This window comes from Rhamphochromis sp. 'chilingali' (assembly GCF_963969265.1).
Source record: "Rhamphochromis sp. 'chilingali' genome assembly, chromosome: 16".
NCBI lineage: Eukaryota > Metazoa > Chordata > Actinopteri > Cichliformes > Cichlidae > Rhamphochromis > Rhamphochromis sp. 'chilingali'.
Window position 1 is genome coordinate 27789474 of NC_137943.1, and position 114674 is coordinate 27904147.

The 114674-nt window shown below is 41.6% G+C and overlaps 1 protein-coding gene and 1 long non-coding RNA gene across 5 annotated transcripts; one reads left to right on the forward strand and one right to left on the reverse strand.

Annotated features, from left to right (window-relative positions):
* Nucleotides 1–21499: 21499 nt before the first annotated feature.
* Nucleotides 21500–113951, reverse strand: kirrel1b (kirre like nephrin family adhesion molecule 1b). Of its 4 annotated transcripts, none has more exons than XM_080861476.1 (15): nt 113592–113951; nt 56048–56197; nt 50402–50551; nt 48779–48936; nt 46614–46764; nt 45145–45250; nt 43221–43369; nt 40846–40973; nt 40285–40411; nt 38125–38225; nt 34379–34595; nt 32668–32775; nt 29808–29935; nt 29015–29089; nt 21500–27773 (listed from the first exon to the last, which is right to left on the reverse strand). In XM_080861476.1, the coding sequence occupies exons 1-15, from the start codon at nt 113635–113637 to the stop codon at nt 27114–27116; spliced, it is 2454 nt and encodes an 817-aa protein (XP_080717602.1). In that variant the 5' UTR covers nt 113638–113951; the 3' UTR covers nt 21500–27113. The 4 variants fall into 4 exon arrangements, with proteins under 4 accessions (XP_080717602.1, XP_080717601.1, XP_080717600.1 ...); XM_080861475.1 differs by having other exon boundaries at nt 29015–29125; XM_080861474.1 differs by lacking the exon at nt 113592–113951 and adding an exon at nt 60481–60824.
* Nucleotides 59529–78427, forward strand: LOC308383492. Its single transcript, XR_013969154.1, has 3 exons — nt 59529–59927; nt 77182–77372; nt 78172–78427. It is a non-coding gene; the product is annotated as an uncharacterized lncRNA (long non-coding RNA).
* Nucleotides 113952–114674: the final 723 nt, after the last annotated feature.

Sequence of the window (114674 nt, forward strand, 5' to 3'; positions counted from 1 at the left end):
TTTCAGCATGTTTCACTTTACAGACAGCGCCCCATAGCATCATGTATCCTGACAAATCTACTTTTAGACTTCAAACAATGAAGTAAAAACAGATAAAAACAATATCTCTTCTTCCATACCACTTCAATTCCATGTTCATATAGGACCTACTGTATATTATAGGTTAACCATGTGCATAGTCAGTTCTGCCCTGATGCTCTATTAAATGAACAAGTCATAAATCACACATGATATTTACATTTAATTAGAAAGTTTCCTACCGAGTGTCTCAGAACAGAACAGCAGTGCCACCATCACAACAAAAGACATGGTTGAATCTGACTTCTTTGACTCTAAAATGTGGAACTGTGAACGAATGTGTTAGAGATATTCTTTTATCAAGCACTCAGATGTGATGAAATAACACTCAGACACTTCTGCAATTTAACGTGCACGGGTGAGAGCTCAGCGGAGACTCACACACCCTGCAGCAGCTCTCTGCCTTTACTTATACACAGCATGAAGCATACAAAAAAGGAAATAACATGCTTATCTAGTCAAGCAGGCAGGTGTGATTTCTCAAAATGTTGTGTTCTCTACAAGGTCGTTTCTTATTCTTGGGTGGCGGTTTCCTGTTGCTGACAGATAATGTGACAGCAAACAGTTTCTGTTATAGAGCAGAGAGCCAGCGGTTAATTGTGCAGCTGGTTGAGTACAAACAGAAATATAAACACTCTTAGCTGATTATTATATGAATAATAAAAAACACAAAAGCAAAAATCCTTTGACAGAATGAAAGGACGACAGTGTTACAACTACTGGCTGCAGTCTTATAGGGCAAAAATAAACACAAGACACTTTGTCATCAAGTTTCCAAACCCTGTTTTATTGCTTGATTTTGTGCATGAAATTGCATTCATTTATCTGAAACTCCATTCATGTACATGAATCAACATTTTTCTTTAATGCACAAACAATGCATTAATTAAAGCTTTGACATTTGAGACGTTGTTGAAAATCACAATCACAAAGATATCAAGCACATCTTGTAATGAGAGGTAAATAACCAAAAGCAAACAAAAACATTTCCCAGATCTATTCACAGGTTTAGAAAGTTTCCTTTAACACAGTTAAAAGGAACAAGTCCCCATTTTATCTGAAGGGCCAAACATATGATGGAGACATTAAGAATTTATTATTAGTTAATTATTAGTAAAACATTTAGAATTCAACAGAATAAAAAAGTCTTATTGTTATTGCTCAGCGTTTTAACTTTCCCCATGAGCTACAGAAAGATATCAACATGATGGCTGAAATTGTTTCAGACTATTTGCTTTTTAACATAAAACTCAAGTGTAATCCTTACAGTTAAGGTAAGATTCCATTCACTGCATTTGCAGTGATACCAAATTCCTCTTTAGTATGGAACATTCTTTAGGTTTTATATGTTAAGCAAAAATGCTTCCACGAAAAAACAGACGTGTAAGCCAAGAAAAAGGAAGTTGCATCTTTTCACAGTGCGAGAAAGAGAAATAAGCAGAACAGCAGACAATCTTGCTTTTGCCATACTTCAGTTTGCAACCTTGTTACATATTCAAATGGACCTGAATTTCAGCTGAATTCAACTGTCACAACAAGATTTACATAGTTTTGTGTTTTTTCCATAATTTTCTCACAAAGTATCATGAAACTGTGGAGGTAAGAATCAACGACACAGAGCTCTCAGTTCTCACTCCTTCTTTATTCGTCTCTCAACAACAACTGAGCATATCGCGCCACAAAACACAGGAACACACTTCCTATACACTGGGTGTGAGTGGAGCCCTCTAGTGGTCCACCACACATGCCCCCCCCGAACACCCAGCAGAACTAGTCCAGGCCCCGGGGCTTAAGCAAACGGCCGGAACGGCTGAACTGGGGGGGTGGGGAAACGACAGAGGGCAACCCAGCCTGGGAGCGAGGCTTGCACTGGCGGTCAGAAAAAGCTGCAGACGACTCCGTTGATTTTGGGTCGCTCCTGGGGGAAAAAAACAGAATCCATCAGCCCGGCGGCAGGTGGGCGGCCGCGGCAAGGGGCCTGGGCCGGGACCACCTGATCCTCTTGCATAACATATGCAGGCTTAAGTCTGTCAACAGAGACAACTTCCTGCCGACCGCCAAATTCCAAAATGAAATGTTTGTTGCCTGGTTTAAGAACCCTGTATGGCCCGTCATATGGTGGACGCAGCGGAGTCCTATGGGCATCGTGCCTGACGAAAACGAAACGAGCAGAGTCCAACGAACTCGGAACAAAAGTGTCAGGCAGGCAGTGGTGCACAGGACCAGGAACAGGAAATGAGTCTCTTGGGGGGGGCGAAAAGGCAACAAAGAGGTATCGAAACATGGGGGAGGGCTCTCAGGTAAGAATTCCCCAGGGACCCGGAGAGGCTGGCCGAGGACCAGTTCAGCCGGGGAAACCCCGAGGTCTTCTTTAACCGCGCTACGCAATCCCAGCAAAACCCACGGAAGACGGTCGACCCAGTCGCCACTTGTTAAGGAAGCCCGGAGCGCGGCCTTAAGTGACCGGTGAAACCGTTCGCACATCCCATTAGCTTGCGGGTGGTATGCTGTGGTGCGGTGGACCTTGACTCCCAGGCCGTCAGCCATAGCAGACCAAAGCTCGGAAACAAACTGGGGGCCCCTGTCCGAGGTAATGTCAGCAGGGGGGCCGAAACGTGAAACCCACGTTGACAAAAATGCCCTGGCCACCGTCGCCGCTGTCGTGGACGCCAGGGGTACCGCCTCCGGCCACCTGGTTGTGCGGTCCACCACAGTTAAAAGGTGCGTGAAACCCTGTGACTGCGGCAAGGGACCAACCAAGTCCACATGAACGTGATCGAAACGCCTACCCGGGACACGGAAAGGTTCGAGGGGTGCCTGTGTGTGCCGGTGGATTTTCGAGCGTTGGCATGGGATACAAACCGCCGCCCATTCTTTCACCGTCTTGCGAAGGCCCGGCCAAACAAACCTGGCGCTGACCAGCTTGACCGAGGCCCGTACGCCGGGATGAGAGAGGGCATGCACTGAGTCAAAAACACGACGACGCCACGAACGGGGAACCACCGGGCGGGGGCGGCCGGTGGAAATGTCGCAAAGAAGGTGCGGACCGCCGTCCCACACCGGGGTGTCCTCCAGCACGAGGCCCGTTTTCGTTGACTGAAGGGCAAGGACGTCCGGGTCAGCACGTTGCTCGGCGGCCATGGCAGCGTAGTCGATGCCAACATACACCGGAGAAACCAACACACGTGAGAGACAGTCAGCGACGTGATTGAACTTACCAGCCACATGCTGAATGTCTGTAGTAAACTCTGAAATGGACGCCAACTGGCGCTGCTGGCGTGCGCTCCATGGGTCAGAGACCTTGGACATCGCAAACGTCAAAGGTTTGTGGTCAACGTACGCAGTAAAGTTGCGACCCTCGAGGAAAAAACGAAAATGTCGTGTCGCGAGGTGCAGGGCCAGCAACTCCCTGTCAAAAACACTGTACTTGCGTTCAGCATCCCGGAGCGTGTAACAAACCTTTTGGGTTATAGCACCACTAGGGGGGGTTGCCCAACTATTGTAGTAGCTGTGGGGGTCTCCTAGTGGGTGTGTGAGTTGTTAGCGGCAGCCATTTCATGCTGCTCATGTTCCATGCTCCAAGAAAGCACCTTACTTACTGTTGTGACAAGCTGGCGCTGGTGGTACCAATCCCCGCGCATGTAGGTTCGGACGAGTACAGCCGAGGAGACCTGGCTTATAAAGTGTAATGTTGCTGACGGCGAATAAAGGTCTGTTATTGGATTTAACCGACTGGTTCCGTGTTATCCGGCTAACCTCCACACCACATGCCCGCTGGACCGGCTAGCCGCTCCTTCCTCGCCAGACTGCTGTTATAAAGTGGCACCCGAACATTGTTCTCTGGATCTTCATCGTCATCCGGACCGACAGACGGTGGGCTCGGATGTTTTTCCCGTGTTTTTCAACGATCGACACTTCGGCTGAGGTGGCGTGTTTTTTTTTCTCTTCGTCCGGCTGTATTGGCCGGGCCGATAGGACCCCGTGAAGGAGCCGACCCCCCGGGATTTCAACGACATTTGCAGGCATGGAAGAGCGCCGACCCATCGCTTGACACGCTCGCCTGCGAGGGGGAGTACTCCGTGAGTAACTGTACGGTCCGTCGGACCGCTAACTCAGTGCTATTGGACCGTTACGACATCAGCGGTGCTAAAGCTAAGGCTAACGCTACAGTGACTTTGACTCAGTGTTCATCCAGAGGGACGTTTTGTTTTGTGTGAAGCATCAGAGTGTGCACGGACGCTCTCTGTCTGATGGATATTAACGCTTAGGTACTCTGTGGGAACGCTCTTTCACTTTGCCATAACTTTTGTGAGAGAGAGAGTGGTTTCGGCCATACTTTTGAAATGGCGTCCCACCCAGACACAGGCAGCGAGGGAGACGGCTGCGACTCAGATGCTGAAGCTCCCAGCCTGACTAAGTACATCATCCCTCGCTCTACCCCTCATGACCTCAATCTTAAGGTGGAAAGCTTGCAAGAAGAGGTGGAGAAACTGCGAGTCTGCTTGCACGATTCGCTGGAGCTACAAAAGAGCCTTCTGAAGCACTTGGATGGTGGCGCGAGAGGGGAACCGGGGGAGCAAACACCTCCTCAGAGAACCCCCAACCCAGTGGCTTTTTCCACGCCATTCACGCAGAAAGGGATTAACACAGAGCCCCCTCCGCTTCTCCAGCGTCAGTCGGCGGAACTCTGCAATACATCGAGGATGATCGCCGCGGCACTGCACCAAGCCAAGCTGGAGCCCCCAGTGTTCGCTGGTGACGGCGGAGCGTCACCGGAGGAGTGGCTCCAATCAGTGGATAGCTACAGATCGTCGCTGCGCCTAACCGACTCGCAGGTTCTGAGTGAGCTCCCTCACTTCCTCAAGGGAGAGCCCAGTAAATGGTTTAGGGCCCTCAGCTCTCACATTACTACATGGGCACATTTTTACCAACTTTTTGAATCAGTGTTTGTGTCAGCTGATAACCAAGAGCACGTTTGGCGGGGCATCCTCGATCGCGTCCAATCACTAGAGGAGCCCCTCCCAACGTTTGTAGCTCACATGCTCGGTGAGTTTAATAAGCTAAGGTGCCCGCCGCCGGAGCATGAACAGATCGAGCTCATATGTAAACATTCATTGGAGAAATATCGGGTTGCGTTGTACGGTACGCCGGTCCCGTCGGTTATGGACCTACTGCTTCGCGCGCACGAGCTCCACACAGCCTTAGGTCCAGTTGGCCGCTCAACCCCTACTTCATCTCCTAGTGTTGCAAGCGCGAGAGAACCACATTGTTTTAAATGCTCCCGCCCAGGGTTTACCACACGCACGTGCCCAAGTTGCACCTGGGTTGCCCCAAAAGAACGAGGTGCTGCCAGACCCAGGGCAACCTCCCACCGACCTCTTCCAGGACCACCACCGGGCCTGGAACTGGCCGATGCTGAGGGGCTGGATTCACTGCCGGCAGCTCGTGCGGCCAGTCAGCAGTCGGGAAACCCCCGGGGGGGGAGGACATTTTAATGAGGCAGCCCTCCCCCCATTCACAAAGTATGCCTCGCCCGCATGATGCCCACCAGATTGTGCAAGGCATTGTGGGGCACATGGAAGATGTAGAGTCTGGAGCACACTGGAACACCCCACTGAAAGCCAAAATTAACTTCAACTCAGTGGCAGTGAACGCTACGCTAGATACAGGGGCATCCCTGTCTGCTGTGCGGGCTGAACTCATTTTGGAGAACAACTTGTCTCCCAGCAGGACCCACCAGTGGATGGGTCCACCGGTGAGCCTAGTAGACGGTGCTCGCTGTCTCCCGGACACGGGAGATGCGAGGCCTATTAACCTCCCCCCATACCGCACCTCCCCTGCAAAGAAACAACTCATTGAAGAGCAGGTCCAGAAAATGCTGGAAGATGGCATAATTGAACCGTCCATGAGCCCCTGGGCCGCACCTGTCGTGATCGTTAACAGGTTGGGCGCTGACCCACGGTTCTGTGTGGACTTTAGGGGGCTGAACCAGGTGACTCGGAAGGACTCATACCCCTTACCGCGGGTCGATGAGTCTCTCGACTTCCTAGCGAGAGGTCGATTCATTTCAACATTGGACCTGGCGAGGGGTTACTGGCAGGTGCCGGTCTCAGGGGACTCACGTCCTAAAACAGCCTTTGTTTCCCCATTGTGGGCTGTTTCAGTTTCGCGTGCTCCCTTTCGGCCTCTGCAACGCACCAGCCACCTTTCAGAGGCTGATGCACAACGTCCTCAGCGGCCTTGTTTACAAGACATGTGCTGTATATCTGGACGACATTGTGGTTGTGTCCCCTACCTTCGAACAGCATTTGTTGGACCTGCGGGAGGTCCTTGAGAGACTTAGGTCTGCGGGTCTCTCATTGAAGCTTAAGAAATGCCAGTTCTGCCTGAAGGAGCTCACCTTCCTGGGCTACCGGGTTACCCCGGATGGCATTAAACCGGACGATGACAAAATCAAGGCTGTGATGCAGTTCAGAACTCCGTCCTCAATGAAACAGGTGCGGCAGTTTCTCGGTCTGACGGGATACTACCGCAGATTCGTAAAGGAATATGCTCGCCATGCAGAACCTCTGCACGCCCTGACAAGGAAGGATGTTACCTTTCAGTGGGATGACAGGTGTCAGGAGTCCATGGACTTCCTGAAACAGAGCATTGCGACAGCGCCTGTCCTGTCACTCCCTGACTTTTCCCGGCCTTTCTTCATCCATACGGATGCATGTGACCTTGGCTTGGGGGCGGCCTTAATGCAGAAGGATGCAGAGGGTAGGGAAGTAGCGGTCGCTTACGCAAGTCGAGCTCTTCACAAGGCAGAGAAACCATACTCTACGCCAGAAAAGGAGTGTCTGGCTGTGATTTGGGCTTTAGAACACTTTCGTCCCTATGTGGAAGGGCTTCATGTGACGGTCTTGACTGACCACAACAGCCTTAAGTGGCTGATGTCACGCCCAAACCCTACTGGCCGGTTGGCGCGGTGGTCCCTGCGCTTGCAGGACTTTGACTTTACCATCGTACACAAGGCGGGGGTACACAACAGGGTGCCAGACGCTCTGTCTCGCAACCCACTGCCTGCACCAGAGGGTCCTCCTATTGAAATCTTGCCGGAGCATGCTGTCATGTGGGGCATGGATCTTCGTGCCCAGCCTCCCCTTTTGTTAGAGGACCGAACACAACTAAGGCAGCTGCAGTTAGATGACCCAGGTGCAGGTCCAAGGCTCCGAGACCTGGAGTGTTCCCCCAATCTGGGTTCGGACGCCAGTCCTTCACCGTCCTTGGTGGTCAATGACGGCCTACTCTATTACCGAGGCCCGAAACATAAGCGCAGTCTTCGGCCCCAGGAGGAGCTGAAGCTGTATGCTCCTACGGCTCTCCGGGGTACCCTGTGCGGTTATTATCATGACCACCCTACAGCAGGTCACCTGGGGATTGCTAAGACACTAGCGAGAATGCAGTCTAGGTTTTACTGGCCCAAGATGGCATCGGAAGTTAAACGCTACGTCTTGTCGTGCCCAGTATGTCAACTCACAAAACCCAGTCAAAGAAAGCCAGCGGGCTTCATGGTCCCCATTTCGCCCCAGCGACCCTGGGAATACGCAGGGGTCGATTTTGTCGGACCACTACCTCGCACCGCTTCGGGGAACTCGTACATACTGGTCTTCGTAGACTATTTCTCGAAGTGGATCGAAGTGTGTGCGGTTCGGGATGCGACGGCTCGAGTGGCAGCCAGTAAGTTCATTAACGAGGTATTTGCTAGGCATGGGGCCCCTAGGTACCTTATTTCGGACAGGGGCTCACCTTTTGTCAGTGAGCTGTTTGATTCTGTTCTCTCCACTCTTGGGTCCACCCACCGCCTCACGACGGCGTATCATCCGCAAACTAATGCGACCGAAAGAGTGAACAGAACTCTCAAAACGGCCATCCATGCATACGTGGGCGATAAGCACGCGTCGTGGGATAAGTTCATGTCCCAAATCTGTTTCGCGCTGCGCTCAGCCCCCCATGAGAGTACAGGACTCAGCCCTGCTATGATGTTGTATGGTAGGGAGCTGGAGACACCCCTTGACTTGCTTACTAAGCCGTCTGGAGAGAGCGAGGAGTCATCCATGCCCTATCCGGAGACCCTTAAAGCGTCGCTTCAGGAGGCCCACGATCGAGCCAGGGAGACACTGGCTCGCAGCCATGCTAGGCAGAAACGCTACTACGACCTGAGACGCCGGCCGATGACCTATGCAGTCGGAGACTTGGTGAAAGTCAAAGCTCATCATCGATCGGACGCTCAATCTTGCTTCACGGCCAAGCTGGCACCCTTGTTTACAGGGCCCCTCCGGGTTACTCAGAAGCTTGGGGAGGTCAACTACAGATTAGCCAAGATTGACACTGGTGAAGATGCAGGAGTCTTCCACGTCGTGAACGTTCAGCCATTTTACTCCTGGGACTCCACATCTCCTTCAGGGCACCGGACTTCGTCCCAGGAGAGCCTGGATGAGACTGAAACGGGGGAACAGCCCTCATTCCCGAGTTCAGGGGATATCGGAGCAGGCGGGCACCCCGCTGAGGGCGCCTCTGAGTCGCCACCGGCCAAGGGGGAACAATATCATTTGAGACCCCGCCGGTGCCCCAGAATCACTGAGGGTTGGACTGCTACCAGGTGGACTAACCGTCATCATACGGACAGACTCAATGTTGACTGAGGGTTGGTTTCATACATGTACATGCTGTAATTGTTCTGTTCATAAGGGGTGATTACTTGTTCTGTTCCACTGAGCCCTGGTAATCGTGGCCCGTGAGAGCCTTTGTTTGGTTTTCTGTTATACTGATTTGAGTGACCGGTTGTGTTGTATGTCTGACTGTTTCCCTTGTCTATGACCATCTCTGGAAGATGGATTGGCAGTAATACTGCATGTTCTATATTGTTTGCTTCAAGCACTAATTTTGTTTATTGACTGTACCAATGCTATAAGGTAAGGGTGTCTAACAATTCCTCCACAACCTGCTTAGTACCTAATGTAACTATGTATAGTGAAGAAGGGTAGCGGGAGGAGGGTCACCTGGGTCCGGCTGAGGACAGCCTGCGAATTGCCGGGGGGGTGATGTAACAAACCTTTTGGGTTATAGCACCACTAGGGGGGGTTGCCCAACTATTGTAGTAGCTGTGGGGGTCTCCTAGTGGGTGTGTGAGTTGTTAGCGGCAGCCATTTCATGCTGCTCATGTTCCATGCTCCAAGAAAGCACCTTACTTACTGTTGTGACAAGCTGGCGCTGGTGGTACCAATCCCCGCGCATGTAGGTTCGGACGAGTACAGCCGAGGAGACCTGGCTTATAAAGTGTAATGTTGCTGACGGCGAATAAAGGTCTGTTATTGGATTTAACCGACTGGTTCCGTGTTATCCGGCTAACCTCCACACCACATGCCCGCTGGACCGGCTAGCCGCTCCTTCCTCGCCAGACTGCTGTTACAAGCGTACGACTGAAAAAGGCGAGCGGTTGCCAGAGACCTGAAACCCGCTGTTCCAACACCCCACCCACTGCCACGTCAGAGGCGTCGGTGGTCAACGCGATCTCTGCCGACGGAAGCGGGTGGGCCAGTAGGGTGGCGTCAGCCAGCGCAGACTTAGCTGCGGAAAACGCACGGACGCGTTCTGGCAGCCAGTCAACCGGATCTTTGGCTGTTTTACCCTTTAAGGCAGCATAGAGTGGCTGTAGCAGGTGGGCAGCTCTGGGGAGAAAGCGGTTGTAAAAATTTATCATCCCCAAGAACTCCTGCAACGCTTTAACCGACGTGGGACGCGGAAAAACCGAAACGGCCTGGACTCTGTCGGGCAACGGAACCACACCTTCAGCGGAAATGCGGTGCCCGAGGAAATCCAGAACAGGCAACCCAAACTGGCACTTGGAAGGGTTGATGATCAGGCCGTGCGCTTCCAAACGCTGGAAAACCTGGCGCAGATGGGACTCGTGCTGGCTCGCTGAGCAGCTGGCCACCAATATATCGTCCAGATAAACAAAAACGAACGGCAGCCCACGCAAAACGGAGTCCATCAGCCGCTGAAAGGTCTGGGCGGCACCTTTCAGGCCAAACGGCATGCGCAAAAACTCGAACAAGCCGAAGGGGGTAATGACAGCGGTTTTAGGAACGTCTTCGGCGCGCACGGGAACCTGGTGATACCCCCGCACCAAGTCAATTTTAGAAAAAATCGATGTTCCGGCGAGATTGGCAGAAAAATCCTGAATGTGGGGAATGGGGTAACGGTCATTGTCCGTGGCATTATTTAAACGGCGGAAATCTCCGCATGGCCGCCACCGACCGTCTGATTTGGGCACCATGTGAAGCGGAGAGGCCCATGCACTGTTCAAACGCTGTACAATGCCAAGGCGCTCCATGGCTGCAAACTCTTCCCGAGCGACGGACAGTTTCGCGGGGTCGAGGCGGCGCGCGCACGCGCGCGAACACCGGGAGCCCGACCGTGGAAATATAATGCTCAACCCCATGCTTCGTTACCGTGTTAGAGAAATTAGGGACAGACAGCGATGGAAACTGTAAAAGCAAACGCTGAAAAGCATCCCCGGAGGTCACTACATTAGCCCGAATCAGGGGCTCGGCGGCCCGAGTAAAACAGGGTAGCGAAGAAAACGAAACAGCATCGATTAAACATCTGTTAGCAACATCGACAAGCAGTCCATGAGCACACAGGAAATCAGCTCCCAAAATAGGTACAGAGCTAGCAGCAACAACAAAGTTCCACTGGAAATCCCGGCCATGAAAACAAACAGTCACCAACCTTTCCCCAAACGTTTTGATGGGAGAGCCATTAGCTGCAATGAGCTGCGGCCCACAGTTCGCTGCTAGTCCGTCGGCAGCGGTGGGGGGAAGGAGGCTCTTCTGGGAGCCGGAGTCCACAAGAAAACGTCTCCCGGAGCGCGAGTCCTCTATGAAGAGCAGCCTTTCTGTATTGCCAGCGGTCGCGGCCGCTACGGCGCGCTGGCGGGTCCGTTTCCCTGGGCCGTGAAAGCGCAAGGCGGCAGGCAGCGACGCGCTCTGTCGCCAAAACGCTGATGGTAGAAACAGATGCTCTTTCCGCGGCGACGGCGTGTAGCAATCCCTGCCGTCAGCAAGGGGGCAGAAGCTCCGGGGGAGGCAGGTGGAGGCGTGGAAGGTGCCGCCGGCGTGTCCGTAGCCAGGGCGTGAACGTCGAAAGTGCGGCTAGCCAGGAGAATGCGATCCGCTTCTTCAGCCAGGGAGCGATAATCCTTCGCAGGCAGAAGCGGAGAGTTCGCGAGGACAGCTCTCACGGCGGCCGGTAGTTGGCGGAGGAAGAGGTGGGCGAAGAGGAAACCACCGTCATCTGGCCCGAGCAACGATAGCATGTTCTCCATGAGCTCGAGCGCAGTACCGCCACCCAAGCCTGACAGGTTGAGGAGCTTGTCGGCTCGTTCAGCGTCAGAGAGGGCATAGCGCCGAAGAAGCAGCTCTTTGAGGGCGACGTATTTCCCTTGGGCGGGTGGGTCCCGGAGGAGCGCCATCGCGCGACGGGTGGCCAGCAGGTCGAGCGAGGCCACCACATGGTGATACTTCGTGTCGTCAGCCGAGATGCCGCGAAGGGCGAACTGAGCCTCCACGTGTACAAACCATGACGGGGGGTCACGGAGCCAAAAGTCCGGCAGTTTCAGCGCCACAGCGAACGTAGCTGTAACAGGAGGCGGAGGTCCGGCGGCCGCTGATATATCCATAGCGGAGTCTGTGTTATCTGCGGCCCATTGCATGCTCGAGTCAGGGGTCACCAATGTGGAGGTAAGCATCAACGACACAGAGCTCTCAGTTCTCACTCCTTCTTTATTCGTCTCTCAACAACAACTGAGCATATCGCGCCACAAAACACAGGAACACACTTCCTATACACTGGGTGTGAGTGGAGCCCTCTAGTGGTCCACCACAAAACAATCTATATGATTTTCTTTCAACAAAAGCATTTGCAAAATTATTCTGTCTTAAAAGACTCTTTATGATATCACGATTGTATTTCAATATACAGACAGCATGTAATAAAATAACAAAGTTTTAGTATTTATGTGTTTCCAGTAATGGAATAAAATACAATTAAAGGTTTCCTCTTTCGTGAGTTTTGCCCTGGTGTTCAGTTTCAGAAAAACTGAACTGAACTGACAAAAAAAAAACTGAACTGACAAAAAAAAAAACTGAACTGACAAAAAAAAAGCGTCAATTGTTTCTATAAGTGTTAACATTGTTTAATCAAAAAGAAAAATGTTGTTGAGTCTCAAGCTTTCTATAACCAAGAAGTGAAACCATGAAGTTTTTCCACAGAGCCACAGGGCCAGGCTCCATCTCACAGCTGTTATTTATGAACTTCCTGTCAATTCCTTGTTTCACTGCCTCAATTCTGTCGGTAGCAACTAAAACATTTGGTTTACAAAACAGTTTTATATTTGAATTTGAATCAGACATGATTTTTAGGACAAAAATTGGCAGCATGTTGTATTGAATGTTTTTTTACCACGTGTTTGATATATTTGGTTACTTTTTAATTCACGCAAGCTTGCTGCATTTGGAAAGATAACCAATTCTAATTTCAGATATATTTTTACACCCCTTTTTCCATTCTTAGGTTACTTTGAATGTTAAATGAACTTTAAACAATGTTAAATTATGGTGCCACTAGTTATTTATATTTTTACTATTTCATAAACATTCAAAATAATACAAAGAAGACAGTGATCAAAGCAGAATTGAGATATCAGAGACTGATAGGTTTGTCTTTTTTGTCAAGAACTATGTAGTTATTAGTTGACCCACTGACTGAGGAAACACCTTAAACCTGCTTTCTTGAACAGGAATCAGAAACACTTCTTTTGTTTGCTTTCAACATAAAATCTCAGAAGAAGAAAACCGTTTTCGTCAGGATCAACAAACATCGATTCTTTTGTTTCAGTCCTCTTTCTAAAATTTTAAAATGATATTGATGATGTCTTTGCAATGTATAAACTGAAAAAAACAGAGCCATATAAAAAAGTTATGACTTCAAGTTTCTTATAGAAGCCAGTCATTTTCTTCACTGATAACTACATTAGTCAAAAACAATAAATCCCACCCCCAAGTTATTAAAATGCACTGCTCAAACAGCTGCTTTAGTTTTAATAAAACTAACAGGTTTGGGGCAATACTTACAAATGTTCGCTATCATCAATCTTTATATTACAAAAAAGGGCCATAAGGATAATCCATAAAACTGGTTACAGAGATCATACAAATCCACTATTCTTAAAATCAAAAATTCTAAAATTCACAGATCTGGTTCATTTTCTCACAGCACAAATTGTCATGGTCCGCGGCCCGGCGTCCGGGGTGCTGCTGGGATGTCCACGCCCACGAGCGTGGCTGCTAACCCCACACCTGCATCCCATCCCAGGCGATCACCAGGTGGACTATTTAATCCTGCCCTACCTGCTGCTCCACGCCAGTCCGTAGTCGCCTCTCAGCGGTAACGTACGCCTGCGGGAAAAGAACTCGTATGACAAACTCTCCATCGGACCTAACACTGTTTTTTTTTCCCTGTGTACCCAGATCACAACTCGGCGTGTTTTTGTTTTCGAGCCACCTGCCTGTCCACCTGTCCACCTGTCCGCCTGAGATTTGGTTCACATTCAGCTTCGCCGTCTCGACCCCTTTTGGAGCTCCACCCCCCTCTGGTTCACTCGGCCCGGCTATCACCGTGAGACGCACACTCCACCTTCCCTCGTATGCTGCCTTTTTTCCGCACCCCAGTAATCTGTCTCTCTTTTTGTTTTACAGCCTCTCACAGCCCCGCTCTCGGCGTTCCCTGTGCGGTCCCTCGGTTTCTTCTGGTTTCATACGTTGTTTTTCTGGCTACCCTCACGGGACACCTTTAGTTGCAATAAAAATTACTTTCTTTATTCGCTCCTACCCTAGTGTGTGTGTTCTGCTACTGGGTCCTGCCTGCGCTCGGAACTTCGGTTCATGACACAAATTATATATAAAGCAATAAATAACCTGCTTCCTGACAATATTCTAAAAATGTTTTCTAAAAGGGAACGGGGATACAATTTGAGGGGGGAATTAAATTTAAAACATCCTCGTATCCGTACAACATTAAAAAGTTTTTGCATCTCTGTGTGTGGAGTGAAGCTGTGGAACAGACTAAGTAAAGATATGAAGCAATGTCCAAGCATGGCGCAGTTTAAAAAGCGGTTTAAGGATATGGTTTTTACAGGGTACAGGGAAAAGGTAGAGATTTGATAGGGTGTTCTTGTCTAATATTTTCATGTGTGTGCGCATGCACGGGTATGTTGGTATGGGTATATATATATAATTGTAGGTTGTGTATCCTTGAGGTGTTAATGGGGTTATTGAAAATGTGTATATGTGCGTATGTGTGTATATACGTATGTATGGATAGATAGAAACATATATGTGTATATATTAAAAAAAAAAATTACACATAACATATAATGTAATTGCAAGGAGGTATTTCTGTAGTCTATTGATACTAGATAGTGGAAAAGGGGTGGGATTAAATAAGCTTATGCTTCTTCCTGCTCCTTTTTGAACATGGACATTATTTGGAGTTGTGGTTGCTCGTTTTCCTTTTGTTTGCTTTGTTCATTTGTCTCTTTTAATTCTATTTTTTTTATACTTTTTCAACATGTTCAAAATAAAGATTCAATCAATCAATCAATCAATCAAACAGCAGGCGCACTAGAGAGGCAGAAATGACAGAACCAACAAAAAAGTAATGGTTTTACAGGTGGAGGCCATTGACATTTTATCCCTTTGTCTGTTTTTTCTTACCATTGTCACAGTAAGAGTTTCACCAATGCTGTCAGACATTGATACGAGCACGTGGGAGCCACACAAAGTACTGAGGAACATTTTGTGTTGCTGCAATGATATTTCTGCCAAATGGTTTAGCCTGTCCACCAGTCTACCAGTGATGGGCATCACCAGTGATACTGGCAATAACTAATTGTTTTCATAGTGTAGAAATAATTAGTATTCAGACAGACATATTCACTGTTACAGACACACATTTTAAAGACCTAACAAATGTTCTTTTTAAAGGTAAATTTGTGGGATTTAAGAAACACTTGTCTCTTAAACATCCATCCATCCATCCATTTGCTTATCCTTTTCAGGGTTGCAGCGGCGCTGGAGCTGATCCCAGCTGTCATAGGGTGAGAGGCAGGGTACACACTGGTTAGGTCACTAGTCTGTCACAGGGCTAACGCATAGAGACAGACAACCATTGGCACTCACATTCACACCTATGAGCAATTTAGATTAATCAATTAACTTATCCTAGGTCAGGAGACAACTGAGGAAACTTCGCTCCAGGAAGGCAGCAAGCCAAGACAAGGTGTGTCCTAGGATGCTAAAGGCATGTGCTGCTGGATTTGGGGAGCCGCTACTCTTGGCTCTTGACGGAGGCGGTTGCACTTTTTCCCTCTCCCTCTCCCTTATCTTTCCTGCTTGGTTTCTCATGTCTTGTATAGTCTCACCTATTCTCTAACCCTAAGAGAATCTCCCAGACTTCTTCTCTAAAAACCTAAAAAAGAATTATGGATTTGATCAACTGGTCCCTTTACGAAACTGACAAACTCCTGGGCTAGGGAAGGCCCGATTGTCCTGCGGAGACGTTTGCTGCCAGATACTCGATGGTCGGTTGCGTCGTGTGTCTGGTGACGCTCTCAATGGAGGACATTGAACGACATCTACCAATTCGGAACCATGATAACAGAGTTCTGGCTCAGACCTGTTTTTTGTGACTCTCTCCCTCCTCATGAAGATTGTTGACTTTTGTCTAACCGGGTGAAGGGACACTTTCTCTCAGCTGAACACGGAACACACACACACACACTCACACACACACATACACATGTACACTGTTCTCAAACTGATCTCCCTGTTTGAGCTCAGTCTGGGTGGAGTTCTTTTTTTCTCCTCGTCTTTCCTCATGTTGTGCATTTTCTATGGTTTCGGTTCAGGTCGCTGCTCGTGTGGTTGACCAGCCACACGAGAAGCCTGATATTCCCTGATATCAGACCACAGTACTTCAGGCTGAAGGACATCACGTCTGACACTGTGGTCAGCAGCACAGCACCACAAGGAACTGTGCTGTCCCCTCTTCTCTTCACCCTGTACACCTCTGACTTCTGCTACAACTCTGAATTAGGCCATATTCAGAAGTTGGCGGACAACACGGCCATCATGTGGTGTATCCAGGATGACCCGGAAGAGGAGTACAGGAGTCTGGTGAGGAACTTTGTCACATGGAGTCACACAAACCACCTGCAACTCAAAACCTCAAAGACCAAGGTCAACTGGTTGTTGACTTTGGCAGGTCCAGACCAGATCCACTGCCAGTTCAGATAGCGGGAGAGGAAGTGGAGGTGGTCAACACGTACAAGTACCTCGGGCTGTGGGTGGACAACAAACTGGCTGGTCATGCAACACGCAGCTCCTTCATAAAAAAAAAGCCCAAAGCCGACTGTACTTCCTCAGGAGGCTGAGGTCTTTTAACATCTGCAAGAAGCTCCTGAGGATGTTTTACCAGTCGGTGGTTGCAGGAGTACTTTTCTATGCTGTGGTGTGCTCGGGGAGCAGCACAGCAAAGAAGGACTCATCCAGGCTGGAAAAACTAATCAGGAAGGCTAGCTCTGTGGTCGGCATGAAGCTGGACACTCTGGTGACAGTGGCAGAGAAAAGGACACTAAAGAAACTGCTGGACATTATGGACAATGCTGGGCATCTCTGCACACGGTCATAAATAATCAGCGGAGCCTATTCAGCGACAGGTTGCTTCTCCCAAAGTCAAGAACCAACAGACTTAAAAACTCCTTTGTCCCACACGCCATCAGACTGTTTAACTCCTCATTGGAGGAGAGAGGGAGGGGAAACAGGGGGACAAAGGAGGGTGGGAACAACTGAGCTGTAGTACTTTTTTTCTCTGTGCAATATTCACAATATTTTTTCTTATATTCGACTGTGCAATAATCACTGTGCAATATACTCACTCAAATGTGCAATCCACTGGTATTCCTATTTATCCATACTATATATTCTGTATTTATATATGGCATATTTATGCTTTTATCCTTATTCTCATTCCCCTTTATTGTATCTGTAACATGCAACTTCTGTCAGTGCTGTGCTACTGGAAACTGAATTACCTGGAGGAACCCACCCGAGGGATTAATAAAGTTTAATCTAATTATCTAATCTAAACTACTAATCAGTTCTCATGTAACACAATCATGTAACATCAACCTGCCAATCATCACACCTCTGTTTTAAGTGACACCTTCCTCCTCCTCAAAGTAAATTCTACACTGTCATTAGTAGAGTAATCCTCAGCCACTTCTGTGAAAACAATGTACTCAAGAATTCAGCTTTTTTAAAACAATATTTAAGTAGTTTTAAGCCCCGTTCTATATTATAATTCCATAATATTTCTCTAAATTCATGTGAAGCAGATTAAAAAGCTGCCTTGGTTTAATGTTAGCTCTGGTTTCTCATTTTATGTACTTTCGGATATCATAGCATCTGACAGTGTTTACAGTGCATAAAGGCTTTCCTTTGAGAACTCCACTGTGAATCTCTTTGCTCTGATTAACAATGAGAACTGACTGAAAAGAAACCAGTGCTATCAAACAAACAATCACAGCTTTTGTTGTGATGCATCATCTGCATTTTGATGACTTACGAGCCAGTCATAATTTTTCCCAATCCTCAATCCACAGACCTCATACCCACGAAGCCTAAGAACAAATCTCTTGATTCATCATTGCAGGTAGCAATGCCAGCATGAAGCTTTCCATCGAAAAGAAGAGCAGTGTTTGGATCTGCCGAGTTTAAATGTTTTACACGTGTAAAGTGGTTTTCTGTCTTTTCATATGATTTTTAAGGAAGTAGTTCAGATAAAGGCCTAATAAAACTGAAATCAATGGAAAATCAAATCCAGGCTTTGGCGTAGTGGTCAGTTTATAGCTTGATTCGATGCATCTCTGCATTTTTAAATGCTCTGTGAAAGAGGAGGCTTTAGCATAATTTGCACAGAGGAAGGAGAGACTGCCATCAGTTTTCACTAATGAGCCAGGGATTGTTAGACCAAGACTGAAATAATCCATATTCAAACAGGGAGACGATGCAGCTTGGATCATTATCTAAATCCTGATAAATTATGTTGTTATGTTATGTACAGTATATATCTGCTTCTGCAACACAACAGCGATTTATATGAAGATACAAGTCTTCATTTTGATCCACTTAATATATTTGTGTCTGATTTACTCCATATTTTAATTATTTGATATTGTATTTCACCTTGTAATGCTAATAATATTCTTCACTGAGAGGGAGCATCAGCTAAATGCAGTGATTGAAGATCCTTTTTTTATGTGTGCTTGTCCTGCTCTTTTTTACTTACCTTTTTTCTTACTTTTCTTGCTAATTCTTACTTTATTTTACTTGAGATTAGGTGGTAAACAACCTGTGGAGAGTAATTATATTCCAAAAAGGATTATCTTTTTTTAACTCAGAAAAGAAATCGATATAAATTTGTTCCACCTCTGCATTATGTAGAAGGTAGCAAAACAGCATACATAAAAATTTAAACAAGGTCATTGGAGTGAAATAAAATTGCCTGAGCTTCACCCACTGCTCTTTGCATGCATCGTGCACCTTCATCCACGCGTTAATAATTCAGAGCCAGGTGACAAAACTCAGGATTTACTGCTTAATGAGTAAAAGCCGGTGCAGAACAGTTTTGACATAACACAGGACGGATGCAGTGTTGGGATTACGTCAAGGCTGAATTAACAAAGGAGCAAATTGGGCAACAGCCCTTAGCTGTCCAATGCTCTGACTGTGGAGCAGATTTTATTTATTTATTTATCTATTTTGTGTTAAATTAATGAACCATTTGCATTTATTTGGGAATATTCACAAATGAACCACTATACCAGCTTGTAAAGCCAAGGGCAACGAGGTGAGTCCTTGATCTTAAAACTTTGTCTCGAGCCCAGTTTAAAATCTTTTAACCTGAAGCAAAATTTTGAAAAATAGAACAAAGCCATCAGATTAAGCCTCCCTTTACTCTTTATTCTAACATGTTGCATGTTGTTTAATGAACCTTTTAAATCAAATTACCACAAAATACGTTTAAATTTGGGAAATGTTTCACCAAAGGGGAAAAAAACAGAATACAGGCTGAAAGAATGAAATTTGAAGCCTTGATATTTTCGTCATTCTGGCCCTTCAGTGGTTCCTTGAAACCAAATATGACAATGGATAGATATGCTGGGGATATATAAGACACTCCGTGCTCACACAGTAAGGATTTATCAGTCACATAAGTAGCAACAAATGTAAGCATAGCCTTCTTTAATGTTTAATTTACTCTAAATGGGACCATAATTTACAAAATGAACATAATGCTCTCTTACATAGAACTCAGCCCAGTAAACTCATTAGGAACGTTTTAACTGAGACTATAAATCAAGGTTGCGTTAGGGTCAGTTTCTCATAGACTTCTTTATGTAGTGGGAAATGCTATGTATACATTGTTTTGGTTTAAATTGAAAACCAAATATATTTTTTATATATGGAAATGAATTTAAAACATCTTGATTATTGGACTAACATGTGTGTCATTGGCAGGAGGCTCCAAAACCAGTCGGTCAAACTCTAATTTGTAATCAACTCACATCCAAAGTGTCTGTCTCTTCCCTTCTGTCCCTGGCCCAACAGACCACATTAGTACAGTCACACCAAGGACATCCATTATGAGTCACATTATCCTCTGCTTCAGTAATAAATAATTGCCCACATCCTAATTTACTCCCCATGCCTTCCTCTTCACTCACCACCGCAATCGGCTCTAGTGCCACTAGATGGCGACAGCACCAAGCGAAAACCCAGAGTGCACTTGACAACTTCTCTGCCTCCAGACATAAAGCCCGTGACATCATCTGCGAAGGGACAGAGGGTGTGCGAAGGACAAATGTCTTGAAATGCATTACATCATTCGCCACTAATATGATAATATATCTCAAGCAGTGAGTGCGGTGCCAAGCATGAGAGGGGCCATAATCCATACAACGGTCGCTTCGAATGGGAACAAGAGGATAAAATGGAAGTGCTGGTGAGGGAGGAGTGAAGGGGGGTCCACACTGGAGTCGGGAGTGCAATGCTGAAGGTTATTCCAGACATTATTCCTCAATGAAAACGGTAGAGGAGAGCAGGCAATAATCATAGTACATACTAAGCAAAGGAGAGCTTTAACGCTCTGTCTGTCTCCTGTCCTTGTCTGCCTTTACCCTGACAGAGCTTTGCTTTTTTTCTCTGCCAACACTTCACTCATTTTTCTTGTCATTAGTGGAAAAAATAGTGAAGATGCCGCTGAAGAGAAAAAATGAGACATAGGTGGATGAGAAAGGAGATTTGAAGAAGGACTGATAAGTATAAGACGAGATGTAAGAGTTGAAAAACTGATAAAGACTAGACTTGTGAGACTTAGAGGAAAATTAAGAAGTAATTAAGAGAGATGGCAGATAAGGATAAAGAGGATAAAACAGCAGTTATGAAAGGAGAACTGAAGCTATAGCAACATCTGAAAAAGAGGCAGGGCGATGGCATAGTGGTAGGATGAAAATGAAAGAGGACAGGTGAAAGAGCAGGAGATCAAAGGATGCTAGAGAGATGAGAAAGGGACAAGATGGTTTGAGGAGAGAGAAAGAGGAGAGCAGAGGAGGACTAATGTCAGGTGAAAGGAAAGGTGTTGAGAGAAAATTAGAAGAATATTATCTGTGAGAAGGAGTGACAAGTCGAAGCAAATGGAGAGAAAAACAGACACTGAAAGGAATGGAGGGAGATCTAAACTGCAAGAGGGAGAGAGAAGATTTAAAACGATAATGAGAATCAGGGAGAGGAGATACACAGAATGACAAAATGAAGCAAGGGAAGAGGAAGGGAAGGCTCATTTCAGGAGACACCCCGAAGTGAGTTTTAAATGAGAGGAGTGACTAAGACTCAGCAGATGTTTGTTTTGGCTTTGTGCACTGTGCTCCACTGTCTCCCTCGCACTCAGGTAAACACTATCACTCTTGCTTGTGTGCTATACATAGACACACTTACTTACTTTTCACTCCAGTCTGCTTGACATGAGAAACTGTCAAAACAACTGTTTGAGTGCTGTATACTGCCAGTGTGAGTATGACCTAAATAAACAACAGCACACAAGGTGCACAAACTACATTTAAAGTATTTTTAGCCCCATCCCGGAGTCTCATTTACAAAATGAACAAAATATAATTTTATAAAATAAGCTCTCTGAAAATTGGGTTTTGGTAGCATAAATAAAAGGAGCTTTTACCAATGTTCTTATGAAACCGTGTCTTCTTTTATTTATTTTAATACTGTGAAAAAATAATTACATAGAATTTGAAAGAAAAACTGAAATAAACAAAAACCATGAAAAAAAAAAGAACATTTCAATAATATCTTGTATGTTTTGCTTACATGTTTACAGTTTCTTTTTCTTGACAAAAGGATAAACAAAGAACCCAACAAGAACATAATACACATGTGAACAATATATAGGGATATTTAAAAAAACAAAAAAGAGGATTATGGAGAATATATGCTTACTTAAGCACACAGGCTGTCCCTCTTTTGTCGCGGTGTACACCTTCATTTCACTGTACCGATCATTGTCATCATATGCTTTAAGATATCAAGCAGAACATCAGTTAATCTTGTTCACTCGTGCAGCTGTTTCGGAGAACAGACAAGCTCAGCAGCTGGATGAGGGACAAGTGGACCAGTTCAGCTTCTTCCTCGTTTCCATAGGCTATATGCCACGTCTCCTTCAATCTGTTTTACCAGCTGTTCAGCTTTTCACTAGGGTTTGACTGATATATTGTTTGAAAGGTCACAAAGAGCACTGTTCATTTTTCCCAAAGTGCCACATATACATTGTTTACATGGAACTTTGTAAGTATTAAGAAGATCAAAATACACATTTTGAAGCGTTTTAGAATACTTAAAAATTTAGCACCAATCGAAGCGCCTGAAAATGAACCCTTCCTATTCTAACAGGGCACATTATGTAACGTTAAATGATGATGTTGTTCGCTCAAGGCCACTCAGAATTCTTGGCCATTCAATTCAGTTACAGGAGTTTACACTTTTTAAAATTTAATGTAAGCAACCAAATGTAACAAAGTTGTGTGCCTTTCTGTTTTGACTTAACAATACTTTGAAAGTGTGTTGCAATAATAGGATTTCCTGTTTCAAATCGTTATTTGGCCAATCAACATCCATTAACAGAGTTTTATTTGTGTTTCACGTTAATTCTGAATGATACTGTGTGAGTGAACACTAGAATAAAATGTGGTCTTTTTTTGTCCAGAAGCAGATGTTGACAATTATTTTTGCTGATGAGCTCCATTCACTGCTCTTCATTAAATATTGCATATGGGAAATGGTTTTATCAACTGTGACTTGCTTTGACAGCTTTGAGTGTTTTCTCAGTCAACTTCTTGGGGTCCCGACGTCATGAGCAGAAGTGAATCTGGCAGCAAAATCAAAGGATGCTGCAGCTTGAAAGTCAGGAAGGCCTGCCTTAGAAAACATACTCTACTCTGAGACCATAACTTATAAAGTGAACATCATGTTGTGTTAGTAAGAGTTGGAATGATTGACAGAGCCGATAAAGTCATCAGCAAAGTGTTAATTGAAGTCATAGATAATGTGTTGGGGCTATTTCTCCATAGACTTCTACACAAACTGACTTCTTCCTTCACCCAAAGTTATTTGCTGTGTACTGTACTGCTCTGTGTCCCTTTGTGTCATTGGCATTTAACACAGAAGGTTTATTTCTCATAGGATTAGCTTTCATTTGAACTTTGCGCATGGACTGAAAATTTTTAATCTGCCATCGGTGATTAAATTATGACACTATTACGGGTTAATGAAACAATTAAAGCACATCACCTTGGAATACCAGTACCATTTTGATCTCAGATGAGGTTGGATGTAAACTAGATTACAGAGTATACACAGTAATATGCAGTAGTAAGGTTGCAAAAAATATTTTCAAATATTCATTTAACTGTTAAATATTACATTTTCTTTGTGTAGCCTAGCTGTGGTCAGGAGTGATCTCCATCATGCCAGCAGGTGACAACACAACTGTTTGATCGCTATTATATTTGCTGAAAATATCAGTCAAACCCTAATTTTTAAAGCTCAGTGGTTCCCACATATTTCAGATGATATGAAAACACACTTGGGTTACATGTAGCCAAAACACACGCACTCCCACAAACACTCACAATCACATATGAGCTTAAATAAACACAATAAACACAAATGGCTGTTGCATTTGTTTTTCTGCTCAGTTCATTTTTTGCACAGTCTTCTGGCACTCACTGGAAACTCCAAAAGGTAAAAATGGACACCGAGCCACTTCAGTCACTGTTGGCCGGGCCTGTCACAGCACAGCACAGCATGGAACGGAGCAGTTAGCTGTTGGTCTGGCCTGAATATAGCCTGCGTTGGCCTAGTTGAGGCAGAATTTTGACTATTTGTGGCCTGGCTGGGCAGTCGTTTTGGCCACGGATGCACAAAACCCTTCTCACTTTTCACTGGGTTGATTAATTAGAACCCGTCTATCTGATGCATACAACATAAAATAAAGTACTGTCTTTAAAAGTTAAATCACACGCTTTCAACTACAGTGGTGATGAATCACTATAAAGTAATAGAAAAAAAATAAAATACTGATTTTCTTGAAAAGAAACATGATTATGGAATAATTTAACAATGGATGAATGTCATGAGCTCATGAAGCTATATAGTCTCTAAAAAAGACACCCGACATACAAACATTTATGCAAGCAAGATAGATATATCGACCCCATATGTTGTAATCTTGGAAGAAAGCTATGCTGCGATGATTTTTTTTTTTTCCATGAAAAGGCAGGTTCATCCTCTAAATTTGGAAGCTTGTAGGTGGCAATTAATATGACATGGGGGAGAGAGTAGAGTACTCCTTCTACATAAGAGCATCAGTACACATTGCAGTGACAGGTACATATGGAAAAGGGGGGAAAAGGACATAAAATAACAACCCAGTGGGGTAAACACCTCTTCTCTTCCAAATCACACATCTTTTCGTTGCTGAACCAAATCTAAACACATGGTCTGCATTTTTGGCATCTGTGGTGTCTTTTACATATTCATATGTCCCCACTGTCAACAAACCGTAAACAGTAAAGAGGTAAAAACTAAGTACCTGGATGGCCTGGCCATGTATTTGTTGGCCTCAGTACCTCCTCTGTGTCAAATGTACTCCTTCTACACAAGGTCATAACGACATTGTATGTCAGATGCAAAATACTGCGCAGCTACAACTCTGTAAAAGGGTTGTAAAGAGGTAATAGTATGCAATACCAAGGCTGTGATAACCATATAAATTTAAAAGGCTGCTCCACCTGCCATTCTTTTCTCTGAAAAGGTTTATATAGTGACCTTGGAGCTACAAGGTTCAATCTGATGTTCTAATCAGAAACGGTGTGTCTGTGGTTTCATTTCTCTGTGTTTATTCAAAACAGAGGCAATAAATACATTTTTTACAGCCCCTTAGCACACAATTACCATAATATACCGAGAGGGGTTGATAGGGCGGCTGATACACTCAATGATTACCTCTGGAGGTGCTGAGATTTCAGGCTTCCCTTTGCAGCCTGGGGTCTTATTTTAAAACACCACTATTATCTGTTCTCAGATTTTAACTGCTGTAGAATAAAGGTACAAGTGGGTGAAACTTTATTGCTTCTGCTCTCTCGTAACTGTGTCTGTCCAGTAAAGTATACACAGTACAGTATGTGCTCTTAGGAAAAGGTACAATTCCCAAGAGTTGCTAAAAATGTGAACTGTCTTAATCTTTTGTGAGCAATAAAACTGGAGATCAGCTGATGAACCTTATAAGCTAAAGGTCAGTATATAGTGAAGACTGATGCTGCTGCATCTAATCAACAAACACGTCACCAGAAGGTGAAGTTTTGAAGTTATACGGTGAAGCAATCCAACCAAATCTCAGTAACAAAGTGTGCAAATTGTAACAACATTAGTGTGATAATCATTGCAAATGGCCAAACAGCTATTCAGTGACATTACTTTAGAGGAGCAACGTTTTAAATGCTGATCATAGGGGTTAAAGGTCAATCACATGCATCAAAAGCTGACACAACATAATGGGAAAAATCTCGGACATAACATACCACCAAATTCCTGCTGCAGTGAGGAAACCAGCATACTTACACATACTTCAAAATGTACAAAGTACCATATGAGCTAGATAGAATCCTCTGTACTTTCACTTTGATATGTTTGAACCTTCTCTTTGCTTGCAAAGTTTACAGCACAGCTCAACCTGAGCAGCTGCTGCTTCTCCATCCATTTCAATTGAATGTCGTCAACATTTGAAAAAGGCAGTCCAGTCAGAAGACTGGAAGTCAAAGAAAGAGCTTCACACCAAACAGAGATATCCATTAAAGACATTTGCCTTTGCTGGATATTCATCATTCTGAAGTGAAGCTCTTCATGTTTTTTCTAATTTAAGTCTACAACATCCACTTTAAAAACACCATCCATCTCTTCGTAAAGGAACGTTTCCAATACGATGCCACATACACATTAAAAAGTGAGTGTCACCCAAAACGCTGAACCTTTGGTCCACAACTCCTTATAAAAATACTATAAAATGTTTCTGAATGCCGTTTTTTTTTTTTTTTTTCAATACCGTTCCGTATAAATATGGAAAAAAAATCTATTCTACTGTGCAAGTGATAGAAACACATACGTTTTTGACACTGAGGACAGGGGAGGTATCTTTTTGTACAAATTGCAGAAATTCATTTAATGAAAAAGCACTCCCACCTCGTTTCACAAAAACCATTTATAGCATTGACCTTGAGTGAAATGTATAGAAATGCATCATGATGATAAAAATGAAAGATGGGGTGAAGGAGCATAGAAACGCTTGCTACCGCTCCGGTCATCTTAGATGTGGCATGTACAAAATCTCATCATCCAGAGCACCTCATTGTCCACGCTTTACAAAAAGAAGACACGTCTTAATAGTTCGTATGTGTTGGCACATAAGCACTGGCACTCTGGTCACTCACCTTAAGAAGCTTTGTCCCATTTAAATCAAGGTAGATCTTGTAAGGAATGGCAATTGGGTGAGTTTTAGTGAGGAAAGGGGAGTCAAAAAGTGCCACATATACTATTAGTCCAAGCTGCCCCATTGATGCAATACATAGAAACAAATAGGCTTGTAGAGATCTGTGTGTGTGTGTCTGCACATGTGTGTTCTGCAATTTGTTAGAGTCACTAAATGTAAAACGTGTGACTAGCAGAGGGGTTTGCTGTAGGTCAATGTACTGCATCACAATGTATAGTTTTGTACAAGGAAACATCTTTAAAATGACCCTAATCTCCATGTGCGGTTATTTACAGAGATGGGGTGGCAGGACCATGTGATGCAAGAAAACGGTCCAAGAGCAAGATGAGAATTGCTGGAAGAGAAAGGATCACTCGGCATCCCCTAAGCTCCTCTTCTTCATCGTGTCTTCAAAGTGCTCTTCTTGTCTTTTTGTCTGTTTTCTCTTGATTGTGGCTCTCGCTGTTGTTTTTATTGGAGCATAAACATTGCAGACAGAAGATCTTCTTAGATGTGTATGAATATCGCTGTGCATGTGTTGCATGTATTGCTGTGAACCGTACAATATGCGATGCTGCTAACTGCTGGGTGTTTTATCAACTCAGAAAATTAGCCGAATACCATGCAGTGGTTAGGATGAAAACAGAAAACAGATTCTTAGGTGTTTATGTATAGATATGAGGGCATTTTTTGAAAATTTCAAAGATTTTTTTTATGTTTCTGTGTAATAAGTACTGCTCCTGTAAAAAGCAAATCCAAAAAGCTTGTATACCACTTTCTCACACATGAGTCTGCATTCGTTGTGTGTGTCTCTGCGAATAGTCAGAAGGTGGAGATGAGTATGAGAAGCGAGTGGAGCTTCCATACTTTCCCAGCCCTGTTTCAGGACTTTGTGGTCCTGGTCCTGGTCCTGGTCCAGGTCCTGGTCCTGGTCCTGGTCCTGGCCCCGGTCCTGGACCTGGCCCTGTCCCTTGTCCCGTTGGGTACATCTCATAGGCTGGCCCTTCCTCTATGGGTGGAGCAAAGCCCATGCGGTAGCTGGGATACTGGGAAGGGTATCCGTAGTTGTCATAAGCCAGTTGGGTGGTGCTGTCCAGCAGGCCACAGTCTCCAGGGTATTCTCCGGGTGACTGAAGAGCTGGATTAGCAGGGGCTTGCTGGCTTTGTGCTGCCCTGGAGAATGTGTTGAATTGGGCATAAGTAGAATGGGACATCCTGGATGGTGGACGGGGGTCGTAGCAGCCAGCTCTTGAGCCCGGCACCGCACTGGGGGGAACTGCACCGCTGGCAGACGCAGAGGGTCCGCTGGAAGTCGCTCCTGCTGGTCCGCTGCTTGGGTTTGGAGAGCGAAACTCTCCCTGGTAGTGGACGACCCGGGACTGGGGGCGCGCCTCGTCATGGGTTGTAGCACGGACATTGTAGTAGCCATTGGTTGGATCCTGTGATCAGAAAAAGAATATAGATTTTTCAGTAAATCCTAATATTTCTCTCTCTTCATATACGATCTGTTCTGTGCTTGTGTTAGCTTAGTTTACACTTTGTTTCTATTACAAAAACTGTCTCTTTTGTATAGAGTGTATAAAAAAGCCAGCTTAGATTTTTCTTTGAATCCATTGGAGTCGCCCTACCCCCAACCCCCACCCCTCATCTGCTGGCCAATGGTATATAATCCAGGTTTAAGACATGTATGCGTCTTTTAAATATAATCTATTCTTAGTAAGGCATTAATGTTTTTTATAGACTACTAAAGGGTTAGTATGCCAAGCAAGTGGTGAATATTTTTACCACTTGTTTGGGATAGGCCTATGTATTTTATATTACACTGTTGCTACAAAACAAATCAAAAGGAAAAAAGTATAATAATCTAAAAATAAAAGTTATATTAGAGTTCTACAAATCTTGCATTATGTTGTCTTATATTGCTGAAATTGTAGAATGTCACAAGATATGCATGGTGATAATGGTGGTGTGCTGTTGTTTCATGCATACACACAAAAATGTAATGATATGAGTAATGCAGCACTGTGTATGTGTAATAGAAATTCATTATTAAATACCAAAATATTACCAAAGACAGATATGTACTCTAATTACATTTACATATAAAGGGTTACGTCCAAATATTTAATATTTTTTATTTCTTGACAAAACTGCTGGGAAAGACCAAAACCACCAAGGCCAGGACTATTTACAAAGAGTTGTTTCTACACAGGCTCTTTGCATTTGGTAGTATGGACTAAAATTCAAAGCAGTGTTTTTGACTTTGACTCTTCTTTGAACTTGCACCTCCTCATCTAGGATTGAAATCAATATGAATTCCTCCAAGCAACCACTGTCTGCCATGCCCACAACAAGCCGAATATGCCAAAAAAGGCTCTAACTTACAGTACGGTGTAAAGATTGTATAGAAACAATGAAAAACTCTGCTAACACTGAAACGCTCGATATCAAACCTGAAACTTCAGCATCCTGTGGGGTTTCTATGCCAGGACACTCACACTCAAAAAAAAGGCACTACAGAAAAAGTTGCTTTAACTGTGATGTAAAGCCAGGACCTGAAGAACATGATCACAAATCTCATGCACCACGCCAAATGTCCAGCGATGCTCTAGATAAGTGTTTTTTTATTTATTTTAATCCAGCGCGAGCATGCCAACATATCTTCGCTGACTCATCTCACCTTGAGCTCGTACTCCTCCCGGGTGTCACTCTCGCTTCTGACGTCCTGCTTCAGGTCCATGTCATCTTTGAATGGCTGAGTGGAGGGAGAGAGGGAAACAGAGGGCAGAAACTAAACCATCAAACAACGAAACACACACACGGAAAGAGGGAGGGTGAAAAAGGAAAGGAGGAAGAAGAGAGGGAGGGGAGAGGAAAACAGAGTTTCAGGTTTTGAATCCCAAGAGACCGGAAGACGAGAAACGGTTAGTTGTTGGAGAAAAAGGTGTTTTTGCCCGAGCTTTAAAACCGCGTCAGAGGAGCTGCGTCGATTAGATTCTCCAGGACTTCCGGGGTTGAATTCTCCTCTAAAAGGAACAAAATGTTAAAATGAGTGTGTGTCTGTATATTTGTTTATTATTTCTGTGTTTTTTGTGTGCACAAATATGTGTGCATTGAGGAAAAACGGTGTATTTTTCCCCCAGTTAGTTTTTCTCCTGTATCTATGCGTGAATGTCTTGTCCTTGTTTCTCCTCATATGTGTGTGTACACATGCTTCATTGTGCTTTATTGATTTTGAGTCGAGTGTGTGCGCGCATATATTTTGACATCTTTTTTATGGATTTGTGTTTTTAGTGTGTCTTTAGTGAGGCCTTGTGCGTGTGTCTTTGTTCCCATTGTGTGATTGTGAGAATGTCTGTGTGTGCCTCTCCTGCCAAGTCGCCTTTAGTGTCAGTGTATCTGTACATTTAAGGCCATTGACCCATACGCCTCCTCTCCACGGCCCCCGGTGACTCAGATGGGAGTTTACTCACAGAGTACATAGCCTTGACCATCCGGGTTGCTGTGGAGACGTTGGCCGCCTCCTCCTCCAGGCTGTGGGTTTCTTTGTTCACCGTTTCTACCTTGATGTCTGGTTTACCGAGGGTGACACCCCTTCGACCTGGAAGAAAAACACAACCGCCGGTTATAATGTGTGGTAATGTTAAGATAAATGATTGACTTCTTTTTCAGTCTAGCTAGAAAAGTAGCAAGAAAAGAAAACTTCAGCATTATTTTTTGTTTTAAATTTGTTCAGCTTGCCTGGTTCATTATTTGCCTTGGCATGCTGACAGCCTTAAAAGAAATGAAAAATATCACAACATGAACTCTAAAGATATGACAGTGAAAGAATATGCTAAAATATCTCCACTCTACTTGGGCAATAATTTCTTTATCAGGGGTTGTTTTGATTAAAATTTATAAGAAAGATAAATATCGTTTCAGCAGATGTCTCTGTCTGCAAATCCAAGGATGATTCATTATTTGCTTTGTTGTCTTTTATAGACAAACTTCTCAGTTTTAACCACCTTTGTCCTTTCCTTGTAGGTGTGATATTAGTTTTTTCTTATTTGTTTATGTGGTTATCATTTTGTATTCTGTGTCTATATGTATTCTTTCATAGTTTGTGTATCTTGGTATACTGTCGTTTTTAATACATCTGCTTGGCTGGACTTTGTATTTTGGGTCGGCTACTGTTTCGTACGGTGGCCCTGAGAGGCCAAACGGACTGCAACTTAAGAAAACACCAGCAATAAGAAAAACGCTGCGAAAGCACACAAAACACAACGGAAATAGGACAAACGACGACGGGAATAGGAAAAAACTGATTTCCAAAATCACAAGGGAAGTGTTTCTGGGGAGACAATAACCTGATGGACCAGTTGCAGGAACCCAAAACAATTCATATAATACTTATGACGGATTTTTAGGCTAATAGTTAGGCTAACACACTTACCTCTCATCTTTTCTTTCCTCACAAAACCGATAGATCGTCCACTTCTTTTAAGTGTCTCCCAGCGCAATTAGCATATTTTGGCTCCTGCAACTGGTCCGTCGGGTTATTGTCTCCCCAGAAACACTTCCCTTGAGCTTTTGGAAATCTGTTTTTTCCTATTTCCGTTTTGTTTTGTGTGCTTTTGCAGTGTTTTTCTTATTGCTGGTGTTTTCTTAAGTTGCAGTCCGTTTGGCCTCTCAGGGCCACCGTAGTTTCGTGTTTCTGACTTCAGCAGCTTAGTTTTCTAAAAGTAGACGCTGTGGAAGTGTCTGCAATTTTTATTTTAAAAAAGCCTTCAGAACAAATAGCATACCATGTGAAAGAATCTAATTTTTTTTAGCCAGTTTTCTCAAAAACAAGCAGCTCCACAAGTGGATTTGAAATAAAAACAAAATGATGACGTCCTTTACCTGTAGACTTTCAGCTTCACTGTAGGAATGACAGTCATTTATTAAATATTTTTCCATTTATATGGCTCAAAAGTAATTGGACAAACTGTCATAATTTTAAATGTTGGGAAAGTTTTTAATACTTGGATGAGATTCTTTTGCAGTCAATGAATGCCTGAAGTCTCAGCCCTGAGTTATGTTTCCTTCCTGCAGCCGTTTCAGTCTCAGTTGCTGCTCATTTTTGGGTCATTCTGCATTCCTTTTTTACAGTTTTAATAAATGAGAAGCTGCTCTGTTGAGTTGAGATCAGGTGACTGTCTTGGCCACTCCACAATATCAATTTTTTTTACTTTGAGAAACTCTTTTGCAGCATGCTTCGGCTCAGTATCCATTTGCACAGGCCCGTGCTATAACATTACTATAATATTATTATAACATCCGTGTGCTCTTTCTCTCCTCCATACGTTTCTATTAAACCCTTCAAATTAAAGCTGGAAAACCTAAACCCCACCTTTCCAACACATTTTGTGAATTTAAACTTGGTAAAAGTCAACCTAAAATGTTGATATTAAATATACTTACTGTGTGCAAATGGCTTTATTGAGCTAGGATAAGGCAGTCTTGTCTATAACTGCAAACATGTAAATATTAGGGCAATAAAAGAAGTGTATTTCTATACTGTCTCGTGCAACTTAAAATGCTCAACTCAACATGCTTCAGTCGCAAAGCAGTCAACATTTGTGAGCACAAACAACTCACTTCCACAGCCAGAAACCTTAAAAGTAGAGATTTAAATCTGTGAAGTGTCGCGCTGCATCGTAGACGACAAATGAAAGACTGTTTATCTGGAGCCACAAAGATGTTTGTTTGAGTTTCTATTTCCAAACGGTGTCTTTTCTGTAGAGGTGTTATCAGCTCTGAACCAGAAAAAAATACACTCTTATCCACAGAAAATCCCTCTGGGGACTCTGCCAGTCACCTTCACTGTCTTTCCCACTTCTTTATTTGAGATGGAGCAGCTCAAAATTAAACAACTAAGAGACGCCGCTTGTTTTCAGCTCCCCGTTTAACAGAAGCGTGATTTGTGTTCATAAATACTAATTGGATTGCTGCAGGCTGTAGAAATAACATATAGGAATTCATAATTTAAATACTATTCACCTCTGAATGCGCTTGTTTTCTGCTCTGTTGTTTATGTACTTTATCTAGCATAGAAGCAGCTTATAAATATAAGTCAAAAGAATTAAAAGGGAAATGTACAGTAGGCGTTTTAAGGCAGTTTGCCATATTATATGAATATTCATTAATATCGCTTGCTATATGGCTGGCAAGTGTCCCTTTTTTCCAGGAAAAGCAGAATGACAGTTGTAGAGAGTGGATAAAAGAAAGACTGATAGACACACACACACACAATATAAGTGTGTGCATGCCCCTACACAAACACATTAGAGAGCGACTGTGTGCACTCACTGCCTTTGCGTTGGCGGTACAGGAAGAAGGCGAGCGCCACTAGAAAAATAAGCAGCAGAATGGAGGAGCCCACCGTGCCACCAGCGATAATTCCCACTGGAACAATATCTGAAACAAACACATGCAGAAAAAGGGTATGGGGTTGAGGGACAGCTGCTGCCTCATTGTTACAGAAACCTGCGCGGATGCAGCGTCGTTTAAGCACAAATCCACTGGTGTTCTAGCTTAATATTGAATCTCTGAGGGCTGCTTCTGTTGATAAGGCGCAGAAGCAGCACCAGTCAGACAAGGAATGAAATGCTTTAAGTGAACATGTGAGGGGAAAATCCAGGCTCTTTTTCTCGCTTTCAAAGATGTTTGGGAGATTTTCTGAAGCTGGCGAAATCTGACAGTTGAAACAATAACAGTTTGACAGAGCATGGAGAAGCCATTTTCTCAATGTAATGTGGCATACCAAGCTCTGGCAATAAAATATGTAACCATCCAGAATGGACTAACAACACTATCTATCTGTTCTCTGGCTGAGGCCACAGCTTAATAATCTTGTTCAAGGGCATTTGAGCTTGTAAGGAAGAGAAGAACATCTTGTTCGGGGACATTAAGTTCCCCGTCTGATTTTTTTTTTTCTGTAAACAAATTCAGCGCTTAAAAACTCAGCTGTTTGCCTTCATCACAAAACAAACGACAAAGCACACAACCAACCGTCATCAAATTTGGAATTAAGTTTCTTAATTCTTATGATAAAGATTACGTGATATTGCCTTTCTTCAGTTGAGCCACACACATAGATGAGTGAGGAGCATCTAGAAATGAAGAGATATAGAGATTTTTAATATGAAACATCCAGTTGATATTTCATTCTTTATATTAATATTTTGTTGATGTAAATTCCTGTTGCGCATCACAAAAAGCTCACCCAGAAAAAAATTTTCTTCATGGTATTTAAAGCCCAACAAATTAATTTAACACCTTCCTAATAAATTATTTCCAAAGCCAATTTTTTTGAAAAATTGGAAAGCTGGAGTATTTCTCACAAAGTTTGCCACATCCGAATGATTTATACAGAAACGCCACACCTGGAACCCAACAATGAGAACTTTGCAACTCATAAATTTAACTACAGTTAAAGCGTTTTGCATTCACAAAAGGCTTCCCTCAGAAAAGTCCAGTGTAATGTTAACATCCATGGTTGCTACATATAATCTTTGTCTTCTTCTATGCTTTTGCTTTATGTATGTAAACTTCCACAATGCAGTAGCCAAACAGAAAACATAATTCTAGCATTAAACTAGGAAGGCAAGAGGGGTTTTGTGCTTCTGCCAGTGGAGTAGTTGTGTATCTATGTGTTTGAAAAGGCAAGAACAGCAGCTCATGAAAATTAGATACACATTTATGATATATTTGATAAATATTTTAATTCTGTTTACTAACATATTTACTACTACTTACTGCAATCTGCATTGATCACGCTCAAAATTGATCAAGCTTCATCTGTGCTTTAAAGTTGAACAAGTTATAAAAAAAACAACCTAAAACCCTAACTTCAACACAGTCTCTCCATAATGATGCATTATAATTCCATTATGCTAATATTTGAATTGATAATAGCAAGTAAAGATGACTGTAGTTTATTTTCTGTAATGTGTACATGTGAGGAGTACTCAGCATGACCACCATGTTCAACATATGTTTCCCTTCCCCCCCTTCATACCCTTCTCCTCCAGTGTGATAATCATGGTGCCAGGTCCGAAGGAGTTCCAGGCAGTGCAGTTGTACGGGGAGTGGAAGTCTGACTCCATGACATTGTTGATGGTCAGGGTGGAGAGAACAGCCCCGCCTTGAGATGGAGGTTTACTCTGCTCCACTGTGTACCTCTCCATTAGTGTGCCTTTCTCTTTTTCCCAGACGTTTTCCTTCCACGCCCAAACCTGTAACAAAGATACCAAAGGCCTGACTTCTAAACCTGACAGAGAAGAGGCCAAGGCTATCACACACAGCTGGTAAAATAAATTTTAAGATGTCAGTAAAACATTTTGTAGTTTGCATTTGTTCTGTTTCTTCAAAGCCTCTAAAAAAGCTGCCCAAGTGTACTTCAGTTTTAGATTAAGTTAAGAATAAAGACTTGATATATCTGTAAATATATAAATATGTGCCTAATCAACACATCTCCTCCAAGCTGTATTAATGTGATGCTGATCTAATCGCCAGCATCTGTAATTTGTTTGATTTTTATCTAAACTCCAACATTTTCTGCTGCAATCATCCACTTTAACCTCAGGGATCAATAATGCTGATTTCACTTTTTCACGATAGCCTCACATCAAGGGACGCGCACACACACACACACACACACACACACACACACACACGGGCTGTTGTTAAGACGTGTTAAAAGAGACAAAAGCGAGGAAATACATTTTAAGATCGAAAGATTATATTTTCACACCTTGGTAACTGGTACACTATTCCCCAATTAAAATGTGTGCGCAGAGTTTTCTGAGTGGGTGAGAAAACAGTTCTGCTTAAAAAGAAGAGACACACACAGTGCAGCAAGTGTACACGAGAGGTAAAAACTCGAGCAGGTTTTTCTACTTAAAATCTGCTGAGGTGGAATTCCCAGGGTATTAAATATAGAGCATGACAATATCAAATATACATACACCCAAATGTTGGGCTAATGTACCTCTTAACCTGGCTTGAAAAAATAAAAAGGCGAATGTCTTTAAAGACTCAACCAGGGACGTTTTTTGCAGAACGCTTCGATTTCTTCACTCTCTCTCTTTAATCGCACGTCCTCACAATAATTATGTTGCACCACCTTTGTCTGCATCTCTGTCCCTCTTTCTCCGTACACACACACACAGCCCACACTTTTTCACACACACACACACACACACACACACACACACACACACACACACACACACACACACACAGCATCATACTTCATATTTTATGAGTCCCTGTGTCTCTGCATTAAGCCTAGACTATAATGTCATATCACATTATACGCTCTGAGCTCTCTGCCAATGCAGCAGGGGGCTGAAGCTTTCTAAAAGCTCTGATTTCTGTCATGTCGGCGCTGCACAATTGGATAATTGACGCTGAAAGGTACAAAATTTTACTCTCCCTCCATCTCTCTCCTTCTCATTTCGATCTACTTCACCCCCACTCTCTCTGACTCATTCTAGCCTTCAAACTCAAATGGTGTAAGTGGCTTTATTTCAGTTCTTTTTGCTTCTTTTTGTGATATGAGTGCATACTGGTCATCGTATTCTTTTTGAAATTTTATATAAAATGCCAAACCACTTATATTTTAACTTATATAAACCTCACTTTAAATTAAATTTGAGTTTGGTCAGGCATTGCTCTCAGTTACCTTAGGAGAAAAACAGCACACACAGCTGGTATGGCAAATTCAGGCAGATACTCAATTATAGTTTTCTGGAAAGGCAATCTGAGAGAAAGCTTTCTTTAAAAGAAATGATGGTGCTTACTTTGAAAAGGACTTAACTGAGCTTCGGGTGCACAGCCTGATGCTGATTGTCTTTATGTGAGGGTTTGAAATTTATGTGATTATGGTATTTCTAAGTCATACTGATGGTATTTCGTAAGAAAACTGAGTCAGTCTTTAGGAAAAATAGCCTGAAAGTGTTCATTTCACGAATCGCAGTCCTACATCTTTACAAAGTCACACCTGAGCTCAAAGGAAGACCTTTAACCCACACACAGCACTGGAGGAGGTGTGGGTTGTGTAATGCCTTACTCAAGGGTAACTGTATAAAAGCTGATACAAGATTCAAATCTTTCAGCAACACATTTCTGTAACCTTCCAATCAGGTGATAACCAGCTCTGAGTAATGATACATATGAGGGGGTCACAATATAATATCTGCATATGGATAATGTAGAATCTGTAGGAAAGGAGCACAGCATATGGTGACAGGTGGTGACTGGTTTCTATCTGTAGTCCACTTGAAGTACATGTGTTATTAACCAGTCATGTTTACGTTTAAATAAATGCACCATTTTATTTATATATTTACAATTTTGCTCTGAATTCACAAATAATGAATATCTCGATAGCTGTTATCAGGTTACTAGAGCCATCGGTCGGATATCCTGAAAACACTCACAGGCTCAAACTTTTAGCTGGTTAAGGCTAAGTAGGTAAACTACCATATGAATACTTCAAGGTGAATATATCATAAATAAATTACATTTTTGCCAAAAGAAATCTATACCTACTTTTGTTTTGTTTTTTTTCTTAATTGCAGATCACTTTTTACTCCTGTGTTGAAAAATGAGTCTTACATCATAAGAAGAGGAAGGGATGATCAATACTTTGATTGATCCTGATATAACTAAACTACACCAAAGGTTGTAGACAGTGAAATAAATCTGAAACCAACACTTGGCTGTCTTTGTAATGTGATTGATTCCATCACTGTGAAACTTGTCATGTTTACAGTCGATTCCCAAAATAGAGGTACAAGCATCACTGCATCCCTGAAAGATGGTGGAGGATTCGGAGGAGATGATTCATTTAAAGACACTTCAACATTTCTTTTATAATTTCATTTTTTTCCCCACATATTTGACTTTAAGAGAGCAGTAAACATGCATGTATGGTAGATATTGCAGGATTACACATTGATGTGAGCTTGGTCTTTTATTTGTAACAGCTAAAGACTTCCTGAAAGTTGACATATACACGTGCATCCACTGACTGAATGTATTTTTTCACTGGTGAAATAGTGGTAATTTGAGTGTCCTACAAAACCTGTGTGGTGACATTTAAAGGCTTGTAGAAACAGCTTTGTCAATAATAGAAAAATATGTCGTAGCTATTTTGTGATGGTGTGAGAGTTACAGCCAATTTCATACCTGCCTGTCATACACCAATTTGTTGTAAATTGTAAAAACTGCAGGCACGTTTAGCTGTGATTTATTACTTGGATCGTTTAATATGTTTTTGAACATTAAAGTCACAGTGATTTCCACTTTTTAATCACTTTTACTTTTCAATAAAAAGACTTAAAATGTGCAACTCACCGCAAGCCATTCAAACACAAAACCTTTACAAATACTTTAGTAACATGTAACGTGTGGCGTCAATCGAAGCTGAATCTAATCTACTGCACTCCAACATCTCACTGGATCACGCTGCACAGTTTAGTGTGTGTGTGTCCTCTTTCTTTTCAGCCAAACACTACAGCAGCTGTTTTTGATGAGTCACACCTTCCACCACAGAGGAGGAACAGATTGTTCTCCCGTAATCATTGGAGAACAGTCGCTTATGTCGGTCTGTGTGACACAGGCTGGTGAGAGAAAGTAAAAATCATTTTGTTTTCGGGGTGGACGAGGCGTTGCGATCACGATTCTGTGTGAGGCAGATGCAATCTGAAAAGGTCAAGCACCTCTGCAGAAGATTACAACTTCCAAGGATGGACTTACAATCTTATCAGGTGGAGGGGTGCTGGCGATGTAACATTTGATCTCCCCTCTCTCCCCTCTGACAGCGTACTGAACCGGATCACTGGAGATGATAGGGGGGCCTGAACGGGTGAGATAGCACAAGGCAAAGAGAGAGAGAGAGGGATACATGCACAGAGAGGATTACTACAATGAAGAAAAACTGTCATTCATTAAAAAAAAAAATCATATTCATTTGTAGAATTAAGAGAGAACCCCAAAAAGCAAATGAGAATTTTTTTTTCTTATATAGTGTCTGCTATTAGAGGACATTGTTTGGCACAAATAATTGCTTTATTAAGGAAAGAAGAGGTGTATTCTCTAGTATTAATACATCCCATAGACAGTTCTTCAACCTCTATACCTCTATATTTCAGACTGCATTGATAATAGTGTTTCCTAACTCTGGCTATGTGCTCGAAGATTGTACACAAAGAGTTTTTAAAAAGGCCAAGAAAAGCTGAAAGATGCATTCAGAGCTTGGTCATGCAGAAAATCTGTGAAATGTCTGTTGCAGTTGGGTAATTTTAATGGTAACAACAACTCTGAGCAAGTTGCAGAAAGATTTTGCTGTTATCTACTGCTTTTCACAAAAACACTCTGAGCAAAGTCACTGAAAACCTGCTCGCTGCAATACTGTCACTCTCTATCACAGTGAATGAAAGACTGTTAACACAGCAACCGCACTGCAGTGCTCTCCTTTTCAGTAATGAAACCGGGCTAATAAAAGTAACACGCATGTAACGGCGCTTGCATAGCCCACCATCACTCTGTATGAGAAATAAAAATAAATCAGAGTGGAAAATAAAGTTAATGTGAGGAAAATATTTAAAGCTGCTTTTAGCACTGACCTCTGTATTGATTCACAAGTTGAAAATAACATCCAGTCATCTTATTTTCAATTGTCATGCATGGATTTAATTACTGTGTTTCTGGACTTGACTGCAGTGGTTTTAATCATCAGTTCGAGCTCTCGCAACTGAATCCAGCCGAGAAAAAATCTCTGCTGATCTGGTATTAAAAAAAATGATCACATTACTCCAGTGCTGGCAAATTTGCGCTGACTGCCTGTTAAATTCTCTATTGATTTTAAAATTTTATTAATTTCTTTAAAGAATTAAACGGCCTTGCTCTGAAGTATATCAAAGACCTATTAACACCATATATGTCTCTAAATTTCTGTAGATTGGAGAAAGAGGCTCTGCTGTTTTGTAAAAGGAGCGTTTGCCATTCGAGCTGCCCGTGGATGATAACTTTTTAGTGTCTTTCATCTCTCTCTGTTCTTTGTTATTTCTCTTTTCTGCCATTTTGTTGCTATTTTGAACTCATTTAGGTTATTTTTATGTAAATATTATATTTGTATTATAAAGCATATTTAAGTTGATTAAATGTATGACACATGCAATCGTCAGATAAAGTGTGATGCTGAACTATGAAACCAAAGCTGGTGTGCTATACAGTAACCGTGCTCTGCAGAAGTATAAATAGCTCCACTAAAACAATGCATCATGCTTTGCAGTGAGTCATGGGAACGAGGTGGATGGTACAAATACTTTACTGTGTTCACACTAAGTGTCTGATTAGTGAATGAGTGCCAAAATAATCACCAGATCATTAATAAAATGAAAAAAGCTTTTAGCTTTTCATTTGCAAGGACATGCCAGTGATTTTCTTTTCTTGTTTGATCAGGAACTTGGCTATTTAGTGAAGATTTAAGGGGCATTTGTGAACTCTCTTTTTATCACTGTGTTCTTGGTGAATCAGTTTTGATTTATTAAGTACCTGCTGGCCGCTCTGTGAGATTTTGAAATATTGGGTTTTGGCCTGTTCATGACTGAAAAATTAGCTGATTAGATCATTTGGGTCAGGCCGGAATAAATCAGGTCGGGTCGACAGGCCCATACAGTACTGTGCTCCATTCACTCAGTCTCTTCAGCTGTCAGAGCGATTCAGATAGATGCATGCTTACATTTAACACTAGATCAAATAAACACATCCTGCAGGTCTGTGTGGTTTCATTATGCCTTGTTTATTAAGAATTAGGGCTTTGCTTTGTGTAGGGAGATCTCTTTACAAATGTTGAGAGTTTTGCTAATATCGACACTTTAATTGATAATGCAGAGTAAGTGAAGATTAACTGACCGTTGACAGTGAGCGTAACCTCGGTCTCTCCCACGCCAATTCGGGGCACGATGGCCTTGCAGACATACTGGCCTGCATCAGCCTGGCTCACTGACTTCAGATGCAGTTGGTTGTTGTTGCTTAGCACCTGGACGTACACACACAGGTAGGGAAAAAAAACAGGCTGATGAAGAGGAAAAGAACAGAGATAAGCAGACTGGAGAGATGTTAAAAAAGGAGGTTGGAGGGAGGATTATCTATTTTTAATTCATATAGCATGTTGATTTACTTGGAGGGCACCATTAGTTTTTTTTCCCCTCAAGCTCTTTTTAACTTGTTAGCTAAAAATTAAAAATTTAAGATATGAAGATGGCTTTACAACTGAGCAAACATTAACAAAATCTAGGTCCTTAATATAGATGTGCTTATATATTATATGATTAGGACTACAACTACATTAGCTGTTCTCACTTTATAGTCTATATATTTCAGTAATTAATAAGTATTTATAGAAATAATACTTTAATCCATCATGAATGGGTGATCTTAGATTTAAGTTCAAAGGTAACAATGTCTTTTTACCATGCTGGAACCCTTTTTAGTCCAGGTGAGAGTGAGAGGAGGGTTTCCAGACCACTTGCAGTTCAGAGTGACGTCTGCGTCCACATCCACTGTAACCGGCCTGGGCTCCACTACCAGTATGGGGCCAACTGAAAGAAAATAGCAATCCGATCACCAAATGAGCAACAAAAGGGTTCCTACCAAAGTCAAAGTCAAATTTATTTACCGTATTTCCCGGACTACAAAGCGCACCTGAATATTAGCCGCACAAGCTAAAATCAGGGGAAAATCCTGTTTTGTACATACATTAGCCGCACCTGACCAAAAGCCGCAGGTGTTTCAATGTTGACTTATCATATGTAAGAGAATATGCACAAAGGGAATTGTCAGGAAAGAGATGGCTGTTTGGAGACACACCCCTTTTATTAATATTTTGAAAAACAAGTTATGGGTACATATTTGCACATGTGCTGTGCTTCATAAATGAGTAACAAATGTATTACATAACAATAACCTACAGCACACCAGAAAAATAGATTCGGACTACCTTTTAGGCTCAGGTGCAGTGACACGGCTTTAACAAGAAGAAAAGTCAGTCATTCACCACCATCTTCCTGCGCTCTAAAACCACCAAAGTCCTCTTCTCCAGTGTCGGATACGAACAGGATCAGGATGGCTTCGTCATCCACTCTCAGCTTCTTTCCTTCGTTGTCACTTTCAAAACCAAAGAAATCCTCATTGTCATTGTCAGTGTCGGAGTCGAACACCCTCTGAAGGGCCGTGGCGGTGTCCTCCTCTTCATCATGCAGCAGTCCAGCCCTTCGAAATCCGTTGGTGATCGTGGATGTTTTCACACTTTTCCACGCTGTCAGAATCCACCGGTGGAGTTGAGCACAACTTGCTTTTCGCAAGTTTATCGCCGCTCGTCATCCACGACTCCCGCTGAACGCGTAGCGCTACTTTGAAGTTTGTTTTTCGCGCTACTTGTACGGCACTATGTTGCCTGGCGGATGGACATGTGACCAACATACCACTCTTGAACCCCGATCCTTCCGCCAGGCAACGTAGTGCCGTACAACAGCGGAACAAACAAAACAAATCGTCTTACGATATCACAAAAATCATGGACAATCTATAGAAAAGCCGCACCTGACTAAAAGCCGCAGGGTTCAAAGCTTGTGCAAAAAGTAGCGGCTTATAGCCCGACAATTACGGTATATAGCTCCTTTCATACAAAGCAATTCAATGTGCTTTACAAAGACAAAAAGCAAAAAGCATTAGGGCAAAACAAAAATACAATAATTACACTTATATTTTATGTAAAAGGTACAAAAACAAAATAGTTTTTAATCCGAATTTCAAAAAACTAATAGATTCTGCACACCGAAGACCAGAAAAGCACTTTAAAGCCTATTTACACTGCTTTGGTAGTTTTTGCACAAATTTTAAAATTCCCTTTTTAGTCTTTAAGGTTTACAAGTCTACATGCCCTTGCATCAGACGGCCTCTGAAAATGCTATTGTTTTATGAACTGGGAATGCCCCGCAGAGTCTCCGGTTCTTCTCTTTTATCTGTTCCTCAAAGCAAAACAACAAACATGTAGTGATGCTTTCAGCCATTACACTTCAAGCCACAGCATTACAGGAAGGGCAGAAGGAGCCCATTAGTACTATTATTAATGGCAGTAGTAAAATTAGTAGTAGTAGGAGGAGTATTCACTTTTGCTGTTTTAATAGAATAAAGATTTTTATGTAAATGTATTGAAAATTTTAATTATTACATTTTTTTTGTCAAACTTATTATTTTAGCTATTTTTATGATTTTCAGCAGTCGTCTACACTTTATATTGTATAGAACACATTATATACAATATACAGTACTACAACAATATAAAGTTTATTATTGTGTTTCTCTTTATCATAAAGCATCTTGAGGTGGCTGTTGAGTTGATCTGGTGCTACATAAATAAAATTGAGTTGATTTTCATTTGATTCGTTTAAAAAAAAACATGCGATTACAAAGAAGTTTTATTACAGCAGAATTCAGAATTCTGTTCATTTCACTATCATAAAGGAAGACATTTTTGTGCAACATTTTTCTCTTTTTCTCCTTTTTCACTGCAATCTTTTTATGAATATGTCCTTAACTATGAAGAACACATTGCTTCTTTCATATTTTGATTATTTACCTAATTCATTTAACTGTCTTGTTAAACTCAGTTTAAACCGAGAGAAAACGCAATAACAGCCTATTGGGAATTTACTCATTGCGCAATACACGAATGGTGTATGGTAACAATATAAATGCAGCATGTTTTTTTAGACAAATAAAGAGCACAAAGCGCATTCATGTCATCAGAATCCCACTCAGCTAAGAAGCGTTTGCACTCTACTCACAGTGCACGTCCACAAGGATGCTGACGTTAGTGCTTCCCACGGCGTTAAACACCTGACAGGACACGGGCTCGGTGAAGAATGAGTGATCTGCGGTGGTGACAAACACGCTTTCTCTGGCTCCCTCCAGCAGCACGCCACCTTTAGCCCACCTGACAGTGAGACACACAGCACAACACACAGTTCAACATGTTTCTAAGCGTTGTAAATCATTGTTATGTAGACCTCCCAGCGGGATATTTCAAAAGCATAATGGGTTTTTGAGGTTATCTAAATGTTAGATTTTCACCATAAGACAATGATTCTTTTTGTATTATCAATTAAGCTAACATTTACACGACTTTAATACGAAAACCTGAGGGAACGATTGCAAGAAATTTCTCTTCATTTCTGTTATCCGTGCTGTATCTTGCCAGATACCTGACTCAAAATCAAATAACCATATTGCACATCGTCCATTAGATGACATTTAATGTTCACTCAGTAGGCCTAGTGCCTAAGTACCTGGCAGTGTTCCCACACAGGGACCCTCTGTTGGAGTCTCAAACCTCAAATTACAACCATCGTGTTAAACTCCAGCATTTTGCAGTTTTAGTGCTTCAGTGCTGTCACTTACGATAAAAGTCAGCGTTTAGCTGTACAAATGTTCAGTACTTTTATCAATTCTGTTCTCTAAGCAGAAATTGCTATTCAGGAGCAACAGCAGGGAGAGGGTATGAGCTAGGGCTGGGCGATATGACCCAAAATTCATATCTCGATATTTTTTAGCTGGATGGCGATATAAGATATATATCTCGATATTTTTTTTAAGCCATAAAGTAAGAACAAAAATAGTTCTTAGTCAAAGCTGTGTCCCAGATGTCACACAGGCACTTTTATTAACATACAGCACAGATGTACATGAAAAATTACTCAAAATTAAATTATGAGCATTCATTAAATAATAATGCTCCATAAATAAAAGAAAACAAGGTTGTTTTTGTGCTAAACAAAGAGCTCACAATTGTGCAGTCAAAATGTAAACTAAAAGACGCTGAGCGTAATAACAAAGACAGACAGATTTTACAGCTGCTCTGTTCCCAAGTTTTACTGTGTGACTGATAGCCTGGAGTTTGAAATCCGCTTCATAACCACGTCTCTTACAGGTGCCATTTATGGTCCTTATACACACACAATACGGTAATATTACGTTGATGCACAGTACGTATCACTCCGCGAAGCTCCTCGGTAGCCGTAATGCGCCGACAATCTATCAAGCGGTGCAGCTCCGTAGCTTACCAAAGTCGTACTCAAACATTTTTGACAGATTGCTGAGCGCCGTGTACCACATAAAATCGGTTCGCGGCCACCAAGCACAACCAGAATTCATACATAAGGCGCGCTATCAACTTTTGAGAGAATGAAAGGATTTTAGGGTTAGCGCTGTTAGCTCGTTAGCGCGGTTAGCTCGTTAGCATGTTTAGCTCGTTAGCACGTTGACGCCGTCCAGCCCCACGCATGGGGCGATGCGCAGTAACTCGTTAACGGAGATTTGCCGTGTCCGTCTTGTCGCTGCCTGCACGTGAAGCGATGGGGTAGGAGGGGGAGTTGTCTTCAGTGAAGGCGAGGCGGAGTAACGTTGCGTAGAGACAAAAGTGGACGAAAGAGAGGCAAACTTGCGGCTCCACAACTATAATTATAACGTAACATAGACTATATCGATATAAAGGATATTGTCACATCTTATATCTCGTATAAAAATATATCGATATGTTTTAAAAACTCGATATATCGCCCAGCTCTAGTATGAGCGCACTCACACAGATGAAAGAAAACATATTGGCTTTAAACATCTTATCTGCACTGCAGGACGAGCATCAAAAAGTTTCTCATAGCCTGAAGTGAACAAAAACCTATAAACACATATTTAAAAAAAACCCATCCAGACCTGTAGCCCATGATAGGAGGGTTGGCAGTGGCCTGGCAGGTAAAGGTAACCCTCTCTCCCTCAAGGACAGAGCGAGGCTCGATGGACAGGGTCACGGTGGGAGGGTCTACACAGGGAGAGATACACATTTGATATGTATTCTAAATGAACTTAACAATAATGTGAACATAAATTGTATTTATAAAATATGCATATAGCAGATGGCAATCCAGAAGTACCTTCAACCTTCATTCTTTTAAATGTTCAATGAGGGACACCTCCTATGGTTGCAAAAGGAACTCTGGTAGTAAAGAAAACTCTGGGTTCCCTTATTCCGAAACCTCAGTGAACACGTTCTGATTAGTTTTTTGTTCTCATTTGAAAGTTTCGGTCCTTAGTGAATATAAAAGTGTGCTCATTTTATATATTACAGTCCCCATTAATATCCAGAAGAACAATAAAGCAGATTATGACTTAGGGTGGGCCTAGCATGTGAAAGACAAGCAGCTACTGAAAGAGCAAGTTTCCCAGATCTGCCCTCTGCTTGAAATTTCTAAAATGCTGATGGAGAAAATGCTTAAAAAGCCAAAGCTTAAAAACACTGGACTCTGCAAATCAGAATTCACAGCGGTGCCTTTATCTTTTATATAGAGATCATGAGTGTGAATAATATAATGACTGCATACTATATGAACAAAAGTACTGGGCCACCTACATATTACAGCCTTGGAAATCTATGCTGTGAAGCGCACGGTGCACAGTTTTTGTGCTGATGTTGCATGAATGCCAGAGGAGGTTTGGAAACCTGCAGTTATTAAGTCAGCAGAGTTTTGGGAATGTGTCTGAGTTTCTATAGTTTCTAAATGCTTTGGAATAACTCATCTCACAGCTGATTTTGGAATATTTAGGACGAACAGTGGCATCCTATTACAGTGCTACACTTAATCTCAGTGAGCTCTTTAGAACAATCCATTCCTTCACAAATGTTTGTGAAAGGCAGGCTGCATGCCTAGGTGTTTGATTTTATACATCTGTGGATATGGGACTTTGATTCATATAACGTCGTTCAAGGAGAAACTTTGGTTACCTATAGACTTCTGCACTGATCCTATATCTTAAGTAAAACAGTTATTAAAGCTACTTTTTCCTTCTTGACAATAACTCCTATGTTCATCACCATAAAAACTTTCTGGCTCACCGGGTGATAAAGTACAGTAGATTCCTGAACTGCTTCGGGCCTCCAAATATGTGCTAAAACAACACAAATCAAGCTAAATCAATTTGGAAGACATCCAGATTTGAGAATGTATTGAACATTACTGACATGTATATTATTTTTTGCTGGTAATTACTTCAAGTTGGTGAGTGCTGGCACAGCTAATTAAAAATATTTACTGATTTTGCAGTCTGTCTGCAAAAAATACTCTCTGCTTCATCACCAGAGCATCTATGTGTGTTTAAAAGTCTTGCAGACAGGAAGAGTAACATACGGTGAACATTGAGGGTTAGGGTGGTTCGTTTCCCCATAGGTACAGCTGGATTGCTGGCCACACAGGTGAAATTGCTGCCACTGTCTGTGTCGACTGGTGTGATGGGCAGGTAGCTCCTGGTCGTAACCCTTTTCCTGTCTGGCAGCACTTCCTGTTTGACAAAGAAAAAGGCAGAGACAGGGCAAGCATTAGCAGGGGAGACGACAGGATAAGAGGAATTTAGGGAGAAGAGCCCACAGAGTAAGATCAAAGAAAAGATACACAGAGGAGAGGAAGGATGAAAAAAGGAGAAATAAAGGTACAAAGTCAGGTGGGGGAAGGAAAGAGACACTGGTGAGTTACTAATGGAGCCATGAGAGATGAGAAATAATTGAACATAAATAGAAATCCATGGACAAAAATAGAAAAAAAAATATTAAGTATGTGAAGTTAAGAAGGAAAAGAAAGATGTAGGAGAAAAGAATTGATAGATGAATCAATAATGTAAACAGTCCTTAGTGGCAGTCATAAAAGAGACGCCATAAATCTTCTTCTGGCAAACATGAACATAAAATCCAGCTTTCTTGGAATGAGGAGGTGGCATTTTTTAAAACGCAGCCACCAAATCTGTCAAGAAACTGTGTACAGCTTTCAATGTAGTTTAAATGCGTGGTCAGTAACAGGGTAATATAAGAGCAGCATGTAATATGTATGAGCATGTGTGGGGGGCATAAAGCTGGCTGTGATGAGATGTAAAAACATCTGTGTTTGAGTGCGTGAGTCAGTGTTTGCTGCTGCATCTCTGTGCATATAAAAGCACAAGTGTGCATATGCGAGCGAGTGTCTATGCGTGCGTGCACTTGCAGACCTGCTTTCATGTGTACAGGAGAATATGCGGGATGGCGAGGAATCTGAACATGGAAGAAATGTAACACTGCGACTGTGTGCAAGGTGTCACCAAATACATTTCCTGCCTGTATGTGTGTACAAAAGAAAATCTCTGGCAGTGGGTTAATAAAACATGTCTTGGATCTTTGTGTCTTTTAAGTTGTGTCACGACTGAAAAGCGAGGAATGCAAGAGATGTCTGGAAAGCATGTGTTCTGCTTCCGGGTAGAAGGCATGGCTGACACTCGCAATATAAAGTCTACTGAAGTAAGAGTGTAATTAAACACATGTGTTGAGTAGGTGTGCAAGTGCGACAGTATTTTTTTTTCTAATACAAAAATTACGAAATACCACAAGTACATCTACTTAACCACTAATTTTAATTAGCTGCCCCTGCAGACTCGCTTTAGTGCATCAACTGAATTGTTAAAACACATAAAAATAGAGTCTGTGATATTTTCTAAGACTCACTATGGATGAATGAAGCAATGCATAGCAGCCCAAAGAGGGAAATGCGATGTGCTCTTAGTTTGTTTGTTCTAGTATTAGTTGTTTTTTTACACATTAACAATTTCATCTGCTCAGCAGCAACATGCTGTGTTAACACTGCACATTTTGATGTCTCTCTACAGCTGACAAAGAGCAGGAAATTTAAGACTGAAAGTTTGTCGTGTCCTCTTTTAGCGAGTTTCATGGTTTAATTTTCATTTCAAAATGTAAGAACTTTGCTCTAACTGTGGCTTTCTCAGTGTGAGGGGAAACAGACTTACTGAAATGTCTTTGATTTAGCAAAGACATTTCAGTAATGTTTCTGCACCTTTATTGCTGCTACTATAGCCAAAAAAGCCCATTGAAAGTTTCTGTCTGTTGATTTGTAGGTTAAAATCTGTAACCATTAATCATTTCTTAATAAATATGGTGAGTGTATTGTTGACTAAATAGTAAGGAGCGCTTTGTGTGAAATACTAATGATCGGCACACTATTTCTTGACTGGAGGACTTCTGGGAAGCCGCCTGGCCCGAGGTGTGCATACTGTATTTACCCGTCATAACAAGCCTCCAGCAAAAAAAAAAAGCATAAAAACAAATAAACAGACAGAGTGGATTATATTACAAAGATTGCATTGTTCTACAGTTTGTATTACATAGTCTTACAGCGACAAGTGAACTCATGATCATCAAAATCATCATTATGTGAGCTTTACAAACTCCCCTTGGAAAAAAACACACACACACACACACACACACACACGTGTGGCTGCTATTATCTGCATGTGTGCATGGGTGTGTATGAGTCACCGTGGAGTGGTAGGCCCCCTCCGCAGGAAGGCCATTCTTGGTCCACTGGATGTGTGCCGCAGGCTTGGCCCCACGAGTCACACAGGTCAGGTTGTGTGAAGTACCAGCCATCAGCAAGAGCTCAGGGGATCCCTCGACCACTGGGTCCTCAGGTGGGACTGAAGGGGTGATATGCAAATTCATATTTTAAAATGACACATTTATGTAAGTGTGAACACATAAATAAAGAAAAAAACTTTACATATACATATAGTAAACCATAAAAACACATAATACTGTAAAAAAAACTTTCATACATATCAAAAGACTAGAGGCATGATTTTCATGTGTTTCTTTTTTAGGTATTAATGTCCTATTTAACACAATTAGCTTCTTGGTTAAGCTAACCGTTTAAAGGAGTTGTTCACCCTCAACTAAATGTACATATTTTCCTCATGCATTTCCTCTCCTGTTTAATCTACTGCTTTTTTATGGTTTGAGTTGCCCAGTTCTGGAGATACTAGCTTCACCCAAGTGCCAAAAACAAGCAAACAAACTAAAAATCAGCAGCGATGTCTCTCTCCAGAAAGCATGACCCAGTTACTCATAAAAAAAATCCACAATTTTGTTGTGAGCTGTTTCATAGGAGCTATTTTCTTACCTCTGTCTGCATCCGCCCACCAAAGGAAGGATGCAGCTAGCTAGCTCAGCTAAGGAGGTCGTCTTTAATGTTTACACCCTGTCACACTGTCACTAGAATGAGTTTCTCATCACGAGTAGATGCACGCTACCTTCTGCACAGAGGTATGGTTATTGCATGTAGTTTGGTAGAATAAAATTAGACCTGCATAAAACTTCTAACTGGTTTGTCGCCTTGCTTGGTTATATTTAAGGGAAAGCAACTTCTAGCCAATATCTCTAAAAACGGGCAATTTACCCCAAAACTATCTAAATGGACTAACAGCACAGCACAATGTGAAAATACATACACATTGGGTGAAGTATTTGGCAAAGGTTAAGATGTCCCAGGTTATCAATCAGATTGGCAGCACTATGTGATTGTAAGTAACACCTATTTTCTTAATTATTTACTTTATCATTTACCAAACCTTCTAAATCTTGGTAAGCAAAAAATAGAAATGCTGGTTGCCTAACCTGCAAGTATACAGCTGCAAAAGTCTTTCTTAGTTTGAATTCTTGTGCGTTTATAAAACCAGCACACTGCAGGGACATTTTGAAGCTAATAGGTGAGACCTATGCGTTGGTTAATTTGTTTTCATGCAATATTTTGTGTATTAGTGCAAGCTGAACTGAGAATTTTTTTCTGTCAGACATCTTCCTGAAAGGGTTTGGGTAGTGGCAGCTCAGTTGTTTTTAAAGCTACAAAATCTCAAACAGCACATTTGGGATTATAACAAAAGCAAGCTGGCACAGAGGCTTTGTAGAAAGAACAATTTCTGCAATTTCCACTTAAATGTTAAGGATGTGGGAGATTTATATCCTTATGACAAGGTTGGTTTAATGAAAGCAAAAAGGAAACCCAGTACTGAGAGGATTCAATGCATAATTACTTAACTAGTTTGAGGAAAATCAGAAAAATGCACCAGGAGAAGACCCCTGTATCAGTAGCAGCAGGGTACTTACTGAGTACATTGAGCTTAGCCCTCCTGGAGCGCAAGGCGGCCTCTGTGGCCTGACACTCATAGAGAGAGTCATCAGAAAGCTCGGCGTTGGAGATCTCCAAGTTGTACTGGCCGATGTCGAGAGAACGCAGGATACGATACCTGGGCCACGCTGTTGAACAAACCAAGAAAACTTTCAGTTAGAGAGCATATAACTCACACTGTGACTCATTTACTTCGGTCTGTTTTTATTACAGTCACATACTTTTTCATACATAGTGAGCCAACTTCAAGGGAAGACTGATTGTTCTGAAATGATTGTTGGAGTGCAGGAAGAGACATTAAATGCTTCAATTACAGACATGAGTCATCACAGCAATACTGGATTCACTGAATGATGTGTATCTGCTGTTTCTGAGGAGGAAAGTATATATATTTTTAGAAATACTCTGTGATGATTTCCTGTTGTGAAATATTTTGTTTCCACGTCACTTAGAAGAAAACAAGCTGGTATTCGTCACATTTACCCTTTCTTGTGAAATTGTATGTTAAAAGTTGTTGTTAAGCTATCCAAAATCTGAAATTACTAAAAAAGTTTAGTCTGTGCTACAAGTAATAAAATAATAAAAAGAAATGTTGCTAATTTAAAGGTGGCATTCATCTGAATTCAGTAATATTCCTAGATAGATAGTAGGCCTTTCTATCTAGTCTCTTATTTTCTGAAAAGACATGTCACTCTTGAATTTTTTAGGTGATGTTTTGTAGACTGTAGACAAATGTCATTCACCTGTTTTGTCAGGGGGTTGCAGTCAAAAGCTTAAACGTTATGACTATAAATTAAAACTGTGTGTGTGTCTGTAACAGAACATGTGTCACAAAAAACACAGTTTCTCAGTAATATTGGTGAATTAACCATTTAAACTGTAGTTCCTTGAGGTACTTGTCATGCCTTTTATATAAAGACCAGAAACGAAAACCCAAAAACCTCTTCTCCATCTTCTCTCATTCAGTTTTTAATATTATTTCTGTCCTTTGTGTAACTGTGCAACAGAGGACTCAGACCTGATTTGTTCACAGGATAAAGCAAATGTAAAAGCTCTTTTGAAATGGATAAATGCTGAACCCCGATTGTTTTACATCCATCACAGGCAGAGAACAGAGAGCAAGGCGACACGTATTTATGGGAAAGTGTCAAAGCTTTTTATCATAATACACAGATGACATGATTTATTGAAGACCTTTTTTCATTAACCACAGCATCTGGAGATCACAATGATATGATATGCCCTCTACACAAACAACACAAGGGGGGTAATGAATGCACGAGGACACACGCATAACGGCAGTATAGTAACACAGTTAGCGATAAACAGCTAAATGGTTTTTGTACTAACACTGATCAAACGTGGCCACATATTCAATAACGCCACATCAATTCCTGCAGAATTACGGACTGAGCTGTTCCAATTACAGCACCCTCTTTTTCTCTCTTTGAACCCTCAACTCGCAGACAAAGACATAATTGAGCGTGACATCCCACTAGGGGGCACTCATTGATCCTCCGTGCCCAATCCTAACATGACATCATGGATTCAGATGGCAAAGGCAGGCAAGCAGGCAGGCAGTTGGGGTGCAAGGAGGAAGAAGGAGGTTGGGTGGAGGGGGACAAAAGTATTAGTGGAGATTACATCATCCACTCCAGCACCTCGCAGCATAGCAACCACAGAGGTGAAAGCACCCTGGGGAGAAGGAGAAGAAGGAGGAGGAGGAGGAGAGGAGGAGGTGGTCTAGGATGAACAATAAACTGCCACCACTTATGCCTGCAGGTAGTGAGAAGATGCATGTGTGTTTTGGGTATTTACGTAAACATGATCCACACATGTAGGTGGCTTTACACTGATCATATATTAACTGGATTTAAATTTTATTTATCTGACATTTTACAGGCGCAGCCAGGTGATGTCTAGAAGCTGTTTTGGTCTGTGAATGAACGCAGATCTCCTGCGTATGTGTGGGTGAGCTAACTGCAGGTGAGAATTGCACTGCACAATCTGTACGCCTACACTGTCATCCACAGCTGTATGTAATCACACAGGGCGCATAATAACAACCACTTATACATCATACAGCCAACATCTGCACCTTAATGGATCACCAATGAATTAATAATCTTTGTTGGTGCAAGTGTTTGCAACTTGCAGACTTCATGACATGGCTTCAAGTTCAGGTTATGAGATGAGCAAAAGGCTGAGTGACCGTATGTCATGGCGGGAAGAATGGCAGCCGACGACTAAGCATAAAAGATGGACAGAAGGCGATGATAGATGGTTGAGAAGCAGGAAAAGAGACAAAGAGGACAACATGTTTATCAAATGTGTTTGTCAGCAGGTCCACGCTGTAAAAGGCTACGAGGACAAAGAGAGCATTACCAACAACAAAATGAGAGCGGGAGGAGGAAGGGACGGCGATGGGACCGACAGAGAGGAGAGTGAAGAAATAAAAAGCAATAGAGGGGATCTGGGAAGCCAGCAAGTGATGATGAAGCTGTAGTTTTAAAGATGAAGGAGCAGGAAATAAAGACAGTGTGAGGGAGAAAGAGAGAGCGAGAGGAGGCGAGAGAGAAGTGCAGACCTTTACTGAACCTGTGAATTAAATTGAGTTGAACACAAGATTCGCATCACATGTCAGATTATCACTTGTGTGACTGTGTGTATGTGTGTGTTTTGTGTTTAAAATAGCTTGAATGGCAGAATGAATGAAAGCTGTGTAGTTAGTTTTTCTTCCATCTATCCTTTTTCTGTGGATTATGCAGAGTTGGATCAAGGTGGTTGTAGGCTTAGCAGGTAAATTCTAATGTTTCTCTCCTTAAAAACATTTTTCAACCCCTACTGAAGGATTCGGATGTGTCCACAGGTCAGATGAGTTGTATCTTCTGTCTTGGGTCTACCCTTTGTATCACAGGGTCACATACCAGATGGAAAATCAGCTGTGAAAGCATCAGCTGTGAAAGCATCCAGTCAAAGTTGCTAGAATGGTATTAAAATCCTGGGACCGGCTCAACTCGATCCCTTCGCAAAGGAGAACCAAGTCCTCTCAGAGACCCCTCGGTATTTTCAAATATTTCACATTGCATCTAAGAACCTCAGCAGCCTATATTCTTTCAGTCACTACCCAAAACTTGACCCTAGGTGAGGAGACTGACTGGTTAATAGAAAGCTTCACCTTCCAGTTCAACCCCCTTTCCACCAAAGTGCTCTGGTACCATTTTTGTGAAATACTGATCCCTTGATACTTCAGTTGACACATGTATAAAACACATGTAAACTGGAAGAACAATTTTTCCATCACACCTCAGTAACTCTTCCAGCATGAAGAGTTAGTCTAATGTGGTATGGCAGGAGTGAAGCAGGATTAATCCTTAGTCCAGAGTTCAACAGCCAATCAGAACCTCCCTTTGAGCACCATATATGAGCTTAGCCATGGGATGCTGAGCAATTACCTTACAAATTATAGCAGACTCCCTTATTCTGGTATCCTGTTGTACAGACGCTGTCCCCGAGCTCCACACGACATGAAAATGCATCTTCGCCTAGACGGTTTAACAAAGTCCGGAGCTTTCAGACTCTTGTGGAGAATTTAAGAGCTCCTTCACTACTTCTGAAGTTTTGCCTCCTCCACAGAGGATGTGTTAGTGGGATTCAAGAGTTTCTGAAAGTGCTCTTTCCACAGCAAAACAATATCCTCAGCGTGGATTACTGCTAAGCATAGCCTGGGCTAAGACTTGCTTTCCTTTTGCTGAGTAGTCTGAAGGTTTGTCAGAACTTCCCTGGATCAGCTGAAAGTTCTTCTCCACAGACTCCTTCACTCGTCCTGCATTTAAATTTTGGATACACAATCACCACAGCTACAGCACTTTAGACCTGCTGGTATGGTCTGATACATCTTCCAGGCTAACTAGTAGAGATCAGTAATACTACAGACTGCTTAGACCTTATATTTTACACTGCAAGGGTATATTTGCAATACTCCCAAAAGTCTATTCATTTAACATAACATGTGAGTTTGAGAAACTCAAAAATCATAATCACAGAATATTTTTTTTAAACTTATGAAAGTGTCAAAGGTATTTCTTAATTTTTGACACTTGAAAGTTGTCTTACTGCTGAAGCTAACGCATTTCAGTAGGTGCAACTTTACCTTGAAGACACCTTTCGCAATTTCATTATGGCTAAGTGAGCAGTTGGCGAGGTTTCGCAGTCAGCGTTTTCCATAAAAAACTATCTGTGATCACAGCAATCTGCTATAGCGGCAAAAGCAACAAGGATTTTTGTGCAGCACCGAACACGTGTTTATCAGGTATGTTTTTCCATCGACAGCAAAACAACTTTCCACAACGACCAGCTGATTGGGAATACACGTTTTTCCGAAGCTGCCTGTGTTTACCAAGGAGTCTCTGATTGGTCTGTAGTCTGGGGACTGGGGATTTTAGCGATCAATTTCACCGTAACTGCTAGCAAATGACCAGGGAAAAATCATTTTTCACGAGTAGCTAGTGATTTCAAGCCAGTTACCAATTGGTTTTTAGGGATGTATAACTGCAGCCTTAAACAATAAACAATTGATTTCCAATAACTTGAATTGGGTAAGCAGTTAAGAATATGGGTAGATGGAGAAGAGCTTTCATGGACTGTTAGTTAGAATGGAGGTTTTTTAGAAATCATCAGTTTCTTTTTTCTACATGCTGTTTTTTTTCTATACTTCTCAAAAAAGTAATCATCTTATTTGCATTTTTATTTATGTGTTTGTATATTATGTATAATTGTATAGTTCTCTTTCTTTCCAACACTTTCATTTGTATAAATCAATAATGCACAGCCGATGAAGGTGAAAAGATATGGTAGTTACCTGATTATTGTGTTATATGGATGTTAAATCTGAATACTTGATATGCTGCGCATTCTTAATTCTATTTCAGTGAGCCTATCAGCTCATTTTCTTCCCTTTTATTTTACCTGAAAGTTATCCTGGACAGAGGTCTATAAGCAGCCTTATTCATAAGCAATGCGAGCATTCAGTAAGCCACAGTGGTCAAAAGCTTGTTTGCATATTTTGAAGAAAATCAAGATGAGGTTAGTTGAGAATGACATTTTTTGCTTTTCTTATTCTTCTCCTGGCCTCTCATTCTTTGATTTTGCATTTCTGAGTTTCGTCTGATTATTCCACGTATACAGAAAAAAAAAAACTGGGTGTCTGTTGTGGCTTTGACCCTTTGACTCTCACTTTTCACTGCTTGTGATGTTTCCTCATCTTTAAAATGAAGTATATTCTACTGTTGCACTCATAGTAAGTCATTCTGGATGTGTGTGTCGGCTTAAAATGTAAATGTGAATGTGCGTCTGCTTTTGTCAGCAGTGTGAGGGATTTTCTCTAATTCAGCATGATATACAGGACTCCTTTTTGCCCAGATTGTCACTCACACACTCTTAACTCTCTCTCGCATGGTACAGTGTTCATTTCCTTAATGTTAAAAAACCCCTACACTTTTCAACCATAATAGCTTTTGTCAGGGTTCTTACACTCCAAACTGAACCAAAACCGTAGCTGAGTTATTCCCCTTCTTCACTTCACTTTGATCTCTGCAGCTGGGTGAAGCTGCATTTTTTTTTACCTCGAAGACCCTCTCCAATGCCGAGTGCCAGGCCGTCCTTGGTCCACTGGACGATGCCGCTGTAGTTGAAGACGACACAGGACAGCACCACCCGTTCTCCCAGCACCACCGACTGGTCCGCAGGCTCTTGGGAGAAACGAACGCACCACACTGCAACAGAAGGACAGAGAGGGGGATCAATTTTTTAGTTCCTTTCACTGTGACCTGGCCATGAGCTGGCATTTTTATTGCACTGTATCGAGCTACACAGTCCCTCTCTGGTCTTATTGACTTCTGTTTGTCCATATGGAGGTTGCTGGGTAATTTGTTGTGTGCTTTTATTGAATATAGGGTGTTTTTATTGTTTCTTTTATTATGTGTTTTTACTATGAGTGTATTTTAATATGAACCCGGTTTGAGTGAAATTTCTCTTACAGGAATAAACATGAACTCCATGCATATATAGTGTTCATTATTATTATTGTCTTTTTAGCTGGTCAAGAGTCCATTGCTTGAATTCTGTATATTTTTCATTCCTCCGTGTCTTTTCTCTCTGTTTTGTCTCTTTGCCTCCTTTTTAAGGTTTTCCCTGGTCTGAACTGAGGCTTCTGTGCAAAAGTGTGTGTGTACATGCATGGATGTGTAAGCGAACACTTGTGTAGCAAGAACATCATTGCAAGCTGTTATACAGCCTGCTCTTTTTCATCACACACAGTACAAAGGATTTTGCTTACACACACACACATTTCCTGCAGCAAAATAAGCATTTTGGCTATCGCAGTGCCACTAAAATACACAGATAGAAAACTACAAGTGTAGCGCAGGCATACATTAACGCACTCGCTTAAAGAGAGAGTGTCAGGTGAGGAGGCGAGGCACTCACCCGGCGCTATTTTCAGCCGTTTGCATCATCAGGTAAAATTGTTTCATATTCTGGAGAAAGTCTTGCAAGAAGGCACGTTAATTAAGGCAGAGAGAGAGGGGGAGACTGCGCTGCCTTAGATGACACATGCACACGAACGTGCACGAGCACACATATACAAACACACTGAAACTTACAGAGACAGAAGCTTTTTCACACATGCAACAACCAATTTATGCAGTTGTGCACAAACGCACTATATCACTAACACAAATGCAGTTGCATACTCAGTCTGTGGAAGTGTGTATATGTGTGCACACATATACACACTTCCACAGAGTTTGCGTCTGTCTTCCCGTGGGCTATTCTGTTCTTGGATCATGGTTAAAACAATCCTATTAGCTAATTAAGGCAAAACTGGTTAATAAAGCGAGCCCTGGCTCTGAGGGACACATCTCAGTGGGATTCAACCACAAAGGTGCAAACAACAGGGCGATTTACTGATTTGTCAGGAGGATTACATGACTTGTCATGTTATTTGTGTGGAAGGCTTGTCTAATGAAGGCAGGACATTTTAAAACTTCACAAGAAGAGCGTTGATGTTTCGTCAACTTTCCTTTTGAATGCTGATTCAAGAAGACAACTGTGGCGACTGTGAGCTGATAGCTGTGTAATTTATTTTGAAGTTTAAGGGAAAAACTGCCTTAACACACTTCACCGTTCTTAGTGGCTGTTGCTTGGTTGTGCTTTTTGTTGAGATATTATTTCCAGAAGGGACAGTTTTTCCACTTAGTTCAAATGTTTAAACAACCTGTTAGGTTTTGTGTTCACTCTTATTTTGCTTCAAGTTATAGAAACCCCAAGGGAGGTCAGGTTATTAATTTTCATCAGAGTTTAAAATCTCATCCTCAGACTTTTTAATTCTCCTTTAAGCTTTTGGCTCTTATGACATGTTTAAATAGCAAACATTTAACAGCGTGTATCACCTTTTTAGTTTGTTTTGTCTCTTTTTTCCTGTATACTGTATTTCTTCTTAATTAATGTAAAACATTTTGTAATCATAGTTGTAGAGTGCTGCGAGTCATGTACTTCTGTATTCAGTAGTTTCAAATAAAGGCAAACTGTTCATAAAACGCTGGCATTTTTAGGCAGAATGTGGAAAAAAAACCTTTAATTAGTTCAGTCATTAGTTAAAATCCAAGCAGCTTTCGACTTTCAGCCCCTAAAATTCTCATTAATCTACTGGGGAAGATACAATGACGCCCTTAGATTTCTGCACAATCAATCAAAATGCAACACACAGAATATGGAAGCTGTGCTGCATTTTCAGTGCATGGTACAACTCGACCACTCTCTTGTTATCACTCACTGTGCACACATGGATCACTCAGAGTTCAACACAAGTTCAGCACATCTTGTAAGGTTGCCAAAAGGGATAGTAAAAAAGAACATACAGGAAAGCAGTCGCTCCAGCACAAAGAAAAGAAAAAATATATATGTGTGTGCGTGCAAGGAGTCATGCAGTATCACATACACTACATAACAGAAGATTAAGAGTTTGTTTAAAAGTTTGTTTACTTTTACTGCATATTATTAGAACGGTGAGATAAAACAATATTTTAGCACACGGGTCAATAAAATAATTAAATCATATCTACTTTTATATACAGTATGATTTATTACATTAATATAGAATGTTAATGGATTTTATTTCTTCTGATATGTTAAACAACCCTGGCACAGAGGCAAAAATATCCATTCTAATGTTAGTTCTTGCAAGCCATATGTAAATATTCTTAAACAACTGCTGCAAGCCACCCAGAGACCCACCTTGACTCCATCTCCTAATTTTCATGTTATAGCTAATCTAATCCATGTTGCTCTTGCCTTTTTCTGTACTTGGGGTCTTATCGCTGCTCTCTCTCTGTCTTTTTCCTTTTTCCTTGTGTGAAGATGTATTCCACCAAGTAAAAATGAATGAAAAGGAAAACAGCAATCTTCTTTGTCTATAGTTCTCCTGATTGAAAAACATTTTTTCACACCTGGTCTTTGAAAAACAGGTGATAATGTTCCCCGGCTGTAAAAATGTGCATTCTTAGGTCTTTAATCTTAAAAAGTGAAAGTCAAACAGAATACCTTAAAATAAAACTACGAACGTGGGAGCTGCTTCTCTTTCTGAGTGGAAAAAGAAGGAGCTGCTGGGTTGTGCCTGCTAACTTGAGTGATTTACATGTGGGTCATGTTATGCATGATTTATGCAAAATTAACAGCTATTATGAGCAAAGGCCCTCATCTTCGTGTATAACTCTGTACAGAACAACACATGTTCTCACGGGACTGGCTGTGATGTGTTTAATCTGTGTGTAACTGTGTAGGAGAGCGAAAGGGAGAAGTAGTGACAGAAAGATATGAAGGAGGAGACAAACATTTCTGTTTGTGTGCTGTGAAATGCATGAATGTGTGGGTATGACTGCGTGGGTATACACTGATCAGCCACAACATTAAAACCACCTGTATGATGTTGTGCAGTCTGTTACCAGCACAGTTCTGATCAGTCAGGGCAATAACTTAAGACCTCAAGGACTGTCAGTGTCTATAGCGGAAAGTTAGCAGTGGATCCTGCAGCGTTTGAATAGTTGGGTTGCGGTCACGTGGTTCTGATGACGTGCGGAGGCAGCGCGATTTTTGAGTGGAGGGCGGAAGTAAACATGGAGGACACTGTGGAGAGTCAGGAGAGCAGCTATTGTGCAACTTTAGACCCCGTTTCTCGGGAGAGATATAAACAGATAGTTAAAAAATATATCGGACGTGATCCGTATTCTTTGAAAATGTCCGAATACACCACAGAAGTAAAGGATTTGCCTACTATCGAGGCTGTGGATATCACCAACTACTTGGTCCTCCAGACTTCTTACTACACTAGGCAGCAAATGAAAGCTTTCAAGAGTCTGGAGGCGTACAATTTTTTTTGTCAGCGGGTGGGTCCACAACCTTGGAACAAAACGTCTCCGTGATGGATACAGTTTGGTGTTTGCAAGGGTGAGTGTTTGTTCTTATATTGCTTTATCTTAAACACGCTAACAGTTAGCGGTAGCGGCTTTAACGTCAACAAACATGCCACATCCTTAGGACTTCGTTAGAGTGACAGTTGTTTGTTTCAAGGTAAACCATTCTCAGCGGTCTAACGAGACACCTCTGAAGACTTGGGTAATTGCAAAGGAGGATGGAGAAGTGATTGCAGCTCATTGCAATTGTATGGCAGGGTTAGTAGCCTGTTCTCCACTGTCACTAGGCTCAAATCCGGGCTCTCAGCCGTCTGTTGCATATCCAAAATCGCCTCTGCACATCGATGCTGTTCTGCCTTAAGCTTCATTCTTTTCTCTCGTTTGAGAACTGATTCCGATCTGGGTTTTCGTTCGTAGCCGAGATTGACCGTCGGAGCCCAGTCCTCCGACTCTTCGTCATCCAAAGCACTTGGGCAGCCTATAGTCCCAATCAAGTCAATATTAGACTACTAACTTAAAAGCACTAAGTAAACGAGAATTTAACGACAACCTAATGCTAATAAGTTCGTTTGCAAACATAACATTACCTCTGACGAAGTGGTCGCTGCAGACACGGGCATTGGCAGACTCTGCTCCTCCCGACTGTAAACGTAAATTTAAAATCCATTTTTTCCTACGTTTTTCGGTTAGAATTTTCCATTTTTCTCCTCTTCGTTGGGCTATTTTTGGTACCCTAAAATACCGTTTATCAGTTTCTCTGGTCGACCTACTGGAGCATCCGTAAACACAACAGGACATAGGCATTTTGCGTACTGTCTGTCTGTGATTTTGCGCTTATCTTTTTCACTTCCGACCGCCAGTCAAATTTCGCGCTTTACGTCGACGTCACGTCTACGTCAAATGAAACCTAGCTAATTGCAGTGTGCATTTGTGGTTTTTGTTTTGGAGGCTTGGTTAATACCTTTAATATCTGTGCTCCAGAGCAGCATTTGCATTGAGGCTGGGCACAACGTTGTGTTGGAAGAGGCCAGAACCACTGGCCAGTGCAATCACAGGAAGGGTTTTTGCTCGCAACAATGCCAGTGGTAGGTAACACATGTCAGTATTTTATCCAATTGTATTCAAGGAATCTCACAGTTTAATGCCGAACATTAGATTTTAACTTCACCCGTCAGTGGGTTTAAAGTTGTGGCTGCCTGGAGTAGATTTGTGTGCATATTTGGGATTGAATACGTGTGTCTGCAGTTTGTCAGCTTGAAGCAGGGATTCAGATCAGAGAAGTGAGAGCTGTACAGACAGAGAACAGAGATGTAATTAACCCTACGGGATACCCCACCAACCCGCTGCCTCCACCAGCATACACACACCTCTGTCTCTCTCCCCTTTAACATTTTCTCCATTTTCAAACTCCCCGTGTATTCCTTTTCACATGTGGTCAGTTTCTCTACATTTATATTTGCTTTGTGTGTTGCTCTTTTTTTTAGCCTCTCTACATTTTCCTCAAATCACTTTTTCTTTTTTCTTGTTAGGGTTTCCAAGTTCATCCTGTTTAACTTTGACTAGCCCACCTCTTTTAATACAGTCTGACTCTTTCCGTCCTCGTTTCCTCTCCTTCTTTGTGTATTTTTTTCAATGCAGCAATGCACAATTTTTATAGCTTCTTCAATCCCGCTCTCTTTTGTTCTTTGGACCCAGCTCGTTGTTTCTCCACCTCCCTCCATCTTCTCTCTTTCCTCTCCCGCTTCACTTCACTACCCCTCTAGTACTCCAGTATTTCCCTCATTATCTCTCTGTATCTATGAACATTTTTTCCATGTTTTTTATATATTTCTCACTTTTCTTCGCCCTCTCTCCTATCCACTGTTTTCTGCTGCAATTGTCTCTTTCTGTCTCAGCCTCCTCCTCACTCTCCTTCTCATCTTTACATCCCTGCATCATTACCCTTGGGGATAATCTTGGGCATATCTTCTCTTCCTCTTTTTTATTCTCATTGCATAATGACCCAGCTTCACAATAAAAGCCACAGTGCCCTTGCATATTATCCGTAATACCTTTAATATATTTTATTCACTTTGGTCTTTTTTTCCCTTCAGGCTGAGCTTTGTTAAACATCAATACAAGCACTATCTAACTAGCCCTATCAATTTCTACTTGAAGCGTACAAGTCTTTCTGTATTATAAAGAAATTCTACATTTTGCATTAATGCTGAAGTATTAACATTCAGTGGCTGACTTGGAATAGAGGAGCTGCACTAGAATCTCACACAGAAGTGTAGGCTGAAGGGGGAAGCTGAGCAGCAAGGACGATTTTTGCCAGTGAATTTGTACTGTAAAATAATTCATAGACTTTCATAATGAGTAACCTAGGACATCGGTTCATGTGAACATTTATGCAGGTGATTAACCATATAAGAAATGTTTGCCTTCACTTGACACTTGACTTGATAAGTAGTTGTATGCCATCCATACATACATACATTCATACATCCATAACTGCTAGTTCAGGCTCACAGTGGTATGGAGGCTGTCCCAGGTATGGTAGGGAAAAATGGTCTATACCTTGGTGTCTATTGTGACTGCTCCCACAAAGCTGATGTATGTTTCAGAGCATATTTAATGTTGTATTGTGGTCTGCATCAGCCCTTTCACAGCTGTCATTGTATAACACTGAATTCATTGTCTTTTTCACTTCAAAACTCATCTTTTCTCCAAATGAAAAGCCACTTGCAAAGAAACAACACAATACGAATACACATGGCTCTTGTTTTGTCAGGGGTGCCGGGTACAGGAAAGACTTAGCACCTTGCTTACTGCAACCAAAGACTTTAACAAAGGATTAGAAAGAAGTTTAAAAAGTGTGCTGTTTGGGTTGAAATGACCACTTCCAAAAGGTTAGGGAATGATTACTTTAGCGGTTAAAAAAGGTTTAAGAAATGGACAGTAGTCTCCTTTGTGAAAGTCATAAATTTCGTCCGCCCATTGATTTACTTTAGGAAGGAGTGCGGCCAAAAGTTTGCTCTGCACAGACAATCACAGTCGTAATCTACACAACCACCAAACGATGAATGCAGTGTTCCTTAGAAAAAGACGTTTACTATTAAAAAAAAAATCAAGAAACCGTAGTACCTGTAATAAAACTGCAACTCTTCTGCAGTTTTGACAGCTGGCAGTGAAATAAGTAACCTGACTTGGTGTCAGCGCTGCTGCACAGTACAGGTGTGTGTCCCCATATAATATTTGCCACTATCCCTTTTTGCTCAGTTGTCTTTGCTGTGATAAGCACAAATGAATCTATCACATAACTTCTTATTCCGAGTGCAGTTCACAGGTTTTTGATTAGCTCAAGGATAAAAAAAAGAAATAGGCTGAGTGCAGCTGACAAGAATGTATAAAACTGGAATTTCAGGCAGCAATCAACTTTTCAGCGCTCTCTCTTCTCCTGTGAGCTAAACAATAACACTGCTCACTCATATCAAATCATAACTTTCATGCAGCGCTCTTCTTTTTGGAATTTGAGTTAATATGAAAAAGAAGGAAGTCTTTGTAACAAGAAGAAATCGGCTGACATTTTAACTGCCTTGACTTTAAAGTGGGATGTCTTGTCATCTTATTAGACATGGTCACAGTACTCCCTGAGGAATGCAGCTGCTGATTCCAAACAGCGAAGACCTCCAAGGTGGCCATCAGAGGCCAAATGCAATTTCCTACAAGCAAATGTAGAAATGAAAAGGCAGTTTGTGAGGTTTGTAACCCTAAACTGCACATCTCCACACCCTGAAGCATTCATGCTTCTAACCCCCACCCCAAAAACTGCCACGCTGACCCTTTCCTTGTATTCATGGCCCAGCTCTGCCTCTGGGCTATGGCTCGCTCCCATTTCAACTACCACACACCACTCTCACTCAGGAGAGAGAGCACGCTGTGTCTACGTGTGTATGCGAAAGCATTGTTCGTGTTTACACGCATGCCTGCATGCGTAGCTGTCATTGTTGTGTTGTGTACACCGCACGCATATATTTGCCATTTCCGAAAAAGGCAGCAAAGGGCAAAGTGTGGCTGGAAGAGTCAACAAAAGGTGTTCACCTCAAAGAGAGAAAAGGAAAAAGAAAGTGTTTATGTGCATGTGTGCGAAGTAACAAAAAGAAATTAAACAGCATATAGATGGCTAACATCCAGTACTCGGAGAAAAATTATGACTCGTAATAAACTCTCCAGGCATTTATGTGATATTAGTAGCTTATAAGACTAATATATAAAATCATAACACTGAGAGAAGAAGAAAACGTGTAATAATTTTCTGAGTAGTTACTGGGGTAGGTGCTCTGCCTCTGTCATCTATGACAGTGAGACATCACATAAGCGTATTTAAGCTATCATGACAGTTAGTAAGTTAGTTGGTGCATTACACTTTTTAAATGGTCTAAAAGACATCATTGTCATGTCTGAAATACATTTTTTATGCTTCCATAGTTTTAGAAATAATTCATCTACACTGCCGTATATTTTAATTTACCACTCAAAATGCTTTTGGGCCTTAACAAGCAAAGTGCTGTATTACTTTGCCAAATATTTGATGTCTGACAAAATTATGGCTCTATTATTGACCTGTAGAGTCCAGAAATTCACAACCTTCAAGCTACAGGCTGAAACCTAGAATAACTTCCTTTCATGTGAACGTTTGAATGTTTCAGTTATCAAAACTAATCAAATACCTACAACACAGACGTGGTAATTGAACTATTACCTGAAAAATTCCTCTGATAATGTATGAGAGAGATATTACACAGCCACAGTTAGAGACGAATCTCTGTTTTAGCTATAGTTATATTCTTTATAGAAATGCTGTGCATCTATAGTACATTTAGCCTGCAGTATATAGGAAGGCTTGGCACACAAAGCAACTACAGAAAAGATTTTTCTGTCACATTACAAAGCCATGTCTCCCTCCAGTCATTTACAAACAAAGGTCATGAATACAGCGACCTGTTTGTTTCTGATTGGCCGTGAGGGGCGACTGCATCATTCCTGTGGGTTGATATGCTTACTGCATCCTTGTTTATTTGATGTTTTGGAAATATAATTTATGTAACATTTATGCCCCCAAAGCACACAGCATTTAACTGACAGAGACGTACACGAGAGCGGACAGAGAGAGACAGAAAAGGACTTGGCGAGACAGACACAGCGGGACAGACACGGAGATCATAACTTTGCCGCTGTGTGTCTCGGTTTTTGCTCTGTGTTTGCTGTAAACAGTAGCTCCGTGATTTCCCAGTGCCCCCCACCACCAAATGCTGCTTTTATTTCTCCTCACAAACACCTCCAGCAGAACAGAGAAGCAGCGTGAAACCAACCGTAGAGGTGATGCTGAGCAAACCCAGCAGTTATTGGAAATCACACGCGCACTCACAGGGGCAGTTACCGATGCGTAGATATAGAAACGCACACTCTAACACACACAAGGGCACTCCAAAAAAGTAATGCGCGCAAGATTCATGAGCACATGAGCGTACTTACAAAAGCACAGGCACCAATCACACGCACACAAATATACACAATTACACTGCCAAAAACACTTGCACATGCACATACGCACACAGACACACGCATCTTTCTTCCCCAGTTATTGGCTTACATTCATAAAACAATTGACTTATCTGTTTACTTGAAAATCACTTTAAGGATCTTTCTTGAGCTTCTAGATTTTAGGGATCACCCAATAACATGATCCTCCTCTGGCTCCCGCTCCCTTTAAATTCCATTGTTTGTTTTTCTTTTCATTTTTGGCACCGTACTAGTCTACATTTACGCTGCCAAAGAATATACAGACAGAACATCTGAATGAATAAAGGGATAGGAACATTACAGGGGAACTGTTTATCATAGCACAATGTGGTTGTTTCAAGAATAGTTTTAAAAGGCAATTGAATCTATTAGAATTCTGGTCTATCATTTGTAGTTTGGCTATGATTTATGATTGCTTATAATAAGAAACTCAGTGTTAATAAGCTTGAAGAGGATTCTAAAACCACTGATAGAAACTGCATACTTACAACTACAACAGGTCATGAGCCTTCTCAACACAGAGCAGTTTCTGGGCATTTTTTGCTCTTTTTACATTTTCATTCACTTTGTTTGTTCTTAAAGAAATCTGAGTGCGAATGGTCGTCTGTCTCTCTGGGTTAGCTCTGTGTCAGGCTGGCGATCTGTCCAGGGTGTCCCCACCTCTCGCCCTGTGGTAGCTGGGATAGGGGTCTAGTACCCACATGACCCTGACAAGGATAAGTAGAATATAGTGGATGGATGAATAGATAGAAACAGCACATCACACCAATCAGCCTACTCAAGTTGCACTTTCCATCCATGTCTGTCTAGACTGGTATGACACGTGTAGTGAACACTCTGAAGGAACAGGGAGACACTAAAGATGAGTGTCACTATCCAATCAAATGTCAAATTACAGTTGAGTTTGCAGGTCTTTCCTGTGACTCTGTGGGTTCACTCCAGGTGCTCTGGCTTCATCACACAGCTCAGAGCCATGGATGTTAGGTTAAGTGGTGATTCTACAGTCAATTTGACCATAGGTGTGAATGTGAGCATGAATAGTTGTTTTTCTCTGTGTTAGTCCTGTAACAAGCTGGCAACCTGTTTTATTACACACCTTACACCAATGGTAAGCATGCATGTCCACACCCATGATTTGTTGCTCATTTCTGATGCTTGGTCACCACAGTCACATGTTCAAATACATCATTCAACTACAGCTGATGACTAAATGTTACACTGGCATCATGGAAAAGATCAGAAAATCATCTGACTCATCATCATGGGGCGATCGTGGCTCAAGACTTGGCAGTTCGTCTTGTAATCGGAAGGTTGCCGGTTCAAGCCCTGGCTCGGACAGTCTCGGTCGTGGTGTCCTTGGGCAAGACACTTCACCCGTTGCCTACTGATGGTGGTCAGAGGGCCCGGTGACGCCAGTGTCCGGCAGCCTTGCCTCTGTCAGTGCGCCCCAGGGTGGCTGTGGCTACAACGTAGCTTGCCATCACTAGTGTGTGTGAATGTGTGTGTGGATGACTGAACGTGTAAAGCGCTTTGGAGTCCTTAGGGACTATGTAAAGCACTATACAAATGCAGGCCATTTACCATCATGAACTCTTTCTTTCTGACCAACTTTATCAACCAATACAGAATTCTCGCTGTTGTCCATAGATATGTTTATGTGTGTGTTTTTCTTAGTAGGTCGGTTACGTTTCCCTACTTTTCCTTACTGTACTTTTTCTCTGGTAAATGCCCAACGCCTATCAACTATAAAAATCAGTTTCGGTTTTCATTTCGTGCAAATGTTTCAGAATAAAACTTTTTAAGGAAATGAAGTGTTTGTATTTACTGAAATCCTGCTGTAGATGACTTTAAATCTGAATACAGCATACAGAAAATGTTAAATTTGTATAAACCGCAAAATGCAGTTACAGAGTTATCATAAAGTACTAAAATGGAACCAGTTATACTCCAAACAGAATAAATAAGAAAAGGCCCATTATCTTCAGCAGTCGGGATAAATAAAGATCAGAAACTGCATGGTTTAAAAACAATATTCATTTGATTAGATGATTCACTACTCTTAGTATTAGTTAATGGTAGCCTATTTTAGTTGTTCCAACAATAAATTGACATTTTCCTTTTTGATATTTTTTTTATTTTAACTAGTTTAGTACAGAGAAGAGAAAAATATTGCATTTGCAGTGCCCTTGAAAATAACTGACAGCTACCAGCAGCTTTTATGGCGGAACATTTTCATGCGTATTTGTCATTACTGGTCTCATATAAGGGCTCATATATGGCGTTTACAGTGCTAACTCCACTATCAACTCCACTACCTGACCTTTCTGTGTGCACTTTACATGTTCTTCCTTCCTCACATAGTTCAAAGACATGAAATTAGTGAGGTTAGGTTAACTGGTTGTCTGTCTCTATGTGTAAACCCTGGTGACCTGTCCAAGATGTACCCTGCCTCTCCGCGTGACAGCTGAAATAGCCTCCAGGCCCCTGCGATCCTGATAAGTGGAGAATGGATGGAGTCATATAACACACCTTTGGCCTTAATTAATTTATGACTTATTGCATACTGGCCAAGAATGTGTTTTGTGAGGTCATTGTGACCTTGACCTGGCATAGAATGTCATGGCATAGATGCAACAAAGTGCTGGGAAAGAATTTGTTCCATATTGACATGATAGTATCACGCAGTTCCTGCAGATTTGCAAAAACTCGCAGATGCAAATTTGCCATTCCACCATATCTGAAAGGTGCTCTATTGAATTGAGATCTGGTGACTGTGGAGGCCATTTGAATAGAGTGAACTCATGTTCAAGAAAACAGGTTGAGATTATTTAACCTTTGTGACAACCAATGACAGCCCAGAAATGAGACATTCTATTTCTACATATTTTCTACTATCAAATTTTGGTGAACTGCAGGCTCAGTTTACTGTTCTTAGCTGACAGGAGTGGCACACAGTGTGGTCTTCTCCTGCTCGAGCCCATTTACTTTAAGGTTCAAAGTGTTGGTGTTCAGAGATGCTCTTCTGCATACCTTGGTTGTAATCAGTGGTATTTGAGTAACTGTTGCCTTCCTATCAGCTCAAAACAGACTGGCCATTCTCCTCTGACCTCTGACATCAACAAGAATATTCATCCAGAGAAATGCTACTGACTGCATGCTTTCTTTTTTTTATAGATGATTCTCTAGAGCTGATTGTGTGGGAAAATCCCAGAAGCTCAGCAGATTCTTAAATACTCAGACCAGCCTATGTCTGTCTGTGTGACAGTTATGCCATGGTCAAAGTCACTTAAATCAGTTGGAATTTTGCTCATTCTGATGTTCGGTTTGAACTTCAAATGGTTACCTTGACCATGACTACATGACTAAATGCATAGAGTCGCTACCATGTGATTGGCTGATTAGATATTTCTACTAACAGGCAGTTAATACAAATATTTTTAACTAACAAATGTGCACCACTGTGTATCTTTACCCTTTTTTCTTTTAAAATATGAACATTTTATGTATTTATAGTCAACTAGTACAAATATAGTCAGATAAAAACATTTAACCTCACTACTCAAATGAAATGCAATCTAAAACTATTTCAGTTTATTGTTTTTCAGGTAAAAGTTTTTTAGCTTTTAATTCATTTACCTTCAATCAGACAACTGTAGAGAACACCACAGGAGACAAAGCTTAGCTGCTCAGTACATGCTGGTTTCTTCTCATCACAGATGTGTCAAGATTTTAAAAGAAACAAATACTTCTTCCTCCCCTCTCTTCAGTTTAATAAAAGAGAATTCAAATTCATCTGCAATTTCTTTGAACGATAACCATTTGAGAAATGTGACTGCAGCAGCATTTATGATCTGTGTCTCAGCAGTGTTGACAAATCTCTTTTGGTAAACTGGCGCCGGGTTCACAGGTTGTTCTCTCACTCTCGTGCACGTAAAATGACCTACACACATACATAGAAGCACATGTAGCATGCACAGTGGTGACAGAGTTTTACTGAAATTTAGCTTAGTCAAAAAAGTACTAGGCTAATCATGACCGTACTGCAACCAGCTTGGTTAAGCTGCTGTTGACTTCAAACAACTGTGTTGTATTAGTCTGACTCTTTTGCAGAAAGCAGGCTGCAAACCCACACTTACATGCACACACACAAGTACACACATATTGGTGTTCATCTGAACAATAGACTGGACTGGACTCATAACTCAGACGCCCTCTACAGGAAAGGGCAGAGCAGGCTGTACCTGCTGCGGAGACTCAGGTCGTTTGGAGTGGAGGGCCCACTCCTGAAGAAATTCTATGACTCTGTTGTGGCTTCTGCTATCTTTTATGGCGTGGTCTGCTGGGGTGGCAGCATCTCTGCTGGGGACAGGAAGAGACTGAACAGGGTGATCCGAAGGGCCAGCTCTGTTCTAGGATGCCCTCTGGACCCAGTGGAGGTGGTGAGTGACAGGAGAACGGCGGCTAAGCTGTCATCCCTGATGGACAACATCTCCCACCCCATGCAGCAGACTGTGACAGCACTGAGCAGCTCCTTCAGTGGGAGACTGCGGCACCCACGGTGTGGGACGGAGAGATTTCGCAGGTCTTTCCTCCCCACTGCTGTCAGACTCCATAATAAAGACTTTAACTGATCAAGCACACACATCCATACATATACAATAATACTAAGTGCAATAATCCTTTCTGTCATCGTTGTATTTTTACTCAGTTGTATATAGTATTTGTATTTGTATTCTATTTTTATCTTATTGTATATTTATTTTATTTTATTCTACTGTATATAGTATTTTATTTTATTCTATTCTGTACAGTTGTGTACTGTATTTATTCTTATTGTATTCTAATTTTTGCCTCATAACTTTTGCACTGTCCACTTCCTGCTGTGACAAAACAAATTTCCCACGTGTGGGACTAATAAAGGTTCTCTTATCTTATCTTATCTTATATATAAAAACACTTGTACATATTGTGGAGCAGGGAAATTATTTTACTGCTATTGTTAAATAATAAATATAATCTGCAGCATGGATATTGCATTCAGGGGTTGAACAGTGTGTGTCTTTCAGAAAGGCTAAAAGTAACAGGACAGGAAACAGGCTTGGAGAGTTTGCAGAAGCAGGAAGTTATTTTGAGCAGCAGGCTAAGACGAGGCTTTAACAATGTAACAGATAGCTTTAAGAAGGCCTTAAGATGTTATGCATACAGTTATTATGTTGACCTTGTATTTCAGGTGCAGTTATGACTATTTTATACACAATGCATATCTGTGCTTATTAAAGAGTTGGAGCTCGGTCAATTAATTGGGGGTTGGAAGCTTTGTTCGGCGCGATGTCCGGACAATCTATTGTGCAAGTGACTTGGAGCCATAGAAGGAATTGCAGTACATGCTTACAAAACACTTATATATCAGATCATTTTATATTAAGCTTTTAAGTAGAGGTTCTTGGTTAAAACATTTATTTAGTAGAAGACATACACATAGTCTCAGTGAGCCTCTGGTCTGGTGAAAGGTCAGAAGTGCAACAGGTGAATTGAGAAAGAGCATGTGAGGTCAACACACACACACACACGAGTTAGATTTATTTAGAGGAGAGATTAGTCATGTCTCGGTGAAAGAGGAACAATTCACTTTAAGACAAGAACGGAAAGTACCAGCCATGAAAATAGAAGATGATCTTCTGGGTTAAAAGTCATTGTGGTGTTGATCTGATCTATGTATAAAATGTATCTGTGACGCATGAAGGGGCGTCAGTAAATCAAACCCTGATGCTATAAAATATCTGTTTATGCTTTGATTAAGTCGAAGATCAATTGCTGTCGGCGTACAGAGTTGTCTTCCCACACGTGTGTAGTCATTAAAATCATTGTTTGACCAAGAGCTTCTGGACCATGGGTGGTTTGTACTCTCCCTCCTCAATTGTGAACCTTAACAATATGCAAAAGTACATACACACACACTGGCAGCAATCCCTCCCCTGTCTTCCTATCTGCCTCTCCCCGCAGCTCTCTCTCAGTCTCTATAATTGACTTCTGCTTTCTTACATTTCATTTCATCTCTTATTTCAGTTTTATTTCCCACTTTTTTATGATCCCCTGTCTTCAATTATTCATCCCTCTCTCTTTCTCTCTCTGATTTCTTTCCATCTGGTCTTGGTGATGTTTAATTCACCTCTTCATTTGGAGGAGGGGGGTGTCTGCTGCTGTGCGCCGTTAATTGGTTTTTAAGAGAGGTAAGTACACACAAACGTACGCACACTGACATACGCACATGCTCGAACACACACAAGCGGACACACACACCCTCCCCTCCCTCTGCTGTTAGAGCACACTGTACATGTCTGCTAACATTAACATCACCAAATGAGCACGGAGTGAAAAAGCATGTGAGAAGAGGAGGGCAATTGTGTGTGTGTGTGTGTGTGTGTGTGTGTGTGTGTGTGTGTGTGTGTGTGTGTGTGAGAGTCAGTGTGTGAGTCAGTGTATGAGTGGAGGGGGAAATTATATTTGTGTGTATGTGTCTGTGAGTGTGAGTGCATTTGAGTGAGCAGGTCAATGCTGTGAATGTTGCATTCGATACAAATTAGACCGAGCGCATGGATGAATGTGTGTGTGTGTGCGCGCTCTGGCACTTCTAGAGTTGTGAGGACCCACTGGAGACTTTATAATTTAGGACATTTTTTGAAAGTGAGAACATTTTAGTCATTCTTCACCTTTTTTGAAAGGCTGTGTGAGGGTTAATGTCATGGTCCTGGGTCGGTGACCCAGCGCTTTTAGTTTGTTATCATTTTCTAGATGATGATTGTTTAAGTTCTGTGTTATTTTCGATCTGCCTCTAAGTCTGCGTCTGTACCTGTCTGTCTATGGTGTCTCCCCATCTGTTTGTGAATCTGTCTGTTTAGTTCAATGTCTTGTCTGGTTCCATGTATCTGAGTTTCCTGTTTTATTGTGAAGGTCCGTGTCATATGTGAGTGTGATCAGTTTACGTTTCCCCTGTCCCGTCAGCCCAGATTCCTCCCAGCTGTGTTGCCCTCCTGTCTCTCATCCCCTGATTACTGGTGTGTGTATTTAAGCTCTGTGTGTTCTCCTGCCTGTTGCCGGTTCGTCTGTATTACTCAGTGTCAGTCTGTCTATCCACCGTGTCTTCTCCCTGCTGTTCATCGTCATCCTCCTCTGCTCGTTTTCATTCAGGTTTGTGCTCTGTAGTTTAGTTGTTTCCCAGTTTAGTTTAGTTCGTGCCCCGTTTGCTGTTTGTCCACATTCTTTTGTGTTCAATAAATCACCTTCACTCCTCTACGACTGCCTGCGCTTGGATCCTCATTTATTCCACACGGCTCGCCTCGGCAGCCGTGACAGTTAAGACTTTATGTTGGGGTTCAGAGTAGCAGCATGAGGACTGAGTAAACCATAATCATCTTGTGAGGTTTTAGGTCCTTATAGGTATACAAAGACAAACAGGAGTGTATTCTCCAGCCTGACTGTTCAACCAAATCTGATTGGTCAGAGAATCATCCAGTGTTAATTTGTGAGGAATGTGCAACATGAGTGGACTTTCCGGTTTTGGTTTATTATTTTTGCCACAGGAAGGTAAAGCACTTCCTGTGCATTTTCACTTGACCACTTGAAACGGCGACTAACAGATCTAAAGCTTGTCCATGAAATTTCTGTGAGGCCTTTTATTGAAGAAATTTAAATCATGTCATTGAGGTTGTTGGTCAGGTTGGATTTTATCATATCACAGTACAAGAATGAACATGGCAAAGCATGTAAAAATAGTAAACTACCTCTGAATTAAGATGATTTTAAACTTGAGGCTTTCAGTGTGAAGCTAAGCTTTTTGTAGCTGCTACTAATTGAGCCTTCAGAGACTAAGCTGGATGTGAAGCGCTCTCTATCTTCAAAACAGAAAAAGGAATTGTCAAATTTATTGTTCAAGTCATGAGCCCTGTTAGCTTTGTTCATGAGTAGTTCTTTGGCTGTGGTTACTAGTTGATCTAATTCTGGTTTTCATAGGGGAAAATGGAATAACCAATAACTACTTTGAGCTCACAATAGTATAAATGTTAGTTTTTAGGTTTATTCGAGGTTCATTTAAGCTACTAAAGTTAGCAGGTAGAGTGCACAGTGTATTGTCTCTAAATGTCTAACATGTGGTCCGCCTAGTCCCTCTGTCAATTCAGATGGTTGGAGTTCTCAAAAGCAAATGAACAAACTTGGAAATGAATAATACTCTACTGCAACTTTAAACAAAGTTGAGAAAGTCTGGAATCACACCAAATCAGTCTAAAATTCAAAATTCTAAGCTATATGTGTGTAAAAAGATCTGCAGACTTATAGAGTTGAGAAAAACAAATTCTGAGGGTTCATTAATGGAAGCAACTTCCACATTATATGTCATTCGTGTCAGTATGTTTAAGGCTAATGCTGTCTTTAGTATTGCCACAGCCATAAAAATAGTTTACTTAAAGCACTGAAGCACTTGAAAATAATGTGACATTGCGAGATAATGGGTTTTTACTGAGTTTCTTTATGGGAGGAATTGCATGGGAAAAATGTTTATGGGCCTAATGCCAAATAAGTGTGTCAGTGCATGACATTAAAGAGAAGTCATTCACATAAGTGCTTACTGTACGAAGGCTAGTCAGTGACTGCAAAACTGTGTGTATTCCCAGACAACACTGCCGCCACATCATTAGCCACATCCTCTGACTCCAACCTGGACGTCGGATCAGAGGAATGGAATTAAGTCGGGGCCAGATTAGTCATTATCCAAATAACAAGCTCGCTCAGCAACAGCTGTGTGATTTACCCTTCAATAAGAATTGGTAAAGTGAACTCCACTGAGGCAGAGGAGATGAGGTTCTGCTGTGAAGTGTAACGGCTAGGAAAGAAATAACCTCGTTGTAGCCCTGAGAACAAGACGACAAAAAGCTCAGCTGCAAACAAGGACAGAGAATACTTTCATTTTAATGATGATGAAAAATGGTTGGAGGAAAAATTGGAGCTACCTTTGCCAAACAGAGAAGATGTTCACGCAGTTTCTATTCTAATTGTCAGTAAGTACAGTTTCATGGCGTTCCTGCAATAATGCAGAAAGAACAAGAACCGCGCTGCCTTCTAAGCGCTTCTTGGAAAAGCCCAAAGTAAATGTCAACTTTTATGCTCACTGGAGGTAAAAAAAGAAAGTTCTGCAGGTTAAGAAAACAGAGGTGTGGACTCGAGTCACATGACTTGGACTCGAGTCAGACTCGAGTCATTAATTTTATGACTTTAGACTTGACTTGAAAAAATGTTCTAAGACTTGTGACTTGACTTGGACTTTTACACCAATGACTTGGGACTTGAATTGGACTTGAACCGGTTTACTTGAAAAGACTTGATATTTTACCCCAAATATAAAATTTAACATGCATATTATATAGAGATTGAAAATGTGACGTCATTCACCGGTAGAACCGCAAAGGATTCTGGGAACTCGTGGCAAGCGGTACTAGCGCACGCAGGCTTTCAATTGAAATCAGTCACACAGCGATAAAAAGAAACACAAAAATGTCAAGAAGCTGTTGTATTATTAACTGCAATAGCCGGTCGCATGACAGCCACGGGAAGCCGACGGGTAAAGAGATCGGTTGTTATCGGATTACGTCGTTGAAGAGAAATTGTTCGAGCCATGTTTCCAAAGTAACAAAGACGCGACGGATGGTCTGGATTGCAGCCATTCAAAGATCAAATATAACGTCCCAGAACACTCCAGCTCACAGGTTAGTCTGCTCCAAGCATTTACACGAAGGTCAGTGTCTTTTAGTACTTAATACGTCATTTTCATAACATAATTGGTGATATAGGTTACAAGCAAGTCTGGCGCTGAACAGAAATTGTCGCGCTATGATCCTTTGTTTATTGTGCATAAATAGTGAATTGTCCTGACACAATATTGCGTTTCGCTTCTGTTATTACCATGGTACACTGACAAAAACATATACTTTTATTCACAGGATAAAACAGGTTTTTTGTATCACTAATTGCCCAGTACGATTACAGCATACAGTATTATTGTCACTGCTACATTTCTGTGATGGGTACCAGAAATTATTTCCACTACTAATTAATTACCGTTGAGCTCAAAGGTCCTATTAATAAACGGTTAACGAATGTGTATTTATGACGACGATTTGTGAGACTGGTAAACTTATGATACGTACGATGGTCTTTCGTTCTACACGGTGCATTTCAAGGTCCTGCACCCATCCGTCGGTAAACTGTACCTGGGCTTGTTGCAGTGACCGGAAGTTACTAAACTTCATGAGTGTGTGCACTCACTCCAAGAACCGTATGATTATAAATATGCATATAAATATGCTAAGATGAGATAGCTGACTTCATCTAACTAGCAAATGTTTTCCAGGCTACGTTGGTGATTCAGTTTTTTTTAATATGTATGATATTTTTGTCATGCGATTTTAAAGCCGGTCCTACAACCGCATCCAAGAATAACATGCAGCTTATCTCAGAACTGTCGGTGAAAATTATTCTTGGAGCTAGGTTTAATTGAGCTGCATTTTAAAGAGGTGCAATTTCACAATTTGTGTATATTTTCTAAGTTCACTATTTTGTCATGTGTTGAGAAAAACACAGATTAAAAAATTACATGGTCTAATATTTACATTTAGCATAACTGCAACATTATTTTTTCGTTTGTTTTTTTTAAAGACTCGAAATTCAAAGTTTCAGACTTGTGACTTGACTCGGACTTTTACACCAGTGACTTGAGACTCGACTCTGACTTGCCTGACATTACTTGAGACTTGACTTGAGACTTGAGGATAAAGACTTGAGACTTACTTGAGACTTGCAAAACAATGACTTGGTCCCACCTCTGTAAGAAAATCTCTGTGAGATGTTCTGAGTAAACCGTGACCTCTCAGTGAAAAAGAAACATATATGCTGTCTCTTCCATGTATAATGCTTCAGAGGAGCTTGCAGTATGCAAAATGCATTCCTTGGTTTGCATGTTGAAAATAAAAGCATGAAATACAGCTCACTCACGCTGGCACAAAAGCACAATGCCATTCTTGCAAAAAGAACTCACTTCTTTAAAGTCTGTTTGTGAATTCAATTTATTTATTTTTTTAGCGCGGCTGATAGAAAGACGTGTAATTAGAATTTTGATCCCCTGCATTTCAAAAATTCCTTTTCCCACGGCGACTGCCTGACATTTTACTTGCAGTTCCTTCATTTCTTAATGCAAAGATATAATAGAGCTGCATAGCGAGAGTCTGAAAGCTTGCCATTGCTGTTGCATTGGAGGCCCTTTTTTGTCAGAACTTCACAGCCCAGCAGCATTCAACATTCATCATTTTTTTTCTCTGATGTAAGTGCAAGATACCTCTGCTACTACAGACTTTGAAGATCTGATCTCGGTATTGCAAAGAATGTAAAATATGAAAAGGCTCTTTCAGGTCTGTGGGTGCTAATTTCGACTGTGTCACTATATGTTTTATATCTGAAATGTGGAGTTAGAGTTGACTGAATCTCTGCTTTCACTGTCTAATGCTTTATTTAGGAACAATGTTGAGGCAGTATTGAGAATTTGGGTTCAGTAATCGATTTTCTTTTTTTGATAGCCTGCATCACTATCAGGCTATCATTGCCACTGTCAGGCAAAGAGATGTAATTATAAATAAGAACATTAAACTTTAATGTTTCTGTATTTTTTGAATATTTAGTGAGATCAACGCTTCTGACAACTTGGTACTCCTCCATTACTGGGCTACGTTTCTCAGGGATCATCTGTCAGTCAAACAGTGATGCGGTAAAGTGACCAGGCAGCTCAACTCCATCAGGGGACTCCCGATTTTCAAGAATTTGTCTCGAGGGCACCGGGAAGCTCATGGCCTTAATAATAAGGCTGAATGAGGTTTGTCTTTGGAAAGATACATTTTTAAAAGTGATCTTTGTGAAATTTGCTGCCAGGGCAGAATTAAGGTAATAGGATTTTACCACTGCTCTAGCTGGTCTTGCTCTCTCTCACTATCACAGCATTAGCGAAGGACAAGCACAGCTGTAGCCTCTCAGAGCAAAGACGGTGACAGAATCGCAGAGCTCAGACTGCTGCACAGCTTTCCTGTAAATGGAGTTTTATTTTCTGCTGATGAAACTTGAGAGGAACTTTTGTTTTGAGGTTTTTTTCTGCAAAACCGATGAGCCTGATATCAGACTTGCTGGCAATTTTCAGTGTACAAAAAATGTAGAAATACCATTACTGCCATCATCTTGCTAGTTTTAGGGGCCGGAACAGTTCAGGTATCACCTTCAGACTGACAGTCTGTATGTCTGACAATAATTCTGTGTATGTCTGTCATATTGTATTTAGAAATATTTTAAAAAGTATACCTAATTTTACTACATCTAGTTGATTCTGCTGTGTTTATACAAGGTGTTTTGGGGTATAGTTTATGGTGCATTTACTGTAGGGACTGTACATAGTCCAAAGCACTCTTAATCCCTGTCATTTGGATTTGATTTCATAGGTGACAAAGACATTGGTCCAAATTGAAAATAACTGAATTAAAAATTCAGAAGCAGGACCGAACTTCATCCTTCCTTCTCATACACCTAAAAATTGTCTAATTGGCCAATGCAACAATGTGTTCTGGTTTCCATGCCACCAGTTGTCCTCCTTTGTTCACTTTTGCTGTCTATCATCCTTTTCATAGGTACCAGAGGATCTCTCGATAGCTGGGAGCTTATCCTCAGCTGAGTCAACTGGTCTTCATTTATCCGTTATCATAGCCATCTTCACTATGAATAAACATTGTATTTGCATGTTTGATTTCTGCGTTCCTTCCTCATGAACCCCACATAAAAACAAGCATGTGAAATTGGGCAGACCTTGGTGACTTCTCAGGACATTATCAGTGAAGAAATGCTGACTTTGAAGGATGTGCCCCTGAACTCTGCAGCAGAAATTAGGGAATTTCTACTTTGGCTCATGAGACCGGGGTGGCTGCCTCTTGCGTTCTCCCACATATTCAGAAACAAATAAACAGAAAATTGTTCATTTCTTGTGCTCCAGATGATTTCCCTGAAAAAGGCATTACCCAACACTGAAAGTTTTATAACAGCAAATGTGGCAGCTCTCGTGAAATGGGCTTTCACATGAATCATTGCTGTTGAGGCACACTGTAGGCAAAACTGACACTACAGTTACCATCCAAATGTTTCAGGTCATTACTTAAACCAAACCAGTTGGTCACAACACGTTTAACCGAGCAGCCGAGGACGCGAACGGACAAACAGAGCCAGTGATTGTCGCTCGGTCCATCTGTCTGTCTTTCTTTTTGTTTGTCTCTTCGCTGTCTGCTTCAATTTGTATCTGGCTGTGGATCACTGCGTCTCTCTCTGTCTTTCCCTTTCCCTCTGTCACTCTCTTTCCGCTCATCCTTTTTTCAGTCTGTAGGCGTGTCTGTCGGTCTCTGTCAATCAATCGGCACTGCTGTTGTTTGTGCGTGGGGGTGTGTGTGCACATCTGTGAGCGAGTATGATTTTTCTAAACTCATCTCCCACTGTCTTCTTCTCTCTAACTCTGTGCCCTCTCCTCTCTCTTATCTTTCCCCATCTTGCTGTCAGTCTGTCTATTTCAATCCATCTGTTTATCTGTTTATCTTGATCTGTTTTGGCTCATTTTTTTTCCCCCCTCTTTGAGCTTGTGTTGCTGTGTTTGACACGCACATAAACATCAACACACACGAACATACATCATCCTGCTTTCCTTCTCTGAGCTCCATGGGGACATGTATGTGGGACAAGGGGGGAGAGAACAAACATATCAAACTTCAATCTAGGCTTTTCACTCTTTCCTCCTCCTTCTACAAACCCCAACCCCTGAACACACGCACTCACACATGTGCGCTCGCCTCCTCCTCATTCTCCTCCCCTCCTTCTTCCTCTCCTCCTCTTCCTCAAGACACGCTCTCCCCTTTGCCCAGACCCGGCAGGCTGTTTGGCAGGGCAGATACACAACAACCGGTGCACATGTGCCTCCACAGACACACACCCACACGCACAGACACGCACACATATAAATATATGGGGAAATACTTGAAAAACATACAAACAAGCACACGCAGCCATAGAGACACATTAAAAAGTGCAAACACACACATACACACACTTCCTTTTTAAACTGCTAATTGGCTTGTTGACAGTGAAATATTTAAAATGAACCATGAATAATATAAAGAGACATCGACTGTATATTTGCTGTGTGAGTAAAACATGAATGCCCCGTGTTTTTTCTCTCTCTTCCCCCGCTCTCACCCCACTTCTCGTATCTAAATTAAATTCAGTTCAATAAAGCTTTACCGGCATTAGGTTTGTTTGAACAAAACATAAAGTAAAGTGAATACAACAAACTATGGAGACGCTCTCAAAAAACTTTCAAAATTCACAGCAATCTACTTTGTTTTCTCGCTCACTTCCCACCTCTACTCCACCCATCCAGGTGGCTCAGTCTGTTCGCACTCCTCTCTCTCCACCTCTCTCTTTCTTTCTACAATCTGCTGTACGGTGCTGAAAAATAAAGGTGACGAAGAAGCGTCAAAGTAAGTAAAGTCAGTAAATCCCCATTTTTTAATGCAGCACATTACAACGTAATGCATTTCTGTATTCAGGTTGCTTTTTTAAAGATAAATAACTACTACACTAAACTCACTAATCCCATTAGAGTTAAAATCATGTCACATGCTTGCATTGTAAACGTTCTTCAAGCATCTGTACAATAGGCTGATAGTAAGAGAAAAAAAAACATAAAACCTGTTTTTCCTGTTGCACTTGTGCTACAATCAGCTGATTTCAGATAAGCAGAAAAAAATGATGGAGCAGTCTACAACTTTTGAGGAGTAGAGAAATGGAGATTAGCAAGAGCCGGATGGTAAAGTGCAAACTGCTGCTGCTGGTGCTTAAACAATAAGCATCTGCATAAACAACATGCTAACACAAAGCTAGTGGAAAAACCCAGAGTGATGTTAAAAATCAGTTTATACCGACTCCAGCCAGCAGTCACAACAGTATAGCAGAATCACTGTGGCGATCACTTTGAGCTGGTTTTCCCATTTGCTTTGTGATGTTGGCTTAGGATAAGGTTTTGTGTCAGTGTGTGGGACTGTAGCCTAAAATTTATATTGTTGTAATTGTAACTGTAATTATGTGACAATACATTTCAGGCCATGTTACGGAGTAATGCAATAGTCAAAAGAAGTGAAATGGGAAGAAGAACAAATTACTTTCCCCAGGGAGTAATTAAGTAGCGTAATGCATTTCTTTGTTTTTTTGTTTTTTTAAAGTAACGTAATTCTTTTTTGAGTAACAATGTGTATTTTGAGCAGAAATATGCATGCTTATAAAGTTGTAAGGTTAACCAAGTAGCCTTTGGTACCTAAACTTTACCACATAGCTTTTGCTGGCTAAAACTAATTAAGCAGCTACTAGTTAGAAAAAGTGAGTGGAAACAAAACCAATTATTGAATGAAAAGAGAGTAAAACACAAAGCTCCCAAATGAGCTACAAAGTGAATCTCTTTGCTGACAAACTTGTGACTTCATACCAAATAGAGGACTGTTATCACTGCCTTACTGCAACTAGCGTGACAGCCAGTGCACCAGTGTCAAAGCACACTTTGTGCACATCTTCTGACAGAATGACTACATTTGACATCCTGTGGCATTTACACCAACCAAGTCCTATTTCTGTGTCTAATTTCAACAATACTGTTTAATGTTTCTATAAATTAACAAACAAATTATTCATCTGTGAGTCAAATTAGTGTGTCAGAGTTTATGTAGCACAGAATCACAAGTTTTGTCTCAAAGGTTTTTCCATAAACCACACAACAACCTCTCTTCTTCCTCAAGTCAGAACTCCACCAAAAACTGAAAAAAAACCTCAGAAAGCCCTCTCTCCCTCTCCCTCCTGGTCTTTTTCCTCTCATCTCTTCCTCCTTCTTCCCCATGTCTCGTTCTTTTCAATCTCTTTTCTAACTACTCCTCTTTCTCTGTGTTTTCCTTCTCTCCTCTCTTTTTTTCTCTCCCTCCCTTATTTCTCTGGAACAGTTTTAATTAGCTGGTAGCCTGAGGTCAACCTCTGCTCCTCCGCATTAGCACACACACATGCACACACACACACATGCACGCGCATTCACTTTTTATATATGTGTTAGTATCTATGTGAGTGTGGGTTATGACAAGCCAAATTGATTTCCGTCACTTTACTTTAACAGCAGATAAATGTACTGCTTCCTGCTTTCATGTTCAGAGTAGAAGAGCCGGAACTCCCATGATGCTGAGCAGGAATATGACAGAAAGGGTGCACATGCACGAGTGTGTGTGTGTGTGTGTGCAATACGAGTGGGCATGTGTAGCGTGTATCCGTTAGTGTGTACTACATGTATAATAATATGTGAGTATGTCTAGTCTTGTATGATGTTTATGAATGTGTGTGTGTGTGTGTGTGTGTGTAGACTGCAGCCCTCTGGAGGTTCTTGCAACATGCGACATTAGCAGTGACACAGAAAAGGTGCATTACTCCCATTTCATGTTGCACACACTAATATGCACACACACACACACACACACACACACACACACACACACACACACACACACACACTACTTCCTCTTCAATAAAAAAAAGAAAGGAAAAGAAAAAAATCGTGGACTTCTCTTCCAATTTGATGAATTTTTCATTTGGGGTTTTTTTACTCTAAAATCATCAGTGAGAAAAATCTTGTTTTTGTGACCGACTGCTGCAGGGAGAAGGGAAATGAAATCTCTGTGGAGATGGACCAGAGGACTGGCTTTTTAAAGACGTCTCTTTGCTCCCAGACGTGGAGTCGTGGGACTAGTGTGTGTATGTGCACTTTATGCAAGTATATGTTTTTTGTTAGCAGGATTTCTGAGCGTCTTATCCATGTGTGTTCATGTGCTTTGTGTGTGTGGGTGTGTGTGCACCAAGAGCTTGTGTCTGCAAATATATCTCTGTCAATGTGGGTGCAGGGTTCTGTGTGTTTACATGATTGTGTGTGTGTGTGTGTGTGTGTGTGTGTGTGTGTGTGTGTGTGTGTGTGTGTGTGTGTGTGTGTGTGTGTGTGTGTGTGTGTGTGTGTGTGTGTGTAAGGGAGACAGGGACACACAAAGCAGAAGGTTTTTCATTAGACAAAGTATGAAGGAGGTCAAGGAAGATGCGAAGGAGGCTGGCAAGGAGCAGAGCCGAGTCACAGGACTATCAGCAGGGAAACTGAACTTCAGACATACATACACACAGATACACTATACTCTATATTCAGTATACGCACTCAGTAAGCTGATGAAAAAACTGAAGGGCTTGAAGAGGAGCTCTGCAGCAGTACGCAGGTTCATGTGAGCCAACAAAAACAAGTAAAAATGTCCCTAATTATGAACAGATTACTGTTTGTGTGTAACGAGTTAAAGCGCTTCCTTTAGTTCAATTTTCAAATGAGCAACTTATCATAGTTAATTTTTTACTGTTGCTCCTTTTAACCTTTTATTGTCAAGAAAAGAGAAAAACCTGACACATACATTTCTATTTCTCTCCCTCTCCATGTCCAGTAGCTGAACAGGCTGCTATCATAGCCCACGTGCAACTTACATTTACGTTTAGGAATTATTTGCATTATTTTGAATGCACGTTTTTGAGGAAAAAACAATAACAACAGCCATAAAGCCCTGAAAGCTAGTAGGTCCAAGTAACTTGAGCTGGACTGCATCAAAATCACATCAAAAACTGACATGTTAGTGCTGCAGCTGCCCTCAACCCCTCCACCAACCCAGCATCCACCTGCAGGCTCTGGGAGGATATTTATTTATCACTCCCCACTTTTCCATGTAACACGTTTAGAGCCTAGCTACCGAACTCTAATTATATTCTGCTGGTGAAATAAATGAGTCGCATGTAAGTCGACTGACTGAAATGCAAATCGTTCCTGGGTGATAAGTGTCTGTTGGAGCTCTACTTCAAATCTGAAGAAGCACCTCTTCACTGGTGGCTCATTGAGAAGGATAATAATGCAAGTGCAACAGCTCCTCAGCACCAACACCAGCTAGTTTTTAATTTAGCGAAAGCTGTCACTGCAAGGCAAATTAATGAGCTTGTTGATGGTTATGGGATAACAAAAAAAAGGTACAACCAATATCAACTCAATCTGAAACGAGTTAAAGGTAAATTGAAATGAGGATAAACCTACTTTAGACAATACAACTAGCGTGGTTTGCAGAGGAGTTGCATCTTGAGCACAACCTTATAATATAAAAAGATTCTTGTCTTTGTCTCTTTTTATTTTGTTCCTCAATACTACTTATAAACTCTTGTCTGTGCTTAAGTGCAGTTTACCTCAACTTTCTGCTCTGTTTTCAACAAATAAACTGCCCCATCCACTGCAGAGACAACAATATGCTATCATTTAGTTTTATAGCGCCTCTATCCATTTTGTTCACGTCTACCGGCTGGTGCTAAGTAACAGGGTTAGCTGCATATTTCAAACCGTACTTTTCTAAAGCTTTTTAACTCTGCCTGGAGGTGGATTTAAGAACATTAAACATTTTAATGCTCGACATTAGCCATAACTTTCTTCAAATTATGAAAGTACGCTCTCCACACTGTAGATTTATTATATGTATGTTTGGTCTGATGCTCTGTGTTGTTCATACTGAGAGAAATGTTAAAAGTCAAGCTGTTTATTCACAATATTTTTATGGCGGCACGGTTACATCAGATGCACAAATTTTTGCTGCCTTGTGCATCCTCTTATATATGTTTCTACCAAATTTAAGCTGACACATTTGGTAGTCTTGGAAACTTTGAGAGCTTCACTAGAATTTAAAGTAATTATGGGTCTACATACTGTGCATGTAAAGGCAGTAAACATGTGTCCACAAGGGAAATTTAACTGTAAGAAGACTGAATCAAAATTAAATAAAAAGACAGCAAAAAAGGCGGTTAGAGCTTCTGAACTTTTAAAAACTAGACAATGTACAAAATACAGCATGGCAATATGTAATACGGTAATAATTTTGGCTTTGACCAGATATTTATGAATGTAAAAATCTGTTACTACCAGGTTCACTGTGCATCCATGGCATTTGTTCAAAGCTTACCCAAGCCTCAAACTGACTCATCTTGGCCTGAATCCTACTAGGAAATTGTTACTGGGCTAGAGCGGTGAAAAAAACATCCACTTTCTCCTGTCTTCCTCAGCAGGAACAACTCTAATATCAATGCAGCTACAAGGGAATGGAATGGGTTTGCTGAAAAACTGCATTTTGATTCAAGGTTATAACACTGGCTGACAAAGGTAAGTGTATGAGAAAGTACAGTATTTTCAGTCTGAAAAGGTGAAAGAGAAAAGAACTAAAACTAGCTACCGAACTAGAGTCAAAGTTATCTCAAACACAGGACCACTGACTTAGGAAAAAGATACTTATTTACTTGCCTGATGCAGTAAATGATCCACTGTGTCGATTCCTTTCGTTGAACAAAGGTGTTTTCACTTTGCGCAATCAGTCATTAGCAAGAATCTATTGTTTGGTGTAAAGGGGAAATTTAATTTCGCAAGCAAACTCTTAAATCTAAATGCATTATGGCTACAGCATTTTGGGATCATTTAGACCAGGGGTGGGCAACTCGAGGGCCGGTGTCCCTGCAGGTTTTAGATGTGTCCTCGAACCAACACAGCTGATTTAAATGGCTAAATTAGCTCCTCAACATGTCCTGCAGTTCTCCAGAGGTCTGGTAACGAACTAATCATGTGATTCAAGGTGAGATCTGAAACCTGCAGGACACCGGCCCTCGAGGCCTGGAATTGCCCACCCCTGATTTAGACTGATTCAGAGTGTACAGAAAACATGTCAATGGCCTGTGGTCTGAATGGTGAAGCTACGTGTAGGTGCCTTATGTAAAGTAACATAGATGATAAAGCAGCTTCAGGGCGTGGGTATAGTTGACTGTCTGTTCACAGTGGCTACATCCACTTCTTCTACAGACTACGTTAGGAATGCACACTTCTAATCTGTTTCATTGTTGTCAGCGCTAACAATGACCTGATGTAGCAGAATGGGTACGCGTAATTACTCCATAGTTTCATGCTGATCATTTGAAGCACTGAGTTTCAACGCTAATAGCCAGCACTGATCCTTTGATTTCTACTTGTTCAGGTTTGGTGCCTTTTGTGGGTTACAATAACAGAAACACAAGGTTATACAAAAATGAGTTAAAAGAAATCACCATTTGCCAACAGTAGGAGATCCTCCTTTATACTCAGATTTTCATTTTTGAAGATCATTTGAGAGACAGCTTTGGTCTCCTAAACATTTGGTAACAAGGTAATAAAATTAAGTCATTTCTGAGATTATGTACCTGATTATTTGTATTTGTATTTTTTATATTGTTTGTTTGTAAAATTGTGCAATTTGTTGCTCGAATGTGTCTGGAACCTCAGGAAAACGCTCTGTTAAAGGCTTATACTTGTGAGGTCTGTGTTGCTCTTCTCTAACACATAGAGTAAGGGGTTAGGGCTGAAGTCGGGTTCACTGTGATCATGGATTGGGAGCATGTTTAGATAGGAACTTAAAACTTGGTACACAATATAAAGTTAGATTGAAGACATTAAAGACACACAGTCGTGAACTTGTGTCTTGTAGCAAGGTTTAAAACTCACAAAAGTTGGAAATAGTCTGTAATTTCTTTATATAAAAGGAAATCCATTAAAAGTCTGGGACCCCGCTTTGCCCTACTCTCCTCCTCTGCCATACCCCGCATGGCACTGAGAAATAAATCTGCTATAATGGTCCACAAAAAAATGTGGGGGAAAAACAGAATGATTTCTTTAAACACTCCCTCACCCGCTTTGAATGTACTCTAACAGGAGTGAATAGTAAAATTTGCAGGGACTATTTTCAACTGTGGATCAATACACATTTGGTGCTCTAGTGGAATTGATTCAAAATAAACTACAGCAGCCATCATGGTAATAAAGGAACATGTCATTCAGTTTAATGTGTTTTCAATAGTTTTAGAACTACTGCAAAGGTCTGAGGCATGGAGGAATGAGCTTCATCAGAGCCCGACTACATTCAGAAGAATCAATTTAGTGTAAGTTTTCGGGATTTCTTAACAATTAGAAACATTTGGATGATTGCTAACCGTAAGAATGCAAAACAATGCTGAGTCAACTTGTCATCACAAAGCAAGCAAGAGGTAAAGCCTGGCAATTTTGAGATCAACAAATCTGAGGCGCCGCCTTGACAACTTCAGAACAAACATGGAGGCTACCAGAATGTTAAGTGCTGCCTTGTCTAACATTAAACTCCATTTTCAAAGGTCAGGACCGCAGTTGAGGCGGTGATGAATCAAGCACTTCATTCCTTTGCTTATAAACCTCCCCTTTCTGTTGCTATCTGTCTAATCCCTGTACCCCCACCCCCAACCCCCCTTGTACTTCTTCTCCTCCTCCCCCTCCACTGTTTCCTGTATTTCTCTCTCATTTCTGCCATTTCCTCCCCTCCCCTCTTTCTGAGGTTTTCTCTGGCCACTTAATGGAATGCATGGCATTTCCTCCTTTTCTCCCTCCCCCTGGTTCTTCTTCTCCTTCTGTCCTCCTCTTTTTCCCATCTCTCTCCAGCCCCCGCTTTCTGTAATGAAATGTAAACTTTGACATTTGTCAACTTAGTCCTCCTATCAACAATTTGCAGTGTCCGGAGGTTGTGGGTTTATTGGAGCAGCTAAAGCACCACATGCGGCGAGCCCTGACCCCTCACCCCGTTCCTTCACTCGTTTGTTTATTTGATTTTTCCTCTAATCTCATCATGTTTCTCCTCTCCCTCCTGTTTTCTTTGTGCCTGTTCTTTCTTTCCTTTAGTTTTGTTGTACTTTGTCTCTTTCATTCCCCTTCTGTGTTGCTTCATAATCTCCTTTTCTTTCTTCACCCACTCTCTCCTTCTGTCTCACTTTAATTCAATTCTCTGCTGACTGATAATCTGTTTTTCCTTCTTTTCCCCCTCTCCACTGAGCACTCTCGTTCTCTTATACTCTCTCTTTCATTCTCCAAGTTCATTGATAAGGTCTTTTGCCCTTTTTCTTCCCCCCTTGTGTTTCATATTCCAGTCCTCACAGCTTGAATCAATAGCAGTTTCGCAGCTAATTCCACAGCTCTGCATCAATACCCAAAGGCTCCAGTCTCCTCCATCACCCCCTGCCTTCCTACTATGAATATTCAAATGCGTGTTATAATAAAGTGGTTTTTCTAAATGCATTAGCACGCAGAAGGGAGAGGAGGGGTCCGTCCAAAATGAGGTTTTCACCATTTTGAGAGAAGTGAGTAGAGGGAAGCCCATTTGCAACATGACTTACAGAAACCAAGAAGAGGATGCTTTATAAGAGATGATAGGTTACTTCTGCTCCATTTAGAGTCTCTAGATCTTCTCGCCTTGTTTATGATGATGTTTTTCAACAGTTTTTTTTGTTAAATCTGCAGAACGGGCAGAAGAAGGAAAGGCCAGAGAGTACCACTGAGAGCTTAATGAAGTGGTTTTTCACACACATTACCGAGCAAAGATTTAACTGGTACAAACAAAATGATTGACAGAGCAGCGCTGTAACAAGTGATGCTGGTTCGGAGCCAGAAAATTCCACTTTGATAACACTTACATCCAGTGTTACCAACCTTTCAGTGTTTTTCCTATCTGTATTCTGAAGGTTTTTACTAAAGAATGTGTTCATGCATAATTCAGGAACTAATTAGAACATAATATTCCTAAAAACATGGTGATTTTTTCTTTTTGGCTGTGAATAGTATTTAGTGATAGCATAGTATTGTTTTAAAGAAAGAATTCTAAAATCCCCCCCGGGGGAAAAGTGTCAAAAATACAAACTTGATGAAGAATCAGTTTGTAGATTTTCTCATACAGTTTTTGTTTTTCATACACAGTGTTGGGGCCAATACTCAGAAAAGTAATGTATTACACATTACTTATTAATTTAAAAAAATAATGCAGTACATTACTTTATTACTCCCTGGAAACAGAAATTCGTTACACTAGTCCTTAGATTATTTGCGCATTACTTTGTACACACTGACACATATCCCTATCCTAATGTTGACAAACATACAATCACATACAAGCATTTCTTTCTCTTGCTTTCATGCTATTAAAATAAAAGTAATGTCCATATTGCAATGCCTCAAAAGTTTTAGATGCACTAATATTTCCTTTCTCCCCTGCAGAACAACTGAAACAGGTGATTATAGCAAAAAATGGTATGGGGGTTTGTTCTAGATGCCCTTTGGGCAGACAGCTGAGAATCTTTGCAAAGAAACCAATTGTTACAGTAACGTGATTACTGAATTTAATTGCACTTGGGGTTACTGTGTCATTGCAACGTGTTAGACCCAGCACTACTCACCCCTAGCACACAGCAGGTAACGGTCCACTTCAGGACCATTCACACCACTAGAAATAGAGTTTAAGGGCTGGGCTAATTGTGGACGCAGCAAGTAGCACACACGATGCTCGCTAATGATGAACATATGGATAGTTATCTGCGCAACGTCAGTGCACTATTACAGATTTTGTTGTAGTTAGCAGATTAAACTCTGGATAATGTCTTAGCCAGCTGTGTCAGACATCATTATGTCATTCTCTATTAATTAAAATCTACAAAAGTTCAGGGCTTCACAGTCGAAATAACAAAAACGAAACAAGTGTTTCAGATTTGTTCTCTGCAAAAGCCTGGCTTGCATATTTAAACATTTTCCAAACACAGTTAGACATGTGATTTTGTATTGATTTTCAGAAAGTTTCATGGTAATATAATTGTAGCCTAGTCACATGTTGTGTTTCAACCTTGCGGAGTTTAGAGTTTCTTCTCAGGTAATGCTTCTTCCCTCTTTGTCCTTATTTTGCTTTTAAACTTACCCTGTTTAAAAGGACCAACCACAGCCAGCATGTGCTACCATAGCCAAAGACTTCCTTTCTGTTTCTTTCTTTATTTCTCTCTTTCTTTCACCTCCTCATTTTCTTTCATCACACATTTTCTCTCCCTCCTTCCATCCCTCTATTCATCTCTCCCCAGCAAATCCAAAAGTTGTGTCGCCATAGCAACAGCTGCCGTCTGCGAAAATTACCTAAATCCCTCCCTTTTTTCTCTCTCTCTCGCTCTCTTTTTTATACTGTGTGTTCCCAGTGACATTCAATGGATACTGTTTTGATGTGGGAACAAACAAATGAGTTGGGGGTGAAAAGGAGAGGGGAGAGAGGTTGATGTTAGGGGGAACGTTGGAGCAGAGCAGCAGAGCAGAAAGAGGAGAGGAGGGATTAGAGGTGGAAAAGCCTGGTGGCCAGACAGGCAGCCAGTGAGCCGGAGAGAAAAAGAGAAAAAAGAATGAGACAGAAAGCAAACACAGGCAGGGACAGACACAGAAAAACAGCCAGTCAGACGGTCGTGCAGATACATAAAACAGAAAACAAATAAACAAAGAGCAAGCAAAGAAAGGCAAGCCAAGGGCACACAGACAAACAGAGAATGAGACAGACAGACACACAGAGAGACTGACCCAGTGAAACAGGGCAGCACGTGAAACAGGTAACACAAGAGAGGAGACAGACATGTGTCGCCATGGTAACACTGAAACCAGGAAAGGGGAGAGAGAGAGAAAGAGGTAGTGGTGTTGGTGATGGTTGGTGGTGGCTGTGAGGAGGGTGAGTGGGGGTTCAGAGGGGGAGATATAGGAAGCATGCCGTCCCCATGGTAACACAAACGGAGGGATCCTGAAAGAGGGGAAGCGAGGCCGGCACATGCTCACACACAAACATCACAAAAGAGACAAAAGACACATGATTCCACATTCATTTAATTCTCATTATGCAACACAGTGAAATTTGAGCTGCAGTCCCTTTATGCTACCAACAAAAAATATGAACGAATAATAAATCATTTCGTCATAAAAAATAATCATGAACAAAGCTAATTTTTTTGGTGAAATTTATTTATTTATTTATTTATTAACCTTTATTTAACCAGGAAGATCCCATTGAGATTAAAAACCTCTTTTTCAAGGGAGACCTGGCCAAGATAGGCAGCAGCAGATGTCTCACAGTTACAGAAATTACTCAAACACAGGCAGCAACAACACACATGCAACAATAAGTGAAAGAATACAAATAAAATAAAAATAAAATTCAATAAAATTCAAATAAAATAAAAAGTCAGTTAAAATGACAATCAATCTAATTGAAACAGTTGCATGTTATGGACTTGGCCTCAAGGATTCGTAGTTTAGATTTAAAATCACTTAATGAAATGAATTCAGTCATTTTCCATTCCTTCTGCAGTTTGTTCCAGGCCGAGGGTGCTAAATGGACAAAAGCTCTTTTACCAAGTTCAGTTCGGGCAAATGGAACAGAAAGCAACAAGTAACCATGCGGACGAAGAGAATACCGACCAGCATGTTTCATTACAAGCAGGGAACATATATAAGAAGGCAGCAACCCAAGTATCGCCTTATATATAAAACTGTATAAATGAGAGTTCCTCCGACTTACCAAAGCAGGCCATCCTACCTGAGAGTATAACTCACAGTGGTGAGTCTGAAATTTACAGTTAGTGATGAACCTCAGAGAAGCATGATACACAGAATCAACCATTCGAAGACATTGAGCAGAAGCATTCATATATAGAATATCACCATAATCCAGCACAGGCAAGAATGTTGCAGCAACAAGCCGCTTCTTTGTATTAAAAGAGAAACACAACTTATTTTGAAAATAAAATCTCAGTTTTAACTTCAGGTTTTTCACAAGATTCTCTACATGTGGTTTGAAGGTAAGCGAGTCATCAATTAAGATTCCCAGATATTTATAGGTGTGAACCAACTCTATTTTATTACCTTCAAGAGTGGTTACTGATGGGATTGTTTGGGCTCGTCTCCTTGATTTAGAAAACAACATGAGCTTTGTTTTGTCTGCGTTGAGAACAAGTTTAAGCTGATGTAATGAGTGCTGGACAGCAGAAAAGGCTTTCTGCAAGGAGTCGATGGCTTGGACAAGAGTTGAACCACAGCTGTAAATAACTGTATCATCAGCATAGAAGTGCAAGTTTGCATCTGGCACATGTAGACTAAGATTGTTTACGTAAATGATAAATAGAAGGGGACCTAATACAGAACCCTGTGGCACTCCGCTGTGCACTGTAACAAAGTCAGAACATAGACCGTCAGATTTAATGCACTGAGTCCTGTTACTGAGGTAGTTTGAGAACCATGCCACTGCTCTCTCAGAGAGTCCTGACTGGAAGAGTCTAAGTTTTAAAATACAATGATCAACAGTGTCAAATGCTTTTGACAAATCAATAAAAAGGGATGCACAGTGTTGTTTTTTATCAAGTGCAATAGTAATATCATTTACCACTCTAATTGCAGCTGTGATAGTACTGTGATTCTTCCTAAAGCCTGATTGATATTCAGATAAAATGGCATTGATGTGCAAAAACTCCTTTAACTGCTCACACACAAGAGCTTCAAGAACTTTGGCCAGCACAGATAGATTAGATATTGGTCTGTAATTAGTTAACACTGCTGGGTCGCCCCCTTTTAATAGAGGAACAACAAAAGCTGATTTCCATACTGAGGGAATTTTATTCATGTCCAGTGTGAGGTTGAAAAGTGTTGTGAGAGGCTCTGCTACAAAATCAGCTGCCAGTTTCAAGAAGTAAGGATCTAGTAAGTCTGGCCCTGGAGATTTTCTAGGATCTAACAGTTTAAGAGCTTTACAGACCTCCTGCACAGAGAAAGGAACAAAGTTAAATGGCTGACCAGTGTACACCGGAAGGTTTGTGCCAGATTTTACAGAGACTGGGTTCAGAGAGTCAAACAAAGAGCCAGAAGATATAAAGTGCTTGTTAAAACAATTCATAATCTCCTTCCTATCATAAACAGGAACAGAATCCTTAAAAACATAGGTGGGTAGAGCGTGGGAGCTTTTACTCACTGAAAGAGACTTAATGATTTTCCAGAACTTCTGTGGATTATTTAGGTTCTCAGTGGTGACAGACAGATAATATTCTGTTTTAGCTTTCTTAATAGAGGAAGTACATCTGTTTCTTAGTTGTCTGAAAAGAAGCCAATCACTGGGGTAGCCTGTTTTCCTCGCTTTGGCCCAAGCCAGGTTACGCTCATGAATGATATCTGCCAGCTCTTGGGAGAACCAGGGGTTTTCACGACCTTTTATCCTATATCTTCTTAATGGAGCATGTTTATTCACAATTTGCATAAACCCATCCTTAAAGAATGCCCACGCTAATTCTACATCAGGGATCAATCCTATTTTCTTCCAGTCATAATTTGACAAATCATGATAAAATGCTTGCTCATTAAAATGTTTAAGAGTTCTTTTAAAAATAATACGATGTTGTGACTTGGCCACTTTAGTATTTCTAATAGCAGCAACAACACAGTGGTCACTTAAGTAGGAACTGAGTAGGAACTGTATGTGTCTGTAATTTCTGAGAAACTTTAACTTGCTGATGCTCAATAGATGAGTGCCGGTGATGTTCTGGGAGGGCTTTATTCACTTTATGATTTTTTTTAGGATCCTTTAGTCTTTTCATGGTTCCTTAAGAAGCACAGATGTTTCTAGCTTTCTTCACCAGGGTACAGATGTGTGATGACTATGACAGGTACGCTCGATGCTGTTCACCTGCTCCGCTTCAGCCCCACTGAAGTAAACAGGGGTGTCTCTTTGGCTCAGTGTCTCTAAAATCAACACTTATCTTCTTAGTGTTGTTGATGTTCAGTAGTGGGTTGTTCTCTGTGCACCAAAATGAAAGATCAGCGATTCTCTCCTGATATGAACTCTCGTCACTGTTTGTAATCTGGCTGATGTTCATGATGTCGTTCACAATTTCACAATAATTCTCCCTGTGTCTGGGAATCCAGTCATGGATATACAGCATGAACAGGAGGGGGGTGAGCACACAGCCCTTAGGAGAGTTCCTTTGCTTAGCACTACAGTGCAGATTGTGTGACTCCCCCATCTGAAGTGTCTGTGGTCTGTTTGTGAAGAAGTCCTAAGCGAGAAACCTTATTCTTCATATTTCAGCATCCTTCCTGTCATCCCTGAGCAGAGTTTCAGCTTGATTTGCATCGCTGTCTTTATGTTGTATGATATGTTTGTGCAAAAGCTGAAAGCGCTTCTCTGAATGTGGCCAATTAGTGTCTCCAACATGCCACTTCGTGATTCTCAGAGTTTGCCAGTGAGAAGCAGTTTTATCTCTGTGATGAAGAATGCATGTAGTTGTGAAGAAACCCTGATGGATGGTGTAAATCATTACAGCTTGCGGCATTATTCTTGGTTGGACAGCATACAAGGCAATCTGTTGTCTTATCATGTCTGTGAGACAAGGCCAGTTTCCAGGATCATGGCTGAGCCAATTCTGCAAAGACAATCACATTCAATTGAGATAAAGTCTCAGTGGAAATCATGTAGTTGGGAAACTTCCCCAGAACGCTTATCAGACGCTAGTAATTACTCTTCAGCAAACACGCCAGCACATTTGCAACTATTGTAGCACTTAATCAGAGCATTGTGAAGGCAAAAAGGCTTGTGGCAGAATGTGACGAAATGAGTCAAGTTGCTTGACCTGAATGCACTGCTGACTACAGCAACTGTCATTGCCAGGAAAAGACTCACCAAACACAGCCTGAGGATTTACACAGAGAGCTAGTAGCAGCAGCAGGGTCTCAATGAGCCCACTGTCACTGAACAGAACTGAGCCCAACATGCGAAACACCACAGAGAGCAGAAGCTAACAGCTAACAAGCTACTTCTGTTGGCGCCTTCTGTTTTTAAAGCTTGTCAGGAGCTGCAACAGCTGAGCTCACACGATCTAAAAGTAACTTTGTGTGCATATTTGCTTTTGGACAATACTGTTAAAAGTGTCAGAAAAGCTGTTTAAAAAACACACACATAGATACACACACATCCTGACAAACCATCAGTATTCACACTGCCTCCACGCTCTTCACAGCATAGAGTGTTACTGCAGGTATCGTTGAAATTTCCCCCTTTCCAAGGCATATTTACCATTGTGTCGGGTCATTAATGCACTCTCAACTCATAATTACTATATTTCCAACAGCATTTTAAGGCAGCATAATTGCAGCGTGCCGCAGATGGCTGTTGGCTAACTGGCTTGCAGTTACGCCTAATGGCTATTTGCTATCGGTGTAAAACAGGCTAATGGTTCACTGGCCAGCAGCTATAGCTTAAAATAGACAGCTGTCCTGTGTAGGCAAAGCCAGAATTGAAAAGACTATGTACTCCTCATTATCTGCTTCTGTGAATTTGCCACACAACAATGGACCACAAAAGCAAAAGAAGAAAATGATCTTTTTCCCCCCCTTTTTTCCTGTTCGATGTCTGAGTGCACTGAGGCTCAATCCAAAAAGCTTCATTCATGCAACAAAACTGGACTGTGTTTATGTTTAATTATAATGGCCATGCCTCCTGAAACAAATAATTATCCTTGTGCAGCTCTCTATAACAAATGTAAATTGATAAAGACAAAGCGGAACTGTTGTTCAAAGCCAAAACTGTGTGGATGTTTATATGCAGTGAGCTCCATGAAATAACATTTGTGCTGTTTTTGAGCAATTTTATCTTCCAACTCAACAGGGAAAAAGATGGAGACAGAGAATGTATATTCCCTTTCAAACAAGGAGACTAATTACAAGGGATTAAGTAACTGCGTGGGGAATAGTCAGGAAATCTTGCTCAAAAACCTTTTGTTCCAAACCCCAGCACTCATTACACTAGACCTCGGTCTAGTGTATAATGGGTCAAATCTGCAAGATATTTTCTGTGCTGTTAAGAATAACATCCGTTTATGAAGGCAGAAGCATAGAAAGCCTCAGTGTGAAAGGCTCAGGTTGAGTGAGGCTGAAAAGTCGTGCACCCACACTCTAACTTTGCAGAGGAAGGATTTCATGTTAGAGAAAGTTTGATAAAAGTAGACTACCTTTTTAATAATTCAAAACGAAATAATTCTTAGGCTGCTAGTGTGCTTTGCAAAAAAAAAAGTATAAAAAGTGTGAGCTTGTATCACTTTTTAAAAGACAGAATCTTGTCTTGAGGTTTGGAAAATATAGTGAAGATTGTCTCTGTTTCAGAGACAAGTTATGCAGTGTACTGACTGCATCCTTACTACATTTGAAGTAGAAAATGACACATATGAAAACTGAAACAATACTGACTGTTTGCACAACTTTAAACCTGATGTACAAATATCTCTGTTTCCTGATGTTTTTGGAAACCTTTGTTTTGATCAATTAAACAAAGCTCCTGGTGCACAGATCAGTGATGTGAGTGAGGACTTAAGCGACCTTTGTGTTGATAAAGCCCATTTAGGATTGTTCGAGCACGGACCTTCGTTCCAACCAGATGGAGGTGGTTGTTTTACAGTTGATTCTTTTACTGAACTCATCATAAGCGACCTCTCTTTCAGTACCCTTCAGCATCCCATTAAAATACACTAGCCATCTTTAAGGGCCTTTTTAATATGCAGTGTGAAGAGACAGTGACCAGGCTTCAAAAGTGTAAGAGGTGAGTAAAAATGATTGTTAAAAGTAGGTAATAAGATCAAATGGAAAGCTCACAAGCACAGCACGATCCTTCATGATCCACAAACTTCATTTTTGCCACCTCTGCCCCTCTTGCCTTCTCTGTCATTTATTTGGCTCCAACACTACCACAGCTAGTACATCATGTGCCTATCTCTTTGTGACACCAGCAACTTCTGGCACTACAATAGTATTTGTCACCTTGGGATAAAAACACCCATAAATAAGTGCATTAGAGGATAATGAATACCATCTATGACTCATGGATGACATGTAGCAGCGAAAGTAGTCGAAAGTACAGTCGACCCCCGGTATAGGCGGGGGTTAGGGACCACAACGGCACACGATTAGCTGAGACCACCTCTAAAAACACTTATAAATGCCTATTATACTAGTTCAACACCAAATATACCTTAAACTATCATCCTAAAACACTTCAATATCATTTCAAAGCCATCTGGCTCAGAACATTTTACTGACACTTCCGTGTCTGTCGATGCTATCTCCCCATGTAGAGAAACACAACTTTTTTTAAATCATGAAAAATGTATTTAGACATGAAAATTACATGTAAATAATTAATAAATATTTTAGATATGCTCGACGAAAAAAATCAGCAAATAGGCGAATTTTCCACAAATAACTTTAAAATCCACAAATCCGCAAATACTGAATTGCAAATAGGCAGGGGTCGACTGTACATGACCCCTGCCTATTTGTAGCAGAAGCACACCTGCTGTTGCTTTTCAACACCCACATCATCATTGTGTCATGGTCATAGGCCTTTGACCAGAGAGTTTTTTCGTGATTGGTGATGGTTTGATGACTGCAGTGAATTCAGTTGACTCGTCTATGGACTTTCGTGTTTTGGTGTTTATGCTATATATAATAAATAATAAAACATTTGCGCTGTGTTGCTTCCTCCTGATTTTGCAGGACCTGCATTTGTTGCCATGATGCCATATAAATGCATAGAGCTCATAGTTTTCAACACTGATGGTGCACTGGCACTGTATGTGCAACAAGCATCGAATAGCACTATCCTAATGCACCCCATGTCACTTTACTTCCCTTTTGATCACCATTGTGCCCAAAACAATATTCTTGATTGCCACACATTATCCACGCCCAAACCATAAGGTCATTCATAGTGCTAAATGAAAATCGTTCTTGTCACAAAACCATTAAATTAGTCTTCTTTCTGTTCGCTTGTTTAGGCAATTAGCTTTAAATTCTTATATGTTTCGTATATTAAATTTGCCACTTATATTGACAGCACTAAAGTTTCCAGCAGGATAATGAATTCTGACCCTCTCTCCCCACACGACCCTTGTCGGTTCCTATTTTGGATCACCATGTAGCTTCGGCGCTTTCAGGGAAACAGTTCGAGGCCTCTGTGGTCAGAGCTGTCTGAACTCTGGGACTCCCAATCCTCCCAATCCTCTCCCCCTCTCTCTGTCTCCCTGTCTGTGTTTCTCTCTGCTCACTCACACAATGATGGAGGTCATGTGTGGTCAAGAGTTGAGAATGGACAATCAGGCAGCAGCCATATACCCACTGTTATCACTACAGCTCATATCACTGTCTCCCTCTCTCTATACAGTGCAGTCATACCACTCTACTTACTATTTTTTTATTTCACTTTTATAGTTTTGAGCAGTAAGGCAACAAAACCTTTTTTACTTTTACACGTCTCAGTCAACTGATTTGATACTGTTGAGAATAAAATAAGAAATTGTTTGTCCAGCCTTGAACATGACTTTTGGAGGCTACGAACACTCATCGGAATTGTTTGCTGACTGCTTGTTAAGACACAGTTTGCCCTTTTTAAATATGAAGAATGTCCCATGGTTGTAGAGGATTTGGACAGAAGGACTGGAAGCTGCTCTTATCCATCCATCCATTTTCTTGACTCCTTATGTGAAACCTATCGCAGCTCTGATAGGATGAGAGGCAGGTTTCATACTGGGCTAACATCAAGACAGACAACCATTTAGAATGACCAGTTAAGCTAACATACACGTCTTTGGACTGTGGAAAGATGTTGGAGAACCTGACAAAACCCATGTACAGGTAGAACATGCAAACTTCCACAAAGAAAGTGGAAGTTTGTTTCAAAAATAGTGTCCTGAAAAAACACATTTATAAATTTATTTTAATTTCTTTCTGATGAATTTCATTTTAAAACAATTTGTATCATATTAAAAATTATTAAAGCGGAACAAAACTTACCAGACTCATGTTTAAAAAAATACATTTTTTAAAACAGCTACTCATAATAATTTTATTATGATCAGCTAGATTTTGCAGCAAGGCTGATGTGTCGCAAACCTGCATTCTTTCTGATGGCCAGCAGGGGGAGACTCCACTTGGTCCCAAAAAGAAGTCTGGCTGTCGAGAAGTCAAGATCTCTGTCTAAATAAATAAATAAATCTGGGTAAATTCCCAGATGATTAAACATGCAACTATTTTGCTGGTAATAACTGAAATGAGTAAAGAAAATCAACAGCCTATTTATGCAAGATAATTCAAGATAATTCACGCCCCTGGGTGCATGCTCACTCAGTTTCATTTGTCACATCTAGTTTTAGAAATGCTAAGACAGAAGTGGCAATTCACTACCACTGGATAACGTCACTTAATTTTTGTTTTTTGTACACTTCACAGTCTTCAGTATTTCGACAAATATCCTGGTTGGACGTGATTAATTGCTACAGAAGTGTTGGCATGGTGGCCAATTGCAAGTTAAGCAGGAAGTCCTGAACCCACTTCATTTAAACTAACTCCTATTTCCATAAGTAAAGTGATATATATATAGAGGGAAGCGAGCCGGCGTCAGGAACAGGCTGAGAGCTCGTGCACACCGCACACCTCTGCCTAGCATCCTGCTCGCCAACGTCCAGTCACTGGAGAACAAGCTTGACGACCTCAGGGCCAGGATAAAGTTCCAGAGAGACATTCGGGACTGCAATCTCCTCTGCTTCACCGAGACATGGCTGAACCCAGCGGTGCCGGACCACGCCATCCAGCCGGCCGAGTTCTTCTCGGTTCACCGCATGGACAGGACACGGGACTCGGGGAAGTCAAGGGGAGGCGGCGTGTGTTTAATGGTGAACAACAACTGGTGCAACAGTGCGAACGTTGTTCCTCTCACACGCTCCTGCACACCAAATCTGGAACTACTGTCCATCATGTGTCGTCCTTTTTATCTACCTCGGGAATTTACATCGGTCATTGTAAGTGCCGTTTATATTCCACCACAAGCGGACACGGTCACCGCCTTATGCGAGCTGCATGAGGCACTCACACAGCACCAGACACAACACCGGGACGCTGCGCTTATTGTGACGGGGGACTTTAATAGCGCCAACCTCAAACGCGCAGCGCCGAACTTTTATCAACACATCACCTGCCCCACCAGGGGTGAAAGGACACTGGACCACTGCTACACTACGGTCAAGGACGGCTACAAGGCACAATCCCGCCCCCCGTTTGGCAAATCTGATCACGCCGCCATCTTCCTCATGCCAAAATACAAACAAAGGCTGAAACAGGAAGTTCCGGTTCAGAGGAAGGTCGCGCGCTGGACGGATCAATCGGTGGCCGCGTTACAGGACGCACTCGATGACGCAGACTGGGGCATGTTCAGAAACAGCTCCGACGATGACGTCAACGTGTTTACGGAAGCGGTTGTGGGATTCATCGGGAAACTAGCGGATGATACCGTGGAGACAAAGACTATCACAACGTTTCCCAACCAGAAGCCGTGGGTGGATAAAACCATCCGCGACGCTCTGAGATCCCGCACCGCTGCCTACAACACGGGACTCATTACGGGGGACATGGACCCGTACAAAGCCGCGTCATATAACGTGCGGAGGGCGGTGAAAGAGGCGAAGCAGCGCTACGGGAGGAAACTAGAGTCACAACTCCAACAGAGTGACTCTAGGAGCCTGTGGCGGGGACTAAGGACAATAACGGACTATAAAGCACCAACAACCGGTATGACGAACGCGGCCGTGACTCTGGCAGACGAGCTGAACACTTTCTATGCTCGCTTCGAGGCTGCAGCTAAGGTCTCCAACAATGCTAGTGTTAGCGGCGCTAACGGCTGCAGACAGGAAGATACTGCCAGCACCGGAAACGTGCTCGTCATCTCCGAGCATGAAGTAAGGAGAGCCTTCAAAAGAGTGAACACCAGGAAAGCAGCAGGACCAGACGGCATCCCAGGTCGTATCCTAAGAGACTGCGCATACCAGCTAGCTCCTGTGTTCACTGAGATAGTCAACATCTCTTTATCTCAGTCGGTGATCCCCACATGCTTCAAAGAGTCCATCATTGTTCCTGTCCCGAAGAAACCCCACCCTGCTTCTCTCAATGACTATCGCCCTGTAGCCCTCACCTCAGTAGTGATGAAGTGCTTTGAACGCCTGGTCAGAGACTTCATCATTTCTTCACTACCAGACACACTGGACCCACTACAGTTCGCTTACCGTCCAAATCGTTCCACAGACTATGCCATCTCTCATCTCCTCCACACATCACTCACTCACTTGGACACTAGAAGGGGGAATTATGTTAAAATGCTCTTCATAGACTACAGCTCTGCATTTAACACCATAATTCCCTCCACACTCACCACCAAGCTGGAGCATCTGGGACTCAGCTCATCTATGTGTCAGTGGATCTCCAACTTCCTAACTGGCAGACCACAGGCAGTAAGGATGGGCGGACATGTCTCAGCCTCCACCACTCTCAGCACTGGAGCCCCCCAGGGGTGTGTTCTGAGCCCCCTGCTGTACTCTTTGTACACATATGACTGTGTGGCCACTACCAGCTCCACCACCATCATCAAGTTTGCTGACGACACCGTCGTGGTGGGCCTGATCTCTGATAACAACGAGACGGCCTACCTGAAGGAGATTAGGAATCTGGAGAACTGGTGCCAGAGGAACAACCTCCTTCTAAACGTCAGTAAGACAAAGGAGCTGATAGTGGACTTCAGCACTAAGCAGGAGAGGAACTACCAGACCCCCGTCATCAACGAGTGCCCAGTGGAGAGAGTGGACAGCTTCAAATACCTCGGAGTTCACATCACGCAGGACCTGTCATGGTCCTGTCACATCAACACCGTGGTGAAAAAGGCCCGACAGCGTCTCTACCACCTCAGACGCTTGAGAGACTTCCAACTGCCCTCCAAGGTGCTCAGGAACTTTTACTCGTGCACCATAGAGAGCATCCTGGCGGGAAACATCTTAACCTGGTTCGGGAACAGCACCATGCAGGACAGACGAGCTCTACAGAGGGTTGTGTGGTCAGCTGAGCGCACCATCCGCTCCGAGCTCCCTGACCTGCACTCAATCTACAGCAGGTGGTGCTGGACCAAGGCCAGGAAGATCGTGAAGGACCTCAGCCATCCCAACAACAGACTGTTCTCTCTGTTGAGGTCAGGAAAGCGATTCCGCTCCCTGAAGACCAACACAGAGAGACTGAGGAGGAGCTTCTTCCCGCAGGCGATATGGTCTCTCAATCACACCACCACACAGTACTGACCCACACATACAGTTCTTACACACACACTGGACTTTCTGGACTTTGGTTTTGCACAACACTGGTCACTATATTCTTCATTTCCGGTTAATACTTGTACAGCTGCTGTTATTGTGTATATATTTATTTATATTTAGATTTCTTCATACATTCTTATATAGTTCTATATTGTGTATTGTGTATTTTGTTGTACAGTTATTTTATTTTCAACTTTAATTTATATATTTATCTTTATCTTATTCTTCCCAGTTAAATTTACCCTTCATTCTAATTTGTGTTGTACAGTTATTTCATTTTTAACCTTAATTTATATTTTATTCCTTCCTAGTTAAATTTACCCTTTTTAATTTTTCATATTTATTTCCTATCTTATTCATAGCCTTTTCCTTTTTTGTTCTCTTTAGGTCACGAGCAGTTGTCCAAGCATTTCACTACATATCGTACTGTGTATGACTGTGTACGTGACAAATAAAATTTGAATTTATTTATTTATTTATTTATATCCCCCTTTTCACAGAGTAATTCATTGCCTTTTTAATTAATTTACCCAGCACTATCTGCTGTAAATTCACTCTTCCTTTGCATATCTCTCCTTCTACCTTTTCTCCCAACATGTTTTTTTAAAGTTTCTTCAAGTTCTTTTTCTCCCTCTTCCTCCGTTGCTATGGTAACTCTCTCTCTCTTTCTATCCTTCCCTCTATCTCTCCGGTGCACCCCCTCTTCCCCCACCCCCCTCTCTCTCTCTCTCTCTCTCTCTCGCTCTCCCTCCTTTTCGCTCTCCCTCTTCCTCTCTCTCTCCAGTGGCTGGTTGGATGGTTGCTATAGAAACAGACTTATTTAAAAGAAGAGCTAAGAAATTATCATTTTCTCTAGCTCTCCCCAACACGCTCACTTTTGCTCCCTCACTTCCTCTCTCTTTCACCCACCTCCCTCCCCCTCTCTCCCTCTCTCATTTCCTTGCTTTGCCTCAATCACAAGCGAGCAGACCTACTCTTTTATTCCCATTTGGCCCTCTCTGTATGATGCTGGTTTTCATTTTCGCACAAGAACATACACATAAACCAACAACTTGCAATCTCTTTCTTTCTTCACCTTCCCCCCACCTCCACCTGCCGCATCCACCCTATACACGCACGCACACACAGCCGCTTTCAACGGTCCTACTGTTGCACACACACGCACACTTAATATGAATATACAAAATCTGTCCTGAAAGTGCCTTTTCTTAATGAACATGCATAATACAAACTTCTCTTTCAGCGTGACAAAACTGCCTTCTGTCTTTTGCGCTGGAGACATTATGAAAGAGAAACGGGGCACTCAAACAACCCAGAACTGAATCCATCAGAATCTAATTCTGCAAAAAGCAAACACAGTGGTAGACGTAAAACATCCACAATAATAAAAAGAAAAGAAAAAGAAAGAAAGGCTAAGAGCTTTTGATTTGAGATTTGACAGTGATTGTGTGCACAGTGGTTTTATGTTCAAGTCACCACTGAAATTAAAGGTAATGGTTAACATAATGTTTAACATACAGAAGTTTAACTTAATGCTTCAAAATAACTGTTCAGAGGCATTTCATGTTGGGTCCTGAATAAAGAGGCTTCAAGAACAACATTGTTTTCTCACTAGTATAAAAACGGTAACTCTAAATTTAACTGTTTACCTTTGGAAAATCTGATTTTAGTCCACAAAAAGGGACTTAGGTCCCTAAAATGTTTATGTAAGCACTTTAATAGTGTGTCTCAGTTTAGTTACTTTTGTGTAGTAGGCCTAGACTATACAGACTAATATTATCTCAAATCAAACATGATTCATTGGGCACTTACCAGAAATTATGTTTGCACTCTTACACTGGCTATTGCCTACATTTGCAACTTGTTGTGCATCTGACAGCACATCATAAAAAATTCTTGTACAGTGAAGCCAGTTTTACACAAAAATACTTAAAAGTGCTGATAATGCAAGGTTTACCTGTAATGCCTGAAAAGCTTCATCAAAGCTGGCATTGTATCCTCCCTGATGGCTGAAAACTGTTGGTGGTGGTCTCCCACCTTGTCACTGTATAGCCAAAGTGGCAACCACTGAGGGCAAGGAGTGTACAGCATTCCATCTGAACTTTATGACCATTATTAGTACACCATCTTTGTACTCATAGAGCACTTCATGTAGCTGCACTTGGTAGTGTGAGCGCATTTATGCTCCCAGAATAGAGAGCACAAGTACAGGAGGACACAATCTGAGACAGAGCATAAAGTGTTTTTCATAAAATACATTATGACATTTCACAGAAGGAAAAGCACAGGTATAAATAATAAAATTCACAGTGACTGGATTTAATTCAATTCAATTAGCTACCTTGGTTGCAGGCACCTTCACAGCTGAATGATTATATTGTATCATGAGTAACACCTGTTTACTTTTCCTGCAAGTTTCCTGCAAAAACACCCAGTTACAAACAAACATCACGACAACCAGTGCACACGTGCAGCTCTTCCAAAAGTATAAAGTCACAACGATTCAGTCAAATTTCCTTTCCTGAACAATAGCAAATCTTCCACTGACATAATCTCCACCTGTGACGCCATCACTTCTTCCAGCGCCACAGGGAACAAGAGACAAGCAGCGTGACGTCACCGTCCCCCTTCGCTGCCACCGCTGAGAGCTGCTCGCTTATCTCTCCTGCACTGGAGCGTATCAGGCTTCACCGAGGGGAGATAGTGTCACCACCCTCCCCACCCACACCAACACCTCAGCCAACCCGGCTCTCGCCTTCTCCTCGCTCTCTTTGCCTCATCTAGCCTTGCCAAGTGAAGTGGAGCCCGGGGTGTTATCAGTTCCTGATGGCTATCGACTTACATTAAAACATAAGAGGGGAGAGAGGAGGAACACGCAGATAGACAGACATAGGCTGGATGGAAACACACACAGAGTGGGTGGTGATGGATACCGGCTTTCATCATCTGTAATCATGTTGTCCATCTCCATCTTTAAATTGCTGCTGCTTCTTTTATCACCATTTAAAATCCACCAAAGGAAAAGAAATAAAAGAGATACTTTGAGCCATCAAAAAAAAAAAATGTCTTGGTGGTGGTGCCTACGCAATAAAATCATTTGGTTACACAAGTTCTGATAAGGGAAATAAGTTTGAAAAAGTCTCAGTGGAAAAGATTGGAAGGCGCTAAATTTTAAATTAAGTGAAAATGGTGCCAGTGGATACTCGGTCTGTAGGGTGTGAAAAATTGGAATTATGTTCACTACACACTGGATATGTGAAAAAGAAATTATTAAAAATGGCAAACTTTTCCTTTGGCAAATGCTTTCGTTTAAGTACGATATGTGGTCTTCGTAGACTTTAGTAACTTAGTCAAGAAATAACTTGAAATGCAAAGACCTGGTGTTATATATTCAGTGTATGTAGTTGGTGTAGTGTAGAACTTGTTGCACTGAGGAGCATTTCTACAACGGCAATAAAGAGTTGGCTCTACTGCCGTCCATCCATCTTTTCAGCCGCTCATCTAATTCAGAGAGACGAAGCCTGTTCCTGCTACGACCATGCAAAAAGAGGTACATCACTGCATCATTGTACCACCTGCTTTTCATAGATCCAATGTATGCTGAATTACATATTGAAACACACAGTCAGACCTTTTGCAATAACTGAACATGAGATTTGTTTCTGTTTTTCTTTTTATTCATAGCTTTCTGGTTGGATCGAGATCAAGTAGCTAAGACAACAAAAATCTCAGGAATGACAGTTGATTTGAAGGTTTCCTTTTCGACTGGAAGGAAATATTATCTCAACTGTTTCTGTTGTGGTTGGGATTCAGTAAGGTGTGTAAAACCGATATTGGCAAAGTCCTTTTAAGAGCAAGTCTTGTCACTCAGCAGTCTTCTTAGAAACAGCAGCTACTTCAGTCTAGTCCAAGCATTGAATTAGTGGTATGAGAACCACAACTTTTACTTCAGTCATCACTGGGATGTAAAAAAAAACACTGCATCTATAGATAGAATCACTGCTCAGTGAGTAGATATACCCACAATTGAAACATCTGTGCATCCGTCCAGCAACATGATTGGTTCACATTTCCCTTTTTGGCTTTTTGAGAACAGAGACAAGACAAATATTCTCATTGATTTCTACCTGATAATGTTTCTGATAAGGGTAAGGGTTAGGAAATTCACAACTGGAAAGTTTTATTTTTCTTTGAAATAGATATGTAATCCTGAGACAATTTAAAGTTTAAACCATGATAAACTCTTACCACTTACATACCATTCAGCGCAAAAAAGATTTTGCTACTTTTTAAAAATTTTATTCCACAGTTTTTGCATGATTTTCTGTTTTCGGAGACCCTTTGGCCACCTTTTAGTCAAAGCATTAAGCCTAATACCCAGCAAGCATAGTCAATTATCAAAAATGTAAATGTGACAAGTCAATAATCCTTTTGCTACGACCTCGTTTAATTGAGTAATTGTTTCATTGATTACGAGGAATGCTGTAATACGGTGTTGCATAAGGTACAAACACACACATTTATCCAGCAGCATGCATAATCCAGGGCAAAGACAAAAGGGAAAACCTTGTGATAGTGATCTTGTAATGGATCAGATTGATTTAATTCACTGCGCCGGACAATTTCTCATTCTTATTCCTCAAGATGTCTCTGAATGGATTTTATGTGGGAGGCCCATTCAATTGTTCTCTCTCACCTCCACACGAGTCTCTCAGACAGCCAGCGAGCGAGAGAAAACACAGGCAGACAAAGAAACGGAGGGGGAGAGAGAGAGAGGCAGAAACATAAACTACCTCCACACTGAGCTTATTTGATCTCACAGCCCTTTTTCGTTGACATTCTTCCTCATATAAAAGGAAGCACTTTTATGCTTTTGGTGCTTTTATGCTTGATGTCTGCATTTCTTTGAAAGCCTCTCCTTGGAGAGGGTGGCCAGTTTGGTTTCTCACTTTTCCATCCAAAAAAGCTAAGAAGGGTTACTTCCAGCCTTTTATCACTTTTATTGAATACTCATGCAGAGAAAGGAGACCCACTTTATTTATCCTTGGAGGGCTGAGGACTGTGGTCGAAGGCGGCGCTTTGTGCATTGCAGCGTGCTGCTTGGAACAGCGGTGAAATATGCTGGAAATGCCTGGAAAACTCCAGGCCCTGCTCTCCCAGGAGAGCCCCATCTATAATAGGCCTGGCTGTTTCCCTGTGCTCCCGAGCAGCAACCCTCTCCACACATAAATCTCTGCTCCCCAAACCTGCTCTCCCCCTCTTTCACTCCCGTTAACTCCCACTCCTCCTCTGCATTTCATTCCTGCCTTCATCAACACTACTGCATCTTCCTTCTTCCTCCGTTTTTTCTTCTTCTTCTATTAGTGCCCTTTTTTAGGTTCCACATCCTTTCTCTCTCCTTCGTTGCAAATTTCTCTCCAGTCTCACCCACTTTTCTTCTCATGCCTGATGTACTTCTCCATTTTCTTGCTCCTTTGCTCCAATCCATATATTGCATTGGCCTCTCCAACCCTGCTGCCTTTTCTCTTTCTGCCATCTTTTTAGAATTTCCTTCATCCTCCTCTTAGTCTTTCCTACCAAAATGTATATCCTTCCCTAATCTATAATCCTGCTGTCCTCTTATGTCCAAACTCCCCTCTTAATGCTTCTTTCTCCCTCTATTCAGCATTTTCTCCGTCTCTCTGCTTCCTTTAACTATTCATCTCCTGTTTGTCGCCCCCTATACTACTAATCTACCCACTCCTTCTCTTCTGTTCTGCGCCTCTATTTTATCGTCTTCCTCATTTCTTCCCCTCCATTGCTCCAACAGCCCTTCTCTTCTCCTCTTTCACCCTTAATCTCCACTTCCCCTTTATAGTCTCCTACTCTGCTATATTCAGTCAGTCTTTTTTACTCTTCTAAGCCAAATTCACCTCATACTACGCATCTCGGCTACACTTCAGAATCTCATTTCTTCCTTTTCCTTGTGCTCTCCTTCTGTTCATGTTTCTTTCATATATCTTCCTGCCTCCTCTAATCATAGATAGAAGACTGTTGCTCTTCTGTCTTCCAGATTTATGTCTCGCAATCATCCATTCCTCCTCTATTTTCTTCTCCTCTATCTCCACACAAATGGCTCACATCATTTCTATGGCTCTTTCACCTTTCTACCCTGGTTCTCCCACCAAAAATCCTTTCCTATTTTGCCCTCATATAGTTCATTTTCCTCCTCTTCATTTTTTCATTCCCGCAAAGCTTCCTTTCCTTTCCTTTCCTTTCTTTATTTTACCAGTTTCCTTCACTCCTTATCTGTCCTATTCCTCCAATTCTATCTCTCTAACCCAGATCCCCTTCTCTTGTTCTCGTGTTCTCTCATCTTATCCCACCACTTTCCCCCTCTGATCTCTCAATCCAGCTCACACTACTCTTTTTCCAGTTTGAATTACTCTCCTGCCATCATCCTCTTTTCTTCTCTCTTCTCCTTCTCATCTCTTGTCCCTTATTTTATCTTCTCATGTATATGTATTCTTCTCTTCATTCCCCTTTCTCTCTCAGTTTATGACCCCTTCCTCATCTAGGATGACATATCTATAGACAGATTGATGGGTGTCAGCCCTAATACCAGCAGAAGCCCTCTGTTAGCCTCTGCAGACTCTTCCGTCTTTCACTCCAACAAACACATCAGCCTGTGCAAAGGAGGGAAGGGGGAATTTGCCGCCATCATTTTAGATCACTGGATTATTGGGGCATCGTAGTGAATTAAGCGGCAACTAATTGTGGCGGTTATTTTATTTATTTATTTTAATTGCTGCTCCTTGTCACCTCAGATTATGCTTCTCCAACCATAAGGATATCAGATCTGTCAGGTACTGCAGGGCTTTGGGAAGAGGCCCACACACACACACATATACAGAGAAGCTCCACTTGCCATCATGTTGTCTGAACCTCTGCTCTTAAACAAGGTTTCTCATGCTATTTTTAATTATTTTCATTGGCGAGTACAGAGTTTTCTTCAGTGATGTGTTTTTTTTACAACCCAATTAGAACAACAGAGTCATCCAACCTTGTATACTTGTTTTTATGGTACGATCAGTACACTATGGCACTAATGGCCAAGGTTGATTCATCCTGAAGCCGCTCATGCAAGAAACACTCATCAGTTGTGCTTTAGATGATAAAAGTCATTAAAGTGAAGTGCATGTGCAGTAGCTGTGTATAGTGAATAGAAGCACCGGTGCAAATAAATATTGCTCGCGCATGTATCTAATATCTGTTCAAAAGTTTTGATATTTACAACGGTGCACAAGAAGCCATTTGTTTGGATTTGGTGCTGACAAAAGCTCTTTTGTAATCTGTTGTAAAGTGAGGTGCTGCTCTGAGGCCCCAGACCTTTGAAGGCTGAAATTCAAAGTGTTCTTTGTTTTTGTAATTTCATTGTAGACTGTAGATTTGTTTGTATAAAAGTACTGGGTCTAAAAACAAAAAACACAAGGCGATGCAGTGGTAGGAACAAGTTGAGGCAATCAAATATAATTGATGTCATGATTAACTAATTTCAAACGCTTATCATGCCATGCAGATATGTGACTTGCAAAAGCCAGCAGCCTACTGCAGGGTGCATTTAACAGGATAAGGTAAGAAGGTTCAACTTCTTTGCAGATGACCTTGACTTATTAATTTATTAATTTTGCACAGTGGCATCCCAAATGCAATAACAAGAGTTCTGAATGTCTGTGAAGGTTCTCAGTCATCCAGGTCATCATAGTCTAAGGAGCTTGGAAAGAAAAATGTCTGGACTTCTTTAAGTTGCTTGAAGATGTTTTACCTCTCATCCGAGAAAGAACTGTAAATGAAAAATGAACTGAAGAAGCTTCTCGGATAAGAGGTGAAATGTCTTCAAGCAACTTAACAAAGTCCAGACGCTTTTCTTTCTAAGCTCCTTAGAAGAGTTCTGAATGAATTCTACTGATATAAATAGGGGAACTACTTATTTCAGTAGTGATAATATGAAACCTCAATTTTTATTTAAAACACTGTTTAACGCTCAGGTTTATTGTGTCATGTAAAAATGAGTATCCCATCCATACAATGAGGAAAAGTTTGGCCAAAAATACTAAAACAAAATTAGGTCAAATCAGCCTAAAATTTCTTGTTGTTTTAGTTTTTTAGTTTTGGTATTTTGCCTTTGTAATGACAGTGAGAATTGAGGGAAAATGGAAATATAGGGAAAGAGAAGAGGGAAACAACGAGCATCAAAGGTCCAGCCCGCCTTGGCTGCCATGTTACACCCATCAACATGACCCTCTTCACTCATACTGATGTCAGAACTTTCCGGACACACCTACTTGAAACACTGTAATAAAATCACAGATCGAGTGTAACAGTTGTTACTGTTAGGTAGTAGTGGTAGAAGAAATCCATTAGTATTTATCTTTGAGACGTGAAACTTAATTTTTAAATAGATAGTTTCATTACATATAAATGTTCCTGTTAACTACACGGGCTATAACTGTGTTGTTGTGCAGTTTTCCAAATCTTTACATGCTGTAAATGCCAAAAAAGATTTATGTCTTCACCCATAAACCCCCATCAGAGAGTATTTTTGTTATCTTGATGATTCAGAGAGGAATTATACAACTGTTTGAGGGCGTTACAGTAGAGAGCTTGAAACTAATCATTTGCCTCACAGAGTCTATTACTGTACGAAGTCATAGCGAGTCAAATCAACAATTCGAGGGATTGTAAAGATTTGCCGTTATCCAGGTCATCTTAAAGTTTACATTTTTTGAAGATGATTTGAATGAAAGTGTTTTCGGTTGAAGGTAAAAAGGAAGTCCGGTTGCTTTTGACTGAACATTTCTAAATACATCTTGAGAAGCCTTTCTGAGGATCCTTGGGTGCCCCTGGAGCCCAGTTTGGGTGTAAATCTTTGCTGATGTAAACCATCAAACATTGATGGTCCAGCTGGGTTGCTGTGGAAGCAGAGACTGAAGCCAGTAGGGCTCTTTTCTCTTTCTCTCCCTCTCTGCTTCCTGAGCACTTCTGCTCTGCCTCTGTTTATCCTCAAGCATCCCCTCTTGTCAACAGATTAGGACTGAACCCCGCTGTCTCTTCCTTTCGTCGTCTCTCTCTGCCTCCATCTCTCTGTCTTTTGGCCTGTCTCTTTACATCTGCGCTTCTGCTCTATTCTTGTGATGAGCGAAAAGAGTGGAAGGAAGAGGAGGGGGAGATATAGGAGAAAAAGAAAGTGTATATATGTGTGTCTATGCGTGTGTGTGTGTGTGTGTGTGTGTGTGTGTGTGTGTGTGTGTGTGTGTGTGTGTGTGTGTGTGTGTGTGTGTGTGTGTGTGTGTGTGTGTGTGAAAGAGAGAGACGAGAGATGGGACAGGTGCTTGCAGTGCAAGAATTGCTTTCCTTGCCTTGCTTGCATGATCAGGCTGCAAAAATGTTCAACTCAAGCAAAAAGGCACCTGGAAGAGTCCAAACAGGCTAAACACACATTAAGCTGCAGATGCTGCATGTAGGGGACGGATTCCCTCTGATCACATTTACAGGCTTACACCAGCTCAGCAGGAAACACTGATCTGCTTCTCTGCTCCGTTCTCGTCTGTTCGCTGCTGTTCTCTTTATGTTTTTGTTCTGCTCTGTTCTCTGCTCTCAGGTTCTGTGCCTGTGTTGTCAAAATCACCTTGGTTCATCGGCCACAAGCGTCCCAGTGGGCCAGACCAGTAGAATCTCCTAAAAAGTCTACAAAATGTTCTCTTTCTTTTAGCATAAAGAAATACAAGTGAGCTTTTCTAAAAGTTCACATGTAATAAACCATGAATTTCCAGGCAGTTCATTTTGTAAACAGATGGTGATGACTTAAGAAAGATATGTCTAAATTTTCCTTCTAAGTCATTCTAGTGTCATGACAAAGAAATGCTTCTGTCATCAACAACATGTTTAGGATTGACTCCTTCACTTAACAACTTTGCTTTGACGTAGTATGGTAATGTTTTTGCCACGAAGAAGGTGACTTGCAGCACAGCATTTCAAAATACAGCAAAAAGCCCAAAAACCTTGCAAAGACATCCACTGCACTGGATTATGGTGATTTTGGCCAGCAGGTATCATGTCTGAAACCCCTGATGTACACTTTTTCTAACCTCCTCTGCTGGTTCTGTTGTTTTGTTCGTCCTTTCTCTCATTTCTTCTGTTCTGCTCCTTCTTATATTCTTTTCTAATTTGTCGTGATCCATTTTGCTTCTGTTCTCTCCCGTGTTTTTACTTCATTATGTTTCTTCTTGTTCTCCTCCATCTGACATAACTCAGTTCTGGTCACCTTTCCTCTGAGCTGAGAGCTTCTCTGCTGTTTTGCTGTTCTGTTATTTTCTTTGGTGACCCTGCTCTGTTTGGTTTGCTTTATTCTCTCTTTATTCTACAAAAAAACAAACTTTAATATACTTCACCCATGTCTCTCCTTCTCTTCAATTAAGCTTATTACCAGTGCTCCTTGTAGCCATGACACCAGTTAATCAGATATCTTTTCTAATCTTCAATTTCAGATATTCTGACTTTGACATATTATTCTGTAACATCTTTAACCTTCTTGCGTGAAGCACGAATGTCCTGCTCTGTTATAAACCTATGGGGTGGTCGGCTCAGCTCCATTCTGGGAGCTCCTCTGACTGTCTAGGTAGATCATTGTCTGTGGTTCATCACACCCTCGGCCTGCAGCACCAGGGACCCAGGTGCTGAAGCAGGTACACACACACACTCTCTCACACACGGTTGAACTGTTCACATCAGGCCACCTCAATTAATCACCTCTGTCTTTGGAGCAGTGACTGCCCTCAAACACAAACGCACACTCATCTGCTCATTCACTGAGGTGTGTGTGTGTGTGTGTGTGTCGCTGTGTGTGTGAGAGAGGGCAATCTATCAAGGTGATCGATAAATAGGAACATTAATATTAGTAATGGGACTCTCTTTCAGTCCACTGAATATGTCTCCGTCTTTAAGGTAAAATATGAATTTTTCTTGGCACCTGAACGTTTGCAGCAGGACCGCGCACACGGACACGAGCACGCAAGACTCTACCTGCATGCTAAGAAGGAGTACTAACACACACAGAGAGACAGACACACACGCACGCACGCACACATCGACTTTCTCTCTCGAGGGACAGTTGTCTGCGCTGGTCTTTACACTACTCTCACTGCACACAGGCTCGATACAGAGACTGAGGGCACGATCGCGCCAAGCGCGTGCATGCTGCATGTGTGTGTGCGCGTACGTGTTGGAAATTGATTCAGTGTGACTTATGTTAAAACCCAGCGACCAGACTGTGCATTGGATCCTCGCCTCATCAATCATCCCCCGGCTGGCAGGTTATGCGCAATGTGTGTTTGCATGGGCAAGCGCGCATGTGTGACCCACACTGCGTTTTCGTATGTGTCAACCAATTCTATCCATGCGTTTTAAAGGTCACGTCAAAGAAATGTCGTTTGCAGATGCTCCACATCTCTCCCACAAACGTGTAACTGAAGAAAAATGAATGCAGCCACTCTGGGCCGTTTGTGTCTGCACTCTAAAATCTAATTTTCCCCAACAGGGCAAAGACCCCGAAAACCCCACGACTCTTTCCCTTCAGCTTCTGCGGGCTGAGGGGCTGATGATGATGTCCAGGGCGGCACAAATCTGTAACAACACGCGCACAGAGAACCATGCGCACGGACTCATCGCCAGACATAAATCCAAAATATACAAGCACTGCCAGCGCAGACCGAAAGAGACCCACAAAGCTCACAGACGCCCGCACAAACAGTGGGAACAATAAAAGGGTGGAAAATCGGGTATTTATCAGAAACTTTCAGTTTCTCGTGTCTTAGTCAGGTCAAACTGAGCGTCTTTAAACATCACTCACCTTGGTTTAAAGTGATCGCCAAAGTTATGATCCACAAAGCTGGCATGGTTCAGCCGAGCGCATTCAGATTCCTCCCCTCGGCTCTGCCTCCCCAACAAGACACCATCAATTCCTCCCGATCGGGTGAATTTAACCGGAATCCTCTTTGAGTCATGAGAGTGCAAAAACACACATTTAGAAAAAAAAAATCCAATGCTTCTTTAATTCTATTGCCCTTGTCTTTCTTAAACTATGTCTCAGTTTTTTCCGTGCGTAAATTAAACCTGACTCCACTTTTTTTTGTTTCTCACTCTTGGTCCCTTTTCCTCTGTGCGCTTTTGATTCCCATTTAAATAGGACTGAATTCCTCTCTCCCTCTCTTCTCTTACTCTCTCTCTCTCTTCCTATGTGCCCCCCCCCCCTTTCATACAATCAGTAGCACACACCCCCTCCCTCCTTCACTACCACCACCTCCACCTCTTCCACCCCTCCCGCTCCAAATCTCGGTTTTAGAGAGAACAGAGAGGAGGGCGCTGCTGCGGCCACAACAAGAACTGCGTTTAAAACATAAAAAGAAACCCAAAAGTCAGGTGTTAAACTTTACAAATGAATGCTGCTTTAAGGATGAAAACACAGATTATGCAGATTATGGATGTGAATAGTTTGTAACCTTTAAATTAAAGTAGCAAAGCAGTGTAGATAGTGTAGATAGTTAAATGTTTAAGCCAGATATTCTGGACATTAATTCGATTCACATAAAAAACGATCAGAAATTTGCATTGTTCAAAGCTTTAGGCGTCTTGATCATTTCATACCAGATTGTGTATATCTGGCTATGGATGACAGGACTACAGATTTTCATGTGCCGATCATAGTTTTAAAATACTAGAGTAAATTCTTTGCTCATCAAATCACAGCAAAAGAGTTTTTGAATAGCTTTTGAGAGCTAAACCATAAAAAATCATGAATGTTGAATATTTATACATGTTGCTATTACTGTTACTATTAGGACTAGTGCAATAACAGTGGCCCGATCGTATCCAGTGTGCTAATGGGAATATCTGCTTATAGAGGGAATTCGTATTCATTTGTATTTATTTATTT

Bases quoted from the DNA above. Each gene is read 5' to 3' on its own strand.
- kirrel1b (XM_080861473.1), bottom strand. From the start codon at position 60,697: ATGCCTATGTCCTGTTGTGTTTACGGATGCTCCAGTAGGTCGACCAGA. The intron at 56,198-60,480 runs GTAATGTTATGT...CTTCTGTTGCAG, and splicing joins CAGCGACCACTTCGTCAGAG to TGTGGTGCGTTCGTTTCTCC. The intron at 40,412-40,845 runs GTAAAAAGACAT...GTGTACGTCCAG, and splicing joins CTAAAAAGGGTTCCAGCATG to GTGCTAAGCAACAACAACCA.